This window comes from Podarcis muralis, chromosome 6 (genome assembly GCF_964188315.1).
Source record: "Podarcis muralis chromosome 6, rPodMur119.hap1.1, whole genome shotgun sequence".
Lineage (NCBI taxonomy): Eukaryota > Metazoa > Chordata > Lepidosauria > Squamata > Lacertidae > Podarcis > Podarcis muralis.
Window position 1 is genome coordinate 41,650,596 of NC_135660.1, and position 119,132 is coordinate 41,769,727.

At 43.9% G+C, this 119,132-nt stretch overlaps 1 protein-coding gene across 3 annotated transcripts; it reads left to right on the forward strand.

Annotated features, from left to right (window-relative positions):
* Nucleotides 1–475: 475 nt before the first annotated feature.
* HPSE2 (heparanase 2 (inactive)) lies at nt 476–114,219 on the forward strand. Of its 3 annotated transcripts, XM_028730597.2 has the most exons (12): nt 480–3,730; nt 4,608–4,765; nt 21,440–21,601; nt 78,581–78,754; nt 79,588–79,759; nt 89,075–89,122; nt 95,452–95,545; nt 97,697–97,803; nt 101,930–102,044; nt 109,002–109,147; nt 111,507–111,653; nt 112,695–114,214. In XM_028730597.2, the coding sequence occupies exons 1-12, from the start codon at nt 2,973–2,975 to the stop codon at nt 112,858–112,860; spliced, it is 2,247 nt and encodes a 748-aa protein (XP_028586430.2). In that variant the 5' UTR covers nt 480–2,972; the 3' UTR covers nt 112,861–114,214. The 3 variants fall into 3 exon arrangements, with proteins under 3 accessions (XP_028586431.2, XP_028586433.2, XP_028586430.2); XM_028730598.2 differs by lacking the exon at nt 78,581–78,754 and having other exon boundaries at nt 476–3,730; nt 112,695–114,219; XM_028730600.2 differs by lacking the exons at nt 95,452–95,545; nt 97,697–97,803 and having other exon boundaries at nt 478–3,730; nt 112,695–114,217.
* The last annotated feature ends 4,913 nt before the right edge of the window (nt 114,220–119,132 follow it).

Here is a 119,132-nt window from a genome sequence, read left to right on the forward strand (position 1 = left end):
ATCACCTTCATACCATTACGCCTCGAGCCCTGAATAGTATATTTCTGCTCTCCCAGTTGATTTTAAGGCGGTAAAGAGAAGCTCAATCAGAATTATTTGGTCACAAGCAAAGGTTTAAACACTTCATCTTTGAAAAAAAGAAGAGAACAAAGGAAGGATGTGTCTTAACCGCACAAACCAGGAATACCTGAAAAGAAACTGCCCCATTTATATCCGAAGGCATCAAGCTTGAAACAGATCTGATCGTTGCTTCTCGCAAGGCCCAGTTTTAGACTATGGAAACTTGAGCTATTAGGCACCCCTTGCCTTAAACATTAGAGTCTCTCAAGGGAACGTTTGCTGATAATTCCTATGTTAAATGTATGTATTTATATTACAGGGCATCAGGCTTACAGGACGTAAAACAGTGGTTCAGGCTGCGTACAGGCCATATATTAAAAACCCATTCTGCAAGAGTCCTGGGGATCCTGTAGTTTATCCCCCCACCCACTGAGCTACAGTTCCCAGCACCCTTGGCAAACTACAGTTCGCATGGTTCTTTAAAAGAGAGTTTCCCAGGTGAGCCGTGCCTTGAAAGGAACCACTTTTTAATTTTTCTTTGGGTCTGATGCGTAGCATTTCTGATATTGCTTACATTTACAGAGGCCAGCCGTGATGGGAATACCCCCCCTCCTCTCACCGCCCCCTCCTTTGAAAGCGCTTCCTGGCGCATCTGGCTCTGGACACTGTCAAAGACAGGCTACTGGGCTCGATGACCCCCTCAGGCTACTGTTGTGAATTTGGAAAGTTCTTCAGTAGTGTCAACTTGAGCATAAATACTCTTGAACGAGGAGAGGAAATTGTCCATGTCCACCGTTATTTTCTTGCAAACCAAGGGCCCAGCCTAAGTTCCCCCCCCTCCACCGCCCCAAGATCTAATCTATTTCTCCGGTAGTCTTTTGTCAGCGCCAGGACTAAGTTCTTCCATCTTCGTGATTCCAAACAGCAATTTTACGCAGCACATCTACCATCCTGAACCCTTTAAAGCTCAAAGCCGTTTTCCCCAACCCCAAGTCCAACTGGGCATCTCCGAAGGCAGAGTTGCACGCACAGCTCGCACATCCCGAGAGCATGTTCGCACAAGCAGGACTTGGATCATTTGGAGACATTCTGATTTCATGAGAAGGTCGCTCTCCTGAGATCAAGGACAAGTTGTCCATCAGTGGATATTTCTGCGGTGGGATAAAGGCGATACAAAAACCGCGCGCGGGTTTGCTCAAAAGCTTTATGGGGCCGCGATCTTACACAGACTTACTTGGGAGTGTAAGCCTCAAGGGGCTCACTTCCAAATTAGGAGGCGCAGAATCCGGCACGGCTGGGGTGAGATCCGAAACTCTCGGAGATTTCATTCACAACCAGCGAATCTTACGACTTAAATAAAAACCCTCTGCAGTGTAAAACAACAACTATTATTTCCAGCGTGCACACACAACGACAGTTCTTCTAGTGAACACCGGGAAAGTGCAAAGAGCCAGTTGGACACACCATCTGGGAGCTCTTCGCATACCAAGGAAACCCAGAGGAGGACTGAGGCTAACCCTCCCCTATAAATGTTTAAAACTCGGCTTGGAGATCGCTCGCAGGGCTCCAATCTATCGAGGTCCGCAAGGCTGACCACAGAAGAAATGTGACGGACTTCACCGAGAAACAGCAGCTCCCGGGAGGCAATAATTCGAGCCGGTCTCCTTGCCAAACCGACCTGGCCTTTTGCTCTCCCGCTAAGACAACTGAAGAGTTTGAGGGCGGATGGGCTGTGTGTGTTTGTGTTCTGCATCCCTTTTGTTTTACCCGGGTTTTCCTTTCCAGGAAAGGAACGAGACTCAGACATAAAGAAGGATTGCATTGCTTAAATGGGTTACTCTGCTTAAAATATATATTCCCGCACTCTGGGACTAAGCACTTCCAAGCCGGGACAAATCCCGTGGCGCGCGGTCCCGGGCGACCGGGATCAGCTCTTGGCCAAATGCTCGAGCAATATGCATTTCTTTGGCAGTAAAGTCGCCCTTTCTGGACTCGGTTTCCACCGCAGCGCGAAGCACGAGATCGCAGTCCTGCAACCTCGGGCACGTTTACTCGCAAGTCACTTCGGCGGTGCAGAAACAGGGCGCGGAAACAGCCCAAGTGAAGACGCCGCGCGTAGTTTGAGAGAGAGAGAGGGGGAGAGAAAGACCCTTCAGTCAAAGAGGGGTTTCAGCTGGATTAATAAATGGCCCTGTGACACCCCTTCTCTCTTAGCCCCCCACCCCGCAAATGCAAAAAACTCCGATTCAAAGGGAAGCGCCTCCCGCCTGCCCTCTGGCTCATCCCTAAGCAAACGGTTTGAGAACCTGTCTCTCTCCCTCCCACAGTCCATCGCCCATTAGCCCCGGCCAGCGTGTCTAGCGGTAAGGAGCAGATGGAGTTGGAGACCTACAACATGTGGAGGGTCACAGGATCCCCAGTCCGTTGCGGGATGGGTGGGGGAGATTCCCTTGGCCGGGGTAAGGCCCCTCCACCGAAAACGTAGCAGAAGGGAGCGAGATCTCCTCTCCCGTCGGGGAGATGCCGCGTTACCCATAGATGAAAACCAGCCTCCCGGGAACGAGTCACCCGCGCTGCGTCCGGGCTCGGATTCTTTCCCCTTTTTCCCTCCCGGGAGCGCCGGGACTTCCTCCTTTCGTCCTCTCCAGTCTCAGCACCGAAGGCAGAGGCTGGCAGTGGGGTAGGTGGGGTGGAGATGGGCACCCCTGCTCCCCTCCAGCCCCCAGATTTTTTACTGTCCAGAGCCAAAGGCCGGCGGAAAAGATTGTGTGAAGGGAGAGACAGAGCCCTGCTTACCTACCCATCTCTCGGGCTACTCTTGCGCGAGGTTTCCGCGTCGGGGCTGGGGAGAGACGAGGCAACGACGGTCAGGGGGTTCCCGTTATTCGCCTCCGGTTGGGGCTGCTCTTGCCATGCCACCTTTTTGTAGCGAGACTGTTAGCAACGGCGGCGGCGGCGACCGGAGGCCTCCTACCCGGCAGTTGGAGAGAAGGAAGCCCGGTGCGCGCGCGGAGGGGGGGGGGAGGCCAATCCCCTCCCCATCTCCCCCTTCCCCCTCCCTCCGGATGCGCGCAGGCCCCCTCCGGGAGCTGGCCTGGCCCCTCGGGGAACCCGTGCCGAGAGGGTTAACCCCGGAGCGACTCCCCTTTACCTTTGCGAGAGCGAAAATGTCCGCAGGCGGCGGCTCTTCCAGGGGCGGCGCTGGCGAACAAGGCGTCTTGGCACCGGCCCCGGGGAAGGCTGGTCAGGGGCGTGAGCTCCCCTCTCCCACCAGCACCAAAACATTGGGGGGCAGGGGAAAAAAGGCAGCTTCGCCCCCACGCTTTGCACTCCGGACAATTAGCCGCCCGCGACTGGCTGTGCCCGGCGCGGGACTTAATTCGGGGAGCCCCCCTCGGCCTCGGCCCAGCATGCCCTGCCCCAGCGCTGGCCCTCCCGGCTTCCTGGCCCTCTTGGCCCCTGGACTAGCGCTGCTGGCTCACCTCTCGCTCCCCTCGCAGGCCGGGGTGAGGCGCCTTCCCGCCGGGACTGGCCCGCAGGGCGCCCCGGGCCGGACGCTCATCCTCCTGGACGTGAGCGCCAGGAGCCCCCTCCGCGTCACCAGCGAGAACTTCCTCTCGCTGCAGCTGGATCCCTCCATCCTCCACGACGGCTGGCTGGACTTCCTCAGGTAAGGAGGGGCGGCAGCGGCTCCCCGGCCTTCCCCACCCCACGGGCTCGCTCCCCTCCTGCCAGCCCGCCTCGGCGCCCCCCTCCGCCCTGCCGCGCGCTACCCCAGCGCGCCCTTTGCGCTCCGCGCGTCCCCCCTCCACGGCCTCGCCGAGCCGCGGCTGGGACGCGAGGAGGAGGCCGGGCCATGGTTCCTATTAAGATGCACATGTTTGCAATGGAGAAAGCATCTCGGAAAGGCTGGCGGGAGGGGGGGGGGAGAGAAATGCTGGCGCTTGCCTTAGCCCCACCGCCCGCGCCCGGTTCTGGAGCGGGTTTCAGCCCCGAGAGGGCGAATCTGAAGCTGATAACCGTCGATGTCCCAGGGGGCGGTCACTCCAGGGCTTCTTGGGTCAGGAGAACCGCTCCCCTACGCGATTAACGGGGCCCTGATGCGAGAGAGTCCGAAGGAATCCCCCCAGAGCCCGCGCGATGCCCTCCAGCCGGTCCGCGAGGAAAGGGAGAGGGGCGTCCCAGGGTCGCGTCGCTGCCCGTCGGGAGAGCGCAAGCTCCAGGTCTCCTTTCTCAGCCGCATCTCTCCCGGCTGCCTCCGGAGGGCTGGAGAAGATGCCCCGTCGTCCCTCTGGGCGGTCTTCCGTGGGGCGAGGGGTGGCTTTCCGGCCCTTTGGCGACGGCAGCCGGTGCGGGAGCCCTCCTTTGCTTCTCCGGGCAGCCTCCTCTTTCCCTTCGGGGCCTTTGACGGCCTGACGGGCTAGCGGCGCCCTCCGTGTGCACCGGGGGAGGCGCTATGGCGGCGCTCCGAGCCCGGGTTGCCTCTCGGGTCGGGCCCTGGGCTGCGCAGGATCCGTCCTCTCTCACGCAGCTCCTTGTCCACGCAGCTCCCGGCGTCTGGTGACCCTGGCCCGTGGCCTGGCGCCCGCCTTCCTCCGCTTCGCCGGCAAGAGGACCGACTTCTTGCAGTTCCAGAACGTGAAGAACCCGGCCAAGAGCCGAGGCGGACCCGGACCCGACTACTACCTCAAGAACTACGAGGACGGTGAGGCTGCGGAAGCGCAGGCAGGGGCCAAGCAGGGGAGAGGGCTGCGGCGGGGAAAGAGGGGCGAGGCGGCGATCCCGCTATTCCCTGGACGGGACGGACATGGGGGGATGCGATCCTAGAGACGGAGGAAGGATACTCACTCTGCAGACCCCGGCAAACCCTTCCATTATCAGTGATTGGGCGATGGGGAGGAGAGGCAGGCTCTTCTTAAGGGGGAAAGGGGGCTTATCACTTCGAGCTAGTGATAAGGATAAGGAGATGGCCCTTAGTGAACTGGGGCCAAAGTAAGTTCTCTGCTTATTAGGGTCTTTTTGCTGCCAGCAGTGGCTGAGCCCATGCAGGTGACTTTAAAACAACTCACACATTTACACCTGACTTGTGATTAAAAGCCCTCCTATGCTGCTTGGCAGGATGGTAAAGATGCCTAAGGCTCCCAAGCAGGGCGGCAGCGAGGGTCAGATAATTTGGTCCCTGGTATCTTATGCAAGAAGCAGTTCAGGTGGTGATGGGCTGCTACCCCAGACCCAAACAATACCTTCCTTGCAGATGTGCACCTGCTTCTGTGGCAGCATGTTTGGAGTGTGGCTCCAGAGAGTGTTGAGGACCTCAAGGCATATATGCTGGGATGGTTGCATGACACAGCCTGGCGTTTCTGATGGTGCATTGGGAAGGCTTGTGCCATTAACCCTTTTGCTCTGTGTGTATTTTGCAAGAGAGCTAAAAGTGGTTGCTAAACTGTGTCCACGGGTTGTATTTCACTAAGCTTTACTCATAATAGACTCCTTGAAATTGATGGACATCAATTAACACATGACTAGCGTAGGTGTGTTAATTTTAATGGGTCTACTCTGTGTAAAAGTTAGTTGAATGTCACCCTATAGGTCCATGTGTGAGAAGAGCAATTTGGTATTCAACTGGTGGTTCAGGACCCACATTAGGTTGCATCCTGATTTATGGTAAATACATAGTTTTTTTTGGGGGGGGTGTTTTTTAAGGGTCACCAAATTCATGTTTGGGTAAAAGATGGGCTGAGGGTCTGAAAAATTTGAAGACTAGGGGGAAAGGCAGAGGAGAAGATTCCACCTGTAAGAATGCAGGAGTAGCTTTGCTGAATCAGACCAGACACCCAGCTAATCCCCACTCTCTCCACAGCAGTAGTTGCAAGGCAGGGAGGAGAAAACCACCTCCTCTTGTTTACCTGGTAATTGGAGATACATTACCTATAAAGAGGAATGTTTGGTTTTTAATCTAGCATGGCCAATGAAATCATCTTTACCCATGAACTAGCTTAATTCACTTTTAACAGTGGACTCCTACCTAAATTTACCCAGAAGTTCCACTTGGTTCCGTGGTGCTTACTCTCAGATAAGCGGGTCTAGGACTGCAGCCTAAAGTGGTTGCTATCAATTATGCTATCAATTATGCCATTTGCCTGTCCTCTGCTTACTGCCAGTTGTTACACCAGGCACAACTGGTGGGCAAAACTAAAAGCAAAATACATGGAAGTACAAATTACACTTTGTGAGTGTGTGATTTAGGCAGAAATCCAGAATATGCAAATATCAAGATAAAAAATGGAAAGTAATAATCTAAACAAAAACCTCATGGTTACCGTGCAACAAAGGTTGGTCATACAAAGTGAAGACATGGTGTCTCAAAATCTACCAGAATCCACAACCCTCCAAAATCTACCCCTCGGACATGGTGTGGCAAACTCTCCACAAGGATTTATTTATATTTAGACCATTTCATAATTAATTGTATATTTAACATTTCTTCTACTGTGGGATTGTGGCTGGATCAATCTTTAACAAAACACTTTGAGTTTAAGAGATTTAACATACAAAGAGGTAAACAGTGCATCTTTCCCCAGGAACACAGGCAATTTCAATGGATTAGTCAGCTTGTTGAGAGAGACATAGAATAGTGTAGGACACAGTAACCCAAGGAAACAAGGGTAGATGGAGATGCTTCCTTGCCTGATCCTTCCCTGCCACCCATGGTATAGTTGGTGCTGTGATTTGTGCACTGATCTCTCCCACCTTTATCCTCTGGCTGAGATTACGATATTCCCTCATCCTTCATTTTTATCTTGGAGATTGCAGGGTACTTTACCTTGGAGGCACCCGCGCAAAGGGATAGGGAGCACAAAAATATTGGGGAGAGTGTGGAAGGGGCAAGGTGCATTTTGGGATGGGGAGAGCTTTGTCCCACATGCTATATTTCTTAAAGAAAAAATATGGTATATTTCATATACATTCAGGTTGTCATCAACGTCTTTTCTCTGGTGTGAGTCCGTTGATTTTGATGGAGTTTAGTTTTCCTGTAAGCATGCTTGGGGACTGTAGCCTTATTTTAATTTCTAGTGTATGATCCAGTTACAATTTGTATGTAAAAAGTGCATTTTCTTCAAGCAGCTGTTGGACTCTACCAATGAGGTGGTGCAAGGCTAAGCTGCTTGTTTCCCCTCCCTGGTGATAACTATAGTACTTAAAGGCAGAAAATCTGAACTGCGCACATATCCCACCTTTAAAGGACATTATTTCCCCCAAAGAGTCCTGGGAACTTTAGTTTATCCTACACAGAACAACAGTTCCCAGCGTCTTTAACAAACTACAGTTCCCAGGATTCTTTGTGGGAGATAATGTGCTTTAAATGTATGATGAATATGCATCCTTTGGTTTTTAACGCCTGGTGGTTTTCAAGAACCTGCAACCAGTCTGGGCAAATGGAATGCATGCCAGCATTTCTGGTGAAGCTGAGTATTTCCGGTGAAGATGAGCAACACAGTAAGGGGCAGTTTTGGGCCTGTCTGATGCTAGAAAGGCCTGGCTCCATGTTACAAGACTCTGCTCTTTCTCTTAGCAGGAGCCTTCCCATGGCTTCCTTCCCCATCCACTCCTTTGCCACTTCTTGAACTCAATAATTCAAGCTGTGTGTGTGTGTGTGTGTGTGTGTGTGTGTGTGTGTGAGAGAGAGAGAGAGAGAGAGAGAGAGAGAGAGAGAGAGAGAGATATTCTCTGCCACCACTACCAACTTAGAAGTGGTATATGAATACTAAGGGCTATGCATTAGATCAGTAATTCTTACAGAAACCATATACAGCAGACACACAACTACAGCAGGTCCTGCTCATTTTGTTAGCTGAACTGAATTTATAACTGGATCAGAAATGAAGGAGAACATTCACACAACACCTCTAGACACCTCCTTTTACAGCACACATTTTCTCTCCTTTACTTACTCAGCTCAGGGTGCTTCTGCTCCACTTCCTGACAATTTGGGAAAAATATCAGTCTCTACTTCTTTCTTCCTGTTTCAGGGGTGAACCTTGGGAGTGAGGAAAGACACAGGGCATTTTCTTAACAGTAGTAAACTTCTTGTTCAATGCTTTAGTATCTGCTTAGAGTCAAGACTTCATGTCTGTAGCTGAAATAAATGCTGGTAAACACATAGGGCTGAAAAGGTTTTCCATGAATGCCCAGTTTTCTCAGTTAACCTTTGGCTTGTTAGAAGCAGCTTTTCCAGCAAAGTATATTTGCTTCTTATCATTTAACCATTGATCTTACTCTCAAATTTTCCACCCCATTTGTAAACTGAGCTGAAATCCCATAATGTTTGTGAAGTTTGACTTGCTGCCACAAAAAAGACTACACTGGAGTAGTGCCACAATGGTAACATAAGGTCTGCCCTCACACATTTTTCTAGTGCTGCAATCCTGTAAATACTTAATTTAGGAACAAGCCCCAAGAAGAACACAGTTGTACAGGATTGGACTGCAAAGTCCAAGTGGTTGAGTTTATTATTTCACAAGCCTAAATCGTTATATGAACATTATGTCCCTTTTCTAAATACTGATTTCAACTTAACTTCTTCCTTCTAAGCAATATATGTAGAATGGCCATTTTTCTTGGGATTTATTATTTTCAGCAGGGCTGAAAGCTGCAATGACTAATTGCTAATTAAGCAATTAAATCAGAACCACTCCCCATCAAAGGGAATTCCTGGCAGCTGAAGACTTTGATGTAAACCATCCATGTGCCCTTCTTGACTTAGGAATGCCGTAATGATCACCCTAACAATAAATTAATAGTATGTAATATTTGGATAGGAGTATTATCTTGAAATACACTCAAAAGTCCATCTGCCTGTAATATTTATTTACATACATTGCTCTGGGAATTAACTTTCTTATTTTTGAAAAACAGTAATATGTTTTAATATTTCTATTCATCAAAGTTTTTAAGCCTTTCTTCTTGCCTAGACAGATGACCTGGTTGAAGCCTCTGCAACTTCCCATATGTTTTGGGCTCCGTTTTCCTCACCGCTAGCCAGAAGATCCAGTGATAAGGGATTATGCTAGCTGCAATTCAGAATATCTGAAAGGCACCAGGCTGAGGAAGGCTGGTCTAGACTTCTGTTGCATAAGTACTGAGATTTGGTGTGTGGACATTTTGGCTCACACTCTTCATTGCTGTGATACACTGGCTTGCACTGTACAAGATGACATGCTAACTGGATTAAATTAGTGAAGGGTAAATGCAATCTCTGGTGTGAACTCACAATTTATTAAAAATTGGAGGTATCGAGGGGGACATATTGGCATATTCAGGTTATAACTACTCAGTTTAAAGCCACAATCCTATGCAAACTTAGGAAATGTAAGAAGCTACCTTAGTTTACATCAGACCTAGCTGATAATTTCTGACCCCCAACCTTTTTTGAGCTCTGGGGCACATTTGCAAAATCTAAGCAACTATTGCAGACACTGCAAAATGACTGTTTCACAGAAGAAGAACTGCAGATGCTTAGAACACACCCAACCCTGACCAAAAACCCGGCATAACACCTACATGCTCCAAAACAAAGAAGACAGACCCCCCCAAAAAGCAGCTGAGCCCCACAAACACTGACAAGAAAAAGGCAAAAAACCAACCTATCCAACTCTCAATTTAAAAACTACACAAATTAGAACCTTGGAGAGGCAGGGAAACCTTGGTGCATGCCCAAGTGAGTGTCTGAGGATGCCACGGTGCTCACAAGCACCTCATAGGGGACCCCAGACCCACAACGATTAGCAGTGGCTCTGCATCATTTCAGGCAGGAATCTGTCCCAGCCCTATTTGGAGATGCTGGGGAATTTAACTCTTTTCCTTTCCCACTGAGCTATGGCCTCTTCCTTACATGGGTATAAGCTTCATTCAGTAAGAGTGGTATTTACTTCCAAGTAAACATCTACAGAAGGGATGGGACCCCAGTTTGAGCCCCACATTGGGCAAAAAGATTCCTGCATTTCAGGAAGTTAGACAAGGGGACCCTTGTGCAGTGGCGTAGCGTGGGTTGTCAGCACCCGGGGCAAGGCAAGTAATTTGCGCCCCCTAACCCGTGGATTTGCGCCCCCTAACCCTAACCCCCAGATGTTGCGCCCGGTGCGGCCTGCACCCCCCACGCTACGCCACTGCCCTTGTGGTCCCTTCCAGCTCTGTGATTGTACTTTATAATGTGATCATGAGACATCCAGAAAGTATAAAACAATGCAGCTACATAAGAACATGAATCATTCCCCAAATATAATACGGATTGTCCTTGAATCTTCCTGCCACATTTGCCATCCTCCCCTGCAACTCCAGTGTGGCCCGTCACACCCTTTGAGAACCACTGCCTTAAAGGAACAGCATAATCCACACTTGCCGATTCTCAGTATTAACCAAAAAATGCATCACTCAAATCTAAATTTAGAGATGCAAATGTATATCATTTTAAGTTCATAGACTTTTAGGATGAGTGTCCTTTTAACAGAGACTATGCAACCTTTGGTATTAAGATGATAACCTCTGGTCTGGAGAAAAACAAATGAGGAACCAGACTTTTAATTCCAAAGGAAAGTAACAAGATCCACGTGCGTGCACACACACCCCTTTCAGCCTTTCTTTGGCTGCATGACCCAGGAGGCTGTTAGCTGAAGATTTTCCATAAGTCATTACTGAGGAAGCCAATTAATCCCAGACAGACCTCAGCGGGTAGGTCGGCAACAGAGAGGATGCCTCATAGAGATCTTGCCTGCCTGGACAAGAGGCTTCCAGCCCCAGTTCCTTTCTTTCATCCTATGGCTTCTTTTTGATGCAGATACCTCAGTCAGAAAGGGTGATACAAACCTGAGATTCTCTTTGCAGGCACGGATAAAGTTCCCCCACCCCCCCGCATCCTGCTTCACCTATACGTACTTCTGCCTGTTCCCTCTCTCCTTCCCACCCAAACTTGCTTTGTTGAGGCCACTGCAGTTTAAAAGCTAAAGGAGAAACTGCTCATCGGTAGCATAAAACTTCTCTGACCAAGAGCTGTGGTTGGTTCACACTAAACATTTGCAGAAATAAGTGTTCGCTCAGCCCAAAGGTCAATATTTCAACAAGTTGTGGTAGGGAACTTACACTTATTAAATGTCTTCGCCCAGGTTTCTTTGCTGTTGAGTGACTGCGGCCTTTTGTTTCTTCCATTTTTCCCTCCTGGCAATAAAGTTGAAATGTAGCAGCCCTTCAAAATGAAGTTTCTCATAGAAGTTGTAACCACAGGTCTTAACTTTTCATCACTTAAATGTGGAACAGAACCATTGCAAATGGGGGAAGGAGGGAGGGGACACATGTGGTGTGTATCAGAGATCAGTGTAAATCAGAAAGGTGTGGTGAGGGGGATTTCCTGCCCACAGGCCCAGTGTTCTTACTGGCTCCCCTGCACAGGCTCTTGGAATTGCAGACAGGACCTTCTTCCCACAGAGTGTTACAGAGAACCGTTCTTTTTTGTGGGCGAGGGGAGGCAAAGATCCTTGCAGCACCCTCAAGACAAACTGGCTGGCCATGGCATGGATGCATGTGACGAGGAGATCCGTATTTGCAACAACATCTGACCTAACGTACAGACTGTGTTCTGCAAACATGGGTCTGTTGCTGGCTGCTCTGGAAATGCCTTCTGCTTCCCTTCAGATAATAGTGGAAATGTATGAAGGGGAAATGCACACCTTCCCTTCTGTACAATGCTTTGCATTGTCCTGGCCACTATTGCAAATACTTCTGCACCTTCAGATCAATCATTGTTAAACCATGTCAAGTACCACATTTTTCTTGAGTAGGAATAGTTTTGTTGGCTTGCTTTCTTGGAGCACTGCCTGCCATTATGGAACTAACTTTTGTTTCCCAATTTTCAGACAACAGGTGTAAAAATAACAAAAAGCCTCGTGGCTCAATGTAGATGAACAAATGTCACGTTTAAGGGGCCAGAAGGCTCTTAGGGCTCTTCTAGATGAACTGTTTATTGAGCATTCATTCCAATCTGCTTGTGTGGAGGTTATATGATGTTGTGCCAAGGGATTGCACATGACGTGTGATGCTAATTATTTCCCCCCAAGAGTTAAATGATAACTAATCAGAGGCAGCTACAGGAGAGCTATGAGATTCAGGTGAGGGTCAGATGCCTTGTCAATCCCAGCAGGTATATAAGAAGACGACGCGGCCTGCCCAGGCCACAGAATGCATGTGCAGACTGCTGGAGATCCAGAATGCATGTGCAGACTGCTGGAGATCCAGACACAGGGAAAGGAATGTCCAGCTTTTGTGGCCATTTATAATCTTGTCTTTTCCCCCAGACAACCATCTCTTGCCCATTCTGCTAGTTCCTGAGGCTTGTTTGGTGGCAACATGGGGGAGAGACTTCTCAGTGGTGGTGCCCTAGTTTGGAACATCCTCCCTGCAGAGATATGACTGCCACTGATGCTGATCTTTTGGCGCCAGCTAAAGACTTGGCTGTTTGCCCAGGCCTTCATTGGAGTTAAATGTCAGACTGATGGTTGTGATTATTCTGATTATAATTTATTGGCCTGGGCAAGCCGGGTCGGCCATTTATATACCTGCTGGGATTGACAAAGCATCTGACCCTCACCTGAATCTCATAGCTCTCCTGTAGCTGCCTCTGATTAATTATCATTTAACTCTTGGGGGGGAAATAATTAGCATCACACATCATGTGCATGGAAGTTGCTGAACCTGTTAACCAACTAGAAGGATTACTGTTAATAGCATCAGTTTTCCTATAACTTGATATCACTAGATAGTTTTTATGAACTGCAAAAGCATTTTTAGTTTGCTTTCTGTTGCCACCCTGGAACTTTTCTTTATTAGAGCCACTTGGTTTTGTAAGATTCCTTGCAAATGAAGGAAAACAACTTTTCTGCTTGTATATGTTGATAATATAATTTTGGTTACTGAGGACAAACAAGAATGTACAAAAACAAGATTGGGTGCAGGCCTGGCCAGGACATAGGCGTCCTGACTGTGACAAAGGTGACCTGTGTGCTTGCTTGATTAACAGCTGTTGGGAACTTCAAGGTCCCTGCTCTCACTTCTTATGGTCTTTGTTTTTTTTTTTTTTTGTTGTCTTTTTATAATAAATTTTTATTAGTTTTCCATAAATAAAGAAGAGACAAAACAAAAACATAAACATAAACAAACAGAAACATGACTTCCCCATACCACCCCTTTTCTGCATTCTTGTTTCAAGATTTTTCAGCAACCCTCTGAACATAACTTAAATATATTTCATGTATTTGACTTCAGCTAATTATTAATACAACTGTAGTTCTTTATCTCTTGTAACTCTGAGCCCCTAATTTTCCAAATTACAACAGTTTTTAAGATAAACTTTAAATTTGTTCCAATCTTCATCCACCGCCTCTTTCCCCCGGTCTCGAATTCTGCCAGTCATCTCTGCCAGTCCCATATAGTCGATCACCTTCGTCTGCCATTCTTCCAACGTGGGTAAATCTTGCGTCTTCCAATACTTTGCTAGGAGAATTCTTGCTGCTGTAGTGGCATACATAAAAAATGTCCTATCCTTCTTTGGCACCATTTGGCCCACCATACCCAAGAGAAAGGCCTCTGGTTTTTTAACAAACGTTCTCTTCAGAACTTTTTTTATTTCATTATAGATCATTTCCCAGAAAGCCTTAATCCTCGGGCAGGTCCACCAAAGGTGATAGAAGGTTCCCTCCGTTTCACTACACTTCCAACACTTGTTGTTGGGCAAATGATAGATCTTCGCTAACTTAGCAGGAGTCATGTACCACCTGTAGATCATTTTCATAATGTTTTCTTTTAAGGCATTGCATGCCGTAAATTTAACACCAGTGGTCACTTCTTATGGTCTTTGTACTGGACCTGGAGACTCCAATAGAGAGCATTCCATGTCAAGAAGGAGGGCAAGTGGGCACTCTATCAAATGACAGGGCAGGAGTTACATGGAGCAGGGCCTTTTCACTGGTGGTGCCCATTGTACACCTTGCTCTTCCCAGACCTGCACTCTTTTGGCCAGTATTTTGGAGCTTTATAATTTAGGAAGACTTTGGAAGAAGTGGTTGACAAGTCTTATCAGCTGCTGACGTATGAGCGGATTTTATTTGCTGCTATTCTATGCTTCTGGTGCACCAGGGTTTACACCAGCATAATAGAGTTGGCCAGGATACCAGAAGGGATACAATTTACGAGCTTTCTCCATTATCTGCACAGCAGGGGGTGTTCAGTCAATAGTGCAAAGGCTGAGCTGAAGAATTCCCTGCTGGTTACCTCCTTTCAGCAATAGGGGTCACTGTTTGGTAGTACCCAATTGGTTAGCTGTCAGATTCTAGAGCTTCCTATTGGTGGCTCTTAGGTAATTCACAAAATACAGAGTCCATTCATAAAGCACAATGTTCATTCATAAAGCAGTAACATAAATCTCCATTGCTACATATTGGGTGTATATTTCAGCAGTTGAACATACAAGTTTATGGCCATGCTGTAGTGTAGGGCTTATGCGACTGTGAATAAAAGGTGGCTGGGGTCATTGTCTCGGGGTTTGGGGGGAAAGATGTGACAAAACTGATTTCCAATAAGTGCCCCCCTTTATTTCCATAACAAGTCCTTGAGTCTGTACTCTGAATGGTGACACCAGGGACCTAGAAGGTACCGGGCTTGTCAGTCCAACCCCTGCACAGTCTCATCAGTGCTGACCTTAAGGCAATTGGAGCAATTGGGCCAAATTGGGCCTCGCGGGCCACTCCTAAGGGGGCCCCTGCACCAGGGCAATCTAGATGGATTTTATTTATATCCATAAGATTTTGCAGACTTGGGCTGTGAACTGGGGCCCTACAAAAAAAAGATTCAAGTTGAGCCCCACTGCTTCAAATTGGGCCCCACTGGCTAGCCCTGAGTTTAATAGTTGCTGGGCCTGAGTTGCCCTGCCCTTGCATGAAGTCTTGGGTTTGCAATTTTGGGAGAGGGGAGACTGCGGCACTGGGGAGCGGGCAGGCTGGTGAGGCCCCCTAGACTTAGAGGCCTGAGTTGCCCTGCCCTCGCATGAAGTCTGGGGTTTGCAATTTTGGGAGAGGGGAGACTGCACTGGGGAGTGGGAGGGCTGGCGAGGCCCCCTAGATTTAGAAACCCTAGGCTTCAGCCTACTTAGCCTATATATAAATCTGGCACGGATAGGTACCGGATAGGTAGTTTGTCTAGCTTTTGCTGGACAGTTCTTACATTAGTGAACTTGTGCTACCTTCAGAAATTGAATAGTGCAACTAACTAGGCAAAAAAGAACAGAGGAAAGACACAATAAATTGTAGTGTAAAAGGAGGGTCAAGTGCTGCCTTTCACATCAACTGCTTGTGACAATTCTTGGTTTTGCAATAAGCAAATTGTGTCTACTTTGGTTTCTTATATGTTGGTTATTTTTAGTTTAGCTTAAGTTGCCCTATTAGCATATCAGAAGAAATGGCTGAACTAAGAAATCCTTAAAGAATGAAGAAGCCCAACATTGTATGTGCTTTAAAGGCAATTTAGTGGTGAGTATAGTAGAGAGATTATAGTTTTAGGACTTGACTTAGTCTGGTCCAAAAAACCTTCTTGTCATTGCATGATTAATTCAACTTTCTGAGCCTTTGAGTCTGCTCAGGAACAGACACATTTACCAGAACAAATACATCCTCCCTGCCCCCATGGCTCCACCCAATTAACAGCTTTTCATTATGGTAGTTAGCATAAATCCCCTTGGGGTAAAATACTCACCTTATCTGATTTTATGCCAAGACCCAGACACCCTAGTCACCGAATACTTCTAAAAACTTGGCCAGAGAGCTGAGAGAAATCACAGAAGCCATTTTAATGACCATGACCTTTTTAACTAGCTATTTTCAAAGCTTTACAGCTTTCCATTTACTGGCTCTCTTGTCTGATGACCAAGAGACAGTGGGTTTGATCCCTACAGGATGTCTCACTCTCCAGTGTCGCCCTGCCTCACTTATTTCCATACGTGTTGGGGTTTGTTTGTTTTTTGTCAAACAGAAGGTACAATTAAAGTTTCTTTTAAAATTCATTTGGGATTAGTCTGAAAAGTTTAAACAAAGCCCCCCTCAATGTAATTTTTGGGCAATGGCTATGTGGTGGGCATTCTAGCTCTTGGGAAATATTCACTCAGGTCTTTAGGCATCCCAAAGGAATGCAGGGCTCCACCCACAGAAGAAAGCCCTTTCTGTGGACTCACATGCTCCCTCTGTCTCATACATACCAGTTTACCATACATACCATACATACTCTGTCCCTTGATACCAGTTTAGAGAAGGCTGATGGATGGGGTGTGAGATGTACTAATCTCTGCTGGAATTTCTCCTCCCACTGCAGAGGGGATCTCCCTCTGGGAAATTATTTGGGATGCTTTGAACCCAGAGTGCAGAGGGCACTCTTCTGCCATGGCTGGAATGGGACAGAATTTCCAAACTCCCCTGGTCTGTGCCTTATTGTGAAGGCGGGAGCTTTCTAACCTACCCTGGGCTGATATGCCGAGATAACATAGAGTGGCTGGAGCATGCTGCCTACAGAAGGCCTCCTTGTGCCTCTGCACTATGGTGTGAGGAGTCCTTTACTTTGCTTTTCCAGTCCCCAAACTCTGGATTTTGGGTCCTGCAGTCAGCCGCAGCTCACCCACCTGCCACACGGGTGTGCTCCCTTCATACTGCATCCATCTGTGAGTCTGCTGTATCAAGGACTGCACACTGGATGGTTGCACATAGTCATGATTCAACATTCACAGCAAGGACCTGGTGATCCATAGCTGTATTGCAACCAAGTCCAACAGTTCTAGGCAGAGCTCAACCCACCAAGCCAACCCCCATCTTTCATATGAGATCTTGGGCTAATTCTTTGTCAGTATTTGCACACTTAGGTAGGAGCAAGTCCCACTGACAATAGTGAGACTTATTCCCAAGTAAACATGCACACATTTGGCTAAAGGGCAAACCAGCTAAGAGTCTGGTTTCCTGGAAGAACAGTTAAGTAGTTTTAACTCGTTAAACAAAGTGATGGGATGAGAGCAGACAAAATGGGTGGGATTATTGTGTCCTTTTTCTTATCCAGCTTCATATTCTGTTCCCCCCTATATTTCTTGTTCCTAGTTCCTTCCTTCTACCATCTCAGCTGGCTTTTACCCTCCTTGGGAGGAATTGTGAGCTATAAATCCAATAAATAAAAATAATAAATTTTCCCCTCTGTTGGCAGTCATAATTATAATTGCTCAGAATGGGGGGTGGGGTAAGGGTGGTGGAGAAGCCCCAAACAATAATGAATTGGGCTATCAGATGTTGGGAAATCAGGAAAGTTAACTTATTGGATTAAAGACAGGAAAAAACCTAGGAGGAGTTGGCAGGATGGATGATTTTGATAATAAAAAAACTATTATAGGAACAATACAGTTTTACTGCATATTGGTGTTTGTTTATGGATATGGAAAATTTCAGTAACATAAGCAGATTGTTGTATTCAGGCTAATGATTAACTATTAATTTAAATAATTAAGAAATTTATATTAGTTGGAATTTGTGAAAATCGTATTTACGGTATATGGTTGAATAATTGAATTTTAAGTAAGTAAGTGAAATTGCTCCTGAAGGGATATGGTGACAGCATCAGCATTGCTTGATTTGCTTGATTCCACCACCAATATATTGGGTAGTGGCACCTACAGAGGTCTCTGTAGGCTGGTTCCAGCCCATGGGCCACTGGTTCCTATCCCTGGCTTAAACAAACCACAGATCCTTGAATTCAAACATCATGGAAGATTGGGGTCAGTTTAAAACCAGAAGTGGATGTTTCCTGTTTCCTTCTCTGATGCATGAAAAGGTAAGGGGCACCAGCCTGAGACTTGTTGCAGCTCATTCACATAATAGGAAACTGTGGCTTCCCGTAGTGTCTGAGCCAGCATGATGTAGTGGTTAAGAGTGGTGGACTTGTAATCTGGTGAACCAGGTTCGCTTCCCCCCTCCTCCACATGCAGCTGCTGGGTGACCTTGGGCTAGTCACACTTTTCTGAAGTCTCTCAGCCTCACTCACCTCACAGAGTGTTTGTTGTGGGGGAGGAAGGGAAAGAAGAAGAGTTTAGATTTGATATCCTGCTTTATCACTACCCGAAGGAGTCTCAAAGCGACTAACATTCTCCAAAGGAGATTGTTGGCCACTTTGAGATTCCTTAAGGGGAGTGAAAGGCAGGATACCAAGTCCAAACTCTTCTGAACTTGGCTACCAAATAAGCTGAGTTGAGATTTGAACCAAGGATTTCCTGGCTCCCTGGTTATATGCTTAGTTACTGCAGCATTCCAATTGTCTTCCCTGAAATGGGTCCACCATTAGAATTGAATATAACCTTTATTTTAAAAGAAAGTATAGACTGGACTCAATTAAGTTAGGCACACCTTTCTCAACCTTGGGTCCCCAGATATTGCTGGACTACAACTACCATCATTCTTAGCTAGCAGGGCAAGTGGTGAGGGATGGTGGAATTAGTAGTTCAACAACATCCGGGGACCCAAGGTTGAGAAAGACTGGGTTAGACAGTGCTCATGAGTCCCAATTTTGTGAAACGGGAATGATAATCAGCCTATCTTACAGGTTTTCTACTGGGCATGCTGAAGGTAAACAAGGAACAGGAACAGCCTCTTGAAATGGAGCAACAAATGGTGCCCTCTATAAGTCAATGAGCAGAGTACCAAAAGCTAGACAAGTTATTTTGGCACCTGAGGCAGAAATTCTCACAGGTGTCTCTTCCCATCCCTGGTAGTAATGTGTTATCTATCTATCATCTATCATCTATCTATATCTATCTATCTATCTATCTATCTATCTATCTATCTATCTATCTATCTATCTATCATCTATCTATCTATCATCTATCTATCTATCTATCTATCATCTATCTATCATCATCTATCTCTCTATCTCTCTATCTAATCTCTCTCTCTCATCTATCTCAATTTGGTGGCCTTTCATGACACCCATAATCAGATACTTGAAGTGGACACTTCAGTCTGACTCAGCTACACACTTATCTTGCATGATTTATAGATACAGTGGTACCTCCGGTTACGAACTTAATTCGTTCTGGAGGTCCATTTGTAACCTGAAACTGTTCTTAACATGAGGTGTGCTTTCGCTAATGGCGTCTTCCACTGCCACTGCGCCGCTGGTGTGTGACTTCCACTCGCATCCCTGGGCAAAGTTTGCAACCAGGAGCATCTACTTCTGGGTTAGTGGAGCTCGTAACCCGAAGCATTTGTAAGGAGGACGGTACGTAACATGAGGTTCCGCTGTACACTAGAATATGTGTGCTGTTCCATATGCCCATGTCATATCTGTTTATTTACATGAAACTTAAAGGATTAAATGATACTGGGTGAGACAAGGAGGAAGGGAGAAAAATATCTCAGCTAGTTGCCTAGCAACTAGACCACATGATTTTTGTCCCCTCTCTTCTCTTAACTTCATGAGCAGATGAATAAGGAGTGTGTGTGTAAAAGTGATGCCCTTCATGCATAATGGGAAGTGTGCTGGTTTTGGGTTCATGCACGCAGAATGAGGGCTGGCATAAAACATAATTTTAATCTGCAGAGTCAATCAACAAATTTGTACAGCTGTTTCAGGGCCACCTCTATTTCAGCAGCCTGATGTCACCTTATGAAGGCATGCCCAGAAATTATCAATTTTTAAGAAAGGGCTGACCATGGTGCACCAAATAAGGGAATGTTTTTAAATTGCCATCTATCACTGCAGGGAGGAGGTCCTCTCACTCACTTACTGGTGGTGGGTAGCCCCCTGCCTGCCATTAAATTCTCTTCCTGAGCAGGCTAGCTGGTAGCATTGAGAGGTTCATCAGCAATTATTCCGGGAAGAATGTAAAAATATGGCTGTTGGCAAAACCCTAGCTGCGCATAGAAACCTTGCCTTCAGATAGCCTCCAGTCTGTGACTTTTGTGATGAGCATGGGACTGAGACAGCACTGATTGGCATTTGGTCATAAATTCTTACAGCTTGACAGGCACTCTTTTATTCCATTAATTTGTGGTCTTTTACAAGCATTGATCATGAAGTGCTGGTGACATGATGACTATAGAACCTAATGGGAAGTTGTGAGACCACTCTTGAGTGATTCCACTTAGTCCTGCAAGGTCTCTGAAATGCTGATAGGAAGCTGCTCATCTATTCACTGATACCTTTCCTGTGATGTCCTGCAGGGGTCATCCTGTTCTATTTCCCAGTTATAAGTCAAGACAGGTAGCCATATTTATCTGCTGCAACAGAACCAACAGAATCCTGTGGCACTCTGCAGCCTAAGAAATTATCATGGCCTAAGCTTTCAGGTAACTAGGGCCCACTTCCTCACTTGGTAGATACACACAGAGAGACACACACAGACCTGAACAGAGGGGAAAATATTTTAATACTAGAACCAAAATGCAAAAGGTATCAATAAGTCTTTTACATTTCTAGGCAGAGTCAAATGTATACACGCTAACAACAAAGTGACCCATTTACAACAGTGCATCTCATGTTAACAGGTTTTTCATTATTATGCCAATGGAACACCTAAATGCCCCATCTCATCTGAGCCCAAATTTGCTAATAAACTCTAGTTCAGTAGTTTTATGCTGCAGGCAGCCTTATTCTTCAGTTGTATCTGAAGTGCCTTGGCAAATCTCTCTCTCTCTCTCTCTCTCTCTCTCTCTCTCTCACACACACACACACACACACACACACACACACACACAGCCCTTCATCAAAATATCTCAGGGCGATTGAAATATTCTCCCACCAGTTTCTGTATTTTAAAATGTCAGATTTCTAGCCATTTATACTCTTACATAACTCTTACATTACTCTGGTTTTTGTTTAGCAGCAGCAGCAAGACTCTGTTGGTTGGCTATAGCATGAATCCCACTGGGAGATGTGTACATGACTAAGCCCCTGTTGGTATGACTGATGTTGTGAGGTTCTGACATGGTGCAAAAACATGAGGTTGTCAATGGCCATGTGCTGTTGTGTTTGGCTTGGTGACTCAGAACTTGTGCAGGATTGGTCCAAGCAAAACTTCTCATTAGAAAGAAGGCATGAATGGTGAATGAAAATGCTGGCCGTCAGGGGTCTGAAGCCTATAGAGACATGAGATGCTGAGGAAGATTGACTGGAAGGAAGCACAGACCTGCAAGGGTCAGGTGGGAATGCATTGCCCATCAGGCGAGTTTGTCTGGTTTCAACTTAAAGAATAGAGACTTTTGCTAAGGACTGAAAGCTGTGAGTTTTTTGTTGAGCCTTTTGTTCTTTTATACCACAGACATCATTCGCAGTGATATTGCCTTGGATAAACAGAAAGGCTGCAAGATTGCCCAGCACCCAGACATCATGTTGGAGCTACAGAGGGAAAAGGCAGCTCAGATGCACCTGGTTCTCCTCAAGGAGCAGTTTTCCAACACTTACACCAATCTCACGCTAACAGGTAAGGTTGCAAGGCCACCATGAGCCAAGGATCTGCCCTCATTGCTGAGACTCTGGTAGGACAAATTGCTGCTTGTTTCATGGTGAGAAGAGAAAGCAGGTGGCTCCTGAGCCATGGCAGCTCACAGTCGGCAGGAAATGTTACACAAATCAAAATGTAATCTAGAGTGTGTCTCCTCACTTTGCTGGCAACTTGAATGTTGCCAGTTTCAGAATGCAAGAGAAAGCGACAATCTGACCGTGTTACACATAAACCAAAATCTGTGCCCAATAAGATAGAAGTCAGAGAAGGGGAATAAATACTAGGAAAACCCACAGTGTGTTCATTCTTCTATTTGATGGTCTCATGTAACAGCAATAATGGGTTGGGTTGCTTAACAGCTTCTTGGGACACAGACAGACTCCTGGATTTGATTTAAGCAGCAAGAGGTGATCTGTGGCTTTGAGCAGCGTTTTAATGCAGCCAGAACAACAAGAAAAATGATTAGCACATGCCCTTTAAAATGAAGTGAAAAATAGCAGTTCCATGAGTATTTATTTATTTAAAAATATGTGCATATAGCCTACCCTTTATCAGAACTGATACCAGGGCAGCAGGGTATGACATTAAACAACTGAATTTATATATAAACAATAGACAAGCCCATAAAAAATACATAAACATGGGGCAACTATGAAAGGGCAGAATAGGCTAAAACAATCATTCCCTTACAAACATTGAAAATTCCTGCGTGAACAGGTAAGTTTTAATGTGGTGCAGAAATGATATCAATGTCTGTGCCAGTTGGGTATGTAATGGGAGGACACTCCACAAATGGGCACCACCAAGGAGAGGCTTGCCTTCAGGTATTTGGGTCCCAAACCATTTAGGGTTTTAAAGGTTGGCACCAACAAATTGAATTGGACTTGGTAGTGAGTAGGAAGATATATCATTGTTAATCTGGCAGCACCTCTTTATATGTCATATTCCTGACTCATCTTAGGTTTCTGCCTCAATTTAAATATCTCTTATTACACATCCTAGGCATAAATCAGGGGCAGTCATCTTCTCTGGAAGGGCCACTCTATTCTTCAGATAGTGATCTGGGGACCACAAAGGTATTTGACTCAGATTTGACCTTTCCACATTCAAAGCCAAAGCGAGACATATCATTCAGAGAACAAACTATCACATTCTCCGTATGAACAAAAAACTAAAGGCAAGCTTTTTATCGCACACACATTGATTAAAATATGATTGAGTTACCAGTAGGGATGGGAGAGAAATCGTAATGAGAAGCTACCTAATTTGTACTTCCCTAAATAATACATGAACTTATGAACCAACTGTACACTGGAATTTTGGCTTTGCCAGATTTTGCATTGAAGTTCTCCATTTGTATAATGTGTATTAAAATATGCACATTAGGGGGAGGTATGTCTAAAAATGTATATGTCAGTGAAAATGTGAGCTTCTCATATGCACAGTTTTGTGTGTAATTTTGCATAACAGACATAGTTTTGCAACCAGTTTTCTCTAATATGCTGCATTTTTATGTGTTAGAGAAAACTGGTTGCAAAAATATGTCTGTTGTGCAAAATTACACACAAAACTGTGCATATGAGAAGCTCACATTAACATGTTGATACTTTTTTGTGATAACATTTTTAACAAAAACTGCAAGCTGATATGTAAATGCCAAGAGGTGAAACTTAGACTGGAAAAATGAGAGACCAAAATTGACAGTTTTGCCCATCTCTAGGTGCCAGTAGCTAGCTACGTTGCCGGGTGCAGCCAGCCTTCAGATGAGCATTTGGCCACCTGTGAAGTAAGCTCCCCTTTATTTGAAAAAAAAATAAAATCTGATGGGGGGGGGGGGCTGCAGTTTTTTTGAGAGATGTAGCCCTGGGATGCTGTTCTTCAAGAGGCAACAGCTACTCCTGCCTTCCTCTAAGATGCACTTGGTTGAGAGGAGCGTTAGCAGGCCTAGCAGAAATTGTCTGACGACTTTCACCCTGGGCCTCTGCCCTAACAAGCAACACAAGTCTTTTTGTAGCTCTTTAGCACTCCTCAAAATAGCCGTGCAAGGATTTCAAGCTTCTTCCCCTCTCCCTGCCCTCACTTGCTTTAGTAGGAGGGATGCAGCAATTACTAAATTTGGTGTCCTTGAAACCAAAGCAGCACATGCACTTTGTGTGAACCCAGTAAATATTAAAGAGCAAATATAAAAGAGATAATGGTCCAGATGGAGCCGAGTGGCTGTTTCTATTACGGGTGTTGTTTGAATTATCCATGAAATGGGTCCTGGAATGACTGACAGGCTGTGAGGTAGTGGGGAGAGCTGCAGGGCACTCGTAAATGTCCTGCCTGGCTAGTGGGAGGACAGGAGAGAAGCATCTAGTTCTCCCACCTCTGGCCAGTGGGTGGCAGCGGAAAGCCCCACCAAGAAGTGCCCAGGTTTTCACCAGAAACGAGGCCCAGGTTTAAAAAGAATCCCTAGTTCCCAAGGTTTTTGGATGGATGCTGAGTTTGTGTGACATGAACATCTATGTCAGCCTTTTGAACATGACAGCGCCCCACGCTTTGTGGGGAGAAAACGGGAGGCATCCAGGGCTGGAGGCTTTCCCAGTCTCTTGAGAAGACACCTAGCTGTGACAGATCCCCAGACTTGCGCCTGCATGATGTTTGGGCAGGATCCCTTCAAGCCATTTATCATTTTGTGTAACATAATCCCCTCAGCTGTTTATTCCCACTTGAGCTCTTGGAATCTCCCCTGACAACTTGCTTACTCTCCAGTAAACAAACTTCCCCCAGAAAGGAGGGTCTTCCCCTCCTGTGCTAGTCTGCACGGCAGTTTCAAAGAGGCCTAGGGCATTGCTTGCATTTTTGCCTGGGACCTAGCGCCCGAGGGGGCAGCCGGTTATTGCAGTCTCTTGGCCTTTTAAAGTGTGTTTATGTTGGGAGGGTAGAAGATTTCGGCTCCAGGTGCCTCTGTGAGGCAAAACGTCTTTCAAGTGGCAGGGCTGCGCGCAGCCTCCTTGGGTGAAATCGATGTGGCCTGATAATTGTTAGGAGGTTTAATCTCTCATTTCATAAATGTAACTTAGCTCTGTGTTCTTAGTAGGTAGAACATAATATTTACATATAACTAGACAGAGCCATGTAAATATTTCTCTTTCCTATGATGGATTCTATCATTTTGGTTGTGTGTATGGGATGGGATGACTGGCTGAGGGGGCAATTGCACCTGCTCCTTCAGGATCAGAGGACAAATACTTGCAGGAGAAAAATGCATCAGGCAGGGGTTTTCTGGGGCGGAGTGAGGTGTAGGGAGTAAACTGTCCAAGGGTCAAGGGGCCCCTCCAGCATGGTGTGTTCTGCTTCACACAAAAATATTGCCTAATTGGTGGGTTTATTCTGCTTTAGTATGTTCTGTGATTTCCCCTCAATGCTACCATATTATTGCTGCCCAGAGCGACTATAGTGCAACAAAAGTGGGACAAAAATAAACCAGAACACTTGTAGTATAAAAAGTTACAGGGTTTCGGCAGGAAATTACAGGATAGCCACTGACCAGGAGCGAACTGGTATCACCTCTCCAAAACATTCGCAGGTGCAAACAGTATTGAAAGTGGGGCCACATGTGGCCACCCCAATAGCATCATGATCACAAATAATCATGAACGCACAATAAAAAGGATGCCTGGAGGAGCCCCAGGTCATTCACGGGATCACCACTTTCTTTATCAAGCCTTGTTTTGCCACCAGATGAACGTAGACTACACAGCTGCCTCTGAGCGTGAAGCTCAACCTCTTGCACGAATGGCATCTTCCTGCTATTCCAGGGGAAATAACAAGCTATGGTAGTTAAAATGTGTTTTATTATCCTTTCCCACTACCCTGCCTTGCCATATGGCTAAACAGAAGAGCAAAGATAAGAGGTAAATATCTGTGAAATGGCTGTGTTCGTACCTATGCTAAAGGCTTTGGATCAGTTTCTGACAGAAAATCAGCCTTCAGTGTGCAGCCTTTATTTGACTGTTCCAGCCCTATGGCTTGATCACCTTTCAGCATACGACAGACTGCTTTTCTCACACTCCATTTTCCTTATCATACACCAACAGCCAGAATGATATGGCCATGAAATAGAGTAATTTAGATTCTCATCTTGCTGTGTGGCCCAGTGTAATGTGTTTTGAACCTGCCACAGGCCTAGGAATAATTGTGGGCCATGTGAATTGGCCCTCACTTCTCTCCCAAGTTAGGTGTCCCAGTGCTGGTCCTCTGCCAATTTCTGAAACCTGGCTCTTTGGACAGTGTCCTATTTGGAATGCAGCAGAGCCAGTTTTGCTTGTGAGTGAGTGTCTGAGAAAGCCATTCGGGGATGAAAACATCACCTCAGCTGGGACCTAGCAGAGGCCATTGGTCTCTTTGATTGGTGGAAGCTGTGGTGTGGTTTTTTTTCATCTCCCCCCCGTGTTCACACTTATATTTATTTTCAGTGCTTATATCCCCCACTTCAAACAAATTTTCAAGTGCACTAGTAACATATTTCAAGTTTATCAAATACTGTAAATTGAGTATGAGACTTGCCGCCACCAATGGCAGAACCATGTGTGCTTACCCTACAGTTGTGGCCAAGGGTGAGGAAGTGCAGGTGGAACAATGAAATATGGAACAATGACTCAATGTAGCACCCCAGGGCAGGGAAATTTCCTTCTTCTTCAAGGGTGTGGAAGCTTTTTCAGCCTGAGGGCCGCATTCCTTTCATAGAGAAACTTCTGGGGGCTACCTGCCCTTGGTGTGTGAGGCAAAGGAGGCATGCAACAGTCAGAGGTTGTGCTAAAATGTACATCCTTTCTGGGGCTGGCTGTGGAAAGATTAGCATTGACCCTGCTTTTGCTTTCCATAGGGGGTGTTGCAATCACTTCCAGAACTATATTAATTGGGACTGCAAGGTTTCATCTGTAGATTAGTTACTGATTAATTGTGAATTAATTCGTGGTGGGGAATCTTGTGCCAGTTTTGGTTAAGTTTTTTTTTCCATTTTTGAGGCTATTTTATTTCTGGTATGCTACCATAATAGGGAATGTTCAAGAAAATATTAAAGGTGCCTGTTCTAACAAAGGATGGTAACATTTGCTTTTTATACTATGAGTTATGTCAACATACATCACTATGTCAGAGAAGCAACAAAGAAGTGACATGCCTATTTATTTAGATTTAATCAATTAATGGATTAGTCAGCAAAAGCATATGAATAAGCAGCTCAGAATTGTTTTGTGGCCCCAGCATTTATCATGCTTGAAGGGACAAATTACTTCTTGGGGCCTAGACTGTGGATATGAAACACTCCCCCAGCACGTGACTCTTGGCCCCATGTGTGCAGACATCCGGCTCTGTGCCTGGATTGGAAGCCTCATGCTGATTTAACTAATCACTTCCTTGAGAAGGGCAAAATGAGCATTTCTCTGCTCCTCTTGAAGGCAAGAGCCTAGGAGACCCTGCAGGGCTTCTGTTGGGGCTGCCCCGAGGAGGGATTTACTGCCAGAAAGGACATGACCTGACTGCAGGCTCATTAATGGCAGCCAGATGTGGTGCTGCTGCTGCTACCATCCCAACATCCTGCAACTAGGAGTGCCTGCTGTGGTGAGTGAAAACACGGCTGACCTGTCAGGCCTCAGGCTGGCCGTGTACTCTGCAAAGCCCTTGCCTAACACTAAGCATGGGAGAAGAATTCAGTGTGCATTTAAAGCCAGATTTATCAAAACATAGCCATCCTTGAAAATTTGTGCTTGACTGAATGTTGTGATGTAGTTCTCCAACCAACCAACTAAGTATTGCTTACAAAAATGTATATATTAGGCAAAAATATCCATGAAAATGAATATATAAGTGAAAATAATATACCGAAATGCATTGTACTGGAAGTTGCTTGCATAAATTAGTCAAAATTGTGTACAAAAATGTGTTCGCTAGGAGAAATTTGCACAAAAGTGCTGAAGAATTCTCATGTGGATTTTTTAAGAGAAAATTTTCAAATTGCTGCAGAAATGTGGAGAACTGAATTTAAGACTGAAAAAATGAGAAACTGAAGGAACCAACCAAGATCTTTCTATTACTACGTAACACTTGCTGTCACTGCAAATATCTCATAGTCTTACGGCTTTCCCTGTGAGAAAAAGCTTTTATATGGAATTATCCTCTATGCATTCAGTGTGGCCCAGCTCTTAAGTGCTGCTCTTCCATGGTTCATATTGGGAAGAGGATGGATGGGGAGCCAACACAAAGGACGCTATTCCTGTTCTACAGTGGAACCTCAGGTTGCGGACGTAATCCGTGACGGAGGCCCGTCTGCAACCCAAAGCGTTCACATCCTGAAGCACCGCATCTGCGCAGGCGCTTCTGTGCGCTTCTGTGCATGTGTGAGCGGTGCTTCTGGCGCTTCTGGTGCTTCTGTGCATGTGCGAGCGGCAAAACCCGGAAGTAACCCGTTCCGGTACTTCTGGATTTCCCACGGTCTGCAACCCGAAAACATGTAACCTGAAGCAGCTGTAACATGAGGTATGACTGTATCTTCATTTACTGCAGCAGACTCTAGTGCCACTGTCTGTAAACATAGTCACGTTGACTAACAGACAGAGAGCTTGCCCCTGCTTATGTAAGTATACTTTCACCAAATGTCTTGCAAACATCAGCATAGTTGCACATGCCAACCATGCCTAGCTCTGCTGAAGGGGAAAATAATATTGAAATGTCAAATGGAAATAAATCCAGTTTTGCCAAAGCTTCCATTCACAAGAGACCAGATTTTAATTAGTGCCTTCCAACTTCCTTTAGAAAGTTATTTGACTTCAATTAGCTGAACTGGCACATTGTTAGGGAGCAGGACAGGCTGGATAGCTGAGCTTTGTGACAGGCATAGCAGTGGCCTAAATTTTTCCAGTGTTCAGTAAAGCACTGTGCAATCTCTGTAGAAGCACTTCACTTATTTTAAAAAGGCACCTTCAGCCATCTAACTTTAAAATGGGCCGAGATGAATAGAAATAATAGCCAGTGAGATATTCACATTCCTAATTTCTTATGTATCAGGGAACATCCCCTGGGTTAGAGGGTATACGGAGATTCTGTCCTGACATCAGATTGACTTATATGTATACAGTGGTACCTCGGGTTACATACGCTTCAGGTTACATACGCTTCAGGTTACAGACTCCGCTAACCCAGAAATAGTGCTTCAGGTTAAGAACTTTGCTTCAGGATGAGAACAGAAATCGTGCTCCAGCAGCGCGGCAGCAGCAGGATTCCCCATTAACTAAAGTGGTGCTTCAGGTTAAGAACAGTTTCAGGTTAAGTACAGACCTCTGGAACAAATTAAGTACCTAACCCGAGGTAACACTGTACATCTTATACACTGTAAAATATTCTGTCTGCTCCACTTTGAAGAAGCTAATGATTGGCAGCATGTATCTAAAACCTGCCCCAGTATATCCCTTTCTCTAATCAATCTTTGATAGCGATACATCCACTTAGATGTGACTTACACATGTACATATATCACTTTATCATTAATGCTCAGTGACGCCGGGGGATGTGTGACCAGTCAACATTGAAAAGTATTGTGTTTGAGTTGACAATCAGGCAATATTATCCTCTTTGCAGTTATTAGTCTGGAATGGCTCATTCACTGATGCAAATCATTAGCTGTATGTGCAAAGTGATAGGAGTGATAGCTTTTGTTTATTACACTGTGCATAGTACTGGACATATCTAAACAAAAAATAAATAAATCATTTTGTTCAGTTAAAAATGGCTAAACACTCCATCTATCAATTTCCCTCTTATATTGGAATGACGCAGAACCAACATGTTCACAGGTCATGGTTGTTGTCTTCATCAATTTCATGTGAACAAGTCACAGGTATAGTGCCTCACAGGAACAACACTGAAAAAAGAATGTTCAAGCATATTTTGAAACCTCCACGGGTTCTCCCTTCTTTTCCGTTGACTGGTGTGCGCATGTACTCTCTTCCTTCGTCTCTGGTCCCTTTGCTTCCCATCTCTTTACCTCTCTTTGTTGTTGTTGTTTAGTCGTTTAGTCGTGTCCGACTTTTACCTCTCTTATCATTTTTTACCTCTCTTATCAGTTTTACCTCTCTTATCATTGGCTTATATTTACTGATGTCATAGCAGGGCATTTCAGGAACAACTGCCAGAGCCCCTCTATCTGCTATTGGATCCTGCAGAGTTCATAGTGGTGTGGGTGAATTGTATTTTATATTGTCATGATCTGCCTTGGACTTTTTTAATGGAAGGTGGTATATAAAATGTTTTTTTTTTAAATATGAAGAAGAACTCTATTGCAGGCAACTTTTATTAAACTATACAGGTAGGACATCCAGATTCCAATGGCCAAGAATTCTGGCGGAGAAAGATCTATCTTTTGGTCTCAGATAAAAATTCTGGCCAACCTTACAGGGCCATTAAAAGTGTCATTGAGATTATGCATGGAACCTTATTTGAACCTTCTTTAAGCATTACATAACTGGTACCACTGTCACCTGTCCTTTTCCTTTGACATTTGTCTTTAAGACATTTATCATCATTTGCCTGTCTGAATAAAGTATTCCTTTCCAACAGAGCTGCTGGGTCCAGATTCCAAAAGAGTTTTCTTAGATGAAAACAAGTAGCCCAAATGTATAAGAGATTCTGGATTACACTCCAGCTATGATAATTATCTCCTGCTATTCTCCTGAAACTGTTCTTAACCTGAAACACCACTTTAGCTAATGGGGCCTCCCGCTGCTGCCACACCGCCAGTGCACAATTTCTGTTCTCATCCTGAAGCAAAGTTCTTAACCTGAGGTACTATTTCTGGGTTAGCGGAGTCTGTAACCTGAAGCGTATGTAACCTGAAGTGTATGTAACCTGAGGTACCACTGTACTTGGAATGTATTTTTCTTGAAGTTTTTTTCCTTTTCATGTAGGCTACTTATATTTGCATTTTAAAGTGTTTATTTTAGGCAGAGAATGATTTAACCACCACTACCCTCATGTTCCTTGAGCTGAAAAACAAAGGGTATGATCACATGTTTTAATTATTGCCTGTAAGCAGCCCTGATTGACTCATGTTAGTAAAGTGGGTTGTACTCGTAAATAAACACACAAATAAAACAAAACTCTGCCTTCTATGCTGGACGTGGGAGTCTGGATCTAGGCATATGCCAGCTCTAATTTCTTCATGGTATTTGCAATGGCTGAAGGCATCTTTGCATACCCCATCCTGATTCTGCTCAACAACACAACACCCCCATATTAGTGCGTATGAAATGGTTTTATTTTGCATTATGAAAATACTCAAGCTTTGCAGATCCTCCAGGAAATACAAGATTTGCCAGATCTGTTGGGCAGGTACCTAGAATGCTTCCCTTTTTACTTAGCCCTAGTAGGAATGCTCACTCAGAATAAACCCCACTGAGATCAGTAGACCATATTTCCTAGACAGCATGTCTGAAAAACCTTGTAGTTAAAACTTTACCCTCAAAGGCCTATCACCCACAGAGCTCTCTTAGCCAATTTTAAGGTAGGATTTTGTTCAAGGGGCGAGATAGTTAACTGCTATACAACAGCTCTGTGCAACAGTATATGTAAGCTGCTGGAGTTCCTGTGAGGAAGGAGAGTGGGAAGGAATGCTGTGGTCATGGTGCTGATGGGGTCATTGCTCATTCTTTCATCCGGGTCTTGAGGGACATGTTTCTGATGACAGATCAATTCTTCATTGTCGGGATTCCTGCACAGTTTAGAAGGAAAAGCAAAGGAAGAAGGAACAGTGGGTGAGTTTGCATCTGGATTATCATTCAAGTGGCCACAGGGGTTACTATAACTGGTGGGGGCGCTACCTGCTGCTAGGAATACAGTCTGACTCCAGTGCTTTGCTTGACTCCAAACCACTTCCCCATCTGTCTAGCCATTCCTTGTCTACAGCTCCTCTTGCTCTTCTGTTTTGGCCAGTTCCAAATGAGATCCTGACTTAGTGGCTGCTAAGGGCTACAGCCCATTTTATTTTATTTATGTTCCCCCACCCCTTTCTTCTCTGATGAACTCAAGATGGCATAGGATTTGCAGGCGGTTGTGATCCAGAAGCTCTGGTTGCACAGTGAATTTTTAAAAAATAGACAACCATATGTAATTATAGCCTTGACATTTTTTAGAAATTCATCTTTTAGCCAGGACAAGACTCATAGTCCTGATGGTCTAACTTCCTATTGCATGTGCACCTATTAGTGTGCATTATTGTTCCAGTAATGTGCTGAGGAGCACAGGGGCTTTGCAATTATGGAAGCTTAAGTAGGTCACACTAATTGGGACAGATCAATATGACTTTTTATAGACTAGAGCTGTGGTTGGTATTTGGCATACTCAACTTCTGATTGATCTCTATGGTAGGGACAAATTAATAATAATATATATATATATGGATGTGATCTTGTAAGTAACATTTGCATGAATTCTGGATGCTACCACCACTGCTTTCATGATATTTTAGCGCTGCATGAAATGCTTTTTCCTACCAATTGCCAGGCTGTGACTGGCAATTCACACTGGACAGAAGAGTAGTTGAGTAACATTTAGGGAGAAATGGGCTTCAGAGGTAGGTCACCTTTGCTCCTTCCAGCACAGCTGGGTCATCACGCCAGGAACTGCAGCTATTGAATTACCCAGAAGAAACAGAACGGGTGGAGAGACTCCTTTTCGGAGTGAAATGCAAACCCATTGGCAAGGAAGCAAGAGGAGCAGCTTTGAAGGGAGAAGTTAAAGCAGATTCCAACAATCCTCCATTAAGTAATTAGGGGGCACGGGGGATGGATCCGTCTGAGATGCTCAGTTACCCCTTTTCTTCCTTCTGCTGGGCACTCCCTAAACCGGATCACCTGGGGAAGCTCTTTTAAGGAGCTCCAGATGGGCTGTGTGTGTGTGTAAAACGCTGCCTCCAGCTGTGGCCAATCACTCCTAGCCAGCCAATCTGCCTTTCTGCTGGAGCCCGCGGCAGCCACACTGCCCATTCGTCACGCTTCTCCGATTGCAGCGCTCTGGATAGCTTCTCCGGGCCTTGTCTGGCTCTTCCTCTCTTGTTTTATCATCCACCCCCTCCATGAGCTAATGTAGTAACATCTCTTCATTGGCTATAAATTCAGGGAAGAGCCATAGATAAAATATGGCTCTGCACAGGAAGATGGGGAAACATCTGGTTTTTAGCCCTTAGATTCAGTCTTCACTTGTCTCCTATGACAGTGTCACTGTTTGTGCACGTGTGAAAAAGAGAGCTGATACATCTGAGCCAGCCCAACTGGATAATTTGGAAGAAACAAATGGCGGGTGGGGGAGCAGAGTAAAATGTTTTCATTTGGATATGCAAAGAATCATGTTGAGTCCAAAACTTTTCCTAACAAGGGAACTGTACAAGCTGCCTCCATGGCTAGTTTGAGAGGCCGGGTGGTCCAAGCCTCTTCCTTCTCCTTGAAGGGCTGCTGGATCTCTGAACATTCAGGGAGGAAACAGCTGATTAGATGCCTCAAAAGCAGCAATGACGCGAGAGCCTGGGAGAATTCTAGAAGAACATCAATAGTTTATTTAATGGTGGACTCTTCAGGCAGTGTTCCACTGTGTTTCAGTGTGACAATGAGGCACTGGGTTTAAAAAGAATGAGGGTGTATGTGAGAGAGAGCGATTAGCTTAATGAGCAGAGAGTGGCTGAGTAGGTATCCGGAAAACTATTGCGCTTCCACAGTTTTTCCGATTGGAAGGAGGTGAATCCTTGTGGAAATTCTATGCTTTTTCAGATTCACCTCTTCCTGATTTGAGCCCTAATACCATGAATCCAAATTTGGCTGCATTTTGTGCTATATCTGCTTGCCCGATAATTTGGGGAGTGGAAGGAGGAAAAGAGTTTTTCCGCTGGGTGAACTGTTCTTATTGTGTCTAAAGGGCTAAGTAGTACAGATGCTCAGTCTGCATATTCTTTGTTATTCAAAACAAGTGTCAAAGTTCTTTGGCCTTAAATAGCAAAGGCAGAAGCAAGAGACCTTTCTAAGTCTGTTTTAAAACAAAATTCACATGTGGGTTGGAACAAGAACTCACCCTTTCCAGATGTTTGGTATTTGGTGTGCTTTTTTTTTTTTTTTTACTGACAAGGAAATCAACAAATTGCCTTCAGTCATTCTTTAGACTCCACCCAGGTCTAGATTCTGTCCAGGCCATATTTTAGCACCTCCTAGAAAGAATACTGCCTCCTCCCTCCATAAGCTATAGGTAATGAAAGAACCCTATCAGCGCTTTCCTGCAGGATCATAACCAGTTGCCAAGGGAAGGCAGCTTCCAATACCAGGCCTTACTCTGCTTTATGTATATGGAGATAAGTGGAAAATGAAAAGTTGGAGAGAAGCAAAAGCAATTGGGGTGATCAATGAAGCACAAAAAGACCCATATCTGATCCACCTTTTATGGCAGTAACATGCCAGACCAGACTGAGTTTCTGCAACTAGCCTACAGAGTCACATCACCTTGGAATGTATTGTTGTAATATACTACAAGGAAATGTCTTCCCAAAAATGGCAGCAAGTTGAAGTTCACCAACCTGTCACCCTTGCTTTGGCGCCCCTGCAGCCTTGTGTTGCCTTCCCAAAGGCAGGTAGGGAGGCGGACAGCTTTGGGAAGGAGGCATGAGGGCTCTGGCAGAGTCCTGGAGCCCTCCCACTTCCTTCCCAGATCTGGGAAAGCTCTAGCTAGGTTTTGGAGAAGAGGAAGGAGCGCTTATCGGGCTTGGAGACAGTACCCCTTTGGCTAAGGGCCCAGTGCATGTGCACTGCTTGCACAGCCCTAAATCCACCCTTGCAGATGCATGCTGCCAAGGACTTGAACAAATCTGCTTTCCTCTTGACAGTCATAGAAACTGTAGAGACTTGAGTACACTTGCTCTTGAATCCTAGTAAACAGAATATCAATGTATATTCGGTGGCTTCTATTGTTATAGCTGTCTACCTGTTCCTATCAGAAATTATCAGTTGATGAGAGTTATCTGAATTATCCAAGGAGGCTCAAGTCTTCATAGCAAAGCTCTTCTGGATTAAGAAATATCTTCCTTTGCCAACTGAAGCACGATCTGCCTTTATCTGTTGTCTCCAGATACTCTAAGATATTCCAAATATTTAAATAGCCCAAGACCATCTGCTGAGTACAGCGGCCCATAAGGCTGTAGCACACATCAAAATGCTCTTAAGAGCCACTGTGTTAATAAGAAGGCTGGATAATCTTGATCCCTAAGTATACATGCATGGCCGCTTGCCTCACTTTTTACCTCTGTTGGTGAACTTGCTTGCTCTGCTGGGGGGCAGGGTGGGAGAAAGAAAGGAAAGATTTGGCTGTGTAGGGGTTAGATTAAATATTGTGGCCTTCAGTGTTCTGACACCTTACCTAACAAAGATCGAGTTGTGGGATGAACCCCCCCCCCCTCCAACCTAACTGCAACCTGGCTTGCATTCAAGGATTGCTGAGCAAAGGCTGCAGCTGACATCATGAGCACATTTTACTTCCTTTTAAGAGCTTCTTTCTCCAATTGTCAGCCATTGTAGATGGAATTGCTCGATGATTTAATTGCATGATCACATCTAGGAGTGTTTGGTCTTGGTGTCCAACAGTTCATTTATGTTTGTCCCAACTCTGAATTCCCAGCCCTAGAAGTATTGCAGAGAAAAGAGTCTCCATTTGATGGAATGCCATGGACACAAACTTTAGAAAACGAGCCTCCTGAGCCATCTTGAAGGTGTCTGGCACCAGGACAAGTCATTAGTCAATCCTGAAATAATCATCAAGCAGAGGAACAGCTTATTTTATATACTGTTTCTTAGAGTTAAACACTTCCCCATATTCCAGCACTGATTGGAGCCTTGAATTCTTTCCAAGTGTTCAACCTGTAAAGATATTTGAGAACCCCGGGACCTAGTAGTAGCTTTCCAAAAAATGATAGATTTCACTTGAATTTTCACAAATGGAAAACCACAACTCCCCCATAGCTGCAAAGAAGCAGCTGTCACACCAGGTACACTGTATGAGAAAACACTTTTTGAAAGCTTCAGGGATTTCTTATTATCTGGAAGTCTGTAGTGCTCTTAAAATTTGTGAAGAAAATGTTCTCCCCCCTCCTTTTACAGGCACATTTGCCTGGGATAATCAGCTGCACCTGTTTGGAAGCTGCTCTTCGTGTTTCCCCCCTCATTTACAAGTTGCACGTGTTTTTGTTAATTTTTCCCAGTAACTCGTAAGTGTCAACAAGCTTACGTTGCAATTCTGGAGTAAGCTGGACATTGTTTTGCTCATGCCATCGTGTTGTGAAACATTGTGAAAGTGTTGGATAAGGCTGAAGTCGTCTGCAGAGAATACAGATTTCTGGGAGGTTTTCTCCCAGCCCTACCCGAGTCCAGGGTCCAGGAGGCAATGGGGTTAAATTCTATTGCAGTGGAGTTAACTGCTCTGTATTTAAAATGATGGTAATAGGATAATCTTCATCTGCTTTTATTGGCCAATTCACTGCCAAAAAAAATGTGAGAGTTGCTCTCTACTGGAAAATGGTTCCTATTTATAGGAGAAGAAGCTTGTGATGTCCTAGGCTCAGTATGTTCCATTCTCCCAGATCCTGTTTCTGATCTGGGTTTAATAGTGTGTGACATGGCCAGATAGGAACCGTATGGTGCAAGGCCCTGGCTTGGCCTGGGGCCTGTGTGTTTAATTCACCCCTACTGCCTTAGTGTGGGAGCAAGGGGAGTTTGGCTGTGCATCTTCTCAAATGTTTCTGTCATATCACCTCTCCTTTTCCAAGGCAGGCTTGACAGTGGGCCTTTTGCACATGTTGGGAGGTTTCTACCCACTTCCTGTTGGTATAGGCCCCCACAGTCCTGGTAACACAGCTTCTAGGGAGTTTCTCTGATCCCATCTGTGGTTGGACTAAAAGATAATCTGTAAACTCAAACCTGTACCAAAGGTTCTCCAAATTGACCTTGTATCCGGAACTGTTGCCATCCATGTAAGGAGTTTGCCTATTCTGCTGTGTCTTTGGCCTCAGGCAGTTCCCCAGCCTACATTCTTTTCCCTTCTCCTTGGCCTCTCAGATTTTTTTCTTTTAATTTTATGGCTGTTGCCTATCTGGGGACCACACAGCCCGCATTGTCCAGCTTTGGTACACAGCCAAATAGTTGACTGGCAGCAAGTTCGCTACACTACATCTGGTGGTTTCCCAGCAATGGAATCTTCTCCCAGGGCTGCTTCATATATTACTTTTATCAACACAGATGCTAATCCCAGTCGAGGGCAGGTTTCAGGCAGCATGAATGCTCTGCCCACTAGCTGGCCCTTCCTAGTCTCAGAAAGGAAATGTACATTTCATTTCCCTTCTCAGTTTGTCCAAGCACACACTGTTCTTAGAAAAGGAACAGGGCCTCTTACAGGCCCCTGGATGCAAGGCTGCAGAAAAGACAGTCCTTTGGGTGAACAGGGCCAGCCCTACCTTTAAGCAGAGTGAGGCAACTGCCTTGGGTGGCAGATGCTCAGGGGCAGCAGTAGCAGCTCCTGGTTGTTCCAAGCCCCAGCCATTCCCCTCTGTGGTTACATGGCCTCTCCTTCCTCCCCAAATCTGTTCTAGTACCTCAGGTGTGGTGGAGCATGCTATCCCATCACCAGGGTTGAAGTAAGATCCAACTGCCAGTCTAGTCATACTCTGTACGTGAAATTGGGAGGGGGTCCAATCTTGTAATTTACCTCAGGCCACATAATATCTTGGGCCAGTCCTGACTGTGGGCTCACTATGGCTCTAAAAGCCTCAGCACAGTTTCACCATTTTTTTGAGGGGAGGCACTTACAAGAAAGCTAGCGATGATAACCATGCAGTGGCTTTGTCCAGAAATGTGAGATCCATCAGTAGTGAGGGCTGTGGGGTTCGCAATTTCTCTATCTGTTAGGACTCTTCTCCACCCCTGCTTCATTTCCAAAGCCTAGCGGTTGGAGTTGTAGTCAAATGCACAAGAGAACTGGGAAGGTGTATGTTGTGCCACTAAGTCCAAGTCCTGACCTAAGGCAAGGGGCCCTCAAACCAAAGCACCCCAAATACAGCCTGTGCTTTCCCCAAAAACATATATGCAGGGCCAGCAATTCTACAACTTGTTCATCTGACAAATTGTTCTCATGAATTATAAGTTTTCCGGAGGCTTATTCTCTATCCTTTATTGTTCAAACCTACAAAGCTCAGTCATTTTTTATGAGGACATAGAAAAGTTTGGAGTAAATGGAGAGATTCTGAGTTGTCCCTAGTCTCCCTTTGATGAAATCCCAGTGTATGAAATGCCGCCGCCCCCCCACTTAAGTTTGGAGAGCAGTATATTTCCCTATACTATGAATACATGAATTGAACTGCCTCTATAAACATGAGCATCAATGTATTCTCAACACGAAAACCCCAGTACTTCATACATTACAACATATATACATGGTTTGCTACATGAAGATGAATCTCTGTGTAGGAAATTGTAACATATGAAGCAGCCTTCAGCATATGGCAAAAATGGCACAACTCCAAAGATATCCATTTCTGCTTCCATATTCCTTCCTCCAAAATAACCCTCTCTCCTTGTAGACTTAACCATTTACTTTCCATGTAAATTATGGAAACAGTTTGAGGAGATTGGTGTTGAGCAGGAGAAAGGATGTTGAGCAGGAGAAATTTTGCCTGTTCAAGTGTTTCTTTCTTTTCCCCACATCTTTCCTACTAAGGCAAAGCTTGCTTTCCCTGCTTAGCTGAACTCTATCCCACTGAAGAGTATTGCCCCATTGCTAGAGTCAGCTCTACTCTTCTTGCCCCTGCTATTTGCTCAGATATGCAACTCTAATGCCCTTATCACCTATCTGAAAAGGATTAACTTCTTTCTTTGCACATTGAAAGCACATTTATGTCTGTTCTTAGTGCAGGTCTCTATGAAACTCTCATGAAATTCAAGGTCAAAGAAAAGCACCTGCACTTTGCACTGCAACCTCTGCTCTCTTTGTTTACGGTAATTATTCTATGTCTGTCCCAGGATTGATGCCACTGCCCTGGGCAGATCATGAATGCCTTTATCTTTCCATGTTTTTCATCTAGCTCTCCTTACTGCATTAATGTTTTATAAATTCTTCTGCATTCCAAATGTCTCACATGCTCATGCCTCCCTATTCTTTTCTGATCTCTCTCTCTCTCTCTCTCTCTCTCTCTCTCTCTGTCTCTGTCTCTCTCTCTCTATATATATATATATAGACAGCAGCAGCACTAAGACTGTAGAATTTGAAGAAAGCATGATCTAGGATCTTAGACATTTTCCAAACATTACACTTCATGGAAATATTTTTTTCTGTGAGAAGCAGAAATGAAACAGCTGTCTCCTGCTCCTGCTGGGCTTGTTCCTGTGCAGGCTCCCTCTGAATTTATGCTGCAATCCTGTTGGGCAAGGGACCAGTGGCCACCTTCATGGTTGTAAGACTATGTGCCAAGCCCTGGTGTTTACATGCTTAAGTGAGATCTGGGTGGGCTTGATCAATACAGCCATTGAGCTAAAGAGGCAGCCACCACATTCAGACCCTTCATTCCAAAGCTCACAACTGACAGATCTCAGACTAAAATGCATTCTCAGTGTCATTTGTAAAACCAACAAATCTCAAACCCAGAAGCCTTAAGTCTGATTGTGGGGAGAAGTCTCTTCTTTTGACTTGGAAAATGCCTCCATGTTAACACCAGCTCTAACTTTGAAGCATTCTTGCTTCTGCTTTATTGTACGCCAAAGGCCTTGACCCTTTCTGCATTGTTTCTCTGTAAGCCTTATAGGCTAGTGAGTACAAGATGAGATACGTACTTAGGCAACAGCTAAAATTAATGAACAGGTCTATTTATATGAGTGTCCATCAGAACCCTCTGTTTCCATTCTCTTACAAGTTCATTTCTAAACTTGCCCAGTAAATGTCATCCTGTAACTGTCCTCCTGCAACTGCTAACCTTTCATGAGTATTTTGTTTTCACATAGGTGTGATATTTTAGCACCCCAGTTATGGAAAATTGTGATTCCTTTTTTCTCCAGTGCAGTGTCTCGGGGCCCCTAGTGTTGGTACTCCTGCTTCTATGATATTTTTTTCATGGTTTGGCCATTATTCTCAATGCCATAGTTCTTCATTAACCACCCAACATAAAGCTGGGACCAAATTAATCTGTAACTTTTTTATGAGGCATCCAAAAACTATATTTCTGAAGAAAGAAGACTGAACGCAATCTTACCAGCACATCTGGAAGCTTTGATCCTAGCTACTGCGTAAAGCTGGTTGCATCACAGATCTGAAAGCTTTGCTGCCTGTGCAGATACTTTCTGTAGTGACACAGTGTGATGATAATCTTAGTATATCCATGACATGACATACTATGTCATCAGAAACTGAGGAGCCAAAGAAACCCACCAGATTCTAATAAGTTTCTTTCTGGAACTGTGGCATTTGGAATTTCAAATGGATTCAGGAAGGATGGGTAAGAGAGCATGGAGGGCAAAATTTCAGAAGATACCTGGATAGAAAACCAGTGACTCCCATAATGTTTCCAGAGAAAACTGGGGGGATTCTATCGACTTCAAGACTGTCTCTTTTGGCATTGCCCCCAAATATACAAACCTATCTTTACATCAATAGGGACTAGAAAATTTCATTTAAAAAGCAATCAAAAGAAAGTGATTTCCAACACCAAATTCTGCATTCCTGTGGCACTGTAATTTGTTAATGAGTTCATGCTGAGCTAGTTGTGTAACCGCCAACTGCTGTTTCCTGTTCACATTTTGACCTGAGCAAACATGCCTACATGCTAAATTGAGCCAAATGGAATTTTGGTGCTTTGTCACAACCATAATTTTGCAGGTGGGTTTCACTGCAAAAAAAGAGGGGGGGGGGGCAATCTAACAGCTTAGCACATGTAGCCACATTCATCTGGCAGATATATGCACCTATAGCATTCCCACTTCATTTCCCCAAATCTTATGGAAAATAGGTTTATCTGTATACATGTATTAGAATTTGTACCATGGGGAATAGTAAAGTAGGACATAAGACTAGATTATGTCCAGGGTCAAATGAAATCTACAACTATGCTAACTTTAGCTCCCATAGTTAGTAACTACAGCCCACTTTAAAGAGGTGCCTTGTGAATCATTTGCATTCTTAGGGCAGATGTGGCTGGAAAGTTGCATGTTAAATTTAACACCAGCTTAGCAGTAATCAACAGGGCAGTTCATAATTAATGTAGCACCCTTGCAGTTCCCAGCAGGGCTTTTTTTTCAGGTAGACACCTTTGCCATTCTAAGAGAACAAGGGAGAAGTTCATGGTGAGCTCCAGCACCACTTTTTCTAGAAAAATAGCACTAGTTCCCAGTATCTTCCTTCTCAACAGACAGTTGTATAATGTTGTGTAGAAAACATTAGGCTACCATAATAGCAAAAAAATGTTATGCATAAATATCTGTCTGTTTGAAATCTTACTCTTGGTTAAAAAAACCATTTCAGACATCCAATTAATATCAAGAGCATGCATTTTGTTTTGGCTGTTTTTGCATAAAGAAAGAGGCATGTGCAAAATTGGACTGGGAGCAAAACTGCAGTATCTGTCTTTCCTGAAGGGTCTTGTTTGTCTTGGAGTCTACACAAAGTTGGAGTATGCTCTGTCATGGTGCCAAACAATTTGGCAAAGACTATTAACAGAGTTTCATTCAGTATGGATTCTTCCAATGTCCGGTGTTGTATGTCCAATCCCTGCATGCTCTCACAGACACGCACACACACATGTTGCATTCCTGATATATGCACCACTTATCTCTTGGACTTATGATAGTTTTGTGGCTTGTATAATTATATAGGGCCATGTGTATGTGGTTGGCTCACCTACTCCAAAGGCCCCGTGGTAACAATTAATAACGGAAGGGCGAACACGGTAAAACATAAATCTTCTCTTAACTACTAAGATCATTTAACCTTTTATTGAAAAAGAAGAAAAAAACCCAGAAAGCCAAACCTTGGCCTGTCATTTCCATAAGTGTGTGGCTAGGGAAGGATAATAATTCCCAATTCAATAGTTAGCAGTGATTTATTTAGGCCTAAAAAGAATACAAGAGCTGCTACACTGTGTTTAGGCTATATTTCCACACATCTCAATGGAGGGGGGGTAGAGAAAGAAAAGAAAAGAAAAGAAAAGAAGAGAAGAGAAGAGAAAAGAGAGGAGAGGAGCTTGTACGTTAAAAGCCAGAACTAGCTAGGACTCCATATATTTACAGATCTTGTATCTCTGTGCAGACCAGCTTACTGAATTTCATTTTCCTCCTTTCCTTCCTCCTTGTCTTTCTGGAAAAAAGATTGTGGCTCTGAGCACTGTAGTATGGAGTGTTTCTTCTTCCTGTAAGGAAATTCTGCAGGCTGTACCACACATTGTCAGCAATGGAAGAAGGGGAAGCCATGGGCCAAACAGTGCAGGAGATCCATGGTCAAATGTCTGATCTTCTTTCCCCCTTAAAATCAACATCATAGATCTGAATCTGACTACTACCCCACTCCAGTGTAATAAGAAGCACTGGAGAAAAATGCAGCAATTAGCAGATGTGTGTATATGATGTGAGGTTTATGTCAGATCAATAAATAGCACAGGTACTGGGACTCCAAATTTGACAGCCTGGAATCTTACTCTTTTTTTGGATAAAGAGGGGCAGCTAGATCATCAGATCAATGGCACCAAATGCAGAGGTGCTGGAACTGACCTAGACCAGGTCCGAGACAGAGCCCAAGTCTGTTGGATTGGGGCATTTGAGCCAGGAAATCCCTGACTTGGGCTCTTTGGATTCTGTCCTCTTAAAGCTTGTACCCTCTGACAAATTAACACATACAGCAAGGACTCACAATGCTGGGTTATCCCCTCAGCATAGACTACAAGCCTGGAAGGAGTTGTCAGAGAGAAGGAGGAGGGCTAGGCTCCAAGCCAGATGTTTTAAAACATTCCAGTCCTCAAGCAAGGCGCTGAGCCTGAGAAGGGTGATCTGGCTGTGGAGTCACAAAAAGCTTCAGTACAGTCCTTCCCCCCTAAAGAATCCTGGGAACTGTAGCATTCCTCTCACAGAGCTACCATTTTCAGCATCCTTAACAAATGACAGTCCCCAGGATTCTTTGCTTTAAAGTTTTTGCTTTAGAGTCATGTGCTTTAAATTTGTGCCGAATATGCTTTAAATGTAGAGTGTAGATCTTGGTCACTTGGAGCTTTCCATGGTGCTGCAGCCACTGACCCACCTTGCTGCCTTGCCCCATCATGTCCTCTAGGCCTCTTGTCCAGCTCTGGACAGCACAGTAGGGGGTTAGGGCTGAATGTGTTATTTGCCACAATCACTGCTCTGATCTAATTTGGACCCTCTGCCAGAGCCAGCTTTCAAGTCGAAACCAGTATGTCATGAGATCCAGTTATGGATCTTCAATATAACATACAGATTGGCTTTTCTTGAGCAGGAAACTCTTTCTTTCTCTAGTTTTCTCCATCTCTACCCCTATAACTGGTCAGCCTCCTGTCCGTCCTCCAACAGCAGGAAAAAGCTTTCATGCCAATGGCCATAGGTATATACACCTTGTTTTCCTTCAGCAGTTGCTGTAAGTTGTCAGTCTTGTCTAGACTGCCACTGCCTTAGGCTATTTGTCAGGAAATTCCCACTTGTGGTGTGTGTATGTGTGTATGTATGTATGAATGAATGAATGAATGAGGAGGGGTAGTGCATTTAGCGCATAGGGCCACCACAGAGGCCAGACTTCTGATGGTCACATAAGCAAGGTTCGTTGCAGGACATGGGAATTCTGTATCAGGAATGAGGAACCTGTGGCCTTCCAGATGTTGCTAGACTGCAACTCCCACCATCCCACGCCACTGATTGAGCTGGCTGGGGCCGATGGGAATTGGATTACAACAACATCTCAGAGGGCCACAGGTTCCCTACCACTTTTTCTACATATGTGATGTGGAGCAATGTAGTAATTTTCCTTTCCAGCTTCCTTAAGAAAAGGCAAAGTAGGAGATGGAGAGCTGGCTGTGCATTATACTCTGTGAAAAGTTACATAGGATACATAGGAGGAAGCATCTTCACCACACTGCCTGGCAGCAGCTCTCCAGGGTTTCAGGCAGGGGTCTCTCCCAGCTGTACTTGGAGATGGCAGGGATTGAACCCGGGACCTTCTGAATGGGAGGCAGAAGCTCTAACGCAAAGCCTTCTCTCACACTGCCACATCAAGTATGTTGCCTGTTGACAATTCTGCAGGTGGAGATAGGCAGAGAAAGCAAGATGTAATCATGCACAAACACACAAGGAACAAGGGATGGCTCTTCTTCCATTGTTCCTCTCGTAGCATCTACATTTCTCTAGGAGTTGCGGGTAGGGAAATTAACAGCTGTGCGAAGATATAAAAGGGGAGAAAAAGGGCGGGAGGGAGAATGGCTGCCAGTGGCTCTTGTGTTAACCTACAATCTGCTCCCCACTCCCTCTGGGGAGCTTTCAGAACTCTCAACATACTCTTTGTGGTGAGTGTAATGTGTAGCCAGTCTCTGAGCTCAGTTCTGTGTATTGGACTGAAGGCTTTTCTTCCAGCCGTTCTAGAATTCTAAAACTCCCAAGGAAACAGTCTCCTTTCTGTGAATGGCCCCCACTGCTGGTGGAGACACATCTTGAAGTAATATGCATCTCTTGATGACACCTCCTCAGCACTTAGTAAATCTGACCTCCCCTTTCATCTGTCATTACACCGGAGCACATGGCTCAGCAAGCGGTTAACACATTGCCTCCAAACTTTACATTTCTGAGAGAGGAACATGTGCTCCTTGAAAGTGACTGGTGGTATTAAGTGTTTAAACCCATTTCCTGTTACCTTAAGGTCAGGAGGTCAGACAACAGGAAGTCTTCTTCTACTTCCATCCTGCCAGGCTGCCATTCCACTGCCTTGCAGAAGTCTCTGTGCTACTGGCACTATCTTGTTTGGAAGTAAGCCTTCATTCATCTTTGCATATTACAATCACTGCATTAGAATGTGCTTTGGAAAGAAGTTCTCAGATTTCCTTCTACTTAATAGAACAGACATTTCCATTATGCATTTAAGTATCCAAATGTTTTAATACATATTAGCCAAAAGAATAGATTTTCTGCATGTTTAGAGAAACAGTTTTATTAATTTCTGGATTCAGAGAACAGTTTCAGAGGACATGCTGAAGCTGGAAATTTAACGATGAAACGAATTTCCTACTATAGATTTTACTTAGAATCCTAGTGGAATTATTTGTCGACCATTTCCCCCGACCATTTTTAGCTTCTCCAGGTCCTCATTTAAACCAGACTAGTAATTTGGTCCTTAATTTGGCACCTGTAGCTCATTGAAAGTTGTGGGCTGCATTTGGAAGCTTTATTGCTGGGTAACACAATATGCTTTTAGGATCTAAATAGCACCATTAACAGAAAATTGGCTTCTGCTCAGAGTAAAAGTATTTATTAGATTTATTTGCTTAATGTTTATTGGAAAAACGGTTGCCCAACAGCCACAGGGAATGCATTTCCTCTGAGGTCCCAAGACAGGGTTTGGAAATTCTTCCTTACTATTTCCAGGAAGAGTTGAAGGGGTTGGTTAAGAGTAGTTCTCTTCAGGTTATGAGTGGACGTAGCCCAAGGAGATAGCTGTGGGGAGTATGAGTATATTTTGTGGAGGATTCTGCCTCTCTGGACCTCATGAGACATTTGTGGTGTATATGTGTACCTGCTGCTGACCCAGATCATCCCATTCTTATGCCTCCTCAGTAATGCTTAGTAAAAGAGAGCTGACTACCAGTGTTCCAGCTGAGATGGTTTCTTCTTCCCCTAAGTGCCACCACAAAGCTACTCAGGAACTGTCTTGCTCTGTAGTTTTCAAAAAGATTCCCCTCCCCCCTCATAGCTTGTCCTGACTGTTTTCTTATATTGCTTTCATGCTTATTGTTTTAATATTTTCATGCAATCTTTTTAAATATTTGTCTAGCAAGTGGTATGTAATTAACATGCGTACATTAATAAATAAATAAAAATTGTACCAGTCCTTGCTACAATTTATTGGCTAAGCTCTAGCTTGCAGGGGTTAGGAAGGCACTGAATGGGATGACATTCCAGCAACCCAGTTTATTGGGTTTTGCTCTGAGCAATCCCAGTTTTACTCTGAGCAGTAGCCAATTTGCTGCTAATGGTGGTATTCAGATCCTAAAAGCATATTGTGTTACAGAGCAATAAAGGCAGCCTACTACTGTCAGAGAGCTAGAGGTGCCAGAACTGACGCAGCCACACCTTCACATTTATGAAGACTATAGCACTGGTCTTCACCCCTATATATGTCCATTGTCCTCTGTCATATTGTGCAATCACCTTATGTAGCCAAAATAGGACCATCAGTGCAGAAGAGGCAGGCATCAGCAGGTTTGCGGAACCCTAAGGTTTGCAGAAAAATGTGTGTGTGTGTGTGCGCGCGTGTGTGCGTGCGTGCGTGCGTGCCCACCCACCCACCCACATCCACACCCTTCTGAAACTACTCTTAAGGGGAAGGACCCCAAAACAGTCCAATGAGAACTGAGCATACTAAGTAGGTACAGAATATTGTTGTTCAGGGGAGGAATGGAATCGAATGGAGTGGCTGGAACTTTGAGCAGTCCACACTTCAAGAGCTTCTTGCAAGTTCCATTATTTTGTCTTGGCAAAGTGAGAGTGCTTTCCAGTTAATTATTTTAGTGATTTTTTGTGTCACAGGCCTCTACAGGATTTTGTTTGTGCTGTGATTATGTGAAGTAACGCAAAGCTCCCAGCGTCCATGCCTACACTCTTTTTGCAAATCTTGGATATTAAAAGAAATATTTGGAGTGAATACACATGAGAGTGTAGAGTAGCTGCAAAGGTGTTCCTTTGTTCTTCCCTAATATTAGCTTATCACTTTATGAACCTTCCTTCCTAATTTCATTTAATTTCTTCTAAAAAAATATATTTGGGGGCTGTGATCTGAATCTTTCCTGCACTGAATGAAGGCAGGTTTATTTTTTAAAAAGGAGATAAAATGCAGGATGTCTATTTGTTACATTTATATACCGTGTGTCTGCCAAGACACCCAAAGTGGTTTACAATTTAAAATATATTTAGATCCAAGAAGTTCAATACATAGTGGAAAATGAAGGGGACCTCAGTTCCAGATATATATCTTCCACTGCACACTTAGGACTGGTTTGATACTTAATAAGCAGTGAATTCAGGAGGACCACCCTTGATTTGACCAAAACTTTTAAGCAAATTTCTCGAGTCCAAAATACAGCAAAAGTTGCCTTTGTCACCAGTATGATTCTGCATGACTTTACTGCAATTCCTTTTATACTAGATGACTGTACATTCATAGAATTGTGCATGGAACCTCAAGAGAGATTGCTATATTTAGCCATTTATGGGAGTACTGTATACATGACACACACACAATTCTGGGGAAGATGGGCTTTCTGCCCAAGTGGCCAAATGTGATTGGGAAAGGCTCAAGTTCCCTACAAATGACAGTGGGTTGGAAAGAAGACAAAGAAAGACGCTCTATCTTTTATTGAGCTGGCAAAGTACTAGGGATGCTTTATCAAAGACTTAAGTGCTGCGATATCCCCTATCACTAATGCATGAAAAAAGGATTCGCATGACAGGTTCTTTGGGGCTGAAAAGTGCCAGATGGGATTTGGAGCCATTAAGCAAATACTGTCCCAAGTTCAAGTGCTTGCAAACTCTGATTTTGATAAACCTCTTGTGGCGAGGACATATAATTCAGATGCAAGCTTCGAACCTATTCTTCTGCCTCAAGTGGTAGTTGGCTGCAGACATCCTTATCTAAGCAATAACCAGCTGTCTTGAGAGTGTAGCCTTGCCTTGCAATTATACAAGAACGTACGTTTGGGCTGTTAAAGACCATGGAACTTTACTTGCCCAGTAAGAATCTGAGAGTTTGCTTGGACTGTTTCTCTGTTTGTTGTGACTAATCTCTCCGGAAAATGTGTGAATTTGCCCACCAGTAGAGATGGGATAAAAATTCGCTTTTAAAGGTGAACCTACCTAGCAGATTTGCACTTTCTGAAATACATGAACCAAAACAGCCATCCTTTGACATGTGCACTTCTCCAAATTTTGCAATGCAGTCAAATAATGTGTACAGAAATGCGTAAACTGGAGGGAAAGTGTGCATAAAGATAGATATATTTGTGAAAATAACATACAGCAGTGTATTGCATGGGAGTAGGCAGGATTTTTGTTGGGGGTTAGGCCTTTTGTTTGGGGGGGGGGCAGAACCTCAGTTAACTATGTATTTATATTGATTTTTGTTAATTTAGGAGAACAGCTGCCCCTCCCTGCCCCCCCATGGCTATGCCCATGGTGTATTATATTAGGGAAACTGCTCTGCAAAAAGGTGTATATTAGGGAAAACTGCATGCAAATACGTGTATATTAGGAGAAAAACATACTGAAATGCTGATGAATTTTCATGAGAACTTTAAAAAAAACACAAAAAACCCAAGCAAAGTGATGTGGAACTGTGCAGGCCTAAATTTAAGATTGGAAAAATGAGAAAATTAAGAGAAAATCCTGCAGTGAAGGAGTGTGGTGCAGTAAGGGAGGATTCAATTCCCCTCACTTGAAATATTTTTTCTTTTTATATACCGGTATATAAAAACAGAATCTCTCATCCACATCCCCTGGTTTATAACTGAACAGGTGTCCTGGCCCTCCACAGCCAAGGAAGGCACACTTCTGATAGCTAACTCCTTATTGACAGGAGGAACACTTGCAGCAGCTTCCAGAGTGCTCCAGGTACACATGCACACATTCTTCTGAGCCTCTAGGCAGCTGTACATAGGTCTAGGCTGTGTGGAGCAGTTGCAGCAACAGGGAGACTCTGAACCTCTGCCAGCTTATATACCCTCCCATGACGGGGTGTGCACCTATAATTTGAGACTTCTCCTGCATGTTGAAGTCTTAAAAAAAAAAAAAAAACCCACACACCACACCCCCCCATCTTGAAGGTCCCAGGCCACAGAGAAGTTAGGCTGGCCTCAACTAGAGCCAGGGCTTTTTCGGCTGTGGCTCCGATCTGGTGGAACACTCTGTCACAAGAGACCAGGGCCCTGCGGGACTTGACATCTTTCCGCAGGGCCTGCAAGACAGAGCTGTTCCACCAGGCCTTTGGCCAGGGCACAGCCCGACTCCCTCCCTCGGCAATCTTCGCGGAGCTCTGGCCCAATGGTTGCCAGTGGCTTGAATTAATTAATTTTATAATGAATGATTTTAGAACGTTGTTATGCTGTACTTTTGTACTGTTTTACTGTTGTTAGCCGCCCTGAGCCCGGCTTCGGCTGGGGAGGGCGGGATATAAATAAAATTTATTATTATTATTTATTATTATTAATTATCATTTGGAAATTTTATGGTAGTCAACACCATACATGATTGGGGATGTGTTTAATAATGTTATTATTCATTTTTATTTGCTGCCCTTTATATCCCTGAAGCTCAGGTCTGGTAGCAGTTTTCTAGCAAGGTATAAGATAGTTGCATAGATATAGCAACACTTTCAGTTATACAGTGGTACCTCGGGTTAAGTACTTAATTCATTCCAGAGGTCCATTCTTAACCTGAAACTGTTCTTAACCTGAAGCACCACTTTAGCTAATGGGGCCTCCTGCTGCTGCCGCGCCGCCAGAGCCCAATTTCGGTTCTTATCCTGAAGCAAAGTTATTAACCTGAAGCACTATTTCTGGCTTAGTGAAGTGTGTAACCTGAAGTACCACTGTAATGATTTGAAGACACCAGGATGGTGCAGGTGGTCACTAATAGGCCTCTACTGTGCTCATAAATAATTATCATCTTTCCATCGTGTATAGAAGTGGAAGATTCAAGTATTAGAACAAGAATCACGTGTCTTGTCTTGACACTTTTTCAGATATGCACACTATGACTTTAAAAAGTCATTGAAAAGAGCCAATAAATATAGGACAGCAATCTGATAATGGAATGGTGAGCAGGATCTACCTTCTTTTAGAGAGGATGGTGGTAGCTCTGGCCTATAAATAAGCTTGTCCTCTGTTTTGCACCAGATTGTTTAGGTGAAATGGAAGCAGATTTTAATGCATTTTTTGTCACCATACATATGTGGGTCACAGATTTGACAGGCTTCTCTAGAACTGAGTGTATACAAGAGAGAGGGCATGTCCATGTTTCCTGAGATGAGAAAGAAGCTCAGGAATCTCTTTTAAAATATATTTAGCCATGTTAAGTCTTGTAAGAGACACTCCTTTCACCCATCACATCTTCTTGATACTAGTATGCAGTCCATCTGCCCTGAACATGCTGCATGCTTGTTTAGTTCATTTACCTGTTGGTAGGCTTTCTGGCTATGGTGACTGCATGCTGGGCACTGTGCCAAGAGGTAGGCAACTTCATTTTGCAAGTGAAGTTACCTGCCTTACACGAGGTCATTTGTGCTAGAGCAAATGTGACTAACCAGTCCGTTTGGCCATGTGGCACCTGAAAACAAAGGGACCAAAACAATGTGCCTGCCTGTGCTGCCTGCAACCATTAGATTTTTTTCTGCAGACCCTTTAATTCCTGACCCTAAGCTGTCTGCGCTTAATGCGATTTCTAACTATTAGTTCTCGAAAATGCAGCTTTCCCACACTGTTCCTTATAGCAGAAAGGAAGAAATTGCATTACCAGAAGGAGGAATGTAACTGATAGACCTTTGCAAGAGAGCTATCCATTTACCATCTGAGCGGATTCAACAAGGCAACTCTCAAATCCAAATACGATGCCAAGGCCTAGGAGAAGAATCTCATGTTCCTCACACTCACAGACTGTTCTGGCACTTCTAGTCTGTGCAGTATTACTTCTCTTGCTGTGTTCTTTTAAGTAGAACATAAAAACACACCAATTTTTCTCATATGCACATGGGATGGAGGAGAGAAGAGGGTCTCCTCTTGGGCTTTTCTCAGATCTTTCCCCTCTGTAACCGTTTACAGGTCCATGCACAAGATTGTCTGTTTTAATGTTTTAACATTCTAGTTTTAAGGGCTCTCTGTGTCCAATTATACAGTAGCATATCTCTGGAATATTAACACATTAAAAGCAATATACTTCCAGCAAGGAAATCTGATCTTAATTGGCCCCGGAATATTGTATTTTCCAAACTGAACTGTGAACCGTTCAGTGTGGAGTTTCCCCCCCTCAAGACTAAGGAAAACATTAGATTCTCTGTGAATAAACTGCTCAGAGGAACAAGGATTTGACTCTTGGCATTTACCTGTCAATCTTCCATTTTCCAGCCTTTTACCCAGAAATGAGCACAGGAACTAATTGACTCCTGTCCCTTTCTGTCTCCTTTTCCCCTCCTGTTTAACATGGTGACTCAAGTTAAAGCAAAGATAAAATTCCTGGGGAAGCTGGCATTAATCAAAGCTTGGGTTAAATTAAATTAAAGGCTTTTTATTGAACTCAGCAGTATTAGTTATTAAAACCAGAAGGCCCTTCCCAGCCAATGTAAAAAAAGCAAACAATGACTCACACTGTGGCACAGAGTTTATTGGGGAATTAAAAGGCTCGTTTTCTCTTATTCTGCTGAACGAGACTTCAGACAGTTCCATGTAAACAACAGCAGAGATGGAAAACCTGGCAGCCAATTTCCCTCCGGCACCCTTTCACCATTCCTGGGCAGTGGGATTGGCACTGGTGGAGAGGGCAAGGTGGCGGAGATAAGCTAGTTTTGGTTTTGGTAGTCTTCTTTCTCTGCCTGAAGTTATTATTGCTATGGTAGTTCAGGAAACTATTTTGTTGAACAAGCAAAGTTTGAGGAGGGATTGTTTTTCTCTTGTGGTTTCAAAGCCATTAGGACTGCTCTCTCCCTCATGTTTTCCCAGGCCGCCTCTGCAGGCAGGTGAATGAAAAGCATTCGTTTTGTTTCCAGTGAAAGACAGGGTTCTCACCATTTATCATGAACCTTATACATTAGACCAGAGTAAACCCGAGAGAATTAAAGTGTATTGGATAGCCCTGCTGGTGGTCCCAGAAGTTTGGGTAGCTTGACCCCAGGCTACAAACTCAGGGTGTAACTATACCTAGCAAAAAAAAAAAGAAAGAAAATAACCAGCTCATTTCTGATTACAGGCAGAATTTAGAGCTGATCTAACAGGAAAAGGTGGAAACCTGGTTGTACTTGAGTAAAACAATTAATTGGGCTGCCAAAGACCCCTGCAGAACACCAAGCATATGTCTCCTTATGAATGGGGGTACAGTTTTGAGGATCAAATCAGCCACTCATCTGCTACTTCATAGCACTAATTTCCGGCACTGGCAGGTGTATTGCATTTTATTCTCAGGGCAGAACTTTTATGTCAAGAGGCAACCCAGGATTTTCAACTCTGAGTTTGTCTGAGAACACTTTAATTCTGGGTTTGGTGGAGGGCATAAGCAAGGGAGAACATCAGCAGGTGAGAAATGCCTGTGAATTCTACCCTATGGCTCACCCAATACTTTTTAAACTGACTTTTCCTCAACTGGACTCAGACTGGAAGTTTCCAAGCACAATTCAAAGTGCTGTTTTGAGCTAAACGGCTTGGTAGCTGGGGATCTAGAGGACTCCCTTCTCCCATATGAATCTGCTTCAACATTAAGATCCTCCTCAGAGGCCTTCTGTAGGTCCCCCTGCCACTGGAATTAGGGCAAATGATGACTGGAGAAATAAGGCCTTTTCAGTTGTGGTGCCCCATCACAGAACTTCCTACTGAGAGAGATTTGCCTGGTGCTATCTGATATCTTTTCAACTGAGACATTTTTTGTTTGTCTATACTTTTTGATTTCTCTGTTTTGTCATGATCTCCTATCCCCTCCCTTCATGTGCTGCTTTAGATCATTTTTGTTTTGTTTTAATGAAGCTTAAGTTGAGGACACTTTGAGGGTTAGCATTTCCCCCTGCTTTGACTTGTCCCTGAGATGCACTTCTTGCCTGCTCTCCTTTTGTATTCTTAATCCTTTTCCTTTCTCCCTCTTCCCTGCTGCTCCCACTCCACTTGGCCTGCTAGTCTTCTCCTGTACTTGAGCCTGGAAAAGGAAGAGCCACTGAAATAATGAGATATAGCACATTATTTATCTCTCTTTGCAACTCTTTCCAGACCATGTGCTGGATTTGCAAGCACTGATAGCCATTAATTGTTTTCCTGGGTTTTGCCAGATGGTGAAAGGGTACAGAATGAACTGATACCATTTTCACAAATCCTATCTGATGGGCTCGTCAAGTTGGGAGAGCAGCATGTCTATTAGGACGGTGGATTGTCTGTACAGGAGAGTACAGCAGCTGTAGGAGTTGCTCCTCTGGCTACTGTTAGCACTTTCTGTTCTGCATGCGGTCTTTGGGCTCCCCTCAGGCTTGCAGCCTGTGCTGCTGGTTTTGTGATCAAACACTTTTGCCACACTGTACGGCCTTCCCTTTGATTTGCCTGTCAAACAACTGGAGTGCACTTTTGAACTAGAAATGGGGACCCATGCCTTTCTTGCAACAACAAGCAATCAATTTCCTGTGAGTTTTCAACCCTTGTGGCAGTTTCATTTCTCTCTTTCCCACCTGTTGACTTGTAAACACACCCATCACTCAGTCCTGAGTCATTCTGGTGTTTCCAGGAAAGCAAACATTTAACGAAATGGCAAAGACATGGAATATATCCAATGCTCTGTTGCACCAAAGGCATTGAAGGCCTGGAACACAGTTGTAGTTTGAAGAGAAAGGCCGTCATAGTTCAGTTCTACACTGAACATTGCAGAGAACTGTCACAATTGCCTACAACTTGCCAATCAACCAATAAAATAAAAATAAAATTTAAAAATGGAATGTTATTCTTAGTAGTAACATAACATTGCCCTGGATCCAAAGGTAAGTCTAACCTTTTAAAAATATTTGAGAGGATATTCAAGTAGATGTTGTATACAAGACGTTTCAAAAAGCTTTTCATAAATCTCCTTGCTAAAAACTCCCGAGTTATCCATAGGATAAAAGGGAGACATCCTTTTATGGATTACTTTTATGGTAAATGGCTAAAGAACAGGGAAAAGAGAGTAGGAAGAAATGAACAGTACTCACAATGGCCAGATATAAACAGTGGGTTCTCCCAAGGATTGGCACTGAGACCAGTGCTTTTAAACTTAAGTTTAAGTTTTGGAGCGGTCATACTGCTTGATTTCTCAATGCTTATGTAACTTCCTTATGAAATCCTGTAACTTTTCATAACACAAATGTTCTGAGGGGTTCTGTTTTTGTTGCATTATAGCCCCTGCAGACAGTAGCAGCAGTGGGCAAGCATTGCAGAACAACTCATAGAGCAGAATAAATATACAACTGATGTGTTGTATTGTGTCAAGAACATTGTGCAGAATACACCCACAATAAAACACCAGGCTGGAGGGACTCATATGTGTTGAAGGAGTCTGATCTAGTGGTGACTGACCAAGAAAGAGTTATTGTGGTCATGATGGACACCTCAAAGAAAATGTCAGCCCAGTGTGAGGCAGCTGTAAAAAAGGCAAGATCTATGTTGGGGATCGTTGGGAAGGCAATAGAAAATAAAATTTTCAATATTGAAATGTCTTTATAGTTCCATATAGTTTTGGTCAATGCATCTCAAAAAGGATGCTGTAGAACCCGAAAAGTTTCAGAAAAGGGCAACCAAAATTATCAGGGGGCATGTGTAACTCTCCTATAAGAAAAAACACAGTTAGGGGATTTTAGTTCAGGAAAAGTAAGCAGGGGCATGAAAGAGTTGGCGTGGAGAAAGTGGATAGAGAGAAGTTTTTCCCCCTGTTCTCTCATAATGCTAGAACCCAGCTTCATCCAATGAAGCTGAGAGGTGGAAGAATAAGGACATACAATAGGGAAGACATCTTCATAGAGTGCATAGTTAAACAATGGCAATCATTACCATAAAATGCAGCGATGGCCACCAACTTAGGCAAACTGGTGCAATTCACATCCCATGGAAGTCAATGACAAAGGTCCTATTCATTTTAGTGGACCTGGAATCTACTTACAAACCTGGTCAAAAATTGTATCATGCTGCAAGAAGCATCTGTAGAAAAAGAAGTAACTGTAGTCAAGCATGCACTGTTTTATCTGACATAGCGGGGGGAAAGAAAAATTTGTAGGGTCACTAGTCATTCTGACTGAGGGGATGGTAATCTATCCCTGAGCCATGAAGATAAAATGTTTTTATTTTATTTATTTAAAATAAAATGTTTGTATACAATCTCACATTTAAATGATACCAAGGTGGTATACAATAAGTAGGAAAACCACCACAATAAAAACAACAAAGTTATAAAATCGAGTAAAAGCAACATACAGAAATTAAAGTAGCCAGCAGAATAAGAAACAGGAAGATAAAATATACAAAGAGGATTGGAAAATATTTATAGATTATATAAGAAACCAGTATACATAGATGAAAAGATTAGCAGGTTTTGTGTAAAGTTCATCTGCTTAAGCTAAAACAAGAGGTTAAGAGAGGTAACAAGATGGGTTTGGAAATCTCAGAAGATCTAGATAGGAAGGCTAACAAAAAGAACCCTGAAAAGAGAGGAAAGGAAGTCCATTCACATTTTCTTCTTTGGTTTTTACACACACACACACACACACACACACACACACAAACCAAAGTTTTTTTACACGTTAAAATGTATACTTTTTCTTTAGTCTTGTATATGTTTAAATATGTAATAAGTTCAAATAAATAACAGAATGCAATAAAAATGATTGTCAAACCAAAGTAATAACAATAACAATAATATGCAGTAGCCAGGAATTGTTGAATTGGTGTGTGAGGGCCTGGGAAGTGACTCTCTATATATAGTGGAATCTTGGTTGTCAGATGCATTGGAAATCAAATGTTTCAACTTTTGAACACCGACAACCCGGAGTGAATGTTTCCGTTTTCGACTTTCGAGGCACATTTCTCCATTTTTTCAATGGATTTTGCCGACCGGCAATTGCACCTCAGTTGTCGAAAGTTTCGGAAGTCAAATGGTTTTCCGTAACGGATTACATTCAACAACCGAGGTTCCACTGTATCAGTTTTTTAACCCTCTTTTCCACCATGGCCATCCTATCTGATGTCACAGTTCCATCTGAGACTATTTCTAATGCTTCAGAGTCATACTTTTATAGCACTCTTGCCACCTTGCACTTAAACATTTCAATTCGCATTTCACAAGACCATTTTCACAAGACACTACAGAACATTTCAATTCGCATTTCACAAGACCATTTTCACAAGACACTCTCTTCTATGGCTGTTGGTGCCATTTGTGAATGTAAGTACTAAATGTAACAGTGGATAAGAACTACAATCAGGCTTGACCCCCAAAGTGAGCAAGGTAGCAATAAACCTGTAGATATATGTGGACCTGCTCCCTTAATATTGGAGTAGAAAACAGAATGTAGTGAGTCAACAGATAGAATGTGGTGCCTATATAATTTATTCTTACAGAATGAGGAGATAGTCATAATGTGTCAGAAGGATCAGAGCATTTTTTTATATATATAACTACAGCACTAGACATGAGCTGGTTAACCATCTGGGAAGCATTAAAAATGATACGGGTTTTTGTCAGATGTTTTTTGGATGCACAGAGGTTCAAAACTAGGATGTCAACTTTCTCCATTTTTCCATTTTATCAACAGGAGCCTTTTAACCATTGCTATTGGAGACAACATTAATACTGAACAGACAAAAGTGGGCAGGGGTGACTTTTAAAAAATAAATCTGCTGATGATATTACTTTATTTGAGAAATAGAAATATTATATCCCATTAGACTTGCTAGTACAGGTCAATAGTATTAAAATGTATACTAAGTTGAACAGCTTTTTAGGTTAGTATTTAACTAGTTAATGGAAACCACAGGAAAGGGCGGGTGATTTGTATTCAGGGTCTGCTTTCCTGAAGGCATCTTGTTTTGCCGCTGGCCTTTAGCCTGATCCAATAGGCTCTTATTATATTTTAGTCGTAATCAGAATATACTCATGGAAATTCATGGACAAGTTATTCATGACTAACCTCTATCCATTGAGTTCAATGGTTCTAATCTATCATGAAGTTTGATAAAACCCATAGATTACTTATGTTTCTGTATATTTTTAAGAAACATTCATTCCTAGTAGTAACTCAAAAGGTATACAAAGTATAATTACTACAGAAGACTCTTGGATCTGATTATGGCAACATACACCTTGATTAGTATTGTGTATGAACATGGGGGGAAGGTTTTAAATATAAAATCTAGTACTGATAACACTTTACTCTGTTCAGATTATGCAGATTATATACACTAAGGGTACCACATCTGATGGAGATGGAGATGGAGATGGCTGTGAGCTAATCTTGCTCATATTTTATGGAACTATCAAAAGATTTTTTTACCATATTGGAAACCAGTCTTAGAACATGTTATTTATTTTAAGCATTTCTTATCCTAGCCTTCAATCCAAGAATCCCCAGAGCATTTTGCAGTAAAAACCTGAAAACTATAACCCAAAAAGTTAACACGGCTTAGGAAAATTGAAAGAGTTTCATCAGGTGTGTGCAAAAGATAGCAGAATAGATGTCAGGTGAATTTCCATAAGGAGGGAATTCCAACGCTGGGGTAGACCCTATCTCCCCACTCAGCAGTTATCAGAAGACCATTGAAACTAGTCTTAATACATGGGTAGACTTGTGGGAGAGAACACAATCTTCATGTTACCTGGTTTCTGCTCATTCAAGGTTACTAGAGTAATAATCAGATATTACATACTATTAAACTTGCTTCCAGTGTCATTTGGATATGTAAAACACATATTGTTTTGGATGATCGGAGAAAACTGTACAGTTTTTGACATTAGGCAGAATGTTAGTCATTTGGATATGAGGGGTAAGGGGACAACATAGTTCTACCATCTACAGTAGAGTGTGGGTGAGAGATCCATGATCAGTAGAAATATTCCTAATTTATAAAACTGGCAACATATGAAATAATATGCAACCATAACTATAGTCATCTGATGATTATGGAGTTAAATATGTTCTTATGGGGTTGAACAAGACTCCATCCTTAAACTCTTCTATGTGGTTCCTTTCCAGTTCTGTCCTATGCTATTCCAGCAATAAACAACCTGTTTTGTTAGACTGTAAATAAAGTGAGTAGAAGTTTTATTTTTATACAGATAAGGTGTTCCTATATAAAAGTAATAGTAAGAAATCCAAGCAAGCTTATTGGGAAGTTGAAGAGTTTGATCCAGAGAATGAGAATTTGGCAGCAATATGTTGAAAGATTAGGCCACTGTTTTAATGATCAGGACAAACGGAAGCCAGTCTTCTTCTGTAAAACACGCTCCCTCTTGAGAAGTTTGTTGCAATCTCAGACGCCAGAAGACAAAATCTGGCAGATCTGCAGAAGATTGTAACAGAACATTATACCCCACAGTCTAACATTACTGCAGAATGTTTTAAATTCCATTATAGGATAAAAAGGGAAGGGAAGTATATATCTGAATATGTGGCGAATATGTGGCTGAACTCAAAAAGTTAGCTGCACGCTGCTCACTTGGCAATGTCCTGGAGGATATGTTGAGAGAGGGGTTTGTTTGTGGAGTGAACAACGATAAAATTCAAAGGCAGTTTGCTGGCAAAAGGAAACCTGACTTGGTCCAAATTGGCAACAGCGGTGAGGAACTTAAAGGATTTACACCTACATTCTAAAAAAACCCAGATGGAATACAGCGTACAAACCTCACAATAGCTGTAACCCCTTCTAGACAAAACAGCTTTGTCATGCTTATCCATGGTCTGGTAACCTCAAAATTAGACTACTGTAATGAGGTGTGCATGGGGCTGCCTTTGAAGATTATCCAAAATAGTGAAGTTCATTCAGAATATAACTGCAAGATTGCTAATGGGGATTGGACACTGGGAATGTATCCCTTCAGTTTACTTTGATCATTGCCAGAAGCTCTTCTCAGGTTGCCCCACTGAATGAGGTTGTGGTGGATGGTGACTAGGTGACTAGGATGAGGGCCTTCTTGGTGGCAGGACCCCATCTATGGAATGGTCTCCTCAGAGAGGCTTGCCTGAAATCAAGATATATACAATGTCCATAGCATTCCCCTGATCCACCAAGCTTTGTAACTCTATAAAAAAAGAAAGAAACCAGAAATGAGATTTGTCTGGCATGACTTGTTTTTGAGAAACCAATGCTAGCTCTTAGTAATCACATCACCCTTTTCTAAGTGCTCGCAGACCAACTGTGGAACTATCTTTTCTAAGACCTTTCCTGGTATCAATGTCCAGCTCACCAGTCAGTAGTTACCTGAGTTTTCTTCTTACTCCTTTTTGAGGATGGGGACAACATTTGCCCGCCTCCAGTCCACAGGGACTTCACCTATTCTCCAATAATTCTCAAAGATTATAGACAGAGGCTCTGAGATTAAATCTGCAAGATTCTTTAGTACCCTCTGATGCAGCTCACCAGGCCCTGGAGATTTGAATTCATTTAAAGTAGCTAGGTGTTTCCTTGCCACCTATTTTCCTATCTTGGGCTTCAGCTCCCTCCTTGTATCATTTTTTCTGTTATCACCAGTTGGGCATTGTTTTCCTTTTGGAAGAAAAACAGAGGCAAAGTAGGTGTTGAGTGGTTCCACTTTCTCTCTGCCACCCAATAGCATTTCTCCATCTTCTCCATGCATATGCTTTATTACTTGCTTGTTTCTCTTCTTCCTTCAAACATAGCTAAAGAAACCTTTATTATTATAGTGCAGTAACACTAAAACATTGGCTGTCCCTGTTTTGGAAATGGTAACAAGAAGAGGCACTGGGACAAGTGAAAATAAGCAGCATTCCAAATATCAAAGTTGTTAACTCAGATCCTCAGAGCTCCTGGTGCGTCTTAATCCCGTAAAGAAGCAATCATTTCCTATATGTTTTATCATGAGGTAGGATCAGTGTTGCTTATTGAACAATAAGGTGGAATGTCCCTTTGGATATGAGCCATTAAGTATAAATAAAAAGTGCCGTGATCTGTAGCTTGAAGAAGAGAGCCTCACATTAAAGAATTCCATCAATTTATGTATTGGAAACTTTTCACTATTGTAACAAACTGTGAAGTGTGCTGGGCTATGGTAAGCACAAACGATATTAATAGATGTGAATAGGGAGAGCAGAGCCAATTGTTTCTGATAATCATCACCTGATCCTGATCTCTGTGGTGGATGGGTAGAGGAAAGGGAGGGCTGCCTTTGTCACTAGATGGGTGATGCTATAAAGGCCAAATATATATAAATTTTCTTTCTTCACTTACGAAATATTGGTGTGTATTTGTGTGTATGTAAGTGTGTTTGGGATTATATTATGTTCAGACTTTCCAAAGCTGGAGCAGGACTTAAAGCCAATAGCACAACTGAAGCAGATGCTTTTCTTTCTGAGAATGGGGAAAAAATCCAGTCCATGGAAAAGTAGCATATTCCAAGAAAATAACCTCTTGCAGGGGATGGCACTGCAGGGAGCCTGGCTTCTGCCTTTCAAAGAAAATGCAAATAAAAAAAAGGAATCAGAAGTGGTCAGGCAGCTGGGGAAGGTGGCAACTGGCCAATGAGGTCTCAATATTTACTTCTTTCCTTACTGTTTTCCTTTCTGTTTTTAGCACCCCATCATGAATTCAAAATGTTAGCTCGGGTGCCTGTGTTGGGTGCCTAAGACTCTTTGCCACCTTTATTAGGCCAACTCCATCCACTCCAGTCCAGAAATAAACTGAGACTCCCTCATTATTTAGTCTGTAGACTGTTCACTGTTTTTACTACACCTCAGCAAAAGTCTTGATGAACCAATGCAGATTGATATACTTGACTTACATTTGCATTCCAAACCATTGCTCCCAGAGTTGAGGTTTGTGTTGCTTTCATGAGGGTGGCAGCAGCAACAGGGTGGTACTTATTTGCAGAATATTTCTGGAACCCAGATTGTTCCTCTTTAGAGTGCAGACTGTCAGTTGCCATAACAGCTGTATAACAACATGAAATAATACATGTAGCCTTCTAGCCTACAAGTACAACAGCTTGTGGAGAAGAGGGCTGTTGATTTAGCAACTGGGCTGCCCACCCAGTACCTATTCAAAATGAAATATGTTGTGTTCCTTTCTAGGCTTTCCTGCTAAAAACAAATTTTTTAGACTCGTCTGGGTTTAGCAAAAACATGTTGTTGTTTTTCTCTTCCTGAGATGTTACCATTGCCAATTCAACCTGCTCCACACTGGCTCGCCATTAGATAATAGCACTATTTAGCTTTGCCTTTGGATGTGCATATAAATGATGCCATGGACATTTGAAATTTTTCTCCAGTGAAGGAGCTGAAGGCCTTTTCTCCCTCATTTTCTTAGTGATTATTGTTTTAGAAATTATGTTCTTAGTGCTTATGCTTTGAGAATGACCAAGGCCTGTGTGGAGAGCTTGAAGTTGAAACTGTGTTAGAAAAGGATAAAAGCATATTCCCCAACTTCCTGTTACATATGATCCCATCCACAAGGCCAGAATGATCAAAAATAAAAGTTGCCTAGAGAGCTTTTCTCCATTTGCACCAGGTGTGCTGAATCACTTCCTTTTGTACCCAGGAAGCCCAAGGGCAAAATGTGTACATTATCTCAGCAAGCACATGCTTTTAACCCCATGTCAACTAAGATAATGGTAATACTGTAGTTGGATCTATGGACAGATAGGTGTTCTTAATTCACCCTGTCCTGTGCCCACTGATTCTCCACTACATATCCCCCTAAACAATTCTACCCTAGTTGGCTTTCATCCAGTTTTGAAGCCTGGCTGTGGGAAAATGATTAAACTTTCCTGGAATGTCTTATTTGCAGGAGGATAAGCACCCTATTTACTTCACCCAGTTTTGCCTGTAAATGCTCATGTTAGCACACTAGCCTTCTTAGAGCATACTTACCTTGGTTCCTTGCCCTAGTTCCTTACTGGCCTGTTAGCTGCTACTCTGTTGCTTTGCTTCATGAAGTACCCTTTTTGCAAACCATTAGCCTAAATTAGCCACCATGTTCTCTAACACAGTGTGGACACCTGCAGCCCACTGTATCTCTCTAACTTTATTCTCTCACATTGTATTCTTCCTAACTTTGGTTGTATCCTTTGCCTTGGTATTTTGAAACATCTGTCCTGGCCCAGATCTGCGTCTGGACCCTGTTTGGAATTGTTAGCCATAGGCTGGGAATCATCCTTTCAGTAATGGCATCATGAGATGAAGAAGTATTTAAGCATTTCTATTAATTATGAGGCACAAATTGCTATGCCAATGTTTGCTGAACATTCCCTGATTATACAGGCAATTGGTTAATTGATATTAATAATTACTGTAGTAATATTTAATGTCCATATTATCCAAACATTTCAAATCTCCAGACATTATGAGAGCACTTTTTTCTTGAATTGTGTGTGCTGGATTTGGCAGAAGATTAGCAACAAAGTAGGCCCATTGGCATGTGCTTCATCCTTGTGGTCTAGGAGAACTGATCGTTCTCACATAAAATTCTCTCTCACACAACTGCTGTCTGTAACAATGCTGAGGCCTCCATCTTGAGTATTCATGGGACTGAAATCCAATACGCACCAGTGTTCTTTGTGCAAAAGCTTTTAAAAATGCTTTCCTAAATTAAACAAAAGCAGAAGGGAGAAGAGGCATACAAAGAACAGCAGAGAGCTCTTTCTGCTAAGATTGGCAGTGAAATGGTGTCCACGAAGCACAAACTCTTAATGGATGGAATCCTTGCTGCTTTGATAAGTTGAGGCGAGTGGAGGGACCAAGGCAAGGTTTTCATGCCAGCATAATTATATAAAGCGAACATAAGAGCCTGTGGTGAGTAAGATGGACTTTATGATGTCAGCTCTCCGCTAATGAGTTCCCTCCATTTTGTGGGACAGAGTGTCTTTTTGAAAACATTTGCTCTCTAACCAGCACAAAGATAATCCTGTGAAAATATGTTCTGAAGATCCCATTAAAAGGGAATGTGTGACCTGGCTTCCACAGTCAACTGCCCAGACTTATCCTGTGTTATTGTTTCCAAATGGGGACACTTAGTATTCTTATTTTTCTGAACCAGCCAGGCTAAGAGTGAATAATAGCCCCATGCAAGTAAAGAAAAACAACTTCAGTTGTTCAACAACATAGGTTCATCAAGGAGTATAAAATATTTTTACAGCCTTGGCAAATAATGAAAAACCCCTGTGAGCTATTTTGCCAGCCTCATGCCAAACACCCAGAACATCTTGAGCCATTACAGATAGGCTTTCTGGAGGTTTTCTCTTGGTCTTGGCTTTTTCTATAGGCGGGGGGAGGGGAATGAGCTGATCCCTCTGGCACCCGCAGAACAGCATTTCTACTGGGTCTCACCCTGTGTGAGGATATTGCATGCTGTGCTATGAGGGCCATATAGTATTATTTCACACACACGCACTCCACCCTTTTAAGATGCCTCCAGAACCTGAGTAAGACAACAGTTCATGGTGCTGTTGATTTGGGTATTTCATGTCCAAATACTGGTCAAAGCCTTTCCAGACTATGATATTGCTGCTAATTTCACCATCTGCCAAATATTACTGCTTGAGGGTTTGGCACTTTCAAGAGTAGTGTTCTTTCTGATGATAAAACTAGCTTGGACAGCTCTGGTTGCTTTGTATAATATTTGTATAACATTGAGTCCTGACCTGCTGGCACAAACAGTCTCCTTCTGGCCCATTGTGTCAGTCACAAGCTGGATAATTTAGTCGTCATAGAGCGTATGTACCAATTTATTAAAATCTGTATATTTTGCCTTTTGGCTGCATTATGTATATGCTTGCAGCCCTATAAGCAGCACCTCTTCCAGCAGGAGGTAACAGAGCACTGACTGCAGAGGAGCAGCTGGAATACTAGCTATGGGCTGTGGGTAATCAGAAGAAAAGCTGCAACTATCTTCCAGAATGTAAACACCCTTATAGCTTAATGGACCTATTTACATTGAAGGAGACCAGGAAACGAAATTTGTTATGTTGTTCCAAATAAGCCTGTGCAGATGGTAAGCAGAACCAGACGAGCCAGTGATCTTGAGTGCAATGGATTTTCCTTTGGAAAGTGCTTGATTTTATCAGGTTGTTTACTAAACTGTCACAACAAGGCATGAAACCAAGGAACCCTTGTACATGCCGATACTGGCAATGTGTTTCTGAGAGTGGGCAGTGATGGAAACATGCCTTAGTTGGCTTCCCACTCTGAATTAAATGAGTTAAAGTGAGTCAGGTTTTTCTCATACCTCTTGAGAATGTCCTGGCACATTTGGGTAGGTGTGTGCATGGTGGGAATCAGTCTTGACCAAAACAAATGGCTTCGCTGGATACCTGCTGCATGTCTTCTACAGGCAAGTCAGGTGGGATTTTCCTATTGTCTCTAGGAAAAATAGTCCCTTATTTTATTTTATTTTGCCCAGGGCGTACTGTAAGGGAGCAACGTCTGTCCCAGGTTGGGAGGGGAGCTCTTGCTCAGGAAACTGGGAAGTTTACTACACCAGAATTGAAAGCAGTTAAGTTGCACTCTTGTCTCCCAACTGGGAGCTAAGAACCATTGCAAAATATTCCATCCACCCCCAATCCCGTAGGCTCTGCGTGTAGATTTACAATTAAATTGGTTCTGGTTAGCAAACGAGAACAGGACAGTTAAATTGAATTTTCAGAAGAATGTTGTGAATCCTATGTGAAAAAAATAACCTCCCTCCTTGCTTTTCCTGCTCATCTTATTGCTGCAGTTCACTCTTATCCATCTCTCTCGCTAAGAATCCTTTCTACTGGTGAAGGCACTGGTTCGCATGAATGAACCTTTCCTCTTCTGTCTTACTCTTCCCTCTTGCTCATTAAAACATTAGAAGAACAGTGCTGAATAAACCCTAGGACCCATCTAGTCTCACAGAGGCCAATGAGATAGATGCTCATAGGAAGCCCATACACAAGGCATATCACTCTCCCTCTTATGATTCTCAGCAACTGGTATTTATAGGCATACTCATATCCATGAGAATGATAACCAACCTTGCAATCCTAAGGTTCCCAGATGTTGCACTTTTGAGATCTTGCTCTGGAGACGAGTGTGGTCTGAATGTTAGATGCCTTGAGGATGCATCCTCTTTGAAGCATTCCAAGAAACCTCCCTAGTTCTCTTTTGTGTTGGAGGCTGGTTTAAAGCTTTTGGTGGCAGCAGGAGAAGAGAACTAGGACTTCTTGCTTGATGGCCTTTGGAATGGGTATCACTTAGTTGTTTATGGCTCTTGCTATGCAGTGAAATGCTGCAAGTTACAGGAACTGACCCCAAACCCTCCCATTGCTTAGCACATGGGGAATGATCTGATGAAATATAAATTTTAAGCATGTCAACTACTAATCCCTTCTTCTCCAAAGTGTCAGGTTATAGAGCTGCAATGCAGCCAAAAGGGGGTTCTGGATCATGGGCTCTACTGGTCAAAATGGGAGCCTCAGTGATAGCCCTCTCCTGCCGGAAACAAAGCAGAACTGTTAGAAGAAAACACATGTGGCAAAAAGGAGAGTTAGACCCTGGTGAGCCACCCCCTTATCCGCTTGTGATTAGCCAAGCAGATAGTCAGTCAATCAGGATTTTTTTTAGAATTAAAAAATGATATTTTATTCTTCACTTCTCACCTCTGTGGCCCCCTTGGAATATTTTATTTATGTTATTTTCACCTTTGGCCCCTTTTGAATATTTTGCTGCCGCCCCCCGAACCATATGGTTGGGAAACACGTATATAAAGTCTTTAAAAGGCTGTCAGCACTTGACTTCCAGTGGCTCTCCCTCTCCTGCAGGAGAGCTGTTGGCAACATTTAAAGGGCCTGTAGCCTATTCTGCAGTCACATGCTCCAGCATGGTGGTGGAGCAAAAGCAGCTGCAGCTGCTTTCTCAGAAAACACTTGCTGATTGGATGGGTCCAATATTTAGCATCAAATCTATGTAATTTATTTTCTTTAGAATTGCTGAAGTGCCATGCATATATGCTCGTTGACCAGTGTGGATCGGTTGATGCTTTATTCATTTTATTTATTATTTTATTAAATTTAAATCCCACTCTACCTCCCAGAGGACCCCCAAATTTGGTGATGCAGTTCTTCAACCAACCAACCAACCAACCAACCAACCAACCAATGCCTTACAAAATGCATATAATTTAGGGCAGGCTTCCTCAACCTCGGCCCTCCAAATGTTTTTGGCCTACAATTCCCATGATCCCTAGCTAGCAGGACCAGTGGTCAGGGATGATGGGAATTGTAGTCTCAAAACATCTGGAGGGCTGAGTTTGAGGAAGCCTGATTTAGGGGAAATGCATTACATGAATATTTTAGAGAGAGAGAGAGAGAGAGAGAGAGAGAGAGAGAGTACACACACATGCATATGCACTAGTTTGGAAGACTGAGCAACATAATTTCTACCAGTGCTTCTCTTTCTAACCTGAGATTTTCAATGCAAATTAGATTTTTTTTAAAAAAGAATTTTTATTAAGTATTTTCTTGGTTTACAAAAGTATGTGCATTGCCTCTTTTTCAGGTTGTAGAGTCTTTTCTACAGATCAATTAAATTTGATGTGAGACATTAGTGTGTAGTAAAGAAAGGGGAAGAGGGGTGGGATAGTAAAATTTATATTCGTTTACTTAGTTTATGTGAAGGTTTTGTGTCTACGTCACTTGGGTAGGTTCTCTTTCTATTCATTTATTATTTTTCCTGGGCAGTGAGATAAATTAGATATCTCAACATTAATGATAAGAGCCGATTTCCTACAGAATCACACCTACAACAGGATTACAATTCTATTGGGAAATTCATGGTAGCAGGTTTTGTTACACATCAAAGCAAGTTCTGTATCTTGTGGGCAATTAATTAAGCAAATAGGACTTTTCTGGCCAAGTACAGAACTATCAGGAAAAAAACCTGATAGCTTCCATTAGAATGGGAAGATTCAAGGACAATAACTATACAGGCTTCTTTTGATATACAGGGGAGTTGAACCAGACACCTTAATGCTACTGTACACACCACAAGCTCTCACCTTTTTTCATGCCTGTCTCTTCAAACACTGCCCATGTGCTCTGCATTTAAGGAGCCTAGAAGTCCCTGCCCCCCTGCCTCTATTACATGCCATGTGTGGATTAGATGGATGGTTTGGGGAGTTATTTAGTTAGAAACTGCTGTTCAGTTTTGGAATATTTGTTTGACTAAGGCGATGTTCATATTTGTATTACTTGATTTTAAAATGTGGCTTTAAGGAATACTGTAGTAGATAAAGCTCAAGATGTGTTCAGTTAAACCTGAAAATGCTTTGCTCCAGGATGTTGACCTTTTGCTCCCCTCTCCGCCAAGGGCTGTCTCTCCTTGCAAGTTGCTCTGGCAGGAATCAAATTCCTTTGGGGGCTTTAGTAGCAGCTCGTTCTTTCATCTAATCAGGTTTAAACTCTGACAAGATATTTGTACAATCCCTGTCTCAAAGGGCAGGCCAATGACACCATTAACCTAATCCTCCCCTCTTGTTTTCCACTTTAATGGTACTCATAAGCTCGAAACAGGGAAAATATTTGGGCAGTAATATTTGTACAAAAGACAACAGTAATAAGAATGGCGTGTTGATAGAATCTGTGCTGCGTTTCTGTTGGAGTTGGGGAAGCCATCTCATTCCTCTTCCTGTCTATTGAGAATTGCTTTGAATGTGTTTGCCACCTCTCTGGAGGACAGGCACCATGGCCCATCACTTATCATCCACTGTCTAACATAGAGGCTAAACTTTAGAAAGTGTTGCTGGGTCGTCCTGTTTAAAAATAGGCCAGGAAGGGGAAAAGACAAATGGAAAGGTATCCGAGTATAACGTATATTGTAGGAACTGGGTTAGGCAAGGATGCCCACTATTGCATTGACCATTGCTATAGCTTTTAGTATATTGGGTACCTCTTGACCATCTGTGGGGGGTTGCAGATCTGAGGTTATCCATTCCTGTTGGGCAAGTGGAAACATGTAGTGGGTCAGTTGTTTTTCTTTAGAAGGGTTAACACAAGTGAGCTGATGCCAACAATGTAGTACATGAGAAATAAGGGTTTTCTGGGCACACTGTATGCACACAAAACACAAGGATTAGAGTGGGATGCTGAACCAACTCATCACTGTAATATTGTGGCTAGGGAACTGAATTGCAAAATCTGGAGAAGTGCAAATTTCAAAGGATGTCTGTGTTTCAGTCCATGCACTGTATAGGATAATGTGGATTAGGTAAATTCTCATTTAAATGTGAACTGAATACAAATTCACCACCACCACCAGTGCCTTGTTCTAGACTTCAGATACAGCCGATATCCTACTCTACTGCAGTTATACTAAATCATAGGGCTGTTGGATAATGTCAACAGAATTGCATTGAGATGTAATATTATAGAATATAGTCCAATAATGTTTTGTTGATATTTGGGAATAACAGTCCAAAACAGTACAAAAACTGGAGGACGCATCTGATCCAGCCTCTGGGATTTGCCTTTATGACCATTTAAGTTCAATCAGATTTGATAAGAATTATACAATCACTGGGTGGAATCGTTAGGGGGGTAGATAGTATAGATATGTGTCATTTCCCAAGTTATAAGACCTTTGGTGCTGGTGATCAGGTGCATAACACAAGTCTTCAGGGGCTGCTTTCATGTAGCCAGAGGCTATGACTTCAGCTCTAGGTGGGCATTTTCCTGCCATGACTGGGTTTATTCAAATGCTGTCTTGGATGTATGTGCAAAGCAACATTTCTTCTTTAACTTCCTTCTTTAAAGGCTAAGTCAGCATTTGGAGCATGGTTTTAATTAGGGATTTCAGATCGAAACATTTCCGGTTTCGTGTGTGTGTGTTTTCCTTAGGACAGTTTTCAGTTAAAATGTTTTAGAGTTTTGAAAAATACCAGATGCCCAACTCTCAGTGTGCAAAAGAAATGTAAAAAATCCACCAGTCCCTCTTGGTTCTTGGGCAGATCCACGTGTGTGATGTTGGCAGAACCACAAGAGTTGGGGGTGACAGAAAGGAGGACAACAGTTGGGATCAGGCAAGCCACAATAAGGTTTGTTTGTAATGGCATTCAGCTGCAGAGCAAGGCTACAGAGAAAAGAAAAGCACCCCAAACTATCCAGGTACAAGCTAGAATGTATTCTCATGTTGTTTTCTCAATATCAAGAATTTAAGGTGCAATTACCACTAGACCACATCCATCAGGATCTCAAGCACAGCTTCTTTGTGCAGTTCTACAGGGCTTCTCAATGCTGGAAGGATGCAGATAGCCATATTATCCAGAACACATAGATGGTACCTCAATTCAAATGTAATAAAATGTCCTGGAAACAGAGGTGGTTAAAAACTAAAAACTAACTCAGTTTGCAAATCACTTTCATACATTGTTGCAGCATGCAATAGTAAATGACCGCAGACTTAACCTGCAGTGATCCTCTTTGCCAGTGATACCATCACCATCTGCCAAGCATCCTCTAGCAGGAAGGGGAGAACACTTTCAGTGTCAGGATGGATGGAGTTAGGGCTGCTACCCAGCACCTGGGATCCTATCCAGTACTACTGCATGCCACTGCCACCATGCAGTAGCACCAGTCACCCATACAGGTGGCAATGGCGGCCTCTGCCAGCACTTTTGAATGGAACTGATTTGTCATATTGGTTTATATAGAGCCCAGATTGGGCCTACAGTTGGATCCCAAAGATGGAACCCAGCCATTGTGGCTATGATATGTGTCAGAGGCCAGCATAAAACCTGTGCACTCCCCTAGTAACTGATCCCAAACAAAACACCCAGCTAGACCAGTGCCTTTTTATTTATTGATTGATCATTTGGCAACTCTGCCTGCAGCTTAGAATAATCATTCTGAAAGTGGTGAGTGGCTAAAATGATGGTGGGTGTGTTGCTGTGACTGGTCTGTGTGGAGGGAAAGGTTTTCTCAAACAGTCTACATGTTCATGTGTGTGGACCAAGTGGAGGCTGAGTCCTGTGGAAATAATACATCCATTAGATTCTTGTGGTGTCTGGAAATGCAGCTGAAAGACTAGCAGCCTCTTGCCCCCACTTGAAAAAGTGCACTGCTATGCAAGGACCAAGGAGCAGCCTTTGTTCCAGGGATAATTTTGTGGGCTCTGCCCCTTTTGTGCCTGTGTGGGCTCTTCCTGAGAGAGCTCTGTCAGGCCTTTCAGTAGTGATCTGCTCATTCAGTAATTGTTTTCCCAGTGGGCTGCAGGACTGAAGGGGAAATGGCTGATTGGATGTGCTAATTTATTGTGGCTGGTAAGCATTTTATTATGATTAAGCAAACACGCTGAAAATGTGCTCAGCATTTGTATGATTGGTATCATTCCGAAGGCATTTCGTATTTTCGCCACAGGCTGCGAGTTACAGGTCCTTCTTCAGCCATGCCATTGAAGCAGCTGTCTTCCGCAGTGAATGAGCTAGGATGGGGGATTTGCAGCATTTCCACTCAATTCAGATTTCAGGGTTTGCATATGGGGGTGCAAATTCCTCTCAATGGGTAGAATCATCATGTAAATCAGAGAGATCAAATGTTTCTGTGACCGGGAAACAGCTTTGCTCACCTTATCTAAATGGTATATTTGGGATTTTGATTCTTGTGCCTTCGGGTCATAAGGGAAGAGTTAATGCAAATAACTTCCGCTGCTACTGCACATCCCATTGTCAACATGTAGTTTTCTCAGTGATAGTGATTCTTTGGATTGTATGCTACATTAGTGCTAATCAGAGTAGAAATTAATGGTTGTTTTTTCCCCAGTTGTTCTACTTTGTATGAGTAGCATGCAACCCTTAAAATTTAGACACAGGAATCTTCTTTATATAGTTTGACATTTAGCTCATTGAAGAAGGTATTTATCACCCACTGTTTCCAGACTTTACCATTATCCCACATTTCCCAGGACATTTCCCCATCACCTTCATTACCACAAAAGACAATGTTTTATTTTAGGAGGGGAAGTTGGTCTATTGCCCAAGAGCACCAAATCCATTTTCATCACACAACCTAGATTTGTCATTATGTGATTGAATCATACCCACAAAATAGTCACATTTTGCTCAGGACCTCGTATACTTGGACAGTGCTGCCATGCTGTTTCCTTTTCTCCACAAGTGAGCTGCAACTACCTGCCAGATCTCATTTGAGAATGCTATGTGTGAGGAGTCTTCCTTATATTCTGGAGCCCAGCACAGCAGGACCATAATATTGAGTGCCTCTAGGAATGCCAAAATACATGTAAGCTAAATATAGCAGACTACTTACATTAGTGACATGCATTCTGCTTCTCCGCTTGCCCTTTCTTGCCTTTATTTGGCAGAGCACTGCTCACATGACACATGCAATATTGGGAACCTTGTCAGGATTTATTAATATTCTTGCTACAGCCAAGCAGAATTCTTCGTATTGTGTCTCAGTGACTTCCTTTGTGATGCTAGTTACCATCCAACAACTCAATAACTGTTCAGAGATAAGTCCCCATTTTTGTTCCTGGAATATCTAATAGCTTTTCTTGGAGGCTTGGAGTGGAGCGATCTAGCTTTAGCCTTTTAGTTTGGCACAGGGATTTAGGCTGAATGGTTGAACTGTGGCAAAGCACAGCTATTCATTTGTGTTCTCAGCACTGCATTTTGCTTCTCTGCCCCCGATCATATTTACTGTAGCAATAGCCTTCTGATGAGCATGAAACTAACAGTTTGACGACAGACCCTGACTAGATGTGGGCAATGGGGGTCACAGGCAAGAAAATTGCAAGAGTGAAACATTTTGATAAAAATTGCTGTCCTATGTATCCACAGGAGCATATCCACTTCTCCCATTGATGAACTGATATCAATGAAGCCTGCAGTTCCTTGTAAAATACCGTAATTCACATAATGCCTGCCTGGAAGCAGGTATGCTTTTCCCACCCAGAACTTCTCATGACCACAGGAATCCAGCAAACATCGTGCTTGTTGAGTATCTCATACCAATTGGCTGTGTACGTCACTAAAATTGTCCAGAGCAGAGTCCTGCTTTCTCTGTGGCATAATTAACAACTATGGATGAATGGTGCACAGGCTGGGAAGAAGGGTGCATAGACCCTGATCTCTCACTATTTGCAAACTCTATTCTGACTATCAGCCTCACTGGTGTCAGTGTTCCAGTGTACCTTGGGGGTTCGCTTTTGTCTGTGAGGACTTCTCCTTTCAGGTGTCTCCTCTGCTTCTCTATCTCTGCATGCCTCGACTGATTATAAATCTGGAGCCTTTTCAGAAAGCAGCCACTTCTTGCCTACTTGGGAATGCTTTTAAACCATTCCAGAAACCATGTTTGTTGATAGATCAGGGTGCTCAGAGAAGAGCGGCTGATCTAAGCTGTATGAGAGCCGGCATAAACTCCAGCACGGCAGTACCAGCTGTCACTGCTTAGAAACACATAATAGATTCTGCTGCTTTTCAGACAGCAGATCTTACAGCCACATAAACCAGTCATTCTGTCATCAAAAGCCCTGGCAGCAGAGAAGTGTTCTCTCTGCAACTGCATTCCTGGGGCAGTTACAAGTGCGGAGCCAGAGGGAGGCAAGCTTTGCAATGTATTATTTCCTGAACTGGCCTCAGTAGCAGGAGGGAAAGAAAGAAAGGGGTAATTACAAGAGCTGTGGACTGCATCCCTCTGTCAGTTGTTTCATGGCCTGTCGTGGCTGGCATTCAGTTAAGATATTGGATGCCCAAAGCAGAATCAGAAACTAGGTTGTCAAAGTTCAAATAGCGTTCTGGTTCATGGCAAGATCAGCATTGGGGTGCTGGCACAAAGTGAGTGCCATGGTGTTATGGCAGATAGTCCATTTTTTCAGTAGGCCTTTCCTTATATATATATATAGGAGTAGTTAATAACATTGAGAGTTGAGATCAAGCAACTGGAATTGCAGGTGGTAGGATGTGAGCAGTTAGTATATTGCCTTGGAGCACTTCCAGCCACTATTTTCAGCTGGTTTGGAGCTCTTGTGCAACAAACCTGCTTCTTCCAAAGTCATCTTTATTGGACTTCCAAGCCACCTCCTGTTCCTGTAGCCCACTTCAGAGCTGATGTCACCCTCTTGGCTCCTTCCTGGTGATTCAGAGAACTGCCATTGTTAATGTTAAATTCTGTGGCAACGGCATAATTCTTAAAGCCGAGGAAAGCAAATGGAAAAAGGGAAATTATCGTATTTAGTGTCTCAGTCAATAGCGTCAACAATGTGCTTCAGAACTGCTTTTTTAACATTTAATTTAATAACACCCCTGGAAAATGTTCTCTTTCCAGAAGTTCCCAGATGTAAGTTAACCCTGGCAGAGTCGCAAGGCAGGCAGGAGTGTGTCACTGCCATCTGTGTGGAGCATGCTGACTGCATCTTCAGGGCATATAGCTTTTGGGATGAAGCCCAACAGTATTTAGCTGCATTGGCATGGATAGCAGTAGGTAGCTCACCACACTAAGAGTCAGAGAGTGTGAAAATTATGGCAATAGATTATTGCCCATCTTTGAAGAAAATGCATAAAGAGGTTCTAGTCTCATGCACACAGACAGGCAGCTAGGACTATGTCACAATCCCATGCTTCCACTTGGCAGCAGTTCTCCAGGGTCTCAACAGAGGACTTTTTCCAGCTTTGCTGCAGGAAATGCTGAACATGGACCTTCTGCATGCACAGTCACAGATCTTTGGCCTTTCAACCAAGATACTTGTTGCAACCCTGATTTAAAGCAATGTTTCTAGCCCTTGCGGTTTCAGAGAAAAACATGATCACATCATGTACTCTAAGCAACATTTGCCAAGGGTCAAGAATGAATGAATAGATGCAACATCTTGAGTAGCAGGTGGCTACTACTGGAGGTGATGCACATTTTGAAGAAAATGTCTAAGAATGACACAGATTCTGTTTGTGTTCTCTATTGAGAAAAGCTACATATTTATTTATTTTGCAGTTTATTTATAGTGTAACACCATGTTTCCTAGCAGCAACCCCTTCAAATAGTAGTGGGATGGTTGAGGAGGAAACAAAATGCCTGCTCCCCAACATAATGCACATTGCCTCCATCCCACCAGCCCACCACATTTCCTAACAGAAGGTTTGGAGAAAACCATTGGGCTGCTTAAAAGAACAGAACAAATATGTATGTAACAGGAGAAAAGAGGGTTGGGAGAGCAAACACAACAACCCCAAGTGGGCATACAATTCAAGGTAAGTGTCTAAGTCACAACATAGGAGGGGATGGAGGCCTGTGGCTTGAGTGATCCACAGGTTAGTGACAGGTTTCTTTGTTGGTTGGTTCGGTAACATTGGGTTGTATTCAACAAAGTGCTAAGCAAATTGTTCCATAAGTGCAAGGATTTCTACTTAAACAGCGGAACGCTCCTCCCATCTCTCCTGCATGCCTCCCCCAAATCTGTTCTGGGTTTCCCCACAACCCTCTGGTATGTGTGAGGCGAGGAAAGGGTGTGGGGAGTCCCATTGTGCTAGCACTAATCTTTATGCAAGTACAATTATTTTGTTGAATACTGCTCATTATGTCTAGCTCTTCTGGATTTGCACTTGAGGTTTCCAAGCCCCTCATGGCTTGACAAGCAAAGCTCTTCTGGAGCTGTTTTCTTACCAGGAGCAGGTGACTGTACAGTTCCAGTGACTTCAATAGCTGCATGACAGGCAGAAATACAGGAGGGGCAGTTTTCCCTAGCATGCTAAAGCTTTAGCTGTTATTAAACATTAAAGGTACAAGAGGCTTTCAGGAAAAATCTCTTAAGTGAACACCATTATCTCTTTGCACTGGAGAGAAATATGTTTTTTGTCCCTGTTTTCAGCGCCTGGCATTTCTGTTATGGCTTTCATTAGATTGTTCTTGGGTTTTATTTTTGTTTGCATTCACTTTTATAGATCTGATGGCATACTGGCATGTGAACGCAATGTGTGGGCAGCTGGCTGGCCGGCTACATAAATTAAATTACAGTGCATTAAGTCTTGTTGTTCTTTTACAATGTGAATTATCTCCTGCACTCAAACCAAATGAATTGTTTCTGGCTTGGAAGAATAAATAGTATTTTTTTAGGGTTGGCAATCTTCTTCTTCTTAACTGTCCCTTTCCCTGTGCACTTAAAAACAACCTGACAAGCAGGAATTATCACTATATTTTCATTCCACAAATGCTTCATTTTGCATGGCAGACTGCTCTTAACAACATGCTGGAGTAGGACCAGATACAAAAGGGAAAAGGGCTTTTGCACATTTAATAGTTGTGTACAAAGGGGAATTTGAGCAGATGCACCTAGCATTTGAAAATTTCCTCTGGAATTCCATCTTCTCCACAACTCTTAAAGGTACAGGAGCCCTGAGCAGTTTTGAATCAGGCTGCTCTATGCATGAGCTGTAAAAAGGTCGGTGGCTTTATGAGGATGGGTGGGAAACCCTAGAAATGGGCAGGTATCTTCATCCAGGTCTTCCCGTTCTATAAGTGTGTGAAATCTCATGACGCGTCACTCATGTCTTTAACAAGTGGCAACAAGTGGCTTCTCTCTTAAATTTCCATGGACAACATGTTTCTTCAGTTGAAAGACTGGAAAAAAACAGTGTCTTGAACTTTTGCAAAATAGCCCCATCCTGAGCGAGATGGAAAAAAACAATTTAGCAGTTTAATTTAAGCCCTGGTAATTGAGAACATTGTGTTTCCTCTATTTCTGCTGGTACTTTGCCCACTTTTCTGCATTCATTATGGTATATCAAAAATAGTAGTCATGAGTAAAATCCATATCCTGGAGCAAGATGCAAGCTCTAAGCAACCAACAACGGCCATGAGGGTTGCTGGGCCCAGGTCCTGGCATCCTGTTTCCTATCACTGCATGACATGGACAGGAGAAGCCCTCTGGCAGGTGCAATATTTTTTCTCTTTTATGCAGTGCTGCTTTTAATACTACTGGGCTGCAAGCTGTGCCTGAAACCTAACCAAACAGAAACCGGGGTTTGATATTAACAGGGTTGCCAACTGTTGAACCAGCTTTTAAGAGCAGCTTGCTATGCAGGAACTGGCAGGAGATAAACATTATCAGTTGCTCATTTCTGCAGGTCAAGTTGGTGTAAAGAGTGCCCAAACAAGCAATAATGTTTTCTTTTGATCAGTTGACAGCTCAAGGTATAAAGTTGCTGAGTATTCCCTGAAGACCGTAGCTGTACCTTCTAAATGTTTTGAAGCCCTAAGACAAGGTGCAGCTACTGAAGACCTGGCAAACATCCAGGCCCAAACCCCAGAGACAGAAGAAAAAAGAGGGGCAGCTCTGTCAGACCCTCTAGCGAGCAACTGTTTTCTAGCAAGCGCTGGTCCCTGCCTTCAGGAAAGAAATTCATTACATTCAAGGGCAAAGAATGGCCCTGCAGCTTGCAGTGAGCCAGATAAATTTGTTGTATGACATCAGCAGCAGCACAGGAAAGGAGGAGTGGGAGGAGGAGAGCAGCTCTCTGTGCTGGAAACTCACGGCTTCTCTTTGCATCTCCCTCCTGCTTTCCTTCACTACTTCTTACTTAAGAAACACAATAGTGATCGCCATGGCAACACATGCTCCCCTGGCACCTGCGCACTCACAGGTGGGATCCTCTGAGCCCTGAACGTGGTTCCCGGCCCCAAGCAGGTGGGGCTTGGCCCATCAGAGATGTAGTTGCTGCTAGGATGTTTAGCACTCTGGGTGACATCTGGGTCCCACCTTTTTTGTCTCAAAAACATTGCCTCATCCTTACGCCTGCTGCTGCCAGTGGATGCCAGCTTCCCAGAACGCGGCTGGTCTATCTGACGTAGCTATGGACCTCCGTTCCAAGGACAAAGGGCAGGATGCAGGATTCCGAGAGGAAGGAGGCTGTTCTGTGTGGGAAGTGCTGGGCTCATCTGCCAGTACCTGTTACTCCAAGGACTCTGACATTTACCAGACTTCCCTGCAGGGAAACAACACCTGATTCCACTTAAAGCTTGCAGCATCTCTCCTCCCTACTCCCACACCTCACCACAGAAAACATGGAGCTCTCCGAGAACAATAATGTAATTGGCTGGGAAAAATCTCCTCAGGATTTTCCATCAAAACCTGGAGCTGGCTCAGACAGCACTAACACACAAACACATGCATGCTGCAGGCCCCAAGATACTCGTGAAAGCACGGGTTCCCCTAGAAAATGCGTGACCCGGACAGAATGGAGCCCAATGTAACAAGGAGTGACTGAGACCTGAGAGACAGCAGATTCCCCCAGGGGGGTGACCCAGCCTTTGGCCCCATAAAGAACAAACCGCCAGCCGTATGGGCCTATTTAGCATCCCCGACCTTTCACCTCAGAGATTCCCACCTCCTTGCCTGCTGTGCGCAGGCCTCATTTACAGCATGCATGGACATCTTGGAGCTGTTTCTAATGCTAATTCCCTCCTCCCCTCCCTCCAGAGGTGCACATTTAAGTTCTGCTCTTCAGCTATCTGCAAATGTCACCCAAGAATGGTTTATATGCACATCTATTTCCTTGCTCGAATAAATAGTTTGGAGGGGGAAGGAGAATTACTGGTGTAGATTGGCTGAATGAAGGCCTCTTCCATATTTGTTTACCGTATGTTCCAGTGGCTCTAGCACTGAATTTACATCTAGTAGGCCCTTGTCTGCCATCACGAGGCCATAGGCGAGTCACCGTCTTTTAGCCTCAGCTCTTCACCAGTAACATGGGAATAATCGTGACTTATCCCCTAGAATTGTTATGAGAAGAAACAAGTAAATGATTGTTAACATGCTTTGGAAGTTGAACCATAGAGCAAAGCTCCCAAGAGGTCGCAACAGTGCCTTGCTTCCTGTAGGCCTGCCTGCAGCTTGGAGCCCATTCCTGATAGTAAAAGCCATCCGATTCCAAGGCCGAAAGCTATTTCTTTCCCCCAATTGCTTTTTAGTTTAATATAAAACTATTCCTTTTTAACTGTTCTCCTTCTTCAAGAAGATAGTCCAGGCTGTAAAAATGAATAATAAGGTATAACTGCTCTTCGGAGACCTGTCTGTAAAAAAACGATTCTCAGAAGCGGCTGCAGATGTATAACCTCATTAAACTGGGTCAGAGCTTCCAAGGAAAGCAGACTGCACAGAAAGGAGCCACTTGGAGATGTCTGGTGTCATTCTGTAAACCACAAGCTACCTTGGAGACAGCCTCCAGGAAGCCACAGAAAGCGATAAAGGGCTTTCTCACACAGCCAAATCCCCACACACGTCTAATATCTAGTATGATACTCCTTGTAACTAGACAAGTTTGGGCATGTTAGTGAGATGGGGGTAATCTGAATGCTGGGGGGAGTGATATCCTCACAATAGGAGAACTAACCTGGGAAAGGATGGGGTGGATCCTCTTTTGCTACTGGGTAATAAAATAAAATTTAAAAATAAATATAAATAAATAGCAGCTGCTGGCCATTGATAGCACACTGTAGCCTTCCCCAACCTGGGGTCTTCCAGATATTTTAGATGAGAGGTCTCATCATCCCTGACCATTGGCCAGATAGGCTGGGACTGAAGGGATTTGGGTTTCCAAAACATCTGGAGGGAATCAGGTTGGGGAAGACTGGCATAATGAACCCATCATCTGGACCATTTTGTTACCACCCTTTTCTGAGTTCCCTAGGACAAAGAACTTCAGCAACTATGGGGGTTACTCTCTGGACCTTGGAGTTCTTTGCACTTGAGTTTCAGGCTGGTTTTGTTTCTTCCCAGCCAGGTCTCTAGACAAACTCTATAATTTTGCTGACTGTTCTGGCCTCCACCTCATCTTTGCATTGAACGCACTGCGCCGGAACCCCAACAATTCCTGGAACAGCTCCAATGCCCTCAGCTTGCTCAAGTACAGTGCCAGCAAGAAGTACAACATCTCCTGGGAGTTGGGCAATGGTGAGTGAGGTTTGGAGAGGGGGATTTGGAGAAGGAGGTGGACGGGGAGGAGGATTGGAGAGAAAATAAGCACTGGGGTCACCTTCTAGGTTAGGAGGAATTCTTAAGAACAGCCCAATGGATCAGCCCAATGGCCCGTCTAGTCTAGCATCCTGCTCTCACAGTGGCCAACCAGATGCCTGTGGGAGGCCTGCAAGCTGGAAATGAAGGCAACAGCAGCGTGCCCACTTGCTATTCCCAGCAACAAGTATTCAGCGCCATAATGTCTCCAACAGTGGAGATAGAACATAGCCATCATAGCTAGTAGTTGTTGAATGACAGAAGTGGAACACTGCTACTGGGGGATGCTCCCTGCAATTGATAGCCATAGGAATCTGCGGGCAAAAAAGAGATTGATATCTTGATGGTACAGGGAAGGAAGGCGCTTGTGTGAGAAAGAAGATTTGAAAGTTCTCAGTAAAAATAGAGGACAAATACTGCAATCCTAAAATGTTTCTCCAGGAGTCCAACTATGTTGCATATCATTTATTCTGAGGTAAGTGTGCATATGTTTGCACTGTAATGAGCTATATAGAGTCATCTTCACCAGTCCTTTCTGCATAGGGTCTCCATGCAGGGAGAGGGGAGAGGCGGCAGGGAGGTCAACACCATGTAGGTGCATCAGTGAGATCACTGGGTTTTCTCTGCCAATGTACCCACACAGTGCCAACCTCCCCTCCCTCTTTCCTGATAAGTGGCAGTGACTCCACCTTCTCACTCATGACTTTTACGGGGCACCATCTTCAGAGCAGTCGGGTCAGAGTTGGTGAATGCTTGTTTCTGTTTTCTTCCAGAACCAAATAACTACCGCACCCTGACAGGGCGAGCAGTAAATGGTACTCAGTTGGGCAAAGACTACATGCAGCTGAAGAGCCTGTTGCAGCTGATCCGCACCTACTCCAGAGCCAGCCTGTATGGGCCCAACATTGGGAGGCCTAGGAAGAACGTTGTGGCCCTTCTGGATGGGTGAGTGATTTGATTCATGGCCAACAATGCAGGGACCTATGAAATCTTTCTCATACCAGAGACATCAAACTCACCTCTCAGGTTTAATCACTGCACAGCAATGAAAAGCTCCGCAGAGGTGGCTTCTTTGCTCATGATGGTGCAGTAATAGAAAAATCTATGCTTACCCCAGGCATACATCTATGAAAGGCACAGTTGCCGCTCTTTGTGTCATATGAAGCAGTGTACTAGCTAAACTGACTGTATGTGCCCTGATTTTTAGCTGTATGATGTCCAGAGTGCCAGGGTGCTAGGCAGAGAAGGTTCTGGCATTTGAAAGTCCCTGGAGTATTCCATGACGTTTTAGACCCAAGTTGGTAAAATTGTCAGGACTATCAAAGCAAAGTGTCCATGCCTCATTGTTGACCCTCCTATAAGATCTCCTTTGCCACTTCCCTTCCCTATGTTCCAGTACTATTTCACCACTTTCCTGCCAAATTCTTAAGGCATTGGCAGAAGTTTTCATTGGCTGTCCCTTTCAAACACCCAAACCTTTCCTTATTAACAGTTGCTATATAGACTCTTATTCCATCTAAAGAGGAAGAAGCCTTGAGCAACCATGACTTGTAAGAGAAAGAGGACATTGCACAGATTGGCCATTGCCTCTTCACCAGCCTTTGATACAAAACTGGGACAACTGGCAAACACCCCAGAAACAATCTTAATAAACCTTAGAGCTTAGCACACAGCAACATGGTGAAAATTGACCAAGTAAAATGCAAACAAAGAAGACTCAAGTGTGCAAATATCATATCCCTGTCACTGGAGGGAGCCCCAGGTAACCTCAGTGGCTAGAAGCACTTTTTACCAACTGTGACTGGTGACACAGCTACAATCATTTCTGGACCAGCAGAGCTTGATCACATTAGTTCAGCCATTGATGGCTTCAATATTGGATTACTGCAATGCACTCTGTGTGGGGCTTCCCTTTCTACAGAAGCTACAGTTAGTGCAGAATGCTGCAGCACAGTTGCTGAAAGGAGTGATACCCTGTCAATATATAACACCTCTGCTCAGATATCTGCAAAGGTTGCCCATTTGCTATTGGTCCAGGTTCAAGGTGTTACCATTAGTAGTATATCATTAGTATATTGTTAATATATAAAACCATTAGCAGCTCGGGACCAGTTTACTTAAGGGTCTGCCTTACCCCATATATGCCCTTTGGACCAGTTTGATCTGCAGAACTAGCACTGTTGCAGATGCCACATAAGACTCATTCCACATAAGTCAGCATACATTTTGGAATTCCCTGTCTATTGACACCAGGCAGACATCTTTGCTGTACTATTTTCTGCTTTTGTTTTAAACATTTTTGTTTAGGCAGGCCTACAGTTACACGTGTTTGATTTCATTTTAGCTATTGTTGATTTAAATCATTTTTAAATATTATTAAATACCTGGCTTAAACTGTTTTTATTGATAATATATATAATGCTGTATTTTCTGTTTTTCTAAACTGCTAAGAGGTGTTTTTTTTTAAAAAAAACGACAACAATCAAGCAGTATATAAATTTTGTTAAATACATAAAAATAGGGGGGGCATATGTGGAGTTGCAGCAAAATAATGTAACATTGGCAGCAGCATTAGCTGTAACGCTGAGGAAGAAAGCATGCTGCCACATCTTCTAGGTAGCAAAGCTGATGAACGAATTGGAAACATTTCTGGGCAACCTACAAAGATGGCACATAGGCTAGAAGGCAAATCCCACGAGGAAAGGCCGAAGGAACTGGGTTTATTTAGCTTTAAAGACATGTATGTGGAGAGGGTATGGGGGAAATTTTAAAATTGGTTAACGTGTGATCCTATCCATGCTTACCTATCCATGCAGGGGTAAAGGAGAAATTTGTTACAGTTTTCATTTAAAAGTGAATTTGTCAAATTTGAACTTTCTGAAACAACATGCAAATGAAAACATAACACTCATCTGAATTTTTTGATGCAAGTTCAACTAAATAATGCATACATTAGGGGAAAGTGTGCATAAACATGAAATTATTAGCAAAAACAATGTAGAGAAATGCATTACAGTGGGGAAGATTGCAAAATGTGTGCATTAGTCAAAACTGAATATAAAAACGTATTTATTAGGATAAATTTGCACTAAGATGCTGATGAATTTTCATGAGAATTAAAAAAAAAAGAATTCACAATGTGGAGAACTGAATTTAAGATTGGAAAAATGAAAACTGATGTTGACAGATCCTTCCATCCCAATTTTGAACCTGGGACACTCTCCATATAAGGCACATGTTCTGCCACTGAGCTATGGCCATTCCACACAGTAGCCGTTTTCTCTGGATCTGACATAATTTATGCATTCACTCAGTTATTTTAGAGAATCCAAGTGATGCCACTGCTGAATTGTGACACTAGCATTTTCCCTGTTGCCCTTTCATCACTTTAAAGACTTGGTGTTGATTTCTCTAACTTTGTGGGGAATTGTGCCACTGTCCTCTCTACTGTGGAGCAGGAAAGTACTATATATTCATATGGCTTGACCTTTCCCTCAGAGTGTTATCACATCCAATTGCTCTTCCCAGGGAACTATTGGCAATTATAGATCTGTGAGAGGATTAGTGATCTCCTAATGGTTCTCAGCACCCTAAACAAACTACAGCTCCCAGAATTCTCTGGCGGAAGCCATGTCTGTTTCAAGTGATATCATAGTGCTTTAGACGTCCAGTGTGAATGTGGTCTTGGACTGTCGACCCTTGGGTTTTTCTTTTTCTTCAAAAGACCGACTAGCTACATGTTAAAAGCAAACTGATTCCCTGTGTCTGCCCAGACAGAATTGTGAATCAGGTTTCCCTGAAATGAGTACTAACATAATATTGTACCTGAAATCTTGCTGCGTTTGGGGAAGGAGAGATGCTTTGGGAACTCGGTGTATTTTGTTCCTTTAGTACTACTGAGCTGGTTGGCTGCCTGCAGGGCAGAGAGAAGAGTCAGAGACGGACATGTGGTCAGGTGCAAGGGAATTTCCACAGATGGGACAGCCAGCCCCACTTGATGAAGTGTTAATTAGGCTATTCAGGGAACCAGAGCTGCTCAGAACAGTCTGTATCTGTTCCCTACTTTGTGGGGTGGAGGGTCAGGAGTCGTAGCATTTCTCAGAGTTCCCAAAGAATCAGCGGAGTTGTTAGCAGGGAAACTGAGATGACCTCAGCCTAGGTTCAGCCCCTGTGTGGAACTTGGTTCCTAAACGATGGATGATATTTGGTGAGTAGAATGTGATGTTATATTTTCCTCTTCAGACATATCAGATAAAAAATTATTTCCCTTCTCAGAAGTGCAATGGTTGCCTTTGCACTTCTGAAACTGGTGTCACTCTTTCACTGTGTGCAGCCTTCCTAGGTGTGAATCCAAGATAGAGGATACTAGTTTCTCTGAAACTAATTCTCTGAAACTTTTGTTTTTAAGCTAAAACCTCATAATTATATTTCCTTCTCTTACACTGAAGGCCATGTGGCCCTTTCTCTCCAGCTTTCTGGTCTCCAAATTATACTACTACTACTAGTAGTAGTAGTTGTTGCAATATTTACATTTATATCCCACCTTTTGAGATGGCAGTATGAATATAAACTCAGCTGGACAGAGGGAAAGAGAGAAGGGAAGCAGTGGAAGCAGAGCTGAAGGATGTCTTAATAAAGTACATGCTTTCCTCACTCAAAGTGAGCCTGGATTCTAGCCTGCATTTGCAGTGCTTTTGACAGAAGGCTTTATCAGTGAATCAAATATGGACTGAATCCAATATGGACTGAGTCATCTGTCATGCCCTTTCCCCCAACTTCTGGCAATGACCAGTGTGTGTGTGTGTGGGGGGGGAGTTTGCATGTTTAAACCATCAAAAGTTCATGTATGCCACCACCCCTTTTTTTGGGGGGGGGGGTGTTTGTGAAGGGGTGGGAAATCTGCTAAAGTGCTCCAAGGAGGGAGGGTGGGGGATCTGTGATGTCAGGAGATAACAGCCAATCTGTGTTGTGAAAAGCTGGCAATTGTTGCAAACTAGCAAAACTGGTTTTCCTGGACCACAGCCCTGGAGAGGGTTAGGTACGTGTGACGAGAACTTGATGAGTGTGTTTCCAGAGTGCAGCAGTTCCTCTTTTTATGTAAATCCATACACATTATTTAAAGGGGAGTTATGCCTCAGTTGTCTCACTGAGGCCATTTTGACTGGAATACTTAGCACCTGAATAAAAATTTAAACCAGGCTTTGTGAATGAGATTCTTTAAAAATTCACAGACCCCATATCTTAAGGGAGGAGGCATAGAAAGACATTACACCATATCCCCCCCCCCTTTGTAAAATAAGATGTGTTCCAGATTTTTCTGCTTTCTTTGTGTGAGAGGGTTGTGTTTTTTCTGGTAAGGTGAACATAATTTTTTCTCTCGAATGGTTAAAAAATACGTGGAAGAATTATGTAAATGATTATTTTGTTTTTATTTAAGTATTTAATAATTCCTCTGCCTCTGCTTAGCAAAATATATAAATTTATGAGGCAAAATATTGAGTTTGTTGTCGCATAATCTGCTGACTTCCTAGCTGGGAGTCTGACCATATGACCAAAAAACCCTTTGAAGTACCTGGACCAAACACTGGGCCTCCCCAGCAATGGAAACCAGAGTAGTAAAAACACTTTCAAAGTGTGAAACTGTGTGGAAATGTATTACGAGGCTCTCTTATGCCATAGATATTTGGTCATGTAGTACAGATGTACATGTAGAAAAACTGGATTTAATATGGGGAAAAATATTGGGTAGTCTTCAACTAACTGTTACTCAGAGTAGACCCATTGAAATTAATGAACCTAACTTAGTCACATTCATTAATTTCAATTAATTTCTACTGAGCAAAAGTTAAAAGTTAAGCAAAAGTTACTACCCACTATGTAGCTCTGAAATAAATGAGTCACCTGTGGAGTGGTAGCAGAACATCATCTATGTATGCTTTCACCATATTACAGTGAATGCCATTGTTACACATGGCATATGAAGCAGCCCTTAGATTCCCATCCAGTGACTGACTGTCACTGTAGATATACAAGTAGGGTAATGGTCTAGGACTTGAGGACCATTCCTTCCCAACTTGCTTGTTCATAACCCACTTACCTGATGCCTAAACTGCACACTCTGTAAACTGGTGTGCTCTTCAAAGTAGATATATGACACACAGGGAGAGAAAACAGATGTGGGTCAGGGGAGAAAGTCACACATCAAAGAAAAACCATCACGTGCCAAAGAAATCTCATGAGGATGTACCAATTATCTCGAGTCTTCATGGAAGAAAGAAGATGTCTCAGAAGAATGGAGAAGGACAGATATATAATGGCTATATTTAAGAAGCAAGAAAGGAGAAATTGAGGAGTTATAGGCCCATTAGTCTGACTTTTATACCCTGGAAGTTATTAGAATGGGTTATAAATCAATCTGTTTTAAGCACCTATGGGAAAACAGGGTAATTGCTAGTAGCTGGCATAGATTTATGAAGACGACAACAGGGAAAGCCAACCTAGCAGACTTTTGGCAGGGATCTGCTCTATTAGATCAGGCTAGAACAGTAGGCATTGTATTTTAGCAAGGCTTTTGATGTCATTTCACATATGCAAAATGGAAATACAAGTAGAAGGAAATATCATCAGGTGGGAATACAAGTTGTTAAACAGTTGAACATTCAGAGGAGATTAATTATTTCAACTAGGGATAGGACAGGTGTTCCAAGGGAACGTTGTGTATATCCAACAATCCCATTTTTTACAGATACTCAGCTGTTAGGGTTGTTGCCATGTGGATACCAGAAAGGGAGGTATGGAAAATGTAGATATGCTTTTTGGATCAGCAGATGACATCTTGCCTATGAACTTGTGTTATCAAGATCTGGCTGGATGAATCATCTGGTCCAGTGTTTGACCAATTGGTTCCAGCTGGATACTTGATATGGCACCAGCTTCACCTTCTGAACATTGTTCCTGCCACTTCTATTTTTCAAAGACTCTTCTAGTCTTTGTAAATGAATTATCACCTAGGAGGCTCCCTGTGGGGGTAAGAAATATCACCAGGTGGGGTAGAGATGAAGGGATCAGGGAGGGGTTGCACATAACATGATCCCGTCAACATAGGGAAATCATAAATTGAGAAGTGGTCCTCTAAATATTTCAAAAGCTTGTCTGCTCATGCTGACAAAGACTCATCCACTAAGAAGTAGATCGCCTTTCCTATTTTGCCACACCCCCTACTTCCATTTTGTTTCCATCAGCCCAAAGGAAACAATGCAGCCTGCCCTTTTCCTGTTGCTGTGGGCATGTTCGTGGAATTTTTATTTTTTAAAAAAGCTCTTTTGCACAGAACTGCTCAAAAGAGCTGTACTGAAAGTAAAACTAAAATTTGCCCTTGTGGGTACAGGAAGTGTGAAAAGAAAAGAGGAAGAAAGGAAGTGGTAGCCTTTTACGCCAGCAACTCCAAATCCTTGCCTCGCTTGCAGTGACACATTTTTTTAATTATTATTATTATTCTTGGCTGCTCCTTTGTGCAGATCTCATTTTCTGGTAAGCTTGATATTTCAAAAAGGAAATAAAAAAGTGTGCCTGCACAGGTAAACAAGTGCCTGTGTGCATACCCAAAATGGACCTTAGGTCCACAGCATTCATATATCCAATCAAGCACAATCCACTAGTGTGGACTGGAAACATGGAGATAGAGTTTAAAGTTGAAAGTGCTCTGGTTTGGATATGAGGGTGCATAAATGTGCACATAGAATTTCTTAGGGTGGACACGATGCTTACCAAATTTGTAAAGTACTCAGAAGCTTTGCAGAACAGAGATAGCATGCAAAGCAATCATGATAACTTGGACAGCTGGATGGGCAACAAATGAAATTCAGCAAAAGGGAATGGAAACTATTACCAATCAGAAAAGATGAAAGAAGTGCTGAATATGCACATATTGGGCAGAGGTATTGCTCTTTTAACAAGATTAGCAGTGCAATGGCACTCCAAATTAGGAGAAAGCCAGCCTTGGTTTCATTAGCACAGACAACCTATCTAAAACACTGGGAGTAACAGGACCATGGTACTTGGCTCTGCTTTGGCCTCAGTAAAAAACACTGTATATTGTTTGGGGCATCAAATATAGAGGGACATAATATAATTCATAGGAGAGCTAAATATGATTGTCTGTATGGAAGAGATAAGAAACCCCCCCAATCCTGACTTCATTAACCTTAAGAAAAAGGACATTCCTATTGAACTATACACACATTGATGGAAATGAATGAAGTCAACCACAAGATGTGGATGATAAATACAGTAGCCGTACCTACCAGATTATAGATTTTTTTATAATGTATCATGAAATTATTTGTAGCATATGTACACAATGGTACAGATGGTGTGCACTCTGTTTAAAAGCACCGCAACCAAAGAAATACAAATAGAAAAGAAAACACGCTCCTCCCCTGGCTGTGAAAGAAAGAGGAAAGAACCACAGGGAGATGAGCTACATATAAATGTTATTAGTTGGGGCTGAACTTCTCCATGTCTTTAATTTAGTAGCACATATCATTTCACAGGACTGCAAATTAACATTTCATTCCATGTGGATGGGCATGGGGAGAACAGAATGTATAAATCACCACTGGAGCACATTGACTGCCCAACATATCATGTTCATTACTCTGCCCATCTTTGCTATTTATGTACACAGCGAGGAACTGAGAATTACATTAAATGTGCATATTTTTCTAGATAATGTTGAGACTGCTCAAACCAATAACTATTCTGGCTGCCTTCCTGACAGCAATAAAGGGGATGAGTCAAATATCAGTTCTATGGGGCTCTAGATCATGGTGAGCCAATGTGGTGCCTTCCAGATGTCATTCAGCTCTCATAACCCCAGCCAGCATGGTCAGTGCTCAGGGATGATGGGAGTTGGAGGGCACCATGTTGGCTATCCCTACTCTTGATGGTAGAAGAGATGGAGACGCCTGTATTCCAGTTCTCCTATGCTAGTTGAAAAATTCATAGCATCCGAACTATCTGTGTTGTGAGCATCTTGCACACACCATGAACTTAAGTGGAGCCCTAGAACCTTAGAGACATTTTTTTTCATATTCCCAATCAAACTGACACACATACTCACAAACAAACAAACAAACAAACAAACAAACAAACAGGCTGCTGTCTGTCGTGTGTGTGTGTGTGTGTGTGTGTGTGTGTGCATAGCATGTTTCAAGTCACAGAGCCACAACATATGATACGAGACATGGTATTACCCCCACCCACCCAACGTGTTGCATCTTGCCCTTGTTCTTTTTACATGGCTGTCATGGCTATGGAGAAGATTTGAAAATGTACACACAGAAAAACCAAAAGGAGCTTTTGGGGGAAGGGAACGTCCTATTGTCTTCCCATATCTTATTGCCCCTGCTCCAAACTTCTCCTGATTTTGGGGGGGCTTCTGTTGCCCCTGTTTTTGCTAAACCAAAACACTGCAGTCAAAATAATCATGCAAATTTGAATAAGTCAGTCTCAGCAAAGTGTGGTGGTTTCTGCCATGCAAAACTGGCAAAGTTGCAAGAGGTCTACCAAATTCTGACTTTCCTTATTGTCATGTACAGCTCTCTGGTGTGCTGTTTGCTGCAAACCATACTGCATGCATCATAAAGCCTTGGAAATTTGCTATCTAAGATAACGTAGCATGGTTTTTGATATGCATGCTGGGTGCGCAACACCAAACTACAAGAAATGTTTTTTGGTTCTTGGAGATGCTGGGAGCACACTTTAAGCTTCCTTTCCTTTCAGAGGTTTTGGGGTGCAGGCACTCTAGGAGATTCATTCTTGGATCCTTCTGATTCTCCCTGTTCCCTAGGGAGTCAGTTCTTGGAGCAACTGCGGTACCAAAGGGCTAATCTGAAGCTATTGCAGTAGTATCATAGCACCCTGAGAACCTTCACCAACCCCTTCGGAGAGTTTTATTAATGGGTCCAGTTTAGCTTAGGTTCTCCTTTCCAAAAAGAATCTTCTTTCCAATCAGAACTGGAGTAAATAAGAGTATGGGTTTTGCTATATCCAACTATTACTTTACATTGACAAAAGCCTACTGATTCAATGTTGATGTGATATTGCATAGCAGAAGAACAGTATGTCATACTTGGACTTCTTGGGAATGTTAGTGGCCTGTACTGATGTGAGCTGTGAGTGCATGCATGCATGCATGCATGTATGTATGTGTGGAACACTCTCATTTCCAGAAGCTCACATATTTTCTGTATCTCACAGGTTCATGAAGGTGGCAGGGAACACAGTGGATGCTGTTACCTGGCAACAGTAGGTATTTTCCCCCTTTCCAATATTTCTAAACATGCATCAATTTGGGCGGAAGTCAAGAACTGAGCCAGACATCGATAGAGCACTATCTTCAGACAAAGAACACAGAGAGAGACTTCTAAGACTACCTTTCCCATTCTATTTTCTTGAGTTCACTCTGTTGGCTAAGGAGAAACTTTTCTAGTTAAATGGACGGGCTAAACTCTTGCAGACAGCAGAACTTACGCTGTGAGAAGAATACCAGCTATGTAGCAAGGAATTCTACCACTCATGTTGGTTTTGGTGTCAGAGGCTTCCCTAGTGTGAAGCTCAGGGTAGGCTAAGAATAAATCCTATAAGATAAGCATTGCACATTTCAGTATCAATGCAAGAAGATATTCAGAGAAAAGGATGCCGCACACCAGTGCCCTGTGTGTGGCAGAGGGATGATGTCCTCACAGAAACCTACTGTGTGATGAATATTTCAAACGGCAGAACTTGTCTGCTAGCACTGTTTTTCCCTCACTAGTGTGAGAAACTGGAAGTCACAGGACAAGCTGACTGTGAATATACAGGGATGTTTTCAACTAACTTTTACTCATAGTAGACCCACTGAAATTAACAGACCTAGTCATAGTCATTAAATCCAACAAGTCTACTCTGAGTAAAATGTGGGTTGAGTCACAGAGAGGTACTTTTATTGACATTTCTGCCTTTTTTGCCATTTACCTTAGCAACCAGGTCTGTCTACTCTCTGGGGTCATGTGATAGCTTTAGAAAGACACATGTGCAGAATTTACCTAGCCTGAATGGGATATTGTCCTAGTTTAACCATGTTGCTGAAAGTGACCTGATCAGGAGCAAGAGCCACTTTTAGAAATAGAATTCTTGCTGTGGCAAAAAATGGGATGTGATCCACAGGCAGTTCTCTTAATGAAGAGTTTGCTCAGGTTAGTGTGACTGGTGTTCCTGCCAGTGGCGTAGCGTGGGTTGTCAGCACCCGGGGCAAGGAAGTAATTTGCACCCCCTAACCCGTGGATTTGCGCCCCCTAACCCGTGGATTTGCGCCCCCTAACCTGTGGATTTGCCCTAACCCCAGATGTTGCGCCCGGTGCGGCCGGCCCCCTCTGCACCCCCCACGCTACGCCACTGGTTCCTGCTGCCTAACAACATAGCCTGAGAGCAAGCATGGATTGAATGCCAAGTAATGACAATCCCTTGTCCTTAGAAAGCTGTTGATGCTCTGTTGTATTTGTTGGCATCTTCAGAAAGATGCTGTGCCAAATTGGTATTGGCTTGTACAGATATTTTTGCCAAAATAAATTTCTGGCTTTCCAGGATTCCATGGGGTTGATCCACTAGTGGTGCTGAAACTATCCCTTGTTCCAGAGATTGACTGTCAGTAATCTCTAGGCTAGGGGTGTCTAACCTGTGGCTTTCTGGATGTTGCTGTACTCCAGCTCCCATCAGTCTCAGTCAGCATGGGCAATAGGCCCCACATGAGGAAGAGAGCTCTCTCACTCAAACATTATGATTTTGACTGAACAAAGGCAGGATGTGTGTTAGCCTTTCTCTAGTGATTGACAGAAAGTGAAGCTTTATAGAATCAGATAGAAAGAAGGGCCCTCAAAACTTGTCAAGATTTACACTTAGGCAAGATGTTATATTATGCAAGACCCCTTTATGGTGCTTTAATGCCTTCAGCTACACGGAAGCACCATCAGTTTTGCATTCTGAAGGAAGTTCTGTGGTGCATGCAAAGTGTTTCCCAGGTTATAGGCACAGAATTGCACTTACAGAGAACTCGGTGTCATTTGGAATAACATGGGTTCATGATTCCAGACTATACCTACTTCATTTGTGTGTGAAACTCCATGATAATCGTGTTGGAAACAATTATGCATACCATATAGTACTCCATTCATTCTTGGACTCCACAGACTCCAGTGAAGCTTCCTTTCTAAATTTACAGAGATTCAGGAGTGCTGCGCTGATCACTCTCCCAGGCACAGTGGCTACACAATGACTATCTTACCTGTGCATGAGATCTGTTGCTATCACTCATTGAGTGCCTTGGGGTTGATGACAGAACTTTTGCAATGTATTTGTTCATGAATCAGAGCCTTGGTTCATATACACTAGTAAGCACATATGGTATTGTAGCATACCAGTGGAACAAATGAAACATTTGTTGTAAGAATGCATTGAGTATTTTGCTGCAGAAGGATTCACTCTACAGGAGATGCCCTTAAGACTGAAATGGAGGAAAGGAATTCAAAGTGGAAAATGTGCAATATCCTGTAGTGTGTGTCTACTCATCTGGGTGGTTAGTGTCCATCTCTTTATCACGAAGGACAAAGCCCATCCATGTGGGTCACACAACACCCCCCCATCTAACATGAACTGTTTGAGAAAATCAGCACTTTTAGATAGCAGCAATGGCATGAGTTTAATTACAGAATGTTGTACTAATGCTGGGCCTGATTCTTTGCTACTTGTTCCGTACCTTGATTCCATGAAATAGATAGCCTTTTCAGGGGGAAGTTCTGGGAAAACCTGACCCACACACCTTTTCCCCATCAAATAAGCTTCTGCTTTTTCTGGGGAAACTTCATCCACCCTCCCCTTTCCCTGTAAAGAGCGCCTGCTGCCATCCTTGCTGTAGTTGCTTTGTAGGGAAAAGGTTAGTTGCTAAAAAAGTAGTGTGTGTGCCCCAGCACTGGAGCAAAACAGCAGGCGCAATGAATTTTCACTGAAACTGGACAGCATCGGAGGTGAGGGATATGTTGTAGGGAATCATGTGAATTTGTTTTAGAAGTGATCAAAGCAGGTTGGTAGACAGGCAATTCAAAGGGGTGGGGCTCACAAACACCACCATCCACATCACAGACCAATCGCCCCAGAGTCAGACTTCAAACACTTGCAGAGTACAGTTGAAAGAGAATGTCCAGAAGTGGCTAAAATCAAAACTGTAAGAGTCCAGGATCACACCTGAAAAAAGGAAATAGCTTCTGAGAAACAAGCAGAGGGCTTTCTCGGTAGTGGCACCTGCCCTGTGGAATGCCCTCCCATCAGATGTCAAAGAAATAAACAACTATCTGACTTTTAGAAGACATCTGAAAGCAACCCTGTTTAGGGTAGTTTTTAATGATTGATGTTTATTGTGTTTTTAATATTCTGTTGGGAGCTGCACAGAGTGGCTGGGAAAACCCAGGCAGATGGGTGGGTTATATACATAATAATATATCATCATCATCATCATCAGCTAGATTTTCAGGAATTGAGAGGGAGCAAATGGTGACAATACCAGAGATGGAGGAAGTATTTTGTGCAGGAAACCTGTGCCTTGCTGAATAGCTGCAGGGGGAAGGTGCCAGCTTCCCCTTCCCCAGCCAGTGAGAAAAAACTGGGAGGTGGGACGAAGAGAGGAGGTGGTGGGGCTCTAATTCCAAGCAGACCTTCCTGGAGCAGGAATGGATTTGGAAATTCCTGAGTGTTGGGAAATGGCTTTAATGCAATTAACTGAAATAAAAGGAGGGGGTCAGATAATGGGGCAAAGGTTCCTCTACCATAAAGAGGAGTAAAACAAAAACAGCTGCTCTGAAGCCCTCAAACTCTGCTCATTAAATCCCATCTGAGGCTAATGGTTTGGGCCGTTAATTGTGGGTGGTGTCTTAAAAAGATACTGATGCTTTCATAGTTTTGCTTAGTGTAAGAGGCAGCTGGCATCCCAACTCCCCAGAAATGGCTTGCATGGGCTTTTAAGCATGCAGGTAGGCGGCAAGCACAGTGCAGACAGTGATGTGGTGCTGAATTGCATGATTAGATATGTAATAGACATTTCTTGCCCATGATTCAGCTTGGGCTTTTGCTGCTGAAGTTAACATGTTGATGGGGAGAGGAAAATAACCCTTCCAGTCTTCTTTAAGTTCCTGAACTGGAGAGCTGCCAGCAAAGCAAATATATTGTTACACACCACTCAAATCTCCATGAATGGTGTGAGATTCTAAGGGATGCAGATGCGCTAACCAGGGTCTATGTTTCCTTTGGGGACAATGTGTCACAATAGAGACTGTGGTGTCTTTATGATATATGAAAAGAATGATTTTTCTGCTACCACTGAAGCTGATATTATTTTGCTCAGAAGCCTGATTGAGCTTCAGACTACTGCTCTTGGGAAGGAGTGCGGTCTGTTGGGCCTATGCCAAACTTTAAACAACTTCTTCATTAATTTCCTAACCCCAAACCTCACAGTAACTATACCATTCAGTTGTAGGGCTCAACTCCTGCCATATTTGTCCAAACAGCATTCCCCACTATGCTTCCAGATGTGCTAGCAAACATTTTAAGTCAAACATGCTGTGCAGTCCCTTTGTTTTAATCCAAGGGATGTGCTGACATGTAACACTAAGGCAAGGTGTGCGACTTGTTTATCCATAATGTGCACTAGCACTCCTCTTTTGCTCTTCCCAGCTGGGGAAAGCAAACCACAACCCTTGACTTTAGCATTATGTCCAAACCAGTGTGCATTATTTGTTCCTCTCCAAACTAACCATGCCGCGAAGCCAAGGTTTATTATTCTTGTCTTGCCGACTGTGGTTTGTTTGGGAGCAATGTACTAGGAGGAGCACTTGTAAGGATGACATCATGCCAAGCCAGAACTTGTGGTTTGTTGCTCCCAGCTGGATGAAGGGAGGAGCAAAGCAGGAATGCTTGCACTGTATGCATCAGCATACAACTTATGCATATTATGGTTCAAGAAACCAACACACATCTTGGCTTAGCATTGCATGTGAACGTGCTCAGTGGTTCAAACTTTTCACAACAGACTTCCGCCCCTCGAAACACATGCAGAGGAGCCACACAGTTTCAGCATGACAGCAGGTGCTAATCTTGTAGCCTTTAGGAGGGTCTAGGACCCACCCACCCCCTTCTCAGCAGGAAAGGTCTGCTTTGCCTGTCTCAAAAGCCCAAGGACGGTTTTATGCATCATGCAGAAAAGGGAATGCTCCAATAAAAGTAAATGGGAGTGTTGGAAACAACTGATTGCCATTGGGCAGCAATCTACCAGACCTAGTGGAGCAGCCAAGAGAATCACCAAATGTGGGGTCACTTTGCTCTGGCGTTCTTCCCTATCCTTGCAAAGATGCTGGAGACACTTAAGCAATGCAATAGTAAAACACTGGTAAAGTTCTGTCCCATCTTGCCTGCCTGGTGACCAGTCCCTCATGTTTGGAAAGAAAACTCCCAGGGGTGTCTTAGAACCAGCACATCCTTGCCTGTCATTTTCCGGCCCAAGTCTGAATCCATCCAGTACTTTTTCAGAAAATATCGTCCGCTGGCATTATCCTTCTGCTTACAATGTTGCCTCTGCAATAAATCTAGTCCCATTTACCCTCTCTTTTCATTCATGCACTGATTTGTTATACCTATATATTGCACTCTTTCATGGGGAAACTCAGCATGGCTAATGGAGGGTGGTAATGGCCCGGTCAGTGTATGGTTTCTGAAACATTGGTCCAGATATCTCTTTACAGGATCTGGTGTTGGTAAGAGCATAAAAGGAACTCCACTGGATCAAATCAACTATCCATCTAGTTGAGCACCCTTTCCCCCACAGTGACCAACCACATGCCTTTGGGACACCCACAAGTGCATGAACACAATAACCCTTCTCTGTTACTGCACCCCAGAAACTGGTGCTGAGGGACACACGGCCTCTCAAATCTGGTGAAGAATTGTGCATTTCCTGTTCTTTCACGTGTCAGAAAGAACAGGGTAGTGAGGTTAGTTGTAGCAGTGTATTCATACTTGGTCAATCCATTAATATGCACAATGTGAGCAGAAGGGCCTGACTGGATGGGCAAGCTCACAGTTGGGAACCTTAATAATATTTTTCTCTTTATTTTGCACCAGATGTGGTGCTAGGCACTGTGCGGAACATAGAAACGTGTTTCTGCCCAGAGGGCTTGCTGTCTTCATTAGATGGACAAGTTAGTAGGAGGAAGAGATCAGGGACTAATTGCACAATTACTTGTGCAAATGGAAGTGCAGGTGCAGGTGCAGGCAAAGACTTTGCTGAAGAGATGGATTATGGAAGGGCTTTTAGAAGAGAGGGAAATTGTGGGGAGGGTCCTCTGGGCACAGGGAGCATCCTGTGGCAGAAGGCACAGAGAAGAGAGTGGTAGAAGAAACAAAGGTCAGTAAGAGCAACTCATCTTATGCAGAACAGAGAGCAACCTTTGGGGAACCCCAAATGTGGGCATCAGAGGCGCGGTCCTTAGCCAGGGTGAGGGAGAGCACATAACTGCAGCCCCTCTCTGACTGTTGCCTTCTCATTTTCATTCCAGTTACTACCTTGATGGCCGAGTGGCCAAGGTGACGGACTTCCTGAAAACGCGCCTGTTAGACACACTCTCTGACCAGATCAGGAAAATCCAGAAAGTGCGTGAGTGAGAGGGATGGCTGGGGCAAGAGGGCAGCATGTCTCCAAGGGTGGGGAGCTTTCTCCTGGGCTCACTCTGCCCAGTGCTAGACACACCTAGCAGGGGTTTCAGTTGGGACCAACCTTGCTACTTATGGGCCCCGCAGGATCCCAGCTTTCAGGTCAGGCTAAGCAAAGCTGGGAGAGTAGGTATGAAGATATCCAAGATATGCCCCATATACAGGCTCTGTCCCTATGGGAACATTGGGAATGGCTACTTTGGAGTCAGTCAAGCTGTAGTAGTATCAGAAGTTATGGTAGATTATGGCAGTAAATGTACTATAGTCTCAACAAGATAGCAATTGAGGGTGAGGCAACAGACCTTTGGAAATGAAAATGAAAAGTAAGATGGAAATATGGCTCTTCTTTATGGAATGCACCTTGCTTAGCTATGGGGCTTCCTGGCAGGAATGTTTGATCCATTGTTGACTAGAATGGCTGACTCATCAAAACAAACATGATTTATCAGAAAGGACTTTTAAAATCTTAATTTGGGGTCGGATTTTCATCTGTGCTATCAGGGTGATCCTAATAGGGGACCAATCATTCTGTTAGAGAACCCAACACAAATATTAGGTGAAGTGCCACTAATTGAAGTTATGAGCCCCTTTCTATGCTCTTGCCTTGTTTTATTGCTACAAGATGCTGCCTTCAGGTAATGAACCAGGTCTGGCAAGTGGCCAGATCTCCTAGGCACTCTGACAGGTCTCCTGTGCAGAGGCAGAAGGGGCTGCAAGCTGGCATCCTCAGTCCTTGTTGTCACTGATGCGCTTTTGTTTGCTGGCGCCGTCTTGTCCTGGGCATGTCTGTGCTGCCAAGGTTTGTCTTGTGTTACGATGGCATTTCCCAGGCCGGTATCTCTGATGCCATGCTCATATCTCCATTTCACCACTTCAGATGCTCAGCAAAGTACCACTGCCCAATTTGGTCTTAGAATCAAGGCCTTGTGAGAAAGTTTTGGCTGCTCCAAAACTAGCAGGTTTGTTGCCACCCTATGCCCAGGACTATTATTACTCTCATTATGCAATCTGGCATGGTTGTGACGTGAGATTGCTTCATAGTTGCTACCACCACAGTTCCTATTCTCAGTTTCTCAGGAACAGTTTAGAGTGTGAAATCCTGTCCTGGCTTATGGAGAAGTTAGACCCTGTGCACCCATGTAGACTGACTATCTGAGCACTAACCAGATTTCCCCCCTTTCATTTGGCTGCTATTCCTTTATTTAGTTCTTTGGCAAATTTACACATTATACAATGCACCCAGCTCCATGGTGCATTGTATTTATATCATAAAAACAGTGGAAAATGTGTTAGCTGTGCACACATGTTTATGTATATACACATGCAAATACAGTATGTGAAAGTGGCCCTTTTGTGCAGTGCTGGTTGAAGGGCAGCTTTCAATGAACATATATGCAAAGGAGTCACCATGTGAGGATCAGAGATGATCAACTTTTAAAAACTGAGAATGAGGGCAACCTTTGCTGCATAACTGCTATGTGAGGATGGATGGTGGTCCAGTCAGGAAGATGGTAGGGTTGCCCCATGGTTAGATGGCATGCCAGCCTAATGTGATGTAACTTGGAAGGGAAGTTTATCTATGAATATGGGATATATCCTACATAAGTTAGTGTGTGCGTGTAATTTCTATTTCTGCAAGGAGATGGGACTTTGAAGAAATAACAACCCCGTCTTGCAACAGTGGGGTGCTTTCTTCACCAGCATGCTATGTGGTGCTTCAGATGGGACACATAAGCCTAGGGAAGGGAACCAGTGCTGGATCAGAGGCTCCTTGGGCACTTAAGAAATGGTCAAAGTGAAAGCCTGCAAAGACCTGTATGTTAAGGGGTTGGAGTAAGATCAGTGCAGGTACTGGAAGTAGGGGAGAGGTAAGGAAGATTGATGCCAGGCAATGGGGTGGTGTTGGTAAGATATTTTCTTTAGCTCATGGTGTTTCCCACCTATTACTCACCTGTACTCTGTGACCTCATTAAGCCATGCAAAGCCAAGCAATCCTATTTGTGCTAACCTGTCCACATCCATAGCATTTTATGAGTACTAGCTGCCTCCTGAAGATTACTGACCATCCTTGCCGTTTTATTTTGGCAATAGGTTGTCAATGCACATGTGCCTGGAAAAAGGATTTGGCTCGAGGGCATCGGAGCCACCTCTGAAGGAGGCATCACCAACCTCTCAGATTCCTATGCTGCCAGCTTCCTGTGAGTCAACCTGAGTGTGTTTTTGTTGGTGATGGTGGTGTGTGTGATGTGGAGACAGGGAATTAATCAATGGATAATTAATCAATAGGTATGTCAGCTGGTTGTCCCCTGGCTGCTTGTCCTTGATTACAAGGATCCCTCACCAGTTCCCCATTCCAGCACCCCAAATCCAGTTTGGAACCCTAGCAAGGAGGTTGGGAAGAGGTTAACTCTTTGTATCTTGCTGCAGTCCCAGTCTGGATTAGGGAGGGCAGCATACATTGAAAACAGCAAAAACAAAAAAAAGATTCCGACATGGCTTTTTGTTTTGTTTTGTTTGCAATGAAAATTGCAGGCCCAGGAAGCACAATCCAGATTGAGACAACAGCAGAAGGGCAAAGGATTAAAGCCCCACAAATTTAGGTCCTGATAAGGGTCATGTCCCCCATGGAAGCAGTGTGTGTGTGTGTGTGTGTGTGTGTGTGTGTGTGTACGTGCGTGCGTGCGTGCGTACATGGACAGAACTCCACAGTTAGGGTCACATGCTGTGTCCTCCCCCCCCCCCCAGTGAACTGATTCTCTGCCTCATTTCCAGAATAAAAGTTTCAAAACACTTTGCGCATTGATCTAGACCCACTTAACTGGGCGTAAGTCCCATTTAATTTAATGAGTAGTCCCGTTTTACTTCTGAGTAGACATGTATAGAATTGCACTGAAAAGCAACAGCCCTATGCACACTTTCACCAGAATGAAATGCATTGAATACAGTTAGACTTTCTTCTGAGTAATCATATATAGGATTTCACTGTGAGTGCATTATTGTAAATTCTTCGTAAGAAATTTCCAACCAAAAGCATCTGTTTACCAGAAAGAGACAGGAAAAACTTTATGACCACTTGGACAATGGAACAAACTGCCCCAAAGTTATGGAATTTCCTTCCATGGAGAAACTTTTTAAGGATAAACTGGATGGCTAGTTTTCAAGATCTAAGGAAATCCTGCCAGTGAAAGAGGCTGTTTTCAATGAGGTCCCATTCCATCCCATTCACTTATCCAAAGTGCATATCTTGCCTGTTCTTCAGGACGGTTTTTTACAGCTTGGACTTGCCATTGACAAGAGTGATTCAAGGCTATGTGTCTTTTCTCCCTTCTGTACAAGTATAGAAAATTGGTCTAGTGAAGCACAAAACTCAATTTCATGAAAATTTTAGCTTTCTTTACCACCCAAGTAAGAAGGCTTTGGACCCTTATGTGGTAGGTTTGGAACATTTTCTGGAGACATCTCTGACGTCAGAGAATTGAGTAATTTAATATTTTCTGTGGTCAGAGAGAAGGAAGGACATCAGTGCCTTGCAGAGCTCCTTGTCCCTCCCAGCTACTTACAGAAATGGAATACATTTTTCTTAAAAAAATAGGCACCAATTTGTTTTATCTGTATACTTTATATCAGCCTTCCCAACCAGGTGCCTTCCAGATGTTTTGGACTACAAATCCCATCATCCCCGGCCCATTCTGGCTGGGGCTGGTGGGAGTCACAGTACAAAACATCTGGAGAACACCAGGTTGGAGAAGCCTGTTTTATATAGTCCAGCTTTTTGAGCCATAGAGTTTGGGATATCTCAGCATGATGTTTGTTTGTTTGTTTGTTTGCTGGCTTGCTTGCTTGTTTATTAAGCACAGAGTACACATACCTCTGGCTTCCTTTCCCAGCAGCTTGGTCAGAGTGCTGATTGGCTGAAAGTTCTCATGCCCTTTTTCTCTTCCCTATCAGCACCCGGCCCGTTTGTCTTTGCTCATTAGAATGTCAGATGTACAGTGAAGATGGTGTAGCTGTACATCAGCAGACAGGATTTACTTGAAAATTGCTGCCTGCTCTGTGCTATTTTACACGTATAACCCAATTCTGTGCATGCCTCCTCCCAAGTCAGTCAGTCAGTCAGTCAGTCAGTCATGCTTACTCCCAAATTCACTGGGGTTTACTAAGCGTATAAGTAAGATTGCAGCCTCGCAGCTAAAATGAGTAAATAAAAATGACTTCTAAAATTGCATCTTTTCTTTCTATTTTATTTCTGTGCAATCACTTTGCTTCTCCCTAACCTCAGGGACCATCACTGATAGTCATGGAATTGTTTTTTTGGCTATCACTGAATATCTCAGCTGGGATCTATATAACTGTGTACAGTAATTCCAGCACAGCCTTTAATGGAAACGGGGAAAATGTGTAGCATTGACCGTGTTCCCAAAAGTGGTTTTCACCAGAACTTCACAACATTTTATCACATTAGCATCTATCTCTTGAAAAACGCTTGAATTTCTGCTGCCAGAAGAGCAGAGGACTTTTATCAGAGTGCAAGCTGGATAAGAAAGTAGTGCTGTGTGCTGGATAGGGTGTGGTAGGGATACTTTAAGAATTTGTTTTTTGCAAATTCCAGTTCAAACTGGTCTGATCTGGATTAATGTAATTATTCACAAAATTTCACACTTTTCTGAATGTTGCAACTCAGTTTTCAGCAGTTTAAACAAGGGATTGACTGGGTGTGTATTTTAATGTGAATTTTAGTGTGTATTTTAATGTGATTGGGTGTTTTATTTTAATGTGTTTGCGTGTTTTCATGCCGACTTAAAACCACATACAAACTGATGCAGAAATGAACTAAATTTTAAGATTGGCAAAATGAGAAACTGAAAGAAACTAAATTCTCATGTTTGTTCATTCTTGGTTAAACATGGCAAAATACATTTAAAATGAATATTTTGAGAAAGAGTATATTAGAAAAAGCATTTTAAGAGAAAAAGCCTTTAAAAATAAATATTTAAAAATTGGTTTTTATCTAACTAGCCCATCATTACGTATATGGAATGACTTTTGTAAGTACAGTGGAGCTTCCCCTACACTCCAGTCTGCCTCCCACGACCCTCTGGAGCAGATCTGGGGGTGACATGGGGGGAGGAGAAAGGGAGGTATTCCATTGCACTTGCAGAAGTCATTCTGCACATTCACTATATAGCTGGATTCAATCCATATCTTTAAAATGTGAATTTTTGTGCAGGTTTTTAAAAATATTTGTTGATCAATGCAGAAAAAAAATGAACCCATGCAAAAGTGACACGGGTGAACACATGCAAAAGCAACATGGACTTCAATTTATTTGTCCATCGCTAGAGTATCGGACTTGAAAAAGAGACATTGCACTTCAAAATTTCATCCACACTAGAACCCTTTTGAATTAAGGCATTATTTTTCCACAGTTAGCAAGTTCCATATGGCGCTTATTATAGCACTATATTATCTGAAGATGCTGGTCCCTATGGCCAAGATTCTTCTATAATGTTTACTATGAAGTAGTAAGTCTCTTTCGGGGAAGGTTGCCTGTAACTTTATGAAGAAGCTTCCTCATTGTGTCTTCTGCCTCTAATTGTTTCCTATTCATGAAGGCAGCAGCAGTGTTGAAGATCTTCTTAATTAGTCTTTGTTATTGTGTGTGGGGTGCTTTCTTTTCATTTTTGAATTTTCTTTTCAATTGTAAAATAATGCTATTTCAGAAAATAAAAAACAAGAAGAAATCCATAGTTAAAGCTCACCAGGGTACAAATAATTGACTAATTAAGGGGTAATGAAAAGACAGATTGTTGGTTGCACTGAACAATAAGAAAGCTTATAATTAAAGACACAGTAGCCGTAGTGCTTTGCTAGTCCACATTGAATATTGCAATTGCATTTTACCTCTTAAAAAACAAACAAATCGGCTCTGCAAAAAGGCAACACAGACAACACAATCATTCCAACTGGTTGACTATGAGCTCATTTGAATTCTCCATAAAAATTACTGAATAAAGAATAGCAATTCCACACTATAAACAGTCCAATCTCTGCTCAGCAGTGAACCTCAATGGGTGACTTCAGGCCGGTCACTATTGCTCAGTTTAAACTACCTCACAGGGATGCTGTGAGGAAAAAATGGAGATGAAGACGTTTGTACTGTACTTCCTTGATAGAAGGAACTAAATCTGTTGTTAATACTTCAGTTGCTCTTAAGTATGGAAGCCAAGAATCTGTGGGGCTGAGGCAGAATGTAGAAGAATGTTCTGGGGATCCATCGCCTGCTACTCTCTGAAATACTGATTAAGTCCTCTGTTTTTTTGCCAGGTGGCTGAACTCTCTTGGGATGTTGTCCAGTCAAGGCATTGATGTAGTAATGCGACACTCATTTTTTGACCATGGGCACAACCATCTTGTGGACCAGAACTTCAACCCTTTGCCGGTAGGTGTGCAACACCATGTTCCATTCTGCATCTTTTGAATTTGCCCCATCACCAGTCTGTTCTTATTGGGTCTCTGCCACACCAGACTGCATGGTTTCTTTATCTATTTACTATAGGTATGCAGTGTGACCATGACCTCTTGTTTTGCCCTATTCTCCACACCTCTTTTTACACACACACACACACACACACACACACACCATCCTTTTTGCAGTTGCTGTTTCAGAACAGCAGTTATTTTCTTAACCAATAAAGATATATGACATGTTGACCCACACACAGTACGTCTTGTATTCACATATTTATTTATTACTACATTATTATATCCCATCTTTCCTCCAGAGAGCTCAAGGTAGCATAGGTAATTCTCCCTCTCCACATTTTCTCCTCACAAAACCCCTGTGAGGTAAATTAGGCTGAGAGACAGACCCAAGTGAAGTTTCATGGCTGGGTGAGGTTTTGAACTCTGGTCTCCCAGGTCTGAGGCTGTATTCACACCATACATTTAAAGCACTATGATGCCACTATGATACAGTCAAGGCTTCCATGCCAAGAATTCTAGGAGCTGTGGTTTGTTAAGGGTGCTGAGAGTTGGTACGAGATCCCTATTCCCCTCACAGCAGTACAATTCTCACAGTGGTTTTACAGGGAACTCTCGGAATTGTAGGTCTGTGAGGGAAACAGGAGCCTCACAACAATGCTCAGCTCCCATGATTCTTTGGGGGAAGCCATACCTGTTTAAAGTGGTATCACAGTGCTTTGACTATATGGTGTGAATGTGGCCTTAGTCCAACTTTCTAACCACTAAACCAGTGTTTCCCAACCTTGTGCCTCCAGCTGTTTTTGGACTACAATTCCCATCATCCCTTGCCACTGGTCTTGCTAGTCAGGGATGATGGGAGTTGTAGTTCAAAAACAGCTGGAGGCACAAGGTTGGGAAACACTGCACTAAACTACACTGCTTCTCCACTGTACTCTGATCTCCACTGTACTAGCTCTGTCCCCATCTACATTTCTGTGTCCCCATTTCAGGCCAGGGCTGGCTATCCCTTTCCCTGTTGTCAGATGTGCAACACAGCACCCACCCCTTTCTCTTATCTCTCTCCGCCCGTCCACTTGCAGTGTCTCTGCCATATCAGTCTCAGTTTTTCCTCCCTGCCTTTCCTGTTCCCAGTCAGTAAATCAGGGGATTTGTGCTTGACTTCTGTGCCCTTGACCTGTTCCTCAGACTCTTGGCTGCATCACAAAAAAAGAAAGAAAGGAAAAGCTACGAGCAGCTGAAAATCCACTGCTCCTTGTGGCCTGTTTGAACTCGGCTTGAAAATACATTTTTCCAGATTGGTTTCTTTCAGTGCTAATAGGAGACATTAGTTAATGTCAAGCACAACATGTTGAAAGCAGATGGGGGCAGGATTACCTCTGGAGCTGGAACTCGGTCCACTGTGAAAGTCTCTGTGGGACCCTTGTGGGGTACACAAGAGCAAGAGAGTCAGGGGTTTCTTGGGGGGGTGCACAAGCAGGAGGGGGGGCAGGAGAGGAGTCTTAAGAGCCCTGAAAACATGCTGTAGTAACAACCAAAGACAGGGCAGCCGGCTCCTTAGGGAAAGACTAAAGAGTCAGGAAAACGGAGCTGAACACAGTTTAGATTTATAGGAACGAAGGTGAAAGGAGTTCACAACTTCACACAGCAGGGCAGTTCCCTCCAGTTTAATGCAAACCCGCTCATTTGTAGCTCTTCAAAAATGCTGAGGCCGTTGCTGTTCCAAGCGCTCAGGACTCTAATAAGGAAACCGTATGTAAAAGGTCTTTAAAAGTAGCAGGTTTTCTTTTCATCTTTTTTCAGTCTAATAAATTCTACACCTTGCAAGTGGAACTCTTGGCAGCGCCGAGAAGCTCTGGATCTCCTCGGCCAGGAATTTACAAGCCTGGTCCAGGGTACCAATCTGAGAGACACTGCCAGCAGGCCCCTGGAATGCAGCGGTGGGGATCTGGGAAGCAGAAGGGCTGCCGCAAATGCGGAGTCCTGCCTGTAATGAGCTGTAGATTTTGCATTCTTCTGCAGCTGAGTCCCTGGGAGACTCTGGGCTTCTTACAGTTGTCTCTCAGATAATCAGCTGTTGGTTCTGGCTCCTTCAGCCTCACATCTTCGGGCATCAGGAAAATGGATTAGAGAAGTCAAAACCCCCTCCCCATTAAAAAAAAAAGAAAAGAATTGTAGAGTTGGAGGTGACTGTGAGGGTCATCTAACACAAGACCCTGCAATGCAGGAATCTTTTGCCCAATGTGGGGCTCAAATCCATAGCCCTGTGTTTAAGAGTTCCATGTTCTACCAACTGAGCTATCCCAGGTTCTTTGGGTGGATCCGCGGTACAAAAGGACATCATGTTTTTTTCCAGTGATCAAGGTACGTTGGAAAAAGCAGGTTATCCTTAACCCCCAATTCGTATTCTTCCCTAGAAAGACTGAGAGGGGGAGCATTTTTGGAGGCTTTTTTTATTCATGATGCCTTGGTCCAGAAGGGGGGGGGGGAAAGGGGGGGAGGTCGGATCTGATTTGATATTTTAATGCTTTGATGAATTTGTCTTGTTCCTCCCCTAGAGGACTAGGTCAACAAATGACTAATATATGAAATAAATAAATCTGTCTAATAACAAGGTAGAGGGGAAGAGGAAAGGATATATAGCTTACAGCTAATGATCAGCCTTCCAGGGGACACATGCAGAAGAACAAGTGTTACATGGTCTCAAACCAAAATTACATATGCCATCAACTGAGCATGCAAATATAATATTTATTTTGACTTTTATTTTGTATCTTTATGTTGTGAGCCATCCTGAGATCTTTGGGTGAAGGACAGTATATACATTTAATAAATAAAGTAACAATATAAGTCATTTTCTCTTAAGTCACTGCTATACCAGGTGACTGAGAGTATGGGGGCCCCAGAAGGGTCCAAGTCTTGGGGGGGGTGTATGTGTGTGAGAGAGATGTAGGAGAGTTTCCTGTAGGATTTGCAAGTGCTTCAAGGTAGTCCTAATGTGGAACAGGACTCCCTATTCTGTGCTATTTATCTTCAGGGCACTGCACTTGGAATGGCCGTCCTTCCATTTCTTTTTTTAAAAGCATCTCTCATTACACTTTTAGCCAAGATCTTTCCTTTTTGCCCTCAGCAGGTGAGTTGCTAGAGGGTTATTGTTTTTTTTAAAAAACCAGCAACAGTAACAGCAAGGCCAGACTGAACCTGGGGTGAGGTGTGGCGGCCGCTCTTTTCCCGTGGGAGCTATCACTGAGATGAAAGCAGCCGTTTGGGCCTGTGTAGGGCTGCTGGGATGTGAAACCAAATCCTCCCTCTCGCTCGGTGACAAAGACTTTTCCACATGCTGCCTTTCCTTTGTGCAGACCCTTAGCTGCTGAGAGAAGCCGCGGCATCAATCACTGCCTTAGCCTGGCTGCCCATCAGCTGGCAACAAACTCAGGCTGGGCGCCCGTTGCAAGAGCTCCGTTCCTTGGCTTTCCATGCCATGGCCCATCCAGCTCAGTCAGAATGAAAGCTCCAGCTACAGAGATGCTCTGCCGAAGCAGATGCTCTGATAGCTGAGCTCATGTGGCTGAGTTCAGAGATCCAGGGATAATTCAACCTGCCAACATGAGTGTCTTTCAACTCTGCTGCTGCTCTGAAGATCAAAGATAAAAGACAGTGTCTTCAAATACCACCCATATTCTACGAGCAGAAAATATATAGCGCAGTGGGACAAAGTTTTCTGGTCCTGCTAGATAGAAAAGTCACAAATCTGCACTTGCTACTTATGAGGAATAAACAGCTTGAACTGGTGGCCTTTGGATTGCCAGGAGGCTGGCCACTTGGCTATCCTAGAAACAGAAGGGGCCATGGTAGTACATCTTGCAGTAGGTACGGACTCAGTTACACCTGCATCTTGGGTCACAAAGGCTTTAATTCTACACACACACACATCCAGCTCTGTGGATGTAGAGAATGAAGTGGAAAGTGCCTTGTACAAAACAGCCATGGAGCCTTGATTGCCAATGGCACTGAACTCTGTTCCCATCCACCCCCATGCTCTGGACTCTGTCAGGAAGAGGTGATGACAAGGTACAGCTCAGCTATTCCTCCAGCTGCTGCAAGAGCCTGGGAGACTCTCCGCTCCTACCCAGCAGCCATCAGGGCAGGATCCAGTTCCCATCATGTCACAGTAATGCTTAGCCTCCATCCAAGGCAGTTCTGGGCTGATCAGCACAGCTTTAGGTTCTGTGGCACATCACATGGCCACTCATCCCACTGAACAGATTTCAGCATCTACCCGGACCCAGGAGAACTTGAAGGGTCAAACTTGCTCTCTTGTCTTCCTTCTCCTGTCATGTCATGGTTTGAGGGAAGGACTGTGGCCCAGTTTGCAGGCAAAAGGTACTAGGTTCCACCTGTGCAACCTCAGATAAGGCTGGGAGAAACCCTTGCCTGAAATCCTGGAGAGCCACCGCTGGTCACTGTAGACAGTACTGAGCTAGATAGACCAATGGTTTGACTTAGGATAAGGCAAGTTCCAATGTTCTCATAAAGGACGGGTTCATCAATTAGCTGAGCAGCAGTACTAGAATGGATTCTAATGGTCTACGCCAGAGGTTTACAACCTCTTGACCGTTTCAGCTCCCTTGACCAACTACCTTCTTTCTGCAGCACCCCTGTGGGGCTCAGGAGCCCAGTTATGTCACCCCTTGCCTGCCAAGCTGGTAGCATCTCACCCTTTTTCAAACACTCTCCCTTGTAGAGTGTTCCCTCCTCATCTCCTCTCCCTTCTCCCTGGGAGTCCTCCAGGCAACCGCTGCAGCCACCCCTGATCTCTGAGCTGCCTCAGTTCCTGGAAAGTAGCAGCTCCTGGCCAGACCCTAAGGCACCATTCACCTGGGGAGCTTGTAGCCAGGGCTGCTGCAACTAACAGCTGTGCAAGCCTTTGGGGGGCACAGATGTAAGAGGGCACCAGAGGAGTGAGGGAAGGGAAGATGGACAGAGGCCAGTGCTGCCCTGGGCACCCCTGACCATCATTCAAGGCATCCCAGGGCTCCACGGCACACTAGTCGAAAACCACTGGTCTATGCAACACTCTGTCCTAGTCTAAGGGAAATGAAGGCCAACAGGTCTTGAAAAGGAATGTGTTAAGTGAGCTTCCAGGAAGAACGTGACAATGGCAGCCCTCAGGAGATACTCCCAGACTACTCTCAGCTTACTCCCAGCTTTCTCCAGGCTGCAGGCCTAGTTAAGCCTGCCAGGCTTCCCAATTTGGTCCATGGGAGCATTTTGCCCAGGCCATGCCTACCTGTAACTCACTGGGCATCATATGAAAGGTAAATCTGTTGTAAAGTTGTGGGGCAGGTAAGGCTGCACTTGCAAAGGAGGAATTGGGAATGTGTCTGCATTCAGGCACCAAAGGCTGCCTTTGGTCAAGGTCTGCTGTACAGAGGTACCTCAGGTTACATACGCTCCAGGTTACAGATGCTTCAGGTTACAGACTCCGCTAACCCAGAAATATTACCTCGGCTTAAGAACTTTGCTTCAGGATGAGAACAGAAATCGTGCTCCGGTGGCGCGGCAGCAGCAGGAGGCCCCATTAGCTAAAGTGGTGCTTCATGTTAAGAACAGTTTCAGGTTAAGAACAGACCTCCAGAACGAATTAAGTTCTTAACCCGAGGTACCACTGTACAGTGGTGCCTCGCAAGACGAAATTAATCCGTTCCGCGAGTCTCTTCGTCTTGCGGTTTTTTCGTCTTGCGAAGCACAGCTATTAGCGGCTTAGCGGCTTAGTGGCTATTAGCAGCTTAGCGGCTATTAACGGCTTAGCGGCTATTAACGGCTTAGCGGCTATTAACGGCTTAGCGGCTTTAAGAAAAAGGAAACAAACTTGCAAGAACTCGCAAGACGTTTCGTCTTGCGAAGCAAGCCCATAGGGAAATTCGTCTTGCAGAACGACTCAAAAAACGGCAAACCCTTTCGTCTTGCGAGTTTTTCGTCTTACGAGGCATTCATCTTGCGGGGCACCACTGTACTTCAAAGTTCCCCTAAAGTTCCCCTTGATCTGAAATTCTGTCTTCTCACACCCCTGGATGATATTGTTGACCACAAATACTCTTGGCCTTTTAACACTCATAGCTCAGAATTGTGCTGCAACTTTTGAAAATGAGTTCCGGGCAACTATTCTTTGTAAAGAACAGAGTAATGCACCCAGTAGGCACTTTGGCTGGGAGAAAACATCCCACTGTTTGCCTCACACTTGCGTGCTAAGTGTGTGTTGTTCTCATACTTGTGGCTGATGGCACCCCCGTTGCTGCGCCTCATCTCATCTGCAGGCGTGAACATGCGTCTCTGGAAGGAACAGGACGTGAAGTGTGGAGAGCAGAACCACAAGTGACATTTAATGTTCTCCTCTGTTTGCCAATAATAGCTCTCAGAGGGCCGCGAGTGAAGGGACTATTATGCTGCTGCTACATGCCAGATTACAGCAACATTTATTCACCATGTGGTTAGTGCACAATTTCACAGCCCGGCTGGCCTGGTTGTAAAGCTATACTGGGCCCCTGGGAATGTATCCTGTAATGGCTCTGCCAGGAGACAGGCAGGTCTGCTGAATAGGACTGCATGGCAGGTCATCTTATTCACACCGTTCCCAACACCTTCTGCCTCTGGACATGTACCTGTGCAAGGAACCCCCAGGGTCCTCTGGCAAAACTCCCTGCAGTGGTATAACTGAGACTAACGGTCATTCATTCTATAGCAGCGTAATCCAATATAGGGCAGAGCTTGTAGGTTTTTGGTAGTTATAGTGAAAGGGAGAATTTGAGCAGAAGATGCAACATGGGAGAACAATATTAAAAGTAGATCTCTGACCTGTATTGAATGTGGTGTAATGACTCACCTGCTTTTATGTTTTTCTTTTTCTGTGGGGCAGGATTACTGGCTCTCCCTGCTCTACAAGCAACTTGTCGGGCCCAGGGTGCTCTCTGTGCATGTGGCCGGGCTGCAGAGGAAACCTCGCCTTGGCAGGGTGATCCGTGATAAACTGCGCATCTACGCTCATTGCACCAGCTACCACAAGTGAGTTGCCACATGCCGCAAGCACAGCTTCTTGGAACAGAGGTAGGGGCTGGGGCACTGGTGACTGGAAGACCCAAGAGGGTTAACTCAGCATGGGCCACACCCTCGGACGAAAATGTCACTTGGCATGGAGGAGGAGGAGGAGGATTTGCTACTGTCATCCCTTTCGCCTAAGGTCGCAGGGCAGGTTACAACAATAAAAACACAACATTAAAAACAATTCAAAACATCTCGGAAACAAAAGTGGGTCCCAAAAAGTATACATCTCTAGTGTCAAAACCCAGAGGTGTTTTAACACTAGAGAGGTGCGTTCACAGCCAAAAGCTATTTAATGATAGCGATACCTTCCTTCTCCATCCTTCTGAGCAGCTATGGCCCTGTCCCTGCCAAAGAGCAAGTCTCTTACTGACACTTGGTGTCCCAGGGACAATTAATACAGCAAGGGAGTAGCTCTTGTCTGTAACTCACCTTTTGTCTACCCCCCCCCAAAGGCTTAAGTTCTCCTCCTGCTGCAAGGAGGTTATAACAATTGTTTGGGGACCAGGATTTAAGGACCTGCTTTCTTCCCCCTGCTGCCCTCGCAATCCCTGTGTGCATATCTGCATCCTTACTTGCTCTGGTTGTGGCCGGGGTGGGTGGGGAATGGCTCTGGTGATGATAGGGAAGAGCAGCTATCTCTGGGACTAGGGTGAGTGCCTTTGCAGCCCAACTTTTATCAGGATGAGATCAGGAGAGTGTATTTTCCTCCAAAGGCCCCGGGGGTCTGGTTTCAGTTCCTCCCCCCCTCCACTCCCCTCACTTGGGGCACCCAGCCTAGCTAGGGTTTCTGTGATAAGCCTTTTCAAAGCATCCTCCTCCGAGCGCAGGGCCTGGGAGTCCCCTGTGTGCACACAGGTCCCCATTGTTGCTTCCTCATTTCGGGCAGATGCTTTCAACAAGCTTCCCCCTCCAGGAGGGAGTCTTGGCCAGTGACTGACAGGTAACTGGCAACTGGGATAGGGACAGGTGGGAAAGGAAAGGCGACAGGAGCGGCCACAGGTGGGCAGGTCATCCCATGCCCTGGGCATTTGGAAGAGAGACTGCTATTCACTCTCTCTGTCTTCTGTTTGGGGCATTTCTGGCTAAGCTCGCTGCAGAAGCATGAGTACTGTAAAGAGCTTTAGACCCTGAGAAAATAATATTTATAAAGCTCTGTGTGCCTCTTGTTATCTTTACAAAGATCCTGCATCAGAATTGTATTATTGTCCCCATATTACAGATGGGGTCCAAGGCTGAGAAGATAAGTGATTTGCCTAAGGCCACGTAGTAAATTCATGCAGTTAAGGGGAGGTTTCAGCTGGGGATTCCCATCTCATCTCTTAACCTTTCCACCATTTTTCAAACATTCCAAAAGGTGGGAGCTTCCTTTAGCAATGTAGCTTCCTTCTGCCCTGTAAATTGACCTGCTTTGACAGTCTTAAGGCTGGTGGCGCTTCTCAGGGCCATCTGTAAATTGTGGCTGATTCAGAGGGATTTGCTTAAAACTGCAAGTGCCTGTTGTCATGCATGTTGGCTGCAAAACGCACATTAATGACTCTAGAGCCCACTCGACCATCCCATTGGTTAGAAATGCAAGAGTAGCCAGTTTGCTACACACTCACCCCTTCACAGGTTGAAGTGGCTGCCCGCATGGCTATATCAAAGAGCAGTGGACTTGAAAGGCTGTCTTAGTCCAGCTCCCTGCTGCAAAGCAGACCCCCTCCTTCCATCACCCAATCAGCCTATGCACTCTGGACCAGAAAATGCCACTTACATAGCACTGTCCTCGATCCTTTATCTTACCAGATTGGAACTACATTGAAGAATCCATCCCTAGGTAACATCACCTTGCGGTTACTTCAAATCATGGGATGCAACAGTTCCATTTTGTGCCCTGTCTTCACCCAGGCTAGATTGCTTGGCCAAGACATTTTAGTAGCTCCACCTTACTGGAGAAATAGGGCTGGGTGTGTGCTGAGGAGTTCGGAGGAGCAGTGCGTTGCAGCCACATCATCACATTGGCCAGCTATTGCAGGATATGTCGGGGCCATTCTCTTGCCAAACTTTTCTTTTCAAAGGAGAGAGAAAAGGAAAGTGACAGGGCAACTTCCTGAATTGGAAGGGCAGGAAACATTTCATACTGTCATGAATTTCAGCTAGACAAAAAGGTCAACAGCTTCTGCATAATATGGCCCCATCCTCCAGTTCCTTTGACTGGAGTGATTTTATCTTGGGATCTGTGGAGCAATAAGGGAAGTCCTCAACCTTGATACTAACAGGAGGTATCTAGGGAAGTGTGCACACGACTGACCCTTAGGCACCTTGTCTCTCTCTCACACAGCCACAACTACGTCCGTGGCTCTATCACACTTTACATCATCAACCTGCACCGGTCCCGGAAGAAAATCAAGCTGGTGGGAACCCTTCGGGACAAGCTTGTCCATCAATATGTGCTGCAGCCCTATGGGCAGGAAGGACTACACTCTAGGTGAGCACTATCATCCTGGTAGGCCTTGGAAAGTGGTATTAGAATCCAGCCTCTCCCGATTGACAAGAAAGACCACTGCTGATAGAGTTCAGTGCCCTTGGGGTGGGGGAGAGAGAAGAGAAGCTACTGATGCAGGTATCAGGCTTGTGATGCTCCCCATCAAGTCCCCATTCAGTACATGCACCACCTTTACAAGATGCTAAGCCTGCCTAAATTCGATGTAAATTGTACTCCCATCTTTCAGCTGACCAACAGTTGATCCCACAATAAATCTGTTAGCCTGTAAGGTAACGAAGGGTTCCCCTTTCACAGTCTTTTCCTGCAACAGGCTAATTTAGCTTCTCTAATGTCATTCAACTTTATATTACCACTGTAGTACCAAGCAGTTCCTTTCCCCCAACAATCCTCCCGTGACTGACCAGGCTTCTTAAGCCCTGTAACAGGACTAATTTGTAAATTGCTACACACACTCCATTTGTTTACTATATTTGCCTTATAATCCATTAGGTCAGTGAAGCAACAGGCACCTAAAATGAAACGACATATACAGTAGGGTGTGCTGGTGCACATATCTTTAAGCGTCTGCCTGTATTAATTGGGGGAGGTGTGGGCAGGGTATACTGCAAAGCAGCAAAGAGAGCACAATGTAATTGTCACCCCCAGGAAGATTCTCAGCTCTGATGGTCTAGAGCTTTATTTGACTTGCCCACTAGCATATTTGCTACTATTATAGCTGCATAGTTCGTGCACTGATGTCCGGTGGGAAAGTGCTGCCTGCTAGTATGGAATGAGTCTTACCACTCCCATGTGCCCCAGCCAACCCTGGACCTTCCTCAGAGTCCAGGCCCCTTCAACTCCTAGAGGTACAAAGCTGGTGTGGCCACCCTCTTGAATATCAGTTCTCCTGCATCTTTCCTCCTAGCCACAAAAGACACCTGTGGCCATCTCAAAGCTAGGCCACCATTCCTTTGTGTCTAGGACCAGCCTTTCCCTTGTGCTTCCCTGAGGTGGTTTTCTCATGCATTTGCTCTGTGTGTGCAGGTCAGTGCAGCTTAATGGGCAGCCGCTCACCATGGTGGACGACGGGACTTTGCCCACGCTGAAGCCTCGCCCCCTCCGCCCTGGCCGGACCCTGGTCATCCCACCGCTCACGATGAGCTTCTATGTGGTGAAGAACGTTAATGCCCTGGCCTGCCGATACCGGTAGCTCCACCCACCCCACTGCCAAGGACAGACCTGCTAGGCCTCGGGGTGGGGGCATCTGCTGCCAAGGGCTTCCTTCTCGGGTAGACTAGGCAGGTAGCACAGGGAAAGGAGACTGAAGAATCACTATGGGTGCCCGCAAGCACTGGGCATCCTTGGATGGCATGTGGTTATGATGCCAACAACACCATATGCAGTGGCTCCTCCATGATGAATTGGGAGAGAAAGAGGAGGGTTTCAAAGTCAGATCCCCCACCCACCCTCTTATGGAAAAAGCATTAAGCCAGAGTCAAGAGGAATTGCCCAGCAAGCTGTCCCACTGAAGGATGGAGCACTGAGTTGCTGCTTCAGAAACTTGGAAGAGCACAGAAACTTGAACCTTCTGCAAAATGACAGATCCGGGGAAGCTGCCCAGAGCATCCTGCCCTTGACAGCCTGGGAAACGTCTTAAACCCTGTGCAGAGATGATGGTCATATAGTGGAGACATTGTGCCACCTTGTGGGCAGGCGGAAAGGCTCTGATTGAGATAGGAGCCCCGGCTTTATTTGCTGAACATACGCAAGGGCAGGATGCAGAACTGATCAACAAGAAAAGCCTCAGAATCATCCTGGGCCCCTTCAGCTTTATTCCTTTGGGAGCTGCTCCCTCTGCTGGCAACTGGCAGTAGAACAAGCTATGCAGCTGTCGGGCGTGGGATGGAGCACACTGGCTATGCAAACAGAGGCAGTTGCACATGGCGCTACGAGGCATGTGCGCATGCAGGAGCCAGAAGAGCCTCTTACAGAAATAAGCAGCCAATTGGGCTGCCGGGGAAAGATGTGCAGCATATGTCCATCCGGATAAGACGAGCCACTGGGGTGTCTGCAACTGTTTTGCGTCCTGTGGCATTGTGGGGTGGGGGAAGAAGAGGTTTGGTCTTGGCTACTGTCAAATTGTGCTGCCTTCTGGGAGCATGTGCTGTAAATGTTAATTATTAAATTATATTTTCTGAAGAACTCTAAAAGATCCTTGGAACAGAGCTGGGGACAAGGGTCTCTATTTGACCTCCTGGGGGATTTTCAGATATTTGAATACTGGGGTGCAAGGTAGGGGGAAATCACCATAAAGACAGCCACTTGAAAGTTGGTATAATATCCATATCTGAGCATGCTTGAGCCTGGATTAGGGTCCTTCTACTCTCTGCAGTAGGTATTTGCATGCAGCCAGGTGTCACACTTAGGACCAGATGGCAACCAGATTCTCTTATCAGCACCTCTGCCTCTGTTTTCTTGAGACCACCACCATCCACACCCCTAGATCCAACCTAGGGATCAAGCCTGTTACACTCACAGAACCTTTGCCAACCTGGTGCTCTTCAGTTGTTCTGGACTACAACTCCCATCAGTCCCAGTCAGCCAGCCATGCTGACTGGTAGGAGTTGCAGGGCATGAACACACTGTATGATAATATGCATTCAGTGATGGATGCAGGCACCATTTTGGGAGTGCTGTACAGACAGCAGCATCCTCATGCTGCCCCAGAGTCACACAATTTGTCCATCTAAAGCGAGTTCTGCTGGAATGGTCATAATCCATTTGGTGCCAAGAACGCACTTCTCAAGTGATTGCTGCACATATGTGGATACAGAGAGCGCTTTATCTGATCACGTCATATTGAGGCAGACCTACTGACATTGCAGGGCTGTTTAACTTGCCTGTGGATGAATTAGGCAAAATAGGAAATTGTACAATAACTTAGCTGCCTTGGTATCTCAATATATATCCTCTGTATATCAACACAGTTTGCAGCACCTCCCCTTCATACGACTACGATTTGTTTTTTCTTTAAAAAAAACTTTTGTAGAAGCACTACTTGAGGAAAGGGAAACAGAGAGCATTGTTGCACACTAGTTTGAAAATGCGCTCACTTGTGTGTACAGACAGCATGGGTAGTAGTTGCCACTACAGATGGTATTAGCAACTGTGTTTAGCAACTCAGAGTATTTAAAGGTGTAGGCGCTGCCTCCTAAATCATAGAATTGTAGAGTTGGAAAGAACCACAAGGTCATATCTTGGCAACCCAAGAAGGCGACATTTTGAGATTTGGACAGAATGTCCACATTTGCTCACAGGTGTCAGTCCTCACATTATATTCTGTCCCATTTTATGCTGTGAGTCACTAAGAATGAGCTTCAGCTTGTCCTCTCATGAGCAAGCATGCCAATCTCTGCCTGTACAAGAAGAATTAGGGAAATGCTCATGCCTAGAGACACTCCATGTCCAGTTAAACAACCCCCAACACCTGTTCATTGAGCAGAAGGTACCCAACTGATTTAAATCAAGTGGGATGGGGTAGAAATGGAACCGTTGCACTGCAAAATGAAACAGTCCCCTTTTCTGGCTTGTAGAGTCGTACTGTGGTTTTCGAACAGCTTAGTTCTTGAGTGTTTTGGCTCCTGAACGCCGCAAACCTGGAAGTGACTGTTCCAGTGTGCGAACTATTTTTGGAAGCTGAACGTTCCTGCAGCCAATCAGAAGCCGCAATTGGGTTTCCAGACGTTTTGGAAGTTGAACAGACTTCCGGAACGGATTCCGTTCAACTTCCAAGGTACGACTGTACTTGATTCCTAGAATGCAGGCATAGTATGTAGGATACAAGCATAGTATGTAGGAGCAAGCTGTAGGATTTTTCCTGTGATTCACATCATGGTGTCCAGTAAGCAGTCTTTGGGCAGATTACCTTGGTATCCACCCATCTCAGCCCTTTATTTAGAGAGGCTCATGCAGCTCTCTGCCGTGACCTACTCCAACCCTGAAAATGGGCTCTTCCTCAGGTCTTTACTTGCTTGGCTTCTACTGCAGAATTTGAGAAATGGCAGCAATGTCTGCCCTTGATCCAGAGCCCTTTGAAACCATAAACAGGGTCACTGCCTCCCTGCAGCTCTGTGCCCACTTGATAGCCATACAACACTTTGTGTTCAATTATTGTAAAAACAGCAACTGAGAAATTTATTACTAGTCAGAACAGATCTTTTGGAAAATCCATTATCAGCCCCCTTCTGCATTTCTGCTGTTGCTTGTGCAAGACCCATATCTTAGCACAGTGTGTGGACCCTTATGGGAATCACTTGGTTTATATCAATATAGAACTGAATAAGCAAGAGAGCAATGCCAGGAAAAAATAGCCTTTATGTCTTTGTTTAGACAAGTATTGGATGTCATAGCAATGCCCTTGCATAGTCCACAGATGGAACCCAAGGGAAATCTTTAATTTGTTTCCCCAAAGACACAGAGTGCCCATCTCAGGCCACCTTCGATCGCTCCCATTGCCAAACACATTCTTTCCACTTGCGCTCAACTTTTGTCAGATGAAAATATTCCAATCGATTGATTCGAATTATTTTTAAAACAATAGGAGGTCATCACCATCTAGGATAAAGCAAGGGGAAATAAATACCACAAATGTCATAAGCCCATCACAGTGTAAAACAATAACCTGAGAGAGGGGATGTCAATATAATACAACCAATGTGATAAACAATTTTTAAAAATCATAATTAGTACAAAGCAACTCAGTTAAAATTAGTGGTAAGAGTGCCACTTGAAGTGCTGGCTTAACTCCACCTCAGCTGATTATTTGCCCAGATTTAAGTTTCTATCACATTAGTTTCAAATTTTGATTTGTAGTTAATGAAACATATAAAAATAAAATAGAACTAATGATGACAACCAAGCTGTTTCAAACATAGCTGGTAAAAAATAGCTTGTGTCTTGGCTAATGCTACTAAAGAGATGGCTACTCTTCTCAGTATTGTAATAGTCTTGTAATGGTAAAAAGGTAAAGGACCCCTGACAGTTAAGTCCAGTCGCGAACGACTCTGGGGTTGCAGTGCTCATCTTGCTTTACTGGCCAAGGGAGCCGAAGTTTGTCTGCAGACAGTTTTTCTGGGTCATGTGGCCAGCATGACTAAACTGCTACCTGCGCATGGAAACACTGTTTACCTTCCTACTTGCACTTTGACATGCTTTCAAACTGCTAGGTTGGCAGAAGCTGGGACCGAGCAATGGGAGCTCACCCCGTCACGGGGATTCAAACCGCCAGCCTTCCAATTGGCGAGCCCTAGGCTCAGTGGTTTAGACCACAGCGCCACCCGCGTCCCAGTCTTCTAATAAGTACCCAGCTATTTCTGTCTGATGCCTTATATCTGATGGTGCAGAGAGTAAATGGGAACCATATTGTTGTAGGCCACCCCAATCTCTGAGCAGTGTGAGATTCCAGGGGTTTCAGGCGCCTACCCAGGGTTAGTGTTTCCTTTTGGAATGAGGCACAGCAGAGACTATAGTGTCTTTAGGATATCTGGTTTATTAATGCATATATACAAACTCGGGTATATTAATGCATATATACAAACTTTGGGACGCGGGTGGTGCTGTGGGTAAAGCCTCAGCGCCTAGGGCTTGCCGATCGAAAGGTCGAAAGGTCGGCGGTTCGAATCCCCGCGGTGGGGTGCGCTCCCGTTGCTCGGTCCCAGCGCCTGCCAACCTAGCAGTTCGAAAGCACCCCCGGGTGCAAGTAGATAAATAGGGACCGCTTACTGGCGGGAAGGTAAACGGCGTTTCCGTGTGCTGCGCTGGCTCGCCAGATGCAGCTTGTCATGCTGGACACGTGACCCGGAAGTGTCTGCGGACAGCGCTGGCCCCCGGCCTCTTGAGTGAGATGGGCGCACAACCCTAGAGTCTGTCAAGACTGGCCCGTATGGGCAGGGGTACCTTTACCTTTACCTTTATATACAAACTCAGCCTGCAATAGAGGGGTTAACAGCATTAATACCCCAAAGTGTATTGTTTCTCCCATAGTCACAGCCGTGGATTCAAACAGATGTCAAACATTGCTCTCTGACCCTCTCTCCAGCTTGCTGCTTTACTTCTAGGTCACATTCATCCTACCTCTGCTCCAAACTCTGGCTTTTTCCCCCCTGTTGAGACTCATTTGCCATCTCACATCGAGCCCCTTAATGGTTTATCACCCAGGCTATCACTTCACCAGAAAGCTAGCTTGGCTATTCCACCAATTAGAAGCCTTGATTAAATTCTAACACTTGCTGGATCCAGGGATTAGAGGGGTCTGGCACACATCTTAACACCCCAAACTCATAACAATATGCATTCACTGTTATTACAATATGTATATTTTTGCTTCGTTTCATTGGTGGAAGAGAACTTTGCTGTTGTGCCAAAGTCTTCACAATAAATATACATTTTGAGATACGACTTTATGGAAGACCTGAAAGAAGTCCACCATATGGCAGTCAGAGAAGGAGAGGTGCCAGACATAACGGGCATTAAGAGAGAAAAGGGAGCCATTTAAGGAAGCAGGAGATGGCTGATATTATTACCAATTACAATAAAACAAATAGTTGAAAATAAGCCAGCTACCATGAAACACAGTTTAAAACACAACCAAGCCTAGAAAACTTCGATAAAATCTGGCAATGGTACATATAATAAAGCATTTCAGTTAAAAGTGAGAGAAAACACAAACTACTTTGAAGTTCTCTTTAAAACCAGAAGTAATGGGAGTCAGCTGTATTACCCCTCTTGGGAGGAGATTCCATAGGATTCCACCACCGACATGACTTGCCTGGAAAGGAGACAGAGGAATCAAAGATAAAGGCAAGGCTGTCTGTCCCTGATCAAGAGGATGGATGGCGGTGTCAGTGGAGATGGAGTATGTACTAGGAGAGGAAGGCTTGTGGGGGGAAAGATAAGAAGTCTAGCCTTGACTATGCTGAGACTGAGACAGCAATAAAACATCGAACTATCAGACAAGCAGCTGTAGATATAGGACTGGATGGAGACACAACGTTCTGAGGTGAAGCTGGATATCATTATTGTATAGATGGTACTGAAATCCCATAAAATTTGATGCGCTATTTTTACATTTATACCTCCTCCTTTCCTCTGAGGAACTCAGGGTGGTGGGCCTGGTTCTCCTATTGTGTCCTCACAACAACCCTGTGAGGCAGGTTACACTGAGGTTGCTTCCAGACTGTTGCTATTTCCAGGTGGGATTCAACCACATGCCAGCAAATCAAGGCTGCCCAATTAAAATTGATTTGGAGCCGCTTCCCAAAAGATCTGATTTCTTGCGATGAGGTGGGTCAACACTTGCATGAAGCAACATCTCTGCTTGAAAGTGTGGGTCAACACTTGCATGAAGCAACATCTCCTTACCTCAGGGTCACCTTGTGAGTTCTGTGGCTGTCTGAATTTGGTCCTAGCCTGAACCTCTAGCCA

What these genes read in the sequence shown, in the direction of transcription:
- HPSE2 (XM_028730597.2), top strand. Translation starts at nt 2,973, where the DNA reads ATGCCACCTTTTTGTAGCGAGACTGTTAGCAACGGCGGCGGCGGCGAC. An exon ending in CTCCTGGGAGTTGGGCAATG is followed by an intron (nt 78,755 to 79,587) that starts GTGAGTGAGGTT and finishes GTTTTCTTCCAG; the next exon opens with AACCAAATAACTACCGCACC. An exon ending in AGAACTTCAACCCTTTGCCG is followed by an intron (nt 102,045 to 109,001) that starts GTAGGTGTGCAA and finishes TCTGTGGGGCAG; the next exon opens with GATTACTGGCTCTCCCTGCT.